This window comes from Phycodurus eques, chromosome 2 (genome assembly GCF_024500275.1).
Source record: "Phycodurus eques isolate BA_2022a chromosome 2, UOR_Pequ_1.1, whole genome shotgun sequence".
Classification (NCBI taxonomy): Eukaryota; Metazoa; Chordata; class Actinopteri; order Syngnathiformes; family Syngnathidae; genus Phycodurus; species Phycodurus eques.
Window position 1 is genome coordinate 9264909 of NC_084526.1, and position 125741 is coordinate 9390649.

General features: G+C 41.7%; 5 protein-coding genes across 8 annotated transcripts; 1 reads left to right on the forward strand and 4 right to left on the reverse strand.

Annotated features, from left to right (window-relative positions):
- Positions 1-12577: 12577 nt before the first annotated feature.
- On the reverse strand, positions 12578-49130 carry hipk3b (homeodomain interacting protein kinase 3b). The gene is given in 17 exon segments (XM_061666144.1): positions 12578-13254; positions 14006-14145; positions 15250-15497; positions 15605-15751; positions 15826-16155; positions 16421-16588; positions 16882-17006; positions 17127-17248; positions 18488-18611; positions 20417-20576; positions 20653-20837; positions 21231-21317; positions 21414-21533; positions 28260-28274; positions 28276-28384; positions 37496-38813; positions 48780-49130. Coding segments are annotated over 17 exon segments (3936 nt in total). The 5' UTR covers positions 48853-49130; the 3' UTR covers positions 12578-12789.
- A 2875-nt stretch (positions 49131-52005) lies between these two features.
- Positions 52006-73804, forward strand: cstf3 (cleavage stimulation factor, 3' pre-RNA, subunit 3). Its single transcript, XM_061666155.1, has 20 exons — positions 52006-52191; positions 52754-52867; positions 53016-53111; positions 57586-57618; positions 58050-58147; positions 58222-58288; positions 59943-59977; positions 60053-60179; positions 60257-60334; positions 60435-60597; positions 60684-60793; positions 62796-62912; positions 63009-63227; positions 63312-63414; positions 63963-64032; positions 64124-64319; positions 70713-70863; positions 70943-71037; positions 71125-71185; positions 73273-73804. Exons 1-20 carry the CDS (start codon positions 52165-52167, stop codon positions 73470-73472), a joined length of 2160 nt encoding a protein of 719 aa, XP_061522139.1. The 5' UTR covers positions 52006-52164; the 3' UTR covers positions 73473-73804.
- Positions 73805-76192: 2388 nt separating this feature from the next.
- Positions 76193-90469, reverse strand: depdc7a (DEP domain containing 7, paralog a). Of its 2 annotated transcripts, none has more exons than XM_061666169.1 (9): positions 90399-90469; positions 83704-84163; positions 82678-82808; positions 82386-82578; positions 80688-80908; positions 79308-79450; positions 78409-78534; positions 76869-76947; positions 76193-76782 (listed from the first exon to the last, which is right to left on the reverse strand). In XM_061666169.1, the coding sequence occupies exons 2-9, from the start codon at positions 84153-84155 to the stop codon at positions 76559-76561; spliced, it is 1569 nt and encodes a 522-aa protein (XP_061522153.1). In that variant the 5' UTR covers positions 84156-84163; positions 90399-90469; the 3' UTR covers positions 76193-76558. The 2 variants fall into 2 exon arrangements, with proteins under 2 accessions (XP_061522153.1, XP_061522161.1); XM_061666177.1 differs by lacking the exon at positions 90399-90469 and adding an exon at positions 89539-89615.
- A 5284-nt stretch (positions 90470-95753) lies between these two features.
- On the reverse strand, positions 95754-107411 carry qser1 (glutamine and serine rich 1). 3 transcript variants are annotated; one of them, XM_061666188.1, is made up of 13 exons: positions 107130-107407; positions 105666-105775; positions 104255-104380; positions 100855-104109; positions 100169-100476; positions 99919-100035; positions 99471-99604; positions 99204-99379; positions 98976-99113; positions 98787-98884; positions 98024-98170; positions 96763-96858; positions 95754-96687 (listed from the first exon to the last, which is right to left on the reverse strand). In XM_061666188.1, the coding sequence occupies exons 1-13, from the start codon at positions 107237-107239 to the stop codon at positions 96547-96549; spliced, it is 4956 nt and encodes a 1651-aa protein (XP_061522172.1). In that variant the 5' UTR covers positions 107240-107407; the 3' UTR covers positions 95754-96546. The 3 variants fall into 3 exon arrangements, with proteins under 3 accessions (XP_061522172.1, XP_061522182.1, XP_061522193.1); XM_061666198.1 differs by lacking the exons at positions 105666-105775; positions 107130-107407 and having other exon boundaries at positions 100855-103994; positions 104255-104348; XM_061666209.1 differs by lacking the exons at positions 95754-96687; positions 96763-96858; positions 98024-98170; ... (1 more) ...; positions 98976-99113; positions 99204-99379 and having other exon boundaries at positions 99514-99604; positions 99919-100070; positions 107130-107411.
- A 5950-nt stretch (positions 107412-113361) lies between these two features.
- Positions 113362-120218, reverse strand: prrg4 (proline rich Gla (G-carboxyglutamic acid) 4 (transmembrane)). Its single transcript, XM_061701338.1, has 6 exons — positions 119789-120218; positions 117525-117688; positions 117429-117456; positions 116757-116898; positions 115279-115467; positions 113362-115185 (listed from the first exon to the last, which is right to left on the reverse strand). The coding sequence occupies exons 1-6, from the start codon at positions 119898-119900 to the stop codon at positions 115158-115160; spliced, it is 663 nt and encodes a 220-aa protein (XP_061557322.1). The 5' UTR covers positions 119901-120218; the 3' UTR covers positions 113362-115157.
- Positions 120219-125741: the final 5523 nt, after the last annotated feature.

Sequence of the window (125741 nt, forward strand, 5' to 3'; positions counted from 1 at the left end):
ACCTCTTTTTGTCCACACGAGGTCAGGATAGCGCCAGAAAACAAAGAGCTGACACTGCAGCATTTAGCCTTATCTCGTCTTCAAGCACTCTGCGGTTTTACAAACAAAAACATGTCGGGGTCATCTTGGGCCAATTCCCAATCACGATGCGGTGCCAGATCATCAGGTGAAGGAAATTATCCAAATTCATTGAACTGGTCCGAAAATATGATCAATTTATATCAAATATGGAGGAGTATTCAATTGTTCTGCCTGTCACTGTACGTTGCTGGCATAGATAGATGAGCAAAGATACATATTCATATGTTTTGTTTTTTGTTTTTTTTGTTTTTGGGGGGGGGGGGGGCTATCCTCCGTTAGTCACTGCAAAATTCACATATTTGCTGTTTGGAGCCATCTGGCGACATCCTTGTGGTGCAGTGAGTTGCGGGCCTCCATTTAGACAAAACTAGTCCTTTCCCACCATCCTCTGGCATCTATAAGCAATAATATTGTATAAAACGCTTTGCGGGGGAGTCAATTGTACATTTTTGTTATTTGGGGCAGGGCCCAATATCTTTGTTCATCGACAGTTATCTATGCCAGTGACATATAGTCACAGGCAGAACAATTAAATACTCTTCCAGTAGATGGCAGAAGGTACAATTGACCTGTGTATCCACCGGTTGCCATTCAGACAATAGAATAATAGCTTTTTGTTCAACTAAACAGAGCAGCCCTAAGTTTCATATTGAGAAAGTAAATTTGTGAGTAAATTGAGACACGATTATTGAAATTTTAGTATTTATATTTTTTGCGACATTTTTGTTTGTTCATGGGCTGTGAGGTGAGTTCTTCTATGTCAAATATGTGCCATGGCTTAATAAATGTTGGGAAATACTCTTAGGCAACAGGAGATGGAGCTTAGACATATTCAGACTAACTAGCTATAGTTTATTATTATTTACATATACTCCCAATACTAAATGTGAAAAAAACTAATCATTCTGAGGCTGCACAGTGGCCAATTGCATGGTTAGTCGTGGGTTCGTATGGCTCCGGCCTTTCTATGTGGATTTTGCATGTGCTCCCCATGCTTGCGTGGGTTTTCTCTGGGTACTCCGGTATCCTCCCACATTACAAAAACATGAATGTTAGGTTCATTGAATACTCTAAATTGTCCTTATGTGTGAATGTGAGTATGAATGCCCGTTTGTCTCGATGTGCCCTTCGATTGGCTGGCGTCCAGTCCGGGGTTTACCCCCGTCCGAAGTCAGCTGGGATAGGCTCCAGCACTCTCGTGACCCTGATGAGGATATGCAGTATAGAAAAGGGACGAAATTTTACTGAGTATAATAGAATACATGCAATAAAATGTGCAGTTACTACAGTATATACTGTACCTGTGCCATGTCACCATTGTGTATTTGTTTGAGTAGTACAATTGTTTAAGGTCCATAAAAAAGATGTCATGTACATTTACAAAATCACCCAAAAAATTAAACGTTTTTCAAACTGGTGAAAAATACCTGGACAGGGGCATTCCCGCGACCGAGGGACCATGGGGGTGGACTGCACCTGCCCTGTGTGGTGGCCTTGGGGGTGCATGGCTTGGGTTTGCCATTTGCGGGTTGGCTGCTGGGGGGCCTGGACGGTTGGTGTGGTGATCGCATGCCATGCGCCAGCTGTGGTCCCAGCTCTGCCTGGTCTGGCTGCACCCAATTGTGTCTATGGGTGACCATCCCACCTCTCCCATGCTAACTGGGGGACCATTGGGTCATGGCGTGATGCACCCAGGGCTCTCCGGCAGGATGACCGGGGACTGATTTTGTCCTGGTTGCTCCTGCCTACCTCCTTGTCTGGCTGGGCTCCACAGACTTCATCATCTTAACGCACTTCACAAGTTAGCGCACACAATTTTCTCAGTGGGGACAAAAACACAGATTAGATTTCACTTGAGGTTTGGGGGGTTGGTTAGTGGTGGATGTCACGGGGGAGTCTGCAGTGCAGGAGTGTGCCGTGGCTCTCCATGAGGGACAACCCCTCCCCCCCCAATTTGAGTGCATTCATTCATCATGCACATACATTTTTTATGGTGCACTCACAGGAAGATTCCTGAAGGTCATTTCTGCCAATTTGGGACTTGGTAGGGGTGACCGGACAGAAAGTACACTTATCACACAGGTGGTGCGTCTCCTCACTAGTCTAGGTTTTGTGTACTTGTGGGGACTGGCCCTCATTGGGAATGGTGGTATGGATAATGTGCGCTGGGACTGCCCCGGCCCCCCACCTCCCAGCGCCTGCTCGTTATCTTTGCGTGTTATGCGGTAGTGGCCCTCGGGTCTTTAGGTAGATGGGTAGTGCTTCGGGGTTGCCCAGGATCCTCTGCGGCATGGCTGACCAGGATGGGCGGGAACTGTGGTGGGTGGGGGTTTTGGCAGTTCCTTGGGGCCTACACACCCAGCGCCAGCACCCATGCAGTCTGCCTTAGTGCATTGGCTGCACCTGATGGGGTGACTTTCTGGGCATCTGGCGGTTCCTCGTTGCTGGGGTCTCATTAGCTCCTTGGCCTCTGTGTCCCAGGGGTTTGCCTAGCTTGGGGGTGGTGTGGGCTGAGCACCTTTCTGCACTTGAATAAGGTTGGCTGCCTGATGCTAGCCCAACATATCAGTAACTACTGCGACCCAATCTTCAGTACTGGTCTGGCCCAGAATCAGTGCTGCGTAAGTGTTTTCAGCCAAAACTGCTCTATGTATGGATGCCAGGACTCCCGGGTTTTAGGGTGGAAGGGGATGCATGTAGGAGAAATTCTCATTAATACACACTAATAAAACATGTATGCTGCAAGATTTTATTAAAAAAAAAATGCATGTTGTATCGTTATTGTTTTTTTTTTTACCAGTCTTGGCATAAACAACATAAAAACACGAAGACATAAAAAATAATTAAAAAAAAATACCTGGACCGATAGCACAAAAAGGGGGAAAAGAGACCTAGCGTTCAACAACATAACATAACCAATTGTTAAAGCTGTGTTTTTCCATCTTTTTTTGTTGTTGATGTCTGTTAATAATTTTATGTCACACCAGATGATGGTTTAGCCACAAATCAAAATTATCTGATTGCAAGAAGCCATGTCACTGTGTTAAAGCATATAGTTTCTTTCCAGATAAGAATCGCATACTTTAAATCTCTGACAGGCAATCTCATGGACTAAAATTAGTTCTTGGGAATTTTTGGATTACAGTTTTTGGAGCTGTAAAGTTATGTGACTGTTGTATCAAGGTGAGGGCAGAAGTTTTATCAGTTACCCTAATCTTCTTTTCCTTTCGGCTTGTCCTGTTAGGGGTCGCCACAGCGCGTCATCCTTTTCCATGTAAGCCTATCTCCTGCATCCTCCTCTCGAACACCAACTGCCATCATGTCTTCCCTCACGACATCCATCAACCTTCTCTTTGGTCTTCCTCTAGCTCTCTTGCCTGGCAGCTCCATCTTCATCATCATTCTACCAATATACTCACAATTTCTCCTCTGGATGTGTCCAAACCATCGAAGGCTGCTCTCTCGAACTTTGTCTCCAAAACATCGAACCTTGGCTGTCCCTCTGATGAGCTCATTTCTAATTTTATCCAACCTGGTCACTCCAAGAGCGAACCTCAACATCTTCATTTCCGCCACCTCCAGCTCTGCTTCCTGTTGTCTCTTCAGTGCCACTGTCTCTAATCCGTACATCATGGCTGGCCTCACCACTGTTTTATAAACTATGCCCTTCATCCGTGCAGAGACTCTTCTGGCACATAACACACCTGACACCTTCCTCCACCCGTTCCAACCTGCTTGGACCCGTTTCTTCACTTCCTGACCACACTTACCATTGCTCTGGACGGTTGACCCCAAGTATTTAAAGTCCTCCACCCTTGCTATCTCTTCTCCCTGTAGCCTCATTCTTCCCCCACCACCCCTCTCATTAATGCACATATATTCTGTTTTACTTCGGCTAATCTTCATTCCTCTTCTTTCCAGTGCATGCCTCCATCTTTCTAACTGTTCCTCCAGCTGCTCCCTGCTTTCACTGCAGATCACAATGCCATCTGCAAACATCATGGTCCACAGGGATTCCAGTCTAACCTCATCTGTCAGCCTATCCATCACCACTGCAACAAGGAAGGGGCTCAGGGCTGAACCCTGATGCAGTCCCACGTCCACCTTAAATTCTTCTGTCACACCTACAGCACACCTCACCGCTGTTCTGCTGCCCTCGTACATGTCCTGTATTATTCTAACATACTTCTCTGCCACTCCAGACTTCCGCATGCAGTACCACAGTTCCTCTCTGGGTACTCTGTCATAGGCTTTCTCTGGATCTACAAAGACACAATGTAGCTCCTTCTGACCTTCTCTGTACTTTTCATTCAACATCCTCAAGGCAAATAATGCATCTGTGGTACTCTTTCTAGGCATGAACCCATACTGTTGCTCACAAATACTCACTTCTGTCCTGAGTCTAGCCTCCACTACTCTTTCCCATAACTTCATTGTGTGGCTCAACAACTTTATTCCTCTATAGTTGCCACAGCTGTGCACATCACCTTTGTTCTTAAAAATGGGCACCAGTACACTTTTCCTCCATTCCTCAGGCATCTACTCACTCACTAGAATTCTATTGAACAAGCTGGTCAAAGACTCCACAGCCACCTCTCCTAGATGCTTCCATAGCTCCACAGGAATGTCATCAGGACCAACTGCCTTTCCGTTTTTCATCCTCTTTAATGCCTTTCTAACTTCCCCCTTACTAATCATTGCCACTTCCTGGGCCACCACACTTGCCTCTTCTACTCTCCCTTCTCTCTCCTGGTCCACCACACTTGCCTCTTCTACTCTCCCTTCTCTCTCATTTTCCTCATTCAACAACTCCTCGGATTTTTCTTTCCATCTATCTAGCACACTACTGGCACCAGTCAACATATTTCCATCTCTATCCTTAATCATCCTAACCTGCTGCATATCCTTCCCATGTCTATCCCTGTCTGGCCAGCCTGTATTGATCCTTTTCTCCTTCTTTAGTGTCCAACCTGCCATACATGTCATCATATGCCTCTTGTTTTGCCTTTGCCACCTCTACCTTTGCCCTGTGTCGCATCTCAATGTATTCCTTTCACCTCTCCTCGGTCCTCTCAGTGCCCCACTTCTTCTTAGCTAACTTTTTTCCTTGTATGATTTCCTGTACTGTGAGGTTCCACCACCAAGTCTCCTTCTCTCCTTTCCTGCCAGAAGATACACCAAGTACTCTCCTGCCTGCCTCTCTGATCACCTTGGCTGCAGTGGTCCAGTCTTCTGGAAGCTCCTCCCGTCCACAGAGAGCCTGTCTCACCTCTTCCCGAAAAGCTGCACAACACTCGTCCTGTCTCAGCTTCCACCACATGGTTCTCTTCTCTGCCTTTGTCTTCCTAATTTTCCTCCCCACCACCAGAGTCATCTTACACACCACCATCCTATGCTGTCTACCCACACTCTCCCCTACCACTACTTTACAGTTGGTAACCTCCTTCAGATTACATCGTCTGCACAAGATGTAATCCACCTGTGTGCTTCTACCTCCGCTCTTGTAGATCACCCTATGTTCGTGCCTCTTCTGGAAAAAAGTGTTCACTACAGCCATTTGCATCCTTGTTGCAAAGTCTACCACCATCTGTCCCTCCAAGTTCCTTTCCTGGATGCCGTACTTATCCATCACTTCTTCATCACCCCTATTACCTTCACCAACATGTCCATTACAATCTGCAACAATTACGACTCTCTCTGTCTGGGATGCTCAGAACTACTTCATCTAGCTCCTTCCAGAATTTCTCTTTCACCTCTAGGTCACATCCTACCTGTGGGGAATAGCCACTAATCACATTACACATAACACCCTCAATTTCAAATTTCAGCTTCATCACTCGATCTGATACTCTTTTCACCTCCAAGACATTCTTAGCCAACTCTTCTTTTAAAATAACCCCGACTCCATTTCTCTTCCCATCTACACCATGGTAAAATAATTTAAACCCTGCCCCTAAACTAGCCTTACTGCCTTTCCACCTGGTCTCCTGGACACACAATATATCAACCTTTCTCCTAATCATCATGTCAACCAACTCCCGAGATTTTCCTGTCATAGTCCCAACATTCAAAGTCCCCACATTCAGTTCTAGGCTCTGTGTTTTCCTCTTCTCTTTCTGCCGAAGAACCCGCTTTCCACCTCTTCTTCTTCTTTGACTTCGACCCACAGTAGCTGAATTTCCAACGGCGCCCCGCAGGTTGACGGCGCCGGTGGCGGACGTTGTTAACCCGGGCCACGCCCGATCCGGTATGGAATTCTTTGGATGAACGCTCATATTTGTTTGGCAAGGTTTTAAGCCGGATGCCCTGCCTGACGCAACCCTCTGCATTTATCCGGGCTTGGGACCGGCCTACAGTTTGCACTGACTTGTGCCCCCCATAGGGCTGCATTTTATCAGTTACCCAAATGTGTTTCACTAATGTCACTTCAGTTTTGATGTTACACAACAACGACCTTCGTTACATGCAGGCGCCTCTCAAATTTTTTTTTATATCATTGCAATGTTAATTGATTTTTGGAGCTCAAATTAAAAAGTAAAACTAATTACATAATTCATTGAACACAGGAAAATACTTTTCAAAAGACAGAACCTAACTTAAACGCGTCACTTGTTTTTATAAAAAAAAAAAAAAAGTTTACTGAGAAGGTGAATTTTGTGAACTGAACTACGGAAATAACGTTTGCCACGTATTCATATTTATTGAGATGCACCTGCATTCACATGCAAAGTGAATGAATTAATTTTCAGGTTCTTACTGTCATCTTCATAAAACCTTTATTGACAGTACAGTGGAGGCAATGTAAAAATTCATAACTAATATCTAGCTAAGAGAAGTTAACCACAGAAAAATAAAACTAAGTAAAATGAAAATAAAGTAAAACTGCTCAAGCTTTTTAAGATGTCTGAAAGACGACGGAAGAGGGAACAGGAAGGTTTGCATTATGATATTGTCACCTAGTTGAGTTTTATAGGTATTGTTGGAATTAATAATTGTAATGTGTCACACACAAAAAAAGTTCGAAAAAAAAACGTAAGTCTCAACATTTGCAGGCACCATACATTACATCAAAGTTTTTCTTCTGTTTGGTTTTTTTTAATTTTTATTCTGGGTAAAAAATAGTTTAAAGCTTGTCTAATGGAAACATTAAAATTGTCTTTAAATTTGCTACAGTGGTAAAGTTAGTGAAACAGAAAATGTGACTCATTGGCAAAACGTTTGGCCATGACTGAACAGTCAAACCAAAATGAATGATCAAGCAGACAGAACTGAGTCAATCGATTTTTTTTTTAATTCAAAGTGAATCTTAACAATAATACACCATTTATAAGTCTTACTTCGACACTCACCAAAAGAGTCACCTGGAAAACCCGCTTAATGTGACTAAGTAGAGAAGGCTTGGTCACACCTAAATCACTGAGAACTAGAGAGGAAACACTAACGCAAACTGTAAAGAGACATCACATCCATAATTAGTTTCCCAGTCCTCATACTGTAAATATTGCACAGTGCAATTGCTACATGGCAAACTAGTGTAGCACAAACAAATAAAAAAGCAAAATAAATGGAAAAAAAAAACAAAGCCACAAAAAAATCTACAGGTGTTTAAACAGTAATAGCTCAGATTTCATAATCATGTGTATTTGATGAGCCATCTAGACAGATAATTCCATAACTTGCAGCATGAATTAACTCTGCAGAAATAGATGAACACAAGCTACAACAAAATAGAGATCAGATCAAATCAAACAGTAACACAATAGCCCATTGAGATTAATACAGACCCTGAATTAACAGCGCTAAAGGATAAAACCGCAGCAGAGAATTTTTTGTTTTTTTGTCATAATTCATAAAATCATTACTATCATAGTTTATAAACGGTTTTATCTGTTAAATGTTACACAAATCCTCCAAAGGAAAAATAAATTTTCTGTAAAGCAAGGTGTTGGTGAGGTGTAGAATTGAAAACAATAGCTTTCGTCTCCTTTTGTGTCACATTGCTGGTGAATACTTTGGGAGGAACCACAACACGCATTACATTTCCCATGCGCATTATTGGCAAACTTTTTCAAGCAGTAATCATCTGCAAAGTTCACGTCTTGTTTTCGAAAGCTTTCTCGTCCAAAATTATACTAGAATATAATCAGGAACAAATAAAGAGAAAATAACCATATAAGTGTTGAAACATATCGCGCAAGAGAAAAATCAACATGCAAGAAGAGAAGTTCATGATTCTTCAAAGCCAGTGTTGCCAAATGTGCTCTGGGTGCTTGACGAAAACAAAGCAACGCACATCCAAGGTCATGTAAAGTACAGATCATCTAAGAACACTTGTGTGGTGCAGTAACGGCAAATATGTTTAAAGTATTGCATCTGCTGTTTCAAGCCAGAGTGATGATCCAAAGACGTGTGACATTATTATTATCATCATCATCATCATTAAGTGTATTATTATTAGTACAATCCACCACTATGCACCATCCTTTGATATTTCTACAAGCTGATCAGAGAACAGGATGAAGTCTTATCTTGGGTTTCTTTATTTTCTGGTCAGTAAGACACTTTGAACACTCATCTCTACCGAGTAAAGTCTTGGGACACACCTCCTGATAATCACTCAACAATTGGGGTTAGACAAGACCCCTTAGTTCCCTCTAACTCTTAACTCGTTTTACCAAGACATTTAGACAATTAAAAATGTTTTTTTTATTCTGTAGGAACAGATGGGGTCTCTTTCCATTAGCGACGCACAAAGCAATGTCCTGGGCTTTGGCCTGGAAGAATGCCAGAGACCTGACCTGAACCTCATCACACACTCAACAGTAGCCTCTTTTACACAATTTTCAAAGTTGCTAAAATGCAACGGGGAGACCAAATGGCCTTGCTGGCGCCGATGTCATCAATCATCTATGGATGATGCATACATCTGTGGGATGCCACGTCACAGCGAAGGAGCAGCGGCTCTACTGAGCCCCACCTGGATGACCGAGCTTCTCACCCTCTCTCTAAGGGAGAGCCCGGACACCCTGCGGAGGAAACTCATTTCGGCCGCTTGTATCCGGGATTTTAAATTAGATCGGCAACTCGGAGCAGTTTTTTCACCTCAAGCAGCTGGCAAAGGTGAAGCCTTTTCTTACACAGCAGTACTCTGAAACAGGAAGCCATGCCTGCATCACACCTCAGCTGGATAACTGTAATGCACTTTACTTTGGAGTCAGCCAGTCCTCCCTCAAACATCTCCAGTTGGCTCAAAATGCTGCCGCTCGCCTCTTAACTGGAACACGTAAGAGGGAGCACATAACTCCTATCCTGGCCACACTCCACTGGCTGCCTGCACACTTAAGAGTTCATTTTAAGATTGTGCTATTTGTTCTCCAATTGCAAAATGAGATGACCATCTGCTCCTGGAGGTACCAAAGTCAAAGTGGAAGCTCAGAAGGAATAGGGCTTTTTCGGTCGCTGGTGCCAAATTATGGAATGACCCCCTGGTGCACATTAGACTAGCGCCTCCGCTGTCCATTTTTAAAAATCCATTTAATTCCATGGGGATCAACGCAGCATGACAATTTAGCCCTTATTTTGATTATTTTTGTTACTGTTAAGTTATGTTCAAGAGTTTTATGTTTGCTTGAGGGTCGTCCACTGACCAAAGGGGTCGGCAGTTCAAATCCCGGCTCTGACTAGCCGCTGTCGAAGTATCCTTGTGCAAGACACTGAACCCTAAATCGCCTCCAGGTCAGCATTGTAAAGTAGAAACTTCTCTCAATTTCCTTACCTGGTTAAAAAAAAGAAATTCATTATTAATGTGCGATTTGTATTCATGTACAGCACTTAATTTCAGTTGCGATTTGTTAAGAGCTTGATAAATAAAACTAAGTTATTGTTTTCTGTTACAGCTCTGATGTGGCCATTTTGCATTATCTCTGTGTAAAAGAGGCTAGTGAATGTGAGCCAGGCAAATGGCGTGGGCCAACGCCATATTTTCTGCCATTTTCACTTCCTGAAAGTGTCCCAGCATTGGTCCAGATATGGAGTACTAATAGACTTAATGGATTCCAGGCCTTCCTCCTTCAATACGCATTGAGCAATGACCACCTCGAATGTTCTGAATCTCAAGGCACATACACAGTGCTGCTCACACTGCTTCAGTTTCGATCAGGACCACAAGACAACAGCCGCTTTCCAATTAAAAACATTGAGACGAGCGGGGGCAGCGATCAGAACGCAAGGCAAAGCTGATATTCTTATAACATTGAACAGATAAAAACATTTTAATAATAAATACTAGGTCAAATCAGTTCGTGGGGATGAAAATCATTCATATTTGGGCACGTATTCTAATCCGCCTTCCTTTGTGGTGACTATAAGTGACAATTTTAACATGCACAATGCTGTTTTTAATCTCCCCTCTCATATTGTTAACGTACAAGTTAAATTGATACTGCAAGCTACAGTTTTTAAATGTGTACGAAACGTCAATATTAAAACATACAAAAATTAAGTTACACATCATTTATATGCAGTGATGAGCCCGAAGGATAGGTCGAGTTGAGTAAAATACTGATGCAAAAACACACGCGCACGCACACCCTGAAAAACAACAAATGCAACTAGTGTTCATTATCAGCAATACAGTAGTTACAATGACACTCCAAATAGGAACACGAAAAAACTAATCAAAACCACTTCTATTTTAGATAATTAGGGACCTACACACACACACACACACACACACACACACACACACACACACAAACGAAAGAAAGAAAAAAAACCGAAAAAAAAAAGATTGTAACGCTAGGTTCAAACTCAGACAACTCCCCTAATTTCACAGCTATGGAAGTGGCAATCATCATTTAGCAGCTCATCTATGATACATTCAAGAAAGAAATGATACGACTTATTAATTGCCCAATAAGCTAGACAAAACCTCGGCCGTTTTTAAAAACATGTTTGTTTGTTTGTTGTTTTTTTAATCCACCCCCCAGTTTACTACTACGTTCTAAGGTTTACAATAAACAGAGTAGCTACCTTGCTCAGGAAATGAATTACAGTCTTTGGTGCTGCCAAGCAACTTCATTTGAAATTAAAGACAAAAAACTATACACGAATAACTAACGAAAGACAAAAACACACACAAAATATCTACATATATAGATATATGGTATATAGACTGGTGACACCTGCTCCCACCATATATATATTTATATATGTATATATATCCTCCCTGACGGAATGTTTAAAAGAAGCAGTCGACACCGAGAAGCCTTTAGCCATCAACAAATGTAAAGGGCAAAGTTAACTTTGTCACACATGCATAAATGAGGGAATTGCACACGATTAACTCACACCTCATCAAGCATTTGTACTAAATACTCTATCTCTATAATATATTTCCATATATGTGTCTATATCGAACACTGCATGGTTTGCTCAGGCTTAGAAAAATCCATACCGTGAATTATTTGCATTGTTTTCCTTACCCCGTCAAAGCCATGCCCACACACGTCTAAACATCGAAGAAACAAAGTGAAAACACTCAAAATGAAAATACGGAGAAGGGTGGGGAGGGAAAGACAACTATTTAGATTGTATTGCAGTTTCGTCAAACAGTACAAATACTGTTAGTAATAAGAGTTTCACTAAATAGAAAGTGATTATCAAATATGAAGCAATACTCAGTACTTGCACTTTGTACACTAGATCATTCGGACAAACAAAAGTTGTTTTTTCGCCATAATCAAACAGCAAAGCATTCGCAACAGCACAGCATGCTGTTTTTCTTGCATGAACGGAAAAGGAACTTACGACACACTGAAATATACACCGACTCCAAAGTATAAGCACCGCTATCCGCGATACATCACATCCATGCAGGCTATGTGCATATAAATATACTCACACATAGGATGCATCGAGCGATTGGAATTTCAAGTGCTGCAGTCCAGTACATTAATAGTCTTGTATATAGTCATATATAAGTAGTAACATTAACAATATGTAAGGCACTATGGCTGGGGACAGTTATACAATGCAGCGAGTCTTGTGACACAAATGATAAGAGCAACGTCTATGCATCGTTCAGCTTACACTTTTGCTCATGCAAGACCACATGCAGCGTGAGGAACGACCATATTTAAATCGCTTAGTTGACTTTTGACATTGCGAACACCGAAAGACATTGAAAAAGTACAAATACTCGGAACGCGGTACAACATACACTGTAGACGACATCTGGCAATCTAGAGCTAGAGACTGGGATGGCTTTACAAATGTGGATGTGTCTTGCTCATGTAAGAAGGCAATATAGAAAAATAGCTGGGATCGGGGGTGCAACGTCAAACTATTCAACAACACCCCAATTATTTACCTGTTTTGAGGAGTATTCGTAAAAGATCCAATGCAAAGGTATATCAAATGTGCAAAACACATTAACTGTGACTTTAACTACTCATTCATTCAATCATTCATACATTATTTCCTTCAGATTTTTTGCCCAAATCTCAAACGTCTTTTTTTTTTTTTTTTTTTTTTTAAAGCTTGAAGTTCAATTACACCCAAGTTGACATGATTCAAAAAATAGCTTGCTTTCTCTGTGGTTGTGCCATGGTTTTTGGAAATGAAAAACCATGTTGCTTGTGGATTAAGACAGAATTTGCCCCGTGCACTTAGCCCTCGGTAGTGAAAAGAGTACCTGGGCACCCATGCTCAGATGTAGGGGTACTGGTTTATTTTGGTGGGGCTGAGTGGGAAACTGGCGTATGCCGGCGAGGCAATGTAGGAATGCGGGGGGAAGAGGGGCTTGAATTGGCCTTGGGGATGCAAGGTGGGGGAGGGCAAAAGCCGGTTGATGCCCATTGTGACCTGATGCACGATGCCCGCTGGGTGAGAGATGCTGTACGCGGGCTGAAGGACGGGACGCGTGGCACCAGGGGAGGCCAAGAGGTGGGCCACGGGCGCAGCCGTGACCAGAGGACCAGACGGGGGATAGGACAACAAGGTGGGTTGAGAGTGCGGGTGCCCCCCAAGGTGGGGATGGCCTGCAGAGTGGTTCGGACTGCTGTGGGACAGGGTGAATGCAGGCCCGTGTATGGTGGGAGGGATGAAGGCCTGCGGTCTGCGGTGGGCAAAGTTGCCGTTCCATTCCTGGTGGCAGGAAGTGAAATGTTGGACCTGGTGGAAATACGGATCAGGTTTCAACAACACGTCATGCCTTTGTTTGCCACTAGATGGGGCTGTGCCCAAGGTTTTACATTGCAAGGAGCGAAATAGAATGCGAAGAAGGAATAAACATGGCCAAGTGCACACTGGTAGGCATCATCTAATTAGTGGGTCTAAAAACGCAGAGTACCACCTCAAATCATATTTACCTCTCCAAGTACCAGCATTAAAATTCAATGAAGTAGTTGGCCTAAGTGATCATCAAAAAATGCAGAAGTTTATTATTATAAGGTGCAAGCCACTTTAACATTATGCAATTTGAACATTACCACTGTGCTTAAATATTGGGAAATTTTTAAAAAATGTACTTCAATACTTACTCAGTTAAAATGTATTGCACATAAAGGTTCAAGATTAAATGTAAATCTATTGCACTGTACTTAGGTTAAATACAACTGACCTGTACTTAAAAAAGGTACTGTACTTGAAAAGTAAAATAAAATATGTCTTCTTTCTTATCTTCTAAATGTAAATTGAATCTGTATTTAACGCAGTGATTCTTTTGCATACCACTAGTGGTACTTGTACCATATTTGGACAATCACTGATCTATGTTATGTTTCTGTTATATTAAGTCAAACTTGTTTTTCTTTACTCATCCTTATTCTGGGAAATATCCAGCAGTCAAACAACACCTTTACTGGCATGCGCGCATGAGGGTGTGACGGTGTAAGATCTGACGCATGACGCCACAAGTTCTCACCTGCCCAAAGCCAATGGGTTGCTGCTGCTGGGGCTGGAATGAAGGGGTGATCTTTTGGGAACGGTTGAGGAGAGGAGTGGAGTGGTGATGATGCCGCCCAGAAGGGCCTCTCCCTTTGGGCTGGTATGAAGACTCCAAAACTGCTCAAGAAGCGAGGGAGAAACAAAGAGATGAGGACGATATTCATATCTTGGATAAATGAAGAACAAAAAGAGCAAAAGCATGTAATTGCTAAAAGTAAATAACTTTAAACAACAATTGTGGCAGCAGGCTTTATCAGTTGTCTGCTATTTTAGAAGTTTGATCAGCTCCAAATTTTCATCGTGGCAGCATCGGTCCTCTGAATGTGAGCTCTATGATTATAAATAGACATGTTTGCGGGATCAAAGAGGAACTGGTAACTAAGCTCTTTCATAGAGCTTATAGTGAGGCCAGATCATGAGCTATAAAAATAGCTGGTAGCCCTGGAAGAGCAAAATGTGCCCTTTTATGTATGGCCGCAGTTGCTGTTTGGAGGTGAGACATGACTTTGACATGAAAGGTGATATGACTGAATGATTTCTGTGAAGGATTTATATAGCAACCTGCCCTAACCCTTTAAAATGTAAAAATAGTATGTGTGTGTGTGTGTGTGGGGGGGGGGGGGTTAAATAAAGTCAGTCAGTCAAGAGACATTGATGTCCCACTGGCCACAGCTGTTATAAACCCTACTCATGGCGTGTGGAAATCCTCTTTAATAACAGAATGAATTAAATATTCAAACTTTTGTGTTGATGATAAGCCAGGAAGCGTGTTTACTGGAAGGCATCCATGTTTTGAATATTTCATTCAAAGCAAATTCCACATGCCATGTGTAGCTTTATGAAGCTCACACTCACACAGATACACAGGCTAGCTGTGTCAGTTTGGGATTAGACTATCGGCAGAAAATAAATATCCATTCCAGAGATGGGCTCAGATAAATCAAGTCAGGTCACCCATAATCACCTGGGAGAACCTCTGTGGCCGACTAAGATGGCGTAATCCCAGGCCATGTGACCTGTAGAGCAGACAGCAGCAGTGGTGACTAGACTTTTGAGCTATCATGACCTAGCACTCGCTGCTCTCCTGTGTAGCCAAGTAAGTAATTCAGGGTTTATTACTCGCTTTACTATATTAACAGAGATCACATGATTCAGTGCTACAAGGAATATTAAAATAATTACTGATGCATTAGTTATTGTGCTATATGTGGTCAGCATTACCTGTGTTGCCAGGTGTTTCACTGACGCCAGTGTTGTTGTTCTGTACCCTCATTGGAGGCACTGCAGCCGTACGCACGGCTGGCTTGCTGGGCTCGGTTTCCAGGGCAACGCGTGTAACACGAGGCTTGCAGTTCTGATTGCTGTTTGCGATGTAACACCGGTCGGGGAAGGGACTGTTGTTATTGCCGTTGGAAGCAGGTGAGATGTCCACTGTGTCGCAGCCACTCTCCTGTTCATCATCAAACATACTGTTGGCGAGAAGAGGAAAAACGTGACTGACAACACCTTGTTGTGTTGACTAATGCCAAACCCTGTTACTTGAGTCCTTTGTTGTGACAGCCTGTATTGATCATACCTGTTGGGATGTTTGCAGGGTGACGTGCTGGACTGCACGGAGGCCGAGGAGCTGGTGCTAAGCGTGCTGTCGGGGCTACTGAGGGAACAGACTCTCTCCATATTAACTGTGCTCTGACATGCCTCGCAATCAGCACTTCCTTTACATCTGACAAAGAAAAGGACATTTACGACTGAGCCATAGCTCTTTTTTGCTCAAGGGACCTGGCAGTTTGTACTCACTCGCCCATCACGTGCCTTTGTGCGCCCTCCTCTTCATCACTACTGATGCTGATGACACTGACAGATGGGCTAGTTAGTTCAGAGATCACCATGGCATGCCGCTGCTCTTGCGAAACCGAAAGCTCCTCGCTGTCCGGCTGTACTTTACAACAGTTGTCATCGTCTTCTTCGGCCTGCTCCGTTTCTTGCTCCTGTACGACAGCATGCCCCTTTTTAGGGCACCTAGCATCTTGCCCTGACGACTCTTCCACATTCTTTGCTATATCAGCCATCTTTGGGGACTGGCATGGTAAAGTTTGGATGTTTGTGTTTTGGGAAAAGCTGCTGCCTCTGCGGGAGGAAAAACACACCATAACATCATGAAAAGCAGCACTGATAATAAACTAAAAACTTAATTGATACACCTAACATCTTTATTAATGTGATGATAGTTTGCATGATGCAGAATGAGAGGTGTATTTTATATTCTGGTTATCTTATTTAGCAACATAGGAGGGGCCAAATAGTAGCAGCACTACTCAATCCAATGCAGCGTTATCTGCTCATTTTAATTTCATAAGGCACACACTGAATAAAGCATCTCGCTATGGCATACCTGTTGGTACAAGGCTTCGCTCTCTTGTTGGCAGCGGGCTGCGGCCACACCACATGTGCAATGCCTATATTTATTGGCTGGTGGGCGGACATGGTCATTTGGTTGGTTAAGAATGGCTGAGGGTGGGCAATCATGGAGCTGTAATGGTTACCATGGGGACGCACTTTCCTGCGTTAAGAAAACAGAACATTGCACATTGAGCCAAAAGCCTTTAGCACCATTACTGACAAAATGGTCTCAGTCCCAAAGGACACGCATATGACTCACCAATCATTAATATTCAAGGGACACAGCTTTCTGTGTCTGTGTTGCAGCGCAATCAAATCCCCACACGAGAGCAAAACAACTTAAGCTAATGATACCCTCACTCTATATACTGCATGAGACTACGTATCAAAATTGTTTTAAAATGAGTGCATCGCAGTAGAAAGTATGACTAACATAGCTCAGATTTAGCTTACCCCCAGTCACCCACTCTCGGTGGGCCCGCCACTGTGTCAGATGCCAAAGTGGTTGGCGGTGGGGGAACTGATGTCACCTGCTGCCAAGTGGGCACCAGAATCTGCTGGGCTCGGTTCGACCAAGCCTGTTTAAGGGTAGATAATTCAAAGAAGCCACATTTATCCCATGAGTGCTCATTTAATTCAACTGACTTACACATTATAGCCTAATTGTGTCTGACGTCATAAATGTGGGACTGCAGTACCTGTGTGATTACTCCTGGCCTGATTTGGATGGGCTGGATTGGGGGCGCTTGAGTGACAAGAGGCACAGAGGCCTCCATTCGAACAGAGTAGCCAGCTGGTTTCACAGTGTTGGTTGGTATTCCTGCAAGGATAAAATACAGAACACTTGGTTAGAGTTGTTTTTTTTTTTTTTTTTAAGTGTGAGGAGCATGGTTCTACACCTGCTCCATATGCAAAGTGGCTTCAACTGTTGTGAATGGGCGCTATAGACACAAAATGAAATTGAAAGGAACCAGAGATATGTACAAACCACCAATTCCCTCCAAATTTGACATTCCCAACAGGGAATGACAGGGTCATGTTCACCACTGTGTTACCTAGTTTTCTGAAGTCTTCCTGAGCCCACATGGCAATGTCCTTTACACAATGACGTCGGTTTTTAATGCAGTGCCGCCTGACGGCTCGCAGGTCACAGGTATTCAATATTGGTTTTTGGCCTTGCCACTTACATGCAGATATTTCTCCAGACTCCCAGAATCCTTTGATGATATTATGGACCACAGATGATGGAATGCCTAAATTCCTTGCAAATGAATCTCGAGAATTGTTGTTCTTCAACGTTTGGACTCTTTGCTCATGCAGTTGTTCACAAAGTTTCCCATTCCTCAACCTTTCACATCTTTTGTTGCCCCTATCCCAGCTATTTGGGCACATGTTGTAGACATCAAATTCAAAATAAAAGAATATTTGCACACACAAAAAAATTATAATAATGACATTCATCAGTTTGATCATTAAATGTCTTTGTATTGTGTATTCAATTGAATACAGGTTGAAATGGATTTGCAAATCATTGTATTCTGTTTTTATTTATATGTTTGACACAACATCCCAATGCTGCACTATTTGCATATACTGGCCACTCATGCCAGAGTAGCATCTGCTCCATTTGCACACTGATTGAGGAGTATCTGTAACATTTGCACAACCAACATTGTCCCAGATGATCGCACTACTCGTCACTTTAAACCGCATACACTCCTTGAAGTCTCAGCGCCCTTTGCACAATGATCATTGCACCGGACTATTGCAACATTAGTCATTCGAACTGCTCTAAGTGCTAGAGGACTCTGCATCTTTTTGCACAATTGTTTTTTGTCAATGTCTTTATGTCCCCAAAGTGTTCTGTAAATTGACTGTCTGTTGTACTAGAGCGGCTCCAACTACCGGAGACAAATTCCTTGTGTGTTTTGGACATACTTGGCAAATAAAGATGATTCTGATTCAGATTCATTGGAATTGGGGTTTGTACAAACCTAAAATAAATTATATCACCAGTACAATTTGCATTGTAAATAAGTGTAAAATGTTCACATCCTACCTTGAATGGTGGGGGGACATAAGATGAGCGCCTGTTGAAATGAATCGTTGCCTCCAAATTGTCCACTTCCTGTTTGTAATGGTATTGCAGGGTGCAACACCGAGGGGGCAGATGGTGCTAATGCCTAAAACAAAAACAAACCAAAAAAAACAACAACAAAAGTGATTGAACCACACCCAAAAATGTATTTACAACTTTAAGAACAATTGAAAACATTGCTAATCTGAATTAAATGTAATGTAATCTAAGGGAGACTAAATTGTGCCTTTGAAACAGGTTTTGTGCACATGCCACTTAAGCATGTGCCTGTGCTTCACTACTTACGTTGGCTATCATTACATTTATTGGACATTAAGAACTGAGCCTATATTGCTCTGCAACAGCTTCCGCACGGGTGCACATGATTGTTAACCCTAAGCCACATGTTAGAAGATACAAGAACTACATTTTAAGTCCTTAATAGCGTTGAGCATGTCACTCAATATGCTCTCATGGGGTTGAATAAAGAGGCTGCACGAAAGAACAAAAGAAAGAGGCTCCTTTGATTTGAAATGCAAATATTGGCCTTGCATTGTGTTAAACGGGACATAGTATGGAAAATTGACTTTTTAATTGCTTGTGTACAAACAGTTGGGTCTCTGGAGTGCCTGCCCATCCATCAATTGCGAAATCAAACAACTAAGTAAATGTGCCTGGGACCAAGCAGTTCTGAATTTCAATGAATTGTGACATCACAATTTGTGACATAATACCACACCACACTGAGTTTCTCTGCCCATGACTTGCCACCTAGGCTCCGCAAAGATCCGCCACTGTCAAGCTTCGGCTGGACTACACTGTCCGAAATACTATGTCAAGTTCAAAACGTAAGCAGCGCTGTATTGAGTTTTGCTGAATGCATACATTATAATGCGTTAGCAAACAGTGTTCGCTCCTAATAAGTGGTATATACACAAATGTTCATTGAAGGCAACTGCATGTGACGCATACACATATCCACGCACTAATTGTAATTCACAGTTTGACCTTATTTAGACTCAGGGCTCAGCAACGTACTCTGCTTTGGGCCAGCCATAATGGGGCAGCGTGAGCAGTGGCTCATCTGCATACAGCAGAAAACTCTTGTGACTTGAAAACATGAAAAAATATGTTCATATTTTTATGTTTCCAGATAGCATTTATTGAATCACTGATTTGGAGACTTGCATCATGAAGTGGCACTGACAAAAAAAAGGGTCAGCTCTTTATTTCTCCTCAGCAGCAACAGATTTGCACCGTTGCCATGACCTCAGCAACATGACGTGATTTTGTTGCCATGACAGCAGAGCTACAACGCAGGAGTTGTGCAAGTCTGCATTTATGAAGGCAATAAGGGTAAGGAGCTTTTTAAACGTTCAGACAGGATGTTGAACATAGCATTACATCCATCCATTTTCCGAAGCGCGTATCCTCACTAGGGTCGCGGGCGTGCTGGAGCCTATCCCAGCTGACCCTGAGCGAGAGGTGGGGTACACCCTGAACTGGTCGCCAGCCAGTTGCAGCATAGCATTACATTTTCTTTGTATTAACTTCATTTCCAATATATTTTCTTGATAAAGTCATAATTTTTCTTTTCAAAATCTACGGCAGAAAGCATAACTGCACAGCATTCCAAAATGCTGCTGTTTATTTTCCTTAATAGTCAGTGCGATTTACAGTGAATTTTTCTTTTTTAACTCATCAACAACCAAGTTATATATTGGCCATCCACCACCCATCCTGAGTAGCGTGGCATTCATTAGTGGATAAAACTACTTGAAAATGTATCTTCGTATAGTCAAGTGATCCAAACACAACTATGATCCTTTTTTTCAATGAGAAACAATGGATTACAATTAGACACAAGTATGGATAGAAGGTTGTAATGTAAACACAGCAAGGATGGCTTACTTGAGGGTGGACAACAGTCATTTTGTTGAACGGGTGGTTAACTGTGGCTGCAGCAGGAGCGGCCACAGGTCTGACGAAGGGTCCTTTACTTCTGTTGGTTCCCTCATACGTGTTGGGACGGGTTGAGCAAATATCCATGATATGGAAACACGACTTCACACTGTGTGCAAGAAAGGATGAGATCAAAATGACGTGCAACATGTCGTCACATCTGCAGAAGTTTCACGTTGACTCACTGGTTGCTATGAGGGAAGTCGAGCAGGTGTTGCATTGTCACAAAGGGGTGACTGAGCGCTTCAGCGGGGGCGATCCTCTCCTCTGCATCGATGAGCAACATTTTCTTCAGCAGACCCACAAACTCCCGGCGGTCTGCTTTTTCTGCGAGCAAGTCGCTGCCTTCCAGATTCATCACCAGGTTCACCTGGAACACAAATATTGAAATCAACTCACCATTTTTTAAAATGTACACTTTAGCAACGTTAATATTATTATAATACAGTAGATATTTCCAGAAATTATAACTAGTGACAGCCGTTTATGTTTAAAATAAAAGCGACCTGGAATATCACGTGGTTGAGTCGGGCCTTTTCTGTCTTCAAGTAAAGGATAACTAAAACCTAAAGAGTTTTTTTTTTTCTGTTTAATGTCTCACTGTGGAGAAATTCAGATTATCAAGTGTCGTCACTCCCGCATTAACAATGCGTGTATTCCGCTTTTCTTTCCACTTCCGCAAATATAGAACCACATCCTCTCAACATTTGATGTTGAACATATTTGAAAGTTTCCTGTTAGTAGTAAGAAGAGTTGAACATACATGCACTATGTCATCCAAATAGCTGAAGATGTACTTCCTCGCCTCCTTTGATTTCATCCCCGTTTCGGCCTCATGCTCATCTGTAGACTGTGGAGACAGAATATGTTTAGTAGTCGAGTGTCAGTGGAGTCAAACAGGAAAAAGAGGTGACACAGTTTTATTGTGTGTCAAAAAACTGTTCACCTTTATTCTCCAGACTGCATAAGGCGAGTCAGACTCTCTGCAAAAGAAACGTGTTGTCTTCGTCCCGGCATTCAGTAAATGTTCTCCAGGCAAACCTTGTGTCTGAGAAATGTAGCGAATCTTGTTGGGCAGAAAGGAAGAGAGGAAAAAGTGACAAGAATAAACATAATTCTTTTGACAGTTACAGTGCGGAAAATTAAGGCATCAAAATTCACATTCATATCCAGACACAGACACTGGGTGCAGATTGTCTACGTCCGGGCACTGAATCAGAGACCTTGAATACTGCAGTTCATGTGAAACAGTTAAACCCAAATATCCATGTGCTGATGTCTGACAGTTGTCAGGGTCTTTGCATCTTAGCTGTGATAACAAGGTCCTCCTGCGCTAAATGCCAGTTGCCTTGCTTGGTAATAATGACTCTTCGGTGGAGTGTGTGACACACAGACACACACACACGCGCACACACACACACAGAGTTATGAGAGGAAGCCCCTGAGAAGCCTAGCTGACGTCAATCACACTCAAGTGTTAAGGACAACAGGCATTACAGATTCAAAACTGCAAAGGGGCGTAGAGCCACAGAGTGAGAGAGATCTGTCACACGTTGTCAATCATTGTAGCACTATTATAACACTTAATAGGATAAAATCCTATTATGTCACACTATTTGTGTATGCCAGTATGGCAGAAATTAAATGCAACATTGCTACAAGATCAGCTCTTGAGGATCATGTTTTAGAAACTGAAAAAACATCAGCAGAGTGGAGGTGGTTTACAAAATAAGAATGATATGGGAGGGGAAAGTCTTTTTCATGGCAGGAAAAACAAGGCTATAAAACAAACTAGGATTTGAATGTATAAAAACAGTGCTGAGAGTTACATAATTGTGTAAAGGCACACATAGACAAAGGCAAAAAGATTACAAGAACCCGAGATTTAGGTGGAAATCATCTGTATTCGCATTGTTCAATCTTGACAGTGAGTGATCTAATAGCCAACAAGCTTCAGGGAAAGCATTTCATTGTCGAATCGTTCAGCGAATAAAAATATCATATACTTTTGCTCTTTGAACCTTAAAGAACATGGAGATTAGCACCGATATAATTGACTGAAAGACACATGCAGACTGTGTTTGTGTGCGTGCGTTACACACACACACAGGCTCTGCCCTCCCTGAATGTGCTTTGAACTGTTTAATGACACCCCAAGTGTAGTAACACATAGTAACACATACAGACAGGTAATATAACAATACAAACAGGCATATATTCTTCCTAATCTGTAGAAAAACGAGTTTAATTGATGTTTTATCACGACGTTTTTGTGCTATTCTTTTTTACTTTACTGCAAAAGTGTAGCTCAGTGCATGCATTGCACCACACTGCCCGTAAGAGGCCAATCCATTTTTCCCTTGACAGTCTGACATGAAATCAGAATAGAATTTTCCTGTTTTAGGTCAAGTCGTACTACCAAAATTATTAATATTTGCTAAATGCTAAATATGTATTGTTTCTTATGCATTTATTGTGTATTTGTTTTATATTATTATTTTTATTTATCATCTATTTATTTTGTGTATCGGATCCAGACTCGGTATTGGCGGATAATTAAAAAAAAAAAAAAAAAAAGACACTCTTGACTCGGGTGCAAAAAAATGTGATCGGGACATCCCTATTAATTTGTTTTGGATAAAAGTAAAGCCTTCTGGTTTATTGGTTGATGTGAATTCTCAAGATGTACAGTAAATCAGAATAAAATGTTGTATAATTATGTCAGATTATGCAGCACGTGATAATAAGCACATATAGAGTGCTTATTTATTAGACCACTATATTCTAGTATCCATCCAGTATAAAAAAGTGCTTCTTTGACTTTCAGTGACCTTTTCAGATTTTACCATTTTGACCAGGAATGAGGTGTTTTCCAACAGAATAAACCTTTTTTATCCAAATTCGTTCACTGGGCTTCTCCAAGAAGTTAGAAATTAAGAATAACACTCAACCACAAACAAACACAATTATAAGAGTACAGGATAATAACTACAATTTGACATGATGTACTTTACGATTCTTTTAGGTGTTTTTTATAAAACAGTAAATTATAAAATTCACGGATAACAATAACTACATTGTAGCAATAATACATCATTTGGGTTAAAGAGCTTCTACATACTGGTGTTTTAATCATTACATAAACATGTAACATTATTTTGGTGATTACCAATTATGTTAATTTTAGGGTAGCTGTGGCATAAAACCTACATTATGGTGGAAGTCTAAATTTGTTCAGCAATGTACAGTATGTTAACAAAAATGCTTTTCCATGCCTCTCATATCATGATCTGACTGGCAAGGAATACATGCAATACGGAGCAGTCATGTCAAAGTGCAATAATTATATTTCTCGTTTCTTCAGCAGCACTGTATGAAGAAGTCCACAGAATTAAAAAAAATAGCCAGCATGTGTTGGTGGGAAAACCTTCCCTTCTTTCCCAAAAGGCTTTCCTCAGACAAAAAAAAAAAAAAAAAAAAAAAAAGGACATTGACCGAGTGACTGCTCATATTTCAGTAAAACTCTTAAGTAAGGTCACTCGTAAGTTGAGGCACCACTGTATTAAATGTGCAAGTTGCATGGACCAGACACTGATGACCAAGAACTCAGAACACAGCTCAGTCAGTGTGTGTTGAAACGACGCGGGCCGACGCATGCAGGCAGACGCAGATGCAAAAGTGGTTTTTAAAAATACATTTTAGAAGTGTTCCATGACCGCTAAACTGGTAAAAATAGGACCAAAAAAATAACAACCCTATTTAACATAGCAGACAACATGCTGGTGTCGGGCACAAATCTTTTTGTTGAGCAAATAACATTGCATCAGAGTAAGCCATTTTCAACACTTTAGATTAGTCAATAATTTGTACATACTGATATGGGGATAGACCAATAGTAAACTGATCAAATTTGAACATAAGTGGTTTTTGGGTTGGATGATTTAAAAAAATAAAAAATAAAAAATGGAAAAAAAAAAAAACACTAGATAACTCGTGTCGTTTTATTTACTTTAGTATGGCCCATGGAACCCATATACACTTCCAAAAATGCCCTTAGATTCTTCAATGAATCTAAAATATGCTTTGGATTATTTGAGACAAGTAGAAAGCTTTTAATATTCACAACTAGAGCACTTGTGCAACTTTGAACCCCTTTCAGACTAGACAGCCTCTCATGGACTCTCAAGCTTTGCTAACGAAATTAAAAGTGAACTAAAAGGTGGTGTAATTTAGGATGAGGAAGGTGAGAGTGAGAGGAGTTGGAGAGTCTGAGTTATAAATACAATATGCTGTATCAGATGGAACCAGACCCGGTGCAGAAAGATAAGTAGAAAACGGCACGGATTTGACAGCTCTAGCCAGCCAGCCCCCCTCCTCCCAATGGCAAGTGGATGACACCTCACACCAGCAGGCAGCTGCCTCACTGTGGCCTTTTTATTTTAGTCAGAATCCTATCTTCAGTTTGTGTATTCCCTGTATATTAACACAAGTTAATATTTCAATATTCACTTTGTACAGTACAGTGTTCCCTCGCCACTTCGCGCTTCACGTTTTGCGGCTTCAGTGCTTTGCGGGTTTTTCCAAAATATTCAAAAAATAAATAAATAAAAATACAGCTATATCAGAATCAGAATCATCTTTATTTGCCAAGTATATCGGCAGCCATATTGGGGAAAGACGCGTTGTTTCATGTTGATGCGCACGAGAGAAGGTTTCCCTGCATGCCAAACAAAGAGATAAAGAGATGAGTTGACTCAGAGGCTTTGTACATGCCTGTGCATGCCTGTACTGTACGGGCACTCCTACAAGGCGCGTGATTGGTTCCTGGCGCGACATCGACCAATGAGAGCACGAGTGGACTTATCCCATGAGCTGATTGGCTGCGCCTCACCCAGCCTCTTCCCTTGTTGTGTCCCGCAAGTCTCGTCCACGCTGTTGTGTTCGCAATAACTTTTTTTGTTTAAGCGATAATTTTTTTGATTAGTTAAGCGAGCCCTTACAATGCCTCCGGGGCGCCCAAGAGGAAGAAGAAGATGATGACCATCAGCGAAATGCTACTAGAACTGTACAAGTGCGGCTCCAACTACCGGAGACAAATTCCTTGTGTGTTTTTTGGACATACTTGGCAAATAAAGATGGTTCTGATTCTGAAAAAGTGAAACTTTTAGATTTGATCAAAGAGGGCAGAAGTTATGCAGTTGTGGCATGCCATTATGGCGTGAATGAATCTACAGTGTGGTACATTAAGAAAGAGGACGCAAACGTCCGCAAAACTGCTTCAATAACCTTCAATAAGGAAGCTAAACGTGGTAACGCCACGAAAGAGAATTGTGAAAATGGAAGCTGCATTGGCATTGTGGATTGCTGATTGCAGGGAAAAGACAGTGAGTTTGGACACTAATATTATCAGGACAAAATTAGTGTATAGTAAATGTTAATTACTGTATAAGGTTTTATAATTAAAGATTTAAGTAAATACATGTACTGTTGTAATATTTGTCTCAAATATGTAAAGTATAAATACTGTTTACAAATTTTAAACATTCTGGTACCCACATACACAACCCCGAAAATTCCTTGCGGGGGGGGAAATCCTACGTAGCAGGTTTTTCACCTTTCTGGTTCTGGTCCCGATTAACCACGAAAAACGAGGGAACACTGTATAGATGTTTTATTTTAGTTGTTTTATGAATAGTTTTAATTGGAGTGGGCTTGTTTATGTGCAACTCCACCAACCATCAAAGGCATATTTGTAAATTGTATTTGTTTAAAGGTAGTGCGAATTATTTCAAAATGTATTAATAAAATTAGTTTAAATATTTTCTCCAAAATGTAAAATTCCCTCAGACCAGGTTGTGACAATTGTTGTGCAGAATTGGAAAAGGATGGCAAGGGGAAATCAAAATCCCGAAGGGAACAGTAGTTGCAAATTAATTAGCAGAGGTCTGTGCTGAGTGCCTGTTTGTTCTCATTTTTCTCACTGCTTCTTCCTTTGGGTGTTAAAATCACACCATGGGGCAACAGGTTACAGTGTGTCCTTTTCAAGCTACAGTGCTCAACATAAATTAGTACCTGCCTTTTGAACGTTAAGGCTTTTATCCAATTTTAAAAATTTGATGACAATTAGATATCTGGGTTCGAATGTTTTAATCCTAAATTTTGCTTTGCTAGACTTATCTCCATGTACTAATTTTTGCAATATTTAATTCATCTATTACAAAAAATACTTTTAAATAAAATGAAACAAAATTATTTTTTGTGTGTGCATTGACAATTGTCAGTTGCAATCCATAGCACACATTTTTTGATGTAATTTGTAATATAGTATGCCATAGAAAATACCTGTTGTACACTCATTTATTTTGCGCACTGTACATGAACGTAAAGAGGTCACTATCGAATACAGAATCCTTCCTAGTGTAATGGAGTACCGTAGTATACCCGGAACTTCAAGTTTACTACTGCTATTTTAATCCAAAGATAATGCAAGGAAGCAGAATGTTAAATGCAATGCCCCACGTGCTGTGACATAATCATAATTACATCAAGGGCCCACTCGTGCCACATCTAACATGAAGCGCATTTCTGCGACGCATTTGGACTCCGTGTTTTTCAGTTTCATTTGATAAACTGGTCTGTATTTGACAAGTTCCTTCTCACCTATTATCTCGCTTCCTTTTCAGTCAGTCTCACATCTCCTATTTTTGGCAACCTTTTTCTATCCAGCTTCATCTGCCGATCTGAGACCAGACACCAAGGGGTCTCTTCATGAAGTGAGGATGCTCCTTAAATATCGCTAAATGATCTTTATTCCATGTTGCCTGGCTACTCCAAAATGAGATTTTCATTTTGAGACCTGTGTTGTTTGAGTGATGTCAAATCCGTTTTAGAGTTATTGAGTGATTTCTCCTTCCCCTGACCTGGCGATAATAAAAAAATTAAGGCTGGTCATTAAAGTACTTCATGGGTGTCAGTGTAGGTTGCAGGGAGGCTGAGCATCATTCAAGTAGGGTGCAGTATGGCACACAGAGGCTTTCAGCAGGCTTTGAGGGAACAGGGGAAAGCGGCTCAACGTAAGCCCTACTCAGTCTGGTCCCCATAAGACACTGTCAGGGGTCCACTGAGAGGAGCAAAACCGATTTCTGCTCAGTCTCGCCAATACCACATGAATGCTAAATAAAAAAACAAAAAATGCACTCTCCTACCCGATAAGGAAGGTACTTTTACTGTTTCTAATATAAAAATATTCCAGAGATATTTAAATAACAGGGTTTTCCATCAGAATACTATAGCATTTTAGTCCTTAACCATAAGCCATCTCATCACATCTCCAGATAAATTCTGCATAATCAAACTTGAAGGAAATATTCAAAACTGCATAGAATGGAACATCAGAATCACTGTGGAATGTCACATTTGGAAAGTTACATGAACACTGGAAAAGAAAACTAAAGACAGAGGAAAGAAAGGGGGAAATAAATGGAAAAGTGGAAATAGGGGGACGTGATGCTGCCCAGACATGGATAGTGAACCGTTGGCTTGAATGGAAGATGGGGGAGGAAGGGCGAGAGTCCAACTATTTTTAGCTTTTCCTTTCTGAGTCAGAGAGCAAAGGCGCCCAAATTGAGGGGAGATCCACAAAAGAGCCAGAAACAAAAATCTGACTCCAAAACACAGGCTCATATAGGACCCCCAAAAATCATATGCACGATAAAATAAATATACAATATCTCATAAGTATGAAGAAAGTCCTGTGTAAGCGAAAGACTGTTGTGCGAATATGGTTGCTTACCTGGTCATATTCCAAGGGCACCCGGATAAAGGGGCCAGCCGAGGAAAAGCTCAGCTATCACACAGCCTAGGGACCACATGTCTATGGCTTCACAAAATGGCAATCCCAAAATAATCTCTGGAGCCCTGCAGAAAACACAAAAAAACAATTACATTCATGGGACTATATTAAAAAGTGATGTCATCATGTAACATATATTAACAAAAACTGTCACTGGGCAATCTTCAATAATAGAACCCCAAATCTCACACTTTTACATATCTCCTGTTGGCAATTGCTGTTTGGAGAAGATAAATACTCATAATATCATACAATTCCGGATTATGGCTGTCAGAATAGCACGCATCATGAGTTGAGCCAGAATGGCCACGCATGAGCAGGCTGGACCAGTAGGTTAGGAGGTCGGCCATGCTAGGATGAGAGCAATGACTGTTATATTTCCTCTTCCCTGACGGAAAAGCAGAATTAGTATTTCTTCATTTGCATGAAGCCGTCCTGTTACAACAAGTGAATATTTGAGAAGGCTAAAGTGAAGAGATTAAAAATGTTTCTTTCAGTTTGTTTTCATGATAATTATGTTTTTGGGTGCAAAAAAAAGTAGTGGACATTTAAAAAAGAAAAAAAAAAACACCATTACCACCGTCAGGTAAACAGTGACAATTGTCATGAAAATGGCAGACGAGCACCTGTATTAAGTGCTCAGAGGCACAACCAAAACAACATTGTCAGACCATACGACGGCTGTTATGTTCATGAGCTTCTCCAACAAAATGTATTTTATGACACCTCTATGAGGGGAGTCGCATTACGTACATACATCAAACCAAATAGTGTAAGCACGTGGGTGTTTTACATAGGGATATCAACATAGGTTTTTCAGTCATTTTTAGAATGTCTGTGTGAACAGCGATTGTAATATAGTCAAAACCCCATGTTAAAAAAAATCCCTGTTTTGTTTTTTTCAAGATTATTGTCAAGCAATTGCACCTTCATCAGTAATAAACATAGTGAACCATTCATATAACAGAAAACTAACACTATTAGCCCAAAACTGGTTTAAAGAGAAAGAAAGAAAGAAAGAAAAGAGACAATTTTGATCATGGGGTCAAAACAAACGCATACCAAAGCTGGGTCATTTAGAAACCAGGCCAACAATTTCTCATCCCATCAGCATTAGGGGAGGATTTTTTACAGACTAAAGCAAGGGTTGGGGGTGCACTGGGTGGGTTGTGTAGTCCTCCATGCAGGAATACTTCCAGTCAAAAATACTACATTATACGTTGGCTGGGAAGAATGGGAGGGTGGGGCAACTGGGAACCACAGTTGCAACCAAAGTCCTCTACCCTCTAGTGAAACCAAATCCATTTTCCATCTTGAAAATATGGCATAGAAACAAAGGAGCCACTGAATTCGTGGAGCGCCATGACTCCCACACCACTTGGAAAAGTCGATATATCGATACCAATGTATGAGAATGAGATGTGCAATGAATCTAATCATATTGCTCTTCCATGTCATTATTTAACAATTAACACGATGCATACACATTAAGCTTCAAAGAATGCCAAAAATTTTTAAATAAACGCAGGTTAGTTTTTTTTTAGTTATTGTACACGTACAACTCAGCGAAGCAACTTGCAAAAACTGTATCCCTAGTTTGAAACACAATCGTACAATGGCTCTCTTTCATGATTTTCCTCAAATGTTTTAATGTTGAAAAGATGGCAAAGTACAGGAGTTTCAGCCCAGATGAAACAGCAAAGTCTGAGAACTAATTTATATTCATATCCTCTAACCGACAGCTAGCGTTAACTCCTTGACAGGTGAAGCTGTACTGAACAAAACAACCTTCATAATGTTTCAGAAACGTTCAGCTTTCATAACTAGATAAGCACTTGCGAAAGTACCAGGAAATGAATGAAAACAAGCTGTCAGTTTTGCGTACTTATATGCTGTGTCTTGTAAAATGCAGATTTGTTGTGAAATGACAGAAGCAACAAGCCAAATGCTGTCATGCGCCTTAAGTCATGACAGCCCCGCCCCATAAAGCGCGTCAGTTATGTATGTAGCACAATTATTTTGGTTTCCGTTTACAGAAATTTAAGTGAGGCTGTTATCTCACACTCCAGAAATAGTTCCCTCATCTTCTCTCCAGTGTCCTATCAGGGAGGAATGATGTGTGAGGTGGAATTTGGAAACTATTTTCGGAGACACAGGTTGACATGCTGCCAGATAGACAAGCTAGAAACAGAGTTAGCCCATGATGGAAGCCTTTCTGCGCATCTCTTCCGCGAACCCTTATTCCACACACAAACTTTCAGGTCATTCAGCATTATTAAGTGGAACGCAGACAGCAGTTGCACTGGGATCAGCCTAGGCCTTGGATTAAGGGTACAAGGCTTTGGGCGAGTGTGACCAACGTAAACCTCTTAATGTGCTGACATGGAGCCAAAGTCAAAGAAAGATTTTTGTCCCAGTTCAAATGGACTTGGGTTTTTTTTCTCCCCTGTTTTTTCCCCTGTACACTCATTATATTTTGAATGAATGATAATGGACCTATGGACTGATCATCAGAATCCTCTTTATTTGCCAAGTACAGTGTTTGTCAAAAACACAAGGAATTTGTCTCCGGTAACAGAACTATGGACTCAAATGAACCAGGGTGTCCATGGGGTTTCATGTTATGCACACCATTGTGTCTCAATTGGAACATTTTAGAACCAATTTTTTGATTTTGCTCTGTTGATTCCATCAATTGTACCTATTCTAGCGGGGTTTGTGTCACTGTCACAATGTGTTCGTTATTGAGAGTGCAAAAATCACTTAACCGTGGTACACGGTGCAAATAAGGAACCCATTGAATTTGGGCTCAAATCTGAAAAACGGTACAGTATACTGGGTCAGCTGTATTGTTTCAGGCAATTGTTGGGAATCCGTGACCAAGTAGTCAAGTCCCCGCTTGCCACTGTGGGGGTTCCGGGCGCTACAAGACGACAACTGCTCCAATTGTTGTATTAAAAGGACAAATTTTGTGAATACAGTAATCCACTGCATATTTGTTTTTGTGCTCCGATGTCTTCACTCAGAGACAAGCACTGTTTAGTTTAGCCTGGGTTGTTGGACGTTACAGAGAGTCTTTGCTGCATGTGCGTGTCCAACTGCACTTCTGGTGCATTTCGTTTTAGAAATCAAATCATCTGTAAATTGTTAATTTTTTTTAAATGGTAATGCTTTAAGATGACTTTGAAATTACAATAAACTCTTGGTATCATACTTTGGATAGCTGAAACTATGGCTGTTCACGAAAGGGTGGTGACTCAAATTGGGATTCGAATGGGCGTGGGAAAGCGATCATCGAGAATGAGAATTTTCTGACTCGAATCAGAACAAATCTTAAATTATCATCCTGCAACTGCTTGCTGCGACGTATTAACAAAAAAATCACAATGTTTAGCCTTGTTTATGGCTGACATTGTGACTAACTGCATATATGCTCATTTGTACAGTACTGTTGTCCTGCAGTTAATCATGGATCACGCAGCCGTGCCTGAGGACCTGCAAGGATGTTCACGGCAGACGGCGACAGTGGCAGAATGAATGGGATAATGTTGTGCAAGATTCGACACTGCTTGGCAGATGATTGACAAGAGCTGTCCAACTACAGAGGGGCAACAAAGTATTTAGTCAGCCACCAATTGTGCAAGTTCTCCCACTTAAAAAGATGAGAGAGGCCTGGAATTTTCATCATAGGTATACCAATGAGAGACAAAATGAGGAACAAAACAAAAAAAATCCAGAAAATCACATGTCTGATTTTTAAAGAATTTATTAGCAAATAAACCAAAACCCCTATGAAGAATACGTTATATGGATCAAGGTTTCCCTTTCCCGGACACGGCTCACCAGGGCCCCCCTATGGAGCCAGGCCTGGAGGTGGGGCTCAAAGGCGAGCGCCTGGTGAGCGGGGCTGCACCCATGGGGCCCGGCCGGGCACAGCCCGAAAGGGTACCGTGGGTCCCCCTTCCCATGAGCTCACCGCCTGTGTGAGAGGCCATAGGGGTCGGGTGCAGTGTGAGCTGGGCGGTGGCCGAAGACGGGGACCTTGGCGATCTGATCCCCGGCTACAGAAACTGGCTCTAGGGATGTGGAATGTCACCTCTCTGGCAGGGAAGGAGCCCAGTTTCAACTGCCACCTTTGGCAGAACTTCACCCATATCTCGGGGGAGGCGGGGGACATTGAGTCCGGTGTCTCAGGAGGGGGAAGCAGTGCACCATCAACACTGTGTATAGTGGAGATGGAGCGCTGCTGACCTCGACTCGGGACGTTGTGAATCGGTGGGGAGAATACTTCGAAAACCTCCTCAATTCCACCGACACGCCTTCTCATGAGGAAACAGAGTCTGGGTTGTCTGAGGCGGACTCTCCTATCTCTGGGGTTGAGGTCACCGAGGTGGTTAAAAAGCTCCTCGGTGGCAAGGCCCCGGGGGTAGATGAGATTCACCCAGAGTTCCTAAAGGCTCTGGATGTTGTAGGGCTGTCCTGGTTGACACGCCTCTGCAACATCACGTGGACATCGGGGACAGTGCCTCTGGATTGGCAGACTGGGGTGGTGGTCCCCCTTTTTAAGAAAGTGGACCGGAGGGTGTGTTCCAACTACAGGGGGATCACACTCCTCAGCCTCCCTGGTAAGGTCTATTCAGGGGTGCTGGAGAGGAGGGTCCGTCGGGAAGTTGAATCTCAGATTCAGGAGGAGCAGTGTGGTTTTCGTCCTGGCCGTGGAACAGTGGACCAGCTCTTCAACCTCGGCAGAGTCCTCGAGGGTGCATGGGAGTTCGCACAACCAGTCTACATGTGTTTTGTGGACTTGGAGAAGGCGTTCGACAGTGTCCCTCGTGGAGACCTGTGGGGGGTGCTTCGGGAGTATGGGGTACCGAACCACCTGATACGGGCTGTTCGGTCCCTGTACGACCGGTGTAAGAGTTTGTACACATTGCCGGCAGTAAGTCGGACTTGTTTCCAGTGAGGGTTGGACTCCGCCAAGGCTGCCCTTTGTCACCGATTCTGTTCATAACTTTTATGGACATAATTTCTAGGTGCAGGTACAGGGGGTCCGGTTTGGTGGCCTCAGTAGTGCATCTATGCTTTTTGCAGATGATGTGGTTCTGTCGGCTTCATCAAGCCGTGATCGCCAACTCTGTACCATGCTTGAGCGTAACTAAGACACTTTCAATGTCAAGGCACAATACAAATTGCCGCGTATGAGTGACCCAAATATGGGAATGTTTTTAATTTTTTTTTTATTCATTTATTTTTTTGGGTGAGAGTGGGGTATAATTGTGAAATAGGGCAAGTTTACCTTTTTTCCCCCCTTAATTTTGCAATGGCTGGGAACATTCACGCATATGCAGGAGGCGAGCATCTTCAAAGATTACTCTTTGGTGCTAATCCAAATTAAGAATGCTTAACTATGGCGGAGGATTGCGTTCCACTGGGTGCATTTCTAGTTAATTGTGTTTTTTTTTTTCCTACTTTGACCAGCAAGGTGGCTTTGCTGTAAAAAAATAAATTCTCTTTGCCTGTTCAGTCTAATGTTACTTCCTACTTCTTTTGCTTTAGTTTGTATTGCTATTTAACTGATCTACAATGATGACATATTTAGTTCTTACACAATGAACCTCATCATAAACATTAAAGCCTCTGAATCTTGTTTTTTGTCATATGCCCCACTAAATCGATTGAATTTATTGGCCCACCACCCATATAAGTTTAATGCCACAGCTGCCCTAAATTTACAGTACCATGATAGTAATTGTCGAAATTTCTTTCCATAACAGTTAATTATAACTGTCACTTTTTGTGGCAGGTGGTTTAATAACTTTATAGTTACTCTGCACACCTCTGAAGAAACGTGTGCATGTGCATTCTGTTGTTATGGAGATTAAACCTCCAAGACTGAAACAACAAAGCTAAGTACAATCTTTCAATAGTTGCCCGAGTACACACACAGTTTAAGGAACATGTTTTTCTGTCCCTGGTAACACATTTGCTTGTGGTTGCCAACTACAACATAAGTCCTTTAGTCCTGACTGATCTAATTTCCAAGGTGAAACCTCCCAAGTATTCTTTAGACATGTCACCCTAAAGCCATTAATTTATTGAAAGACCAATAACAATGTGAAGCTTTGAAGACCATTCTTAAGTGAACTACATTTTACCTTTTTTTAATTTAAAACAAAAAACTGTTAAAGTGCAAATATATGGATTTTCCAATGGCAAACTACCAAACTGTTCAAATGTACGTAAAATGTCCAATAGGCTGGTTTCTTACAAAATGTTGAATAGCAAATGAACAGTATATCCATTAATTGAGGTGTAAAATTGACCAGTAACAATTTAACGAGGCGTAAAATTGACCAGTAACAATTTAACAACGGACAAAAACACTAATTCTTCAGTGAATGACGTGAGAACTGAGTAGAATGTCAAGCTCTCCTTTCATCGCCTTCTAGCTGCCTATCCATCTACTGAAGAAGACTGGCTAGCATGCCCATGAGCTATTTTAAGAATTCTTTACCCACATCCTTAAACATGCTGCTCCCTTGAAGTATGCTGTGCATCGTTTCTACAAAGCAGGCACAGTTTTGTGTTTTTATCGCAACAGCTATTTACATAGCATTCAGTCATTTCATTTCAGCAATACTTCAGTTTCTGTTGGGAGTGGAGGACAGTTTTCTGGGTACACTGGAACATTTTCAATGTTGTCTCATGGTTTCCCCTATCTGTCATCTATATACTGTAGGTTGGCTTTCAATATAAACAGTACTTGTACACTTTAAAATATTATCTGTCAATTGCAGCCACATTTATTTCCAAGCATTAGCATATGAAAGTAGAGCAGCAGAATGACATGAATGGTTGGGCAGTTTCCACTATTTTGGGACGTCTTTCTACAAGATTTTAGTGTGTGTCTGTAAGATTGTTGTCTATTCACCGAGAAGAGCATCAGTGACGTCAAAGGTCACAGGTCACTGATGATGGATGAGAGGGCCTGGCTCACAATCTCTAGATTTCTCCCATTGTTTTGAAGTTTGTGTAACAATGTACATACAAGAAACTAAGTACAGTACTTCATCTGCACATAGTTTTTAAAAAAAAATGTCCAGGTGTATATCTGAAGCGCTTTAGGTAACCACTCCTCCAATACAGTGGTTGAGAACCACCAAACAAAGTAGAATGTAGAAAAGGAGGACGATAAAAAGTCCTGTCAGCCATCTGGCTGTCATAAACCAGAACTAATTTCCTGGAACCATAAATCAGTAACTTTTTTCCACATTTCAGAAAAGTTTCACATCAGACAACATTGTCAAAAACAATCCCAGTTCCACCACTTTTTCACTTTGTTCTGCCACTACTGCTTTGAATGTGAGAGGTTCTTGCATATTCCCAGTCTGCTAAAATATGCCCTCTGTTTTCAAAGACCACTGTTTTCAGCATTCAGACTGACGCGGTAGGCCTAGTGCAATCGTGTTCATTTTCACTTTTCATTCACCAAAGCAAGTTTGTGTTTTCTGTTTTAGAAACACTGTTGTCACTACAAAGGTTTTATTTAAATTGGCCCTTTTCTCTCTCAGTCCACACCATACCACTACACAACGATTCTTGGAAAAACCTTTGATGGTTAAAAAACAACCACATGCAAGCATAGGAGAAAACAAAACAAAACCAGTCTTTATACTTTGTGATGTTAACGGTTAAGTCTCCATGAACCATTTGTTTCCTGATGAATAGAAGCTGAATCAACACCAATGTTTATGGCATATCTTAGTTTCCTTTTAATCAAAGTATGTACGTTTCACTTTCTCAGTGTGCAGGACGTGTGAAATACTTAAATGGATCGCAAACGTAGAACATGAAAACAAAAAGCAATGTGTTAAATGTGTCCTTAAAGTGTGCTCCATTCTTCCAGTGCAAAGTCTGAGGCTACCACTGCAACTTTAAATGACCTCAAAAGACCTTGACAATGCTGTTTGAGTAAATATGAAAAGCATTTCCGGATGGTGCACAGGTTCTGGTTTCTAACTGTTTGTCCATAGTATCAAGCCCTTCTGTTATGATAGGCACTCCTGTACTGTACATCTGTTTAAAAAGGACTCAAAAAGGGCCTCCTCCTTATGTCAAAAAGTCACACTTCAAGCCTATGGCCACCGTATATACACCACCGTATATACACCAATCCATTTTGGGATACTTTCAATGTACTACAACTATGAAATAAACATGCCTTACTTCCCAGAAATGTACTGAGTTGAGACATTCTACTGTATGTATTATGTATCCACTGTATCCGATTAGGGAGGAGTTTTTAGGCATCACAAATTTGCTCTGGTGTTTTCCTGCTTCATGGAAAATAATCTTAATGAGGTTTCGTGTTTTTTTGTACTCCGTTATTAATTCATATCATTATTCACTTTTGGTACTTGTTGCGCCCATTCATGCTGGCCACTGTGTCAGTATAAACACCAAAAGGCAAATATGTGTTGTTGTTGTTTATTGTGCAGGACTGCGCATGTAGAGTTTTTACTTCGGGTTCCTGCAAAGCCTTGGGAGAAAAAAACAAACTACACATTTCCTAAATGCACGTCACCGTCTTTGACGTAAAAGAAAACACAAAAAACACATAACTCAAACTTCCATAATTAAAAAGCTTCAAATTGCAGAGCTAATAATAGTTTCTGCTATTAAAATGCAACTACCTCGAAGGAATATAATTTAGTAATTTATTGCCAAGCCTTTTTCTTGATGTAATCTAATTACACAAACAATGTTGGGGTTAGCATTCAAATACTGCTGCATGATTTTCTCACTACCATAAAATAATAACAATAAATCCTGTTGGCAATTAAGGCATGACGTTAAAAGCAATCAATGATTAAATCCATTTATTTCCAGAACACATTTCTTTCCCAGGCTCTGGAGCCTGAAAATCCGCTATAATCAACACTGTGGAGTAACTTTTTTCCAGACTCCAGTGGTATGTGGCTCCTTGGAGTTGGCAGGATGTTGTGCAGCATGGGAGACATTTCCTTGTTTTGCCAGAGGAAGGACATTTTTAAACCAACAGTTTTGCCTCCACAAGATGCTTAACACATCCGCTGTTGTACTAAAGTCAATTTTTGAAGCAATCAAACAATTTCATGACAACAGCAAAAAGTGTGTGTTTACTGCTTTGTACTCACCTATAGTACCGAGACTGGAGGTACGTGGAGCAAACTGCTTTGGACACGTGGCTGGCTGAGCCAAAGTCTATCACCTTCACCCTGTAGGGTTGCCTTATCGGCTCCACCAGCATAATGTTCTCAGGTTTGAGGTCTGCATGAATCAGACCCATAGTCTTCAACTTTTTCAGAGCCGTGGCCACCTGCTGTAGTACAGGTCTGATCACTTTCAGGGGCAGTGGGCTGAACTTGTTCTGCTTTAGAAAATCATACAGGTTCTGCTCGAGCATCTCGAACACAAGGCAGGTGTGGCTGCGGTGTTGGAAGCATTCAAAGGCTCGCACCAGGTTGTGTTCGTCTGCGTTCTCCCCACTCAGACGCGCAAGGATGCCTACTTCTATTTGACCTTGTCGGGCGTATGACGGATGGTTCTTCAGGATCTTTATGGCCACTACCTCACCCGTGCCTCTTTTCCAGCACTTTACAACCTGTCCAAATGTGCCCCGTCCCAAGAAATCCAGCACTTCGTAAGTATTCTTCAGGGAGCAAAGAACCTCATGCTGTACTACTTGATAGTCCCCGTCACATCCTCCCGCTCCCCCTGCAGCACCAACACCCACGGGTCCTGCAGCTTGCTTGGAAGTCCCCCCTCCAGTCCCCACGGCCGCAGTCGCTGCAGCTGCGTTTCCGACATTCGTTGTTTGCAACATGGCAGGCAACATTGACAGTTCCTCCACAATCTGCATGGTGCTCCCTCGATTATCCAGCTCCTCACTTTTACGTTTCAGCCCACATCGCTGAGAGCTGTCAGCCGAGTTCAAACCTCCACAGTCCGCTTCTATGTCACCCTCCTCCTTCTCCTCCTCCTCTCCACCTCCCTCACCTCCTCGGCTGCAGCCCGCTCCCCTTCCCCCTCCTCCTGCCCCTGTTGCTCCACTGCTGCCCCCACTTGCTGTGGCCGTCTTCTGCTGCTGATAATCCTGGCCCTGCTTGTGGACAATCCCTGTGTTCTGCCGCTGCTGGACCGCAGATGGGCCCGATCCTCCACCTCTTTTCCCGGGCTGTTGTCTCTGGATGCCCGGCACTATGACTGTCTTCACGGGGTACACTTGTCCTCCAAACACTTTTGCACCCACCGTCAAGTCTTGGCTCAAGAACGAGCGGGCTTTCGTCGGGTGCACAATACCAAGGTTTCGTCTGTTCAGATAAGTCCACGGATGTGCTCTCTCATGGTACACACAGCTGCTGGGCTCAACTTTGAGTTTCTTCACACTGCTAAAGGCACTTGTCTGGGTTTGATAAATGTGTGGTGGGTAAACCAAGACTTGTGAGGCCATACCTGTAAGGAAAAGAGTAAAAAAATAAATAAATAAAAAACATTGGGGGTCAATGGAATATCATTTTAGTATTTTAACATGAATAACCCTAATAAGGACAACCGGATAACGGATTGATGCATAGTTCCGGAAATAAAAAAAATAATTAACTAAAAAGTATTAAGTATACAAATGTGCAAAAAGTGCATAAGATTGCTGAGTTGATATTTTTCTATTAAAAATGATTTGGGTTTGAGGATCTCTATTTTGGGTTTACCTTTCTTTTACCAATATTGTGATAATACATTTGTGATTTGATTTGTCATACCCTTTCATCTCAACTAAGAGAATAAGCTGCAGCGGAGCACCTTTCAACTGATTTATACACTGTGAGCCCACCAACACCTCCACACAGAAGATGACTAACGTTGCAAAGGTTTGCCTGACCTTTGCCTGTGGTTGAAATACATCCTACTGCATGCCTCCAGGCAACCAATAGGGACGGAAAGCATCAGCGGAAGACAACCAAACAAAAATACAGTCACAAGGCAACAATAGGTGCAGATGGACATCACCCACTTCATGTTTACTGAGCCCATGGGACCTTATTAGATCTGATGTTCTAATAACCATTTAAATGGGCAATGAAGTTTAATACAGCTTCTAATAAGGCTTCCTGTCAGTGTGACCAGTGACTGGAGACACTGTGTGCCATCCTCGGACCCATGACCTACTTCAGCTCACTGACATGACAATGACAGTTCATTCTCAAGGTTTTAAGCACTTTTAGCAACATTTGATCAAATAGGTTTACCTCCCTACACTTTTCTACACTTGGTGTCTATTACCTTGGTGTTCTAAACCTGAGAGGAGAGAAAATATCTCTAAATTTGCTATGTAGGGCTTTTAAAAACTAGAAATTACAGCCTGGGGTAGAGGCGTTGACAGTTGCAATGTCAGTGAATCATGAATCAGAGAACTAAAGCATTAATAGAAAGGCTGGGCGATTAATCGAGTTTATTGCTATATTTAGCCACATTTCTGACCCTTCAAGAAACCATTTTTCAAAAACGTGACAAGCAGGTTTAATTCCCGCAAAGAAGCAGACAATATGAGCGGAACATTTCCAGACACACGGTGGCCATTTCTAAGTTGCAAAAACAGTGATTTATTGGCATTTTGGAAATGTCTGAACCGAGGTATGTGCTTCCACGACTCAAATATTTTTCCAAGGTAGCCTTGCCTCATCTGTATAATTCTACAGGTGAAGAGACCATAAGAGAGCTGAAAGGGGTTGCTATTAGTCTTTGGCAAACAGACATATGGCCCAGCAAAGCCATGTAGTCTGACGGCTCATTTAATGACATTAAATTGTTGAGCATTTAAAATGTTACATAATCAGGTATCATGTTTACATACATGTTCTGGAAAAAAGGGACATTTTTCCATGACTTGTTTTGCTTCATCTGTAAAGAAATAAAAATATGTTTTTATTATTCCTGTACAATTTGATTTAAGTTAATTCTCAGGAGAATTTGCTCGTCTGATGGAGGGGAAATAAAAGCAAAACTTGTTTTGAATAATGTCATTATCACTGCTAGGGGGAAGTGGGAAAAAGCAATTAAAAATAGGATTTATGGGGAGAAAATCAGAGATTTCAATTTAAGGCCATTCTTCAGCCCTAATTATTAGTGTTATTTCATCTTAATTTTGTTGCAATCTGCAAGCAATCCTGTGCTTTTTTCCACCCCAAGCAAAAAAACACACCTGCTAATCGCCTTTTTCACCATCTGATACCCCCCAATATAAGACTGTAGTTATCGCCTTTAGTCAGGTTAACCCAAGAAGCCATAAATCTAAATCAGAACGACTGAAAACAGTAGCATGAAAATAGGTTTGAGTTTATGGGTCTATGGTTTACACAAGCAACAACAAACATCTCAGCACCCAGCAAGAAAAACCTGACAAAGACTCCCTTTTTTGGACAACCGAGAACATTCATTCACACATTCATAGCCCTGGAAGAGCTGCTAGGCAGAGAGACTCCTCTCCTCACACGAACAAATATACCATATACTTAAATTACGAAATGTCGGACAAAAAAATGAAGTATAGGGCCCTAATTGGTGGGAAGGGAAAAGAATGACAGCTGCTTCTATTATTATGAGCAGAGACCAAATACTCCCTTGGTCAACTATGAGGCTCCAACTGTGGCATTGCATTACAGCCTTCAAAGCTGCAGAAGCTTTCAACCAACCTTGACCTGCTAGATAATTACTCACTGGTGACCTTTTGACTGTAGTCCACTCGAAATTTAAACCGAGAAGAAAATAAACACTAGACAACTGTCCTCGACGAGCAAGTGGCACTGAGTGAGAAGACAACGTGCATTCAAAATAGATAAGAGTAATAGGAAATAAAACTAACAGCTGGCGGCTGTATGAATTAAAAGTTCAAACAAACTTGCAGTACGTCAATGCTAATATGGCCACTGTAAAGAGCAATCACCCACCCAAGCCAAAGCAAAATTTGATCGCTATGAAACTACTTAACTTAATTGACAGCCAACATATCCCTGAATTTTTTTTGTAATTCATACGTTATTCGCTGAGATAAAAAGTACAGTATGGTCATGGATGACCACATTCTCTCATTCTCAAAGGGCATCCTCCAATTGTTTTCTGTATCACTACAATACGCTATACAAAAGTTGTTAAAAAAATCTTGGTCCAATAATAAGGTCAACTCAAATGAAACTGGTGACTGTCTTTTGAATGACATTGAAGCTATGAGAAATTTAACAACATGGATGCGAACAGACAGGAATTTGACATTTTCTTGATTATTACTTTTGATGTTATGGAAGTCTCGCTCACTAGCTGAATGCCAGAGTCACACTGAGCGGAATTGCCATAGTGTGTGGATGAAGCTCAACTTCCCAAAGCCGAGGTCCTCTTGTGGTTGTTCTTCGGACCGCAGGCTAGATGAGACTGAACCAACAGCACCTCTGCTGGTTGTGTTCAATTCACGCATTCCAGGTGAACCTCGGCCCTCCTTGCTTAGGAACAACTGAGGCTTTCGGGGATGTTACTTTAATACGCAATCGTGACACTCAGCTGTTTCCAATTCACCTGTTCACCTGTGGAATGTTAAAAACTGTTTTGTTTTGTTTTGCATTCCTCAACTTTCCCAGTCTTTTGTTGCCACTGTCCCAGCTTTTTTGGAATGTGTTTCAGGCATCAAATTCCCAATGAGAGAATACAATAACATTCATCAGTTTGAATATTGAGAAACACTTGCCTTTGTAGTGTATTCAACTGAATATAGGTTGAAAAGGATTTGCAAATCATTGTACAGTGGAGCCTCGTTTTAATGCATATCAGGAGTAACAGACTGGCACAGTGAACCACACGGCTAATTTACATGTGCCAGCACAGTGGCTCACTGCGCTCTTGAAAATGGCACACCGGGGTTCAAATCCCAGGTGGACGAGGTAAGTTCAGATGAACTTCTAAACTTTTCAAACATTTTCAAGCTTTTTATAATTATTTACAGTAATTTTGTACTGTATTGTTTTTAGGCCACGAAAAAGTTCAAAACAATAATTTTTCGTAGGCGGCACGGTGGACAACTGCCTCACAGTTCTGAGGACAGGGGTTCAAATCCCAGCTCACCCTGTGTGGCGTTTGCATGTTTTCCCCGTGCCTGGGTGGGTTTTCTCCAGGCACACCGGTTTCCTCCCACATCCCAAAAGCACGCGCTGTAGGTTGATTGAAGACTCGAAATTGGCCGTAAGTGTGAATGTGAGTGCAAATGGTTGTTTGTTTCTATGTGCCCCGCAATTGGCTGGCGACCGGTTCAGGTTGTACGCCGCCTCCTGCCCGAAGATAGCTGGGATAGGCTCCAGCAGCCTGCGACCCTAGTGCGCATAAGCGGTAAAGATCTGCAATCATCAGAACCCACAGATTGTCTATGACTAACTAATATAAAGCTGTGAGTGACTCAACATGACCATTATTAAGTCCAAAGTCAGTGGGCAAATCTTAGACTAATAGTAGCAATGTTTCTACTTGCAATCCCTCAGTCTATCAACAGGGGCACTGCAAACATTCACAGCTCAACAGCCTCACAACATTCCCAACGTCTTGTGAAAAAGATATTCTTTGCTCAAAAGCCTCTCTATTTTCCAAGGAATGTGAGCACATGGCATTTCAATTGTGAACTTATGACTAACATTTTAAGTCCTCAGCTTGTTGGATTAGTTCTCGTACACAGTCAATAAATACAGCGGACAAAATGCTCCACCATTGGGCTGAGCCATGGAGGGACAAGCAGTATAAACTGACATCTGTGAAAAAAGGGACAGCTGGAACCAAGAGACAGCATCACACTTCAGACCAACACTGCTGTGTGACACGTCATGCCTCTAATTATGAACCGCTAAAAGGCCTTGTAAAAATCCCACACTAGGTGGGCAGTGACTGGTTGGTTAGTTAATAACAAACACACCGACCACAGAGTGCAGGGTACAATTGTTAAAGTGCTGCTATGACTATCATAAAATAATTTTCTGCATAGACTGTGCACAATACACATGATTGCTACCACGGTGTTCATATCCTCCCACCACACTTGGGAGCGCGGGCGAATCAAAATGCCTCAAAATACATTTGAAAATCAGAATGGTGATGTAACTGCATGTGTCATGTAAACAGATTAGAACGTTGACTGTGTGTGTATTCGGCTATTTGCTGGTAGATTATAACCCGGTATATCATAAAAATCATTTTGGGCACTATCAACAAAGGCAAGTTTGCATGTATCACCACAGTTTCATTGACTAGTTCCTAAACCAATATTCTTCCTGATTACATTCTAGTAGGGTTGTATCGATACACCAAAGTTAACATTCAATTTGTATATCGATTTCTGACCCACAGGACAATACAATACGATTTGTGATATCAAATTTGTGAAGTCAAACTAGCCATGTTTCTTCCCTCCTACAGTCTGCTTTCCTCACGTCGTTGAAAATAACTAGCATTAGTAGTAGCCACAGTTTTGCTCACTCCGGTCAGATGACACTGTCATCAAATGATTCAGACCATAGAAATTGAACAATAGATGTGGACGCACCGGCAGTTTCACCTAGTTTCAATTTCTACCGCAGCATTATCTGGAAACTCACATGTGCAGCAAAAACTAAAATTATTTCGATGACTATTCAATCTTTACACCGAGTGAAACCCTAAATATTTTTTACTTGTTTAAAAATTATTGTATTTCTTGATTACCGTTCTCACCCATTCCTTCACAAAAAGCAGATTTGGTCTTCCAATCCAATTATCTGACTGATCTTCAAATAAACACTGTGCCTCTGTCCTGTGCTACTAAGAATGTTTAATGTTTACTTCTGGTGGAAATGTTCCACCCATCTGCATAGCTTTCCACAGAAATTCCAAGCTTGTCATGGTGCTCACTGTTATATTTTCCACCTTAAATGCAGAGGAGGTTACTGAGAAAACAGTCTTTACATGCAAACACAGTGCAAGCACATTGCAGACCCAGTGTGGTGTGACAAACTTCCTCTCTTAATTTAATCTCCTAAAGCCTTGCTATAGATAACCTAAAGAATTTGATATATAGGCCACAGACACGAGTGTCGAAGAGATTAAGAACTACAAATTGCTGCATTACGAACATAAATGTTTTGAGACGGTGGGCTATGGGAAGAAGATTCCCTTACTTATTAGTACTGAGAAGCAAGGATAAGAAGTAAAATGGAACAAGTATGGTAAAGTATTAACTTAGAACCTCTTTGTGTTTAGAGATACAGTATGTGACGACGGGGGAAAAAATAGAAGCAACCTAGTTTTAAAAAGCCGCATTTTTGCTTTAGTTCACTAATAAGTACAGTGGTACCTCAACTTATTAGTTTTTCGAAATGTGAGCTGTTGCTTGACTGTTTGTTGTCTTGGGTTATGAGTGCGTTCAGACCCCCCACTGCTTGATGGTGGCAGCAAATGTCACAACATCCGGCCACCATCAATTCCATTGGTTTCCTTGCAGTGGAAAGAAAATACATTAGGGACAGTCATGTTTTCTAATTGCATTTTCTGTTTGTTTGCCAAATTCCTTTTTTCTACCTATGGGTTCTAAGAAAGTGAGAAGATACTGATGATGGCCATTGAACTAAAACATGGAATTATAGAAAAATATGACCAATGTGAGCATGTAGTTTACTTGGTAAAGTAGTACGAGCGTAGCACTTCTACAATGTCTGCTATACTGAAGCAAAAAAAAAAAAAAAAAAAAAAGTCGTTTAAAGACTACAACACCAGCCAAGGGTGTTAAAATCATTTCTAAGCTGCGGACAGAGGACCATGAAAAGATGGAGAAGCTGCTGTTGGTATGGTTGACTGAGTAGCAGCTCACGTGAGATACTGTGACGGAGAGTTTCATGTGAGAATGCACGAGCCATTTACGCTGATTTGCGTAAATGGCCTCCAGGCACTTCAATGGACGAGGCACTGGTCGATTTGTTTAAAGGCAGTCGGGGCTCGTTCAAGAATTTTAAAAGGAGGACCGGAATTCAGTCGTCAGGCATGGTGCGTCAACGAGCACAAATGTGAAGGCAGTGGAGGATTACCACAAAACTTTTTGTTGAAATGATAGCAGCCAAAGGATGCGTTCCCTAAAAATTCTTAAACTGTGACGAGAAGGCTCATCTCAAAGAAGATGTTAAGGAGCACTTTCATAACAATAGAGGAGAAGAAGATGCCAGGTCACAAACCCATGATAGATATCTAATGTTTACGAAAAATTCAACTTTATAAGAAAAAAACCTGATTATTTACATTTAAAGTTATTTACATTATGCATTACTGATTGTTTCTATACAGTGCTAAACTACTGAGTGCATTTTTTCCTAATAAAACATGTTTTTAAAAATGTGGGTGGGTTTTTTTGGGGGGGAGTGGAACAGATTAATTGCATTTCCATTAATTTCAATGGGTTAAGATGATTTGAGTGTTTTTAGATACAAGCGTGGCCATGGAACAAATTGAATATGTAAGTTAAGGCCCCACTGTAGTCTATTGCTGAAATGCCCCCAAACCCTCACTTAGTTGCAATACCGTTGTTGTTTTTCTATTCATCCATCTTCTAAACCGCATATCCTGACTAGGGTCGTGGCTGCGCTGGCACCTATCGCAGGGAACATATAAACAAACAACCGCTCGCACTCACATCTACGGACAATTTGGAGTCTTCAATTAACCTACCATGCGTGTTTTGTAACTGGAGAAAACCCAAGCAAGCACGGGGTGAACATGCAAACTCCAAACATGGGAGGCCAGATTTGAACGCAGGTCCTCAATTGTTTTTTTTTTTTTTTTTTTTTTTAACTTAAAATATCAACACATACTAGGGATGGGCATCATAATCGCCTAATCAATCATTAAGAATTATGTTTAGTCACATCCGGGCCCACATACATATTCAGTGTTTCTTGAGGGGTGGTGTGGGGTCGGGAGAGTACGGGTGTCAGACCGGATTTCAGTATGTCAGTGCTGTTACCCGGTTTAGCCGCCCTGCCTTGACCCAAGTCACCGATTTTACATTAGAAACATTTCACAGCACACCACAAAAAAATAACTACTGAATTACTACTACTACTGCAATAATGGTGAACATGTCTCATCAATTTACCCAAAAATGTACTACTCAGTGTGAAATTCGGGCTTGTTTAATTAACACAAAGCTATACGGGCAGGGAGCCATGACTAATTCTGTCGTACGAATGGCAAATAGATACACAGGTTTATTGTTCTGCGTGTCACTATACGTCACTGGCACAGACAAATGAACAAAGATATATTTTTTATTATTATCTAATAATTTTCAGATTAAGTGAAATTGGATAACTTCCCGCGGCACCCCTGATGATCTCTCGTGCCACACAGGTTGGGAATTACTGTGCTTAGTGAAACTATTAGAAACAGCTCTCAGTGTGATGCAGTGCATCAAACATTGTCTTATCCCACATAATTTTTTTTGGGGGGGGATCTTACAAAAGCTAAATGGATTTGTTCTTTTCAGTTTGGCAGAAAATCTGTACCAAATTTCCTTCACTTTTTACAGATATTACAAGCATTGCTTTCACCAAATCCCTTCTTTTCATACATCGAACAATACTATTTATAATTGGTTGTCACAATTTTTCAGGATTTAATTTAAATTCAATTAGTCGTTAAAAAAATACATCGTGTAAAAATCTATTGCAGGAGCAATTGTGTAGGCATAATAATATAATAATGGGAAGGATTGTAGATGTATGATTTTCAGGCATAATGTGCAGAACTAGGATGTGACTCACGATGAAAATTAGTTTGAAAACACTTACAAGCTCTTGAATTGGGGTTTCATTAGTAGACTTTACACCGTCAGACTACTGCAATAAAATCTTGTATTCCGATACCACCGCATCCCGTTTTTTACGACCACTGGGCTTTATCTTGTCAACTCAACTGCGACCGGATACACTCGTTACCGTGGCGACGACAACAAGAGTGAAGCGCCGACTTTGTATTATAAGGACAAAATGGGGGGAAACGTGTGTTAGTGGTCACCGGTGCTCAGGACAGGAGAGGACGCTCGTTTGAGCTTTACTTGAGGTATGTTCACGTACTTTTAATACGATACGGCTCACAAGCAGGCAATAAAATGTTATGTAGCCTAGCAAGCGAGTGGTAGCACGAACGGTTGGACGTAAACACGCCTCCGTTCTGTCGAATCATGCTCTAAAGTTTCGGTGTGGGTGAAGTAATTAAATTACAATAAAGTAATTTAATTACAGTAAGTTAGCACACATTATTTCTGTCATGTTGTAATGTTGGTTTGACCTGACTGATTAGAATGCACGATCTGACTATAGCAGTGATTTCTAACCTTTATGGAGCCAAGGAACATATTTTACAATTGAAAAATCTCACGGAACACCAACAAACAAAAATGTCACAAAAAGTGGATACATCAATTACTGTATGTACTTACTGCCATCTAATAAAAGACAATTTATCGTTTTTTGCGTCTGTCACTATGCCTCACTGGCATAAATAGATGAACAAATATACATTATTTATTGTAAATATAATTTGTTGAGCAATTACGTACACAAGTGTATACAGGAAATGAACAGGTCATATAAATAGACACATTCCTCCATCTTGTGATCGGATCGGTTATCGTTGTTTTCAACTCGCCCCAAAAATCCTGATCGTGTAAAGCCTATATTCATTAGACGTACCTAACGTTGCGGCCGGTGAGTGGGTGGCAAAAACAACTGGTGGCCGTGAGAGAAAACCAGTCAGTCACGGAGTAATGTTTTTCTATTCTGAGAATCGAAATCTAAACATAATACGCAAAACGCAAATAGTGTCGATAGTCTGTTATTTGAACGCAAGCTGTAGGATAGAATCCGGTTAAATATCAAGAGAATGTATGCACTCTCAATGCTTCGCTGAGCTCAAAAGTCTTCCGTGTTTGAGCGAGTTTTCGCCTGTCGACTGACGTCTTCAGATGTTAACCTCAAGTAAATGGATTGACATCGTTAACGAAAGCGGGACTCACAATTCACAAATGAGCCGGTCCGTGAAATCCACGCCGTAGAAATTGCTCTTCAAACATGTCATCGCGATGTATAAATTGACGGTTCTCCATGACAACACCGACGTAAAAACACCAAGAATGCCCAAGACACTCGCGTTAATAATTCCAACCGACGTCACAGTCACGTAGGCGTATATGGAATTTTCCTCTAAGTAGTGAATAGTTTATCTAACCAGGATTGTTTTGATACCACACAGTCAAGATCGTGTGATAACCAAGTTTGTTGGTAAGTTAGGGCAGTGTTACGTCACGACCAAACTGGTTTTAAAACGTGAAGCGAGACAATTATAATCACACACAAGGTGCGCCTCTCCACTTACCTTCACATAGAGTCACTATAAATACAATCGGGGGCTTTTCTGAACATGTTACGGATTTATAAATCCATAGCATGCCCAGTTCGCCTGCACTGCTGCCATCTTGTCCTAGACGACAGGAAGGGAGAGCTCCCCCTCGGCAAAGCCACCATCTCCCACATTTCAAACGTCATCTGAATCCCGCATACGAACATCCAGAAAGATCAAGCCGTGCTCGGGCGAGAGCTACGCAGTTCTAATGTGTCTCCCTCCACTTAGGGGAAGGTAGCCCATCTAGGAAAGGGTGGCCGTCCCCCCGTCTAGATGCGCTGCTCCGCAGCCCTGCTAGCCTCCAACATGTCTCTTTCCTCTCTGCCGTCGACCCAGAGTGAATGTTTGTGAGCTGACGGCATTAGCCAGACAAAAGCAATCCCTTACAGAGAACGATCGATGCGAAAACACAGCCTAAAAACAGACCACTGTATACCTTAGTGGATATATAGCTATTTTAAAATACAATTATTTTCATCCTGTATGATCACGGGATTTATGACAATGTGGTTCTGGTTCAGACCAAAGAAATGAATGGTTGATGACTCTGCAATCTTTTTGTTTGGTCTCGTTTTTGGGTTGTTGCCCGGGCACGGACACGCGCGGCTCCCGTGGTTGTCAAATGTCCCATCCTACTGGTCAGAGAGGGGAACAGCACGTTTATAAATGCCGTGCAATAGTCATGAAATTGGAGCTGTGGAAAACCCCCACAACACTTTGTGGCAAATTCCAGGATTTAGTTCACTTCCGATTAAATATTTTTGGAACTGTGGAATGTTTTTGCACACCAAATGCATCGTTGTAATTCCACGTGCAACCATTACCAAATTTCAATTTGTAATGTATTATACTGATGAGCGGCACCACAATTAATCGATTAATCGTCAACTAATCTACTATCAAATTAATCAACTGTTATTTTGATAATCGATTATAGTTTAGAGATTTATGTTGTTCTCCAGCAAAGCAGAATGTTTACCTTTGTGTTTAATAAAAATAATTTGCAAATAGGAGCTTTTACTTTGGAAAACAATGATCAACATTTGTGCCTATTTTCTGACATTCTAAGCACCAAACCAGTAACAGTATCATAATACATTTATGTTTGTGCATTTTCTGCTCTGTCAATTTGAAACAATTTCTTGTTTTTAAAGAAATAAAAACAAAAATCATATGATTCATCAATTAATAAAAACAATTTAAAAAATCAAGACATTAATCGATTATTAAAATTGTTAGTTACAGCCCTAATAGGCAAGTGATTATAATCCCTAAGGGGGGAATTCAATTTACACTCAGCTATATATACAGTACATTTGTGTTGCACACCACACACATGGAACCAAATCACACACACGCAGGCAAGTGATGTCACAAACAGTGGTGCACCTCTTCAGCTGGGGGGAGGGGAGGGGTGGATAGTGCCTTGCCCAAGGGCACCTTGACATTAGCCAGCAAGGAGACTGGCAACTCTCCAACAACTAATTGCCATTTTTTACATTCTGAACCATGACCCTGGTTCCAAAGCCCAAGTCCTTATAGATGATGCTCTACCGCTGAGCTATACCTCTTTGCTTTTAAATTGATAGGTTGCCGGATGGATCATTCCAGAATTGCAAGACATTTCCTGTCCCTCCCATGAAGTTTAAAAACATTCATGCACAAAACATTAAAACATGCGCTTTGTGTACATTTCAGTTGTCCTCAGACAAAAGGAAGTGTACCTGGAGTATGAGTGTTTCAGAAATAAGTACCAAATAGCTCTTGAACACCCCCTAAAATGTTTTTTTTCTTGTCCCTCCCTCTTGAAGACCAACTAACATATTAAATGTAAATATACAATGATTTTTAAATCAGCTTTTTTTTTTTGTATGATTTTAGTGGATATGGCTTTCTTGTATCCGTTAAAGCATTTTGTTTTGTCACAGACATTACGCTCTGAATACACACAACCCTGTTACTAAAACCTTTTTAGCTATATAGAAGAAGAGACAAAAAGTGAGCTACACGACTCAGCAGAAATGACATCAAGCTAATTGCTCATTTCCATTTTTCAAATTTTTTTCCACAGTTTTCAGCTGCAATGGAGTGTGCAGCCATGTTACTCATATTATCAGAAAAATACATACTAATATCAAAGCATTTCCTTTTTTATTCTATAGCTAAGTTTGCTCTTGACCAGTTAGCTTAGCAGCTAACACAGCATGTACTCGAGCAATTTGCACTGTCACTTGCAACCCTGTTGGTGTAATTAGAGTAATACTCAAATTGAATTAGTTTTCAAATACAATCTAACTTTCTTTGTTTAATCATCAAGCTTTTATTCAGCAATATTTTTAAATACATGTTTTGCAGGTGCCCTAGTATCTGTAACAGCAGCACATGACAAATAAAAGGTCGCATTAAAAGTGTACCATTGATGGTTGAACTGGACGTTTAGAGATTTCTGTAGTTCTCCAGGAAAGCAGACTGGTTGAACTGGACGTAATAAATTTTATGATGGGTTATTACCTGTTTTTCTTGAAAACATAACAAAAAAACAAAAAAAACAAAAAAAAAACTAGAAAATTGGATGTAAATAATGTAAAGCTGAAACTGAACTAAAATTTTGAAATGTAGATGTGAGATTTGGATTGCTTTGAATAGGTCAAGGAATGTGTAAGGAGGGAGTAATATTGTAAAATGTTTGTTAATTTGGAATTTTATTTTTACCATTTTGGTAATTATGATGGTAATACATCCCAAAATGTACTGAATGAGCTGACAATTTGGAAGTTAGAATTATTTGAATCGGTCAAGAAATATTGAAGGACGAGGCTATTACATAAACTATTCCTTTAACTATTGAAATTTTATTGGATTTTTTTTCTTTTTTGAATCTTATTGTTCGAAGTGTGGAATTTGAGGAAAGTGGAAAAATGTTCCCAGGATGCTGCGAATGAACTGAACGATTTGAAATTGTCATAAGAATGGTGGAGTACGAATACAGAATGGTTTGAATTAGTGGAGAAATGTGAAGTATCAAAAATTGGTGGAATAACAATAATAAGGGTGTAAAATAACTTGTGAATGTTAATTTGTTTTTGACAAAGGTGTTGTTTTATTTTGAAGGATTGAGGCAGGAAGTTTTATTGTGTTTGCGCGATACGGAGCGGAAAGCAAGTCGCTCGCCATTTTGAAAAAATAAAAAAATAAAAAATCGGCTCGTTACTGAGCAGCGAGTTGTTTGAGGGCAACGTGATATATCGGCTCGAAGATAATGCGTCTTCCAGAGCTGCTTTAAAATTCGCCACCACGTTGCCATTTAATCATTCATCATACTGTAGTACTTTTCTAACCCCATATTACTCTTCCAGCCATGTCTACAGATACAGCAGCCGACCAGGTAAAGTTAGCTTTTGTCGCTTAGGCCCCGTAGTGAAATGCTACTGCTACTAGCGTGTGTTAGTCTTCCTCGCTGTGATATTTGTAGTTTGCAAAGTGTATCCATTGTGTCGTAAATATGTTAGAATGTACCGGTATACCGCAATAATGTCGTTCGGATACCTATATGTTAGTATAACGCCCGTTTTTCGCTGTAATGCCTAGCTCGTGGTTGCGTTGTCTGTATGGTGTCGATTGGCTGAATTGTTCCCTCCTCCTTTTCACTGAAATATTTACACGGAAATCCTTGTTGTTAAATGCAAATGCACTTGTATGCGGCTTGGAAAGACGCAGGAGCGTAACAGGAAAGACGATTTAAAAAAATAATAATAATAATTAATGAGTGGCGTTGTCGCTTCATTTAGGACAAACATCGTGCAGAACAAAGTTTAATTTCAATGTAACCAAAACGGCCCCTTCCGATACGTTCTCCATCACAGTCTGCGTTGTACACGTTTTGGACTTTGTCCATTCTGCAGTATAAACATTTATTAATTTTCATGCATATGGTCTTCTCACTGCAGGCGGCGGCAGCAGCAGCAGAGTATGTCCCGGAGAAGGTGAAGAAGGCAGAGAAGAAGTTGGAAGAAAACCCATATGACCTTGACGCTTGGAGCATTCTGATTCGAGAAGCACAGGTTTAGTGACTCAAGAGTTGCATTACTGCAGAGGGTTTAAAATAATAATGGGCTTAAAAGTGGGGGTGGGCGGTATTCATTTGGTAAAGCCTTAAAGCTTTATCTTTTGCTCACGTTTTGTGGATGTAAATGCATTCTCCCTCTTTAGAACCAACCTATTGATAAAGCAAGGAAGACATATGAGCGACTTGTCACACAGTTTCCAAGTTCTGGCAGATTCTGGAAGCTATTCATTGAAGCTGAGGTCAATAATTTTTTCCTTTCATTCGTATGCATGCCATTTTTCCTTACATGATCAACAATGTGTTTTTCACACTGTTTCCTACGTCGATGGGGTTTAAAGTCACAATTCTTAATTTGAGCTGCTTGCTGAAAGCTCTGTTCAAGGATATCCCTGCCAAAGAATACACAGCCATCTGTCCATATTTAACAATGATTATTAAGGATTGTGCCTTTAAACATAAAAATGGGAGTTTATTTATTCCCAGGATTTAATTAGTATTTTTCTCGTCATATTTTAAATGGGGTAAAATGCATTTGTTGCATGTTTGGTTTGCAACAGTATTAAAACAATTTTAATGGTATTTGGAGTGCATTAGCCTTTTATTCACTTGTTGTGTCAATTTATTGCCTCCTGTGTCATTTCTTTTGGAATATGATGAACAAATACTCTGCTTTTGTTACATTCCCCACCACCTTCCCACTGAATGAATGGAAAAAGGACCAGTCTACCATTTTTTGTTTTTGCTATATATATTTTTTTAAATAACGCAAGCAACAACAGAGAACTTTTTAAGCCCCTTCATTTTTTTGTTAAAAAAAAAAGAGCATTCAACTGTGCTGGGCGTTAACACTATCTTTTAAGTCTCCTTACTCTAATAATCTGCTTGGCAAGGTCTAATGTAGTGGGTAACATCCAAATGTAAAAGGAGTGCACTATCATGGAAAATTAAACCATCATTGCAGCAAGATCCAGTGGACCTCAGGAAGCAGGTAGCGGAAAGAACCCGGGGAGGGAAATCTCTCGCATATTGGTGATTATTGGGCAAAGTTGATTTGAATCTTAAAGCAACTGTAGGGAACCATTTCAGTTTCAAGTCGTCTCAGGCCCATGCAAAGTTTATAACAAATGTTATTTTTATGAGAATTTGTAGGTTAAATATTTGAGTGGTTTTTATCACAGGTACTTAGCCCACAGGCTGCAGATTCCCCACCCCTGTCTTAAAGTATTTTACTTGTTAAGCTTATATAAGAAGAATACAAGGTTAGAAAAGCATGGTAGTTGTCTCACGTTTCTTAGGAGGTATTAAGTTTGGCAGCAGGAGTAAGTGCAATTCATGTTGCTTTAATGCTGCGGTCAAGAATATACGTTCACCATAACAGTAGTCTTCAAGCTTTCCTCCTACAGCAGTTGTGTTTAGTGTTTTTCTTTAGATCAGGACAATTTGATCAGCGATTGATCCATAGTTATTGTTTCGGTCAATGAATGACAGGTCTGTGTATATGCTGGTTGGTTTGAGGCGCTCAAGATTGCACTAAGGCAGGATTGAAGTCTTTACGATGTGTCAAAGCTATTTTGGGTTTCTTGGTGTAGTGTTTTCTCCTTTGGAAGACTTGCAGTCAGCATTTCTTCACAGTGTTAATTGCCTTTACCCAGAACCTGTATTTGGTCATTTGCTGACCTCTGGTGTATACTAAGAGTTGAATGTCAAATGTAGGTGATCTCCCCTTTTCATGGTTTGCAATGAAGTGAAAGTCAGCACAGCGCTGCACCTTTTAAGGTTGGCTAAGCTTCTCTAAGCATTGGTTGCTTGCATACCGCCAGTGAGCCCCTTCAGCCCCCTTGAAGTACATCATAAAGTTGCTGAGTCTGGATTTACTTTGGAGCATTCATCAGACATGTGATCTCAAAAGCATGAATATTTACAATTTATCAATTTGGTAAAGCACATTGACCGGCCACACGTTATGGCCACTTCCCCAATGAAATGATATACACAATACTGACACAAATAATTGAACAATGTTTATGATTGTGGTTTAGGAGCTGGGAGCGTATTTTGTTTTAATGAAAGCTTTTCCTCATATCTTTACTACATCATATGTGGGAGTCAAATATTAGGAACCTCACTTAGCATGATGCAGTGCAATTGTCAGTTTGATGTAGCTCTTCTACTGGATTGTACATGGGGCCACAATGTGTATTTTTTTCCCCACTCCTTAATGGTAACACAGGTGATCTGAAAAGTCTACATACCCTGGTTCAAATGGCAGTTTTTTTGTCATTGGGGGGAAAAAAAGAGATGCGGGTACTAAAAATAACTGAAATAATCTGGTTGCACTAGTGTCCACATACTCATAACTGGGATGTTGCTATGTTCAGAAAAAAAAAAAAAAACAATCACATTCAAACTCATATTCAATTGAGTAAGCACACAGGCCAACATTTCAAGTGCCTCTGATTAACCCCAAATACGTTTCAGATGAGTCACTGATGGTGTATTGGTACACTCGCCTGACTTTGGTGCAGGCAGCGTGGGTTCAGTTGCCACTCAGTTACGGTGTGAATGTGAGTGCGAATGGTTGTCCGTGTCTATATGTGCCCTGCGACTGACTGGCGACCAGTTCAGGGCGTAGTCCGCCTTTCGCCCAAAGTCAGCTGGGATAGGCTCCGGTGTCCCGCGACCCTAACCAGGATAAGCGGTGTTGAAAATGGATGGATGGACGTTTCAGATGTTCTTGTAGCATTTTCCTGACTTTTTTATTTTTTTGCTTTCTAGCAGAATCCTTAAGTTTCTGTTACTTGGAACAGTTCAGAATGTCTTCCACCTTGTCTCAGGCCCGAGTTCCAACTGAAGGCCTCAATTCCAGCTGAAGAAAAATAGCCCCTAAGCACCATGCTTCACTGTAGGTATGGTGTTCTTTTGGTGATGGTCAGTGTCGTGTTTCGGACAAACATACCCTTTGGTTTTATGACTCAAAAAATGCAACCTTGATTCGATTGGACTATAACAAAATTGCCAAAACACGTGGGAAAATGTATTATGGTCTGATAAAACCGAGGTTGAATATTTTGGGCCATAATTCCAAAAGGTATGTGTGGTGCAAACACAACTGCTTGTCACCAAAAGAAGACAATGCCGAGAGTGTATCACAGTGGGTCTGTTTTCAAATATCAGTCAGTGTTAGCACAAAACCTTAAGGCTTCTTCCAGAAGGGGAAAAAAGCCTACTAAAACAGCTGAAATTTATTTCGGGTTGATCAACCGCACTTTAAATAGTGGCGGAAGTTTATTGACTCCCATTTAACATGAGTTTGAATGTGATTGGGTAATTCTGAACTCGAGGCTGACATGGGAGAGTTTGAATGTGATTGGGTAATTCTGAACTAGAGGGAGTGTAATTTTAACTCACCCCTCTATCCCACTCCAGAGAGTGTGATCCCAATCCGGAGTATTGTTTAAAAAAAGAAAACCCTGGTCCCTCCCACAGATTTATCCCAATCCCAAACCAACATTTTCCAGAATCCCACTCCCGCCCCTTCGCCCACCATTCATTTATTTATTTTTTATTTTTTGTCTTTGTTCCCGCCCACTCCTGGTGACTTTCGTTCCTGCTGCTGCCCAATCCCGTGATTCATAGTTACATTCACTCCCATCCCACAGGACCCATTGGGAATATCATCCTCTATTCTGAACACAACCACATCACAGTTATAAGTGTGTGCATAGTTGTGCAATTCACTTCCTCTCCAAAAAATATTTTACAATTGAGTTATGCAGTTTGTCTTTGGTCTTATTTTTTATATCACAAAATGCTGGCATTTGAACAAGGGTGTGTAGGACTGAAGCTTAAATTAAAAAAATGAATCCCACTCAGTCATAGGTAACTGGGTTTCACAGTACAACGATGTAGTATTCAGATACTGAGTGAATAAGTTGTTTTTTCATTATTTCTTTCAGATGTATTTTCCTATTGAGCTTAATGTGTTGATGTAAAATAGGCTCACAGTAATTGATGACATTTTTAAGGGGTGCAACTACCAAGATTTGCCTCAACAAAACAGGTGTTTAGTGAATCTGTTTCAGAGGAACATGAGTGAACAGGTCTTATGGAAAAAAAGGTTTCGGTCCTATGACTTCATGTGCTCCCGTAGCTGTCATGCAAGTTTAGCTTGGTTTTGCTTCATAAAAATAAAAGTCTCAATTCTACTGGCTGACTTGTTTTTCTCATACAAAAACATACGCCTAAACAGTGGACTCTTATCTTATTTCAATGATCATTTTTGTATTCCTCTTTACTCTTTCACACAGCGCTGGAATAGTGGAATCCTTTTTATCTGGAGAGCTATTAGAACAAAAAACCGTCTGTCCCAAAGGATGTTCACATTGGTCACTCAGGAAATTAATTCGAAGAACGTCTGCAAAGAGAATATACACCACAGAGGCAGTTTTTCTTTGTATCTCCTTTCCTTCAAATTGTATTTACATCTTACTATAACTGGTATTTTTCAGTGTTTTGAGGCACAATCTACCCCACAAAATAATAATAAACCTTTTGTGCAAGTAATTTGTCATTCTTGTGTGAATTTCACTTTGTTGATTTGCAGAGTTGTGTTTGTCTACCCAAATTTGCATGAATGCATGTTTCCTGGAAGCCATAATATTTTTTAAAATTACTCTTTAAATAATTTTGCATTTATATTTGTCTTATTTGCAGGTTAAGGCAAAAAACTATGACAAGGTAGAAAAGGTGAGTGTCCCTATGAATTTGGAATGGAGTCTAGCACTTTTTAATTTAAGTTATTGATTTCCTGGGGATGAAATATATTTTGCATTCATTTCATATTCTGGTGTCGTGTGCTTTGAAAATATTATAAGGCAACATGAAAGGAGTGTTGTTTTGTTCCACTCATTTCAGGGAACACAAACAACCACAAACTTGCAGGCTGGCACTCTGTATTAATTTCCCCACATACTAGCCTGCTATATTATATTTTGTTTGTTGAGCCCAGAGTCACATTCTAAGAGATTTTTTACAGTTGATTACCTCCCACAATTTTTTTTATAATGGCTCGGAATTCCAATCATGTTCTCAAAATTTACTTTTTAAACTTAAATACATTGATGCCACCTCTACTTCTAAGTAGTCCTCATGTATAATATGCAATCTTCTTGCTGCAGTTGTTTCAGAGATGCCTGATGAAAGTGTTGCACATCGACCTGTGGAAATGTTACCTCGCGTATGTGCGAGAGACCAAAGGAAAGCTCCCAAGCTACAAGTAAGTAAGCGTGACTCCTGTAAATCTTCCTGATGAATATTCAATGAGTTCAAGACACATTTTGCTGCCCGCAGGGAGAAGATGGCCCAGGCATACGACTTTGCCCTGGATAAAATTGGCATGGAAATTATGTCATATCAGGTACATTAAATATACAGTGCTGTAAAAACATTATTGGCCACCTTCTCAAATTCTTATACTTTTGCATAGTTTCCTCACTTTATTGTTTAATATCATCAAACAAATGTAACTATCAGACAAATATAACCCAAGTGAACTTAAAATGCTGTTTTTAAATGGTGATTTCAGTTATTAAGGGGAAAAAAAAACTATTCAGTTACCTGTCCCTATATAAAAAAAAAAAAAAGTAATTACCTCCCCTTGTTAAATCTTGAATTAATTATGGCTAATCACAATTTTTGGTTAATTTTCACTGACGACACCCAAGCCTGATTACCTCCAGACCTGTTCAATCAAGAACTCACTTAAACAGAATCTATGCTGACAAAATCAAGTCGGGCAAAAGATCTAAAAAAGCTGCAAAAAAATGGCATGGTCCAAAGAAATTGTAGAACAGTCAAGAAATAAAGTAATTGACATCTGTCAGTCTATAAAGGGTTACAAAAGCCATTTCTAAAGCTTTAGGATTCCAGCGAACCTTAGGGAGAGCCATTATCCTCACATGGAGAGAGCATGGAACAGTGGTGAACCTTCCCAGGAGTGGCCGGCCTACAAAGATTACCTCAAGACTCATCCAGGAGGCCACAAAGGAACTCAGGACAACTTCTAAAGAATTGCAGGCCTTCCTTGCCTCAGTTGAGGTCAGTGTTCATGACCCAACAGTAAGGAAGAGAACCGGGGGAAAAATTATATCCATGACAGAGTTCCAAGGGGAGAACCACTGCTGACCAAAAAGAATGTTAAGACTCATCTTACTTTTGCAAATAAAAACATCTGATTCCCAAGACATTTTGGAGAATATTATATGGACTGACGAGATGAAAGGTGAGCTTTTTGGAATGGGTGTGTCTGGTGTAAATGTTGCACAGCATTTGAGAAAAATAACATCTCCACAGTCAAACGTGGTGGTGGTAGTGTGATGGTCTTGGGCTGCTTTGCTTCTTCAGGACCTGGACAAATTGCTGTGATTGATGGAACCAATCTGCTCTTTAACAGAAAATCCTAAAGGAGAATGTTCAGCCATCAGTTTGTGACCTCAAGCAGAAGTGCACTTGGGTTCTGCAGCAGGACAACAATCCAAAACACACCAGCAAGTCAACTTCTGAATGGCTTAAAAAAAAAAGAAATTAAGGTTTTGGAGTGGCCTCATCAAAGTCCAGACTTGAATCCGACTGAAAGGCAGCGGCATAACCTTAAAAAGGCCCTTTGTGATCGAAAACTCTCCATGTTTGCTGAATTCAAACAATTCTGCAAGGAAGAGTGGGCCAGAATGTCAAAGAGTTGAAAGACTCATTGCCAACTATAGAAAACGCTTGATTTCAATTGTTGCTGCTGTGGGTGGCCAAATCAATTAGGTTTGGTGGGCCATTACTTTTTCACACAGGGCCAGGTAACTTTGAATAGTTTTTTTCCATAATAAATGAAATCACCATTTAAAAACTGCATTTTGAATACACTTGAGTTATAGTTGTCTATTTACATTTGTTTGATCTTAAAGTGAGGAAACTGCAAAAATATAAGAATTTGAGAACGCCAATACATTTTTACGGCACTGTACATATTTTAAAATGTACATTTACAACTGTTCTCTAATGATTTGTGGTCCTTTTCACAGATTTGGGTTGACTACATCAACTTCCTCAAGGGAGTGTGAGTGATTTCCTCTCCAGTTATCTTTGTATGTTATCTTAACATTGATGCTGATGTTGTTTTATGTACCACTAGTGAGGCTGTGGGCTCATATGCAGAGAACCAGCGGATCACAGCAGTGCGGCGAGTCTACCAGAGGGGCTGTGTGAATCCCATGATTAACATAGAGCAACTTTGGAGAGATTATAGCAAATATGAGGAGGTGAGGTCATCAAGCTTTTGTACAGCTTCAATATGTTTTCACTATTAATGCTGATGGTTGGTTAATTAACACATCAGGGAATCAATATACACTTGGCCAAAAAAATGATTGAAGATCGAAGCAGAGACTACATGAACGCCAGGAGAGTAGCGAAGGTAAGATACCCAGGCACCCGCAAAAAAATTTAAATGTACAACCTTGTTCCTTCAATGTCAAGATGGTCTTGCTGAATCAGCGGTTGTCTGGTGTGGGCAGGAGTATGAGACTGTGATGAAAGGGCTGGACAGGAACGCACCGTCGGTGCCGCCCCAGAACTCCCCCCAGGAGGCCCAGCAGGTGGACATGTGGAAGAAGTACATCCAGTGGGAAAAAAGCAACCCGCTGCGCACAGAAGACCAGACTCTCATCACAAAGAGAGGTGACATGTTGTCGTGTATGACTCTGCTAATTAGCGTGTAAGCACTGCAGGAAATTGTGTTTTCTGACTCCTTTGTCTCATTGCAGTGATGTTTGCCTATGAGCAGTGTCTGCTGGTGCTAGGGCACCATCCTGATGTGTGGTACGAATCAGCTCAGTACCTGGAGCAGTCCAGCAAGTTGTTGGCAGAGAAAGGGGTATGATATTCATTATGTTAGTGTGATCGCCTGTATTAACATATGAGATGAGAGCCTGAGACTTATCAACCTCAAAGCTTCATGACATACAGAATCCAAAGACTGAAGACACTGTGAAGATGAATGCACGTACTCTTAATTGTGTACAGACCAGTACGCTTCGTATTGGTACATATGGATGTCTATGACCCTGCTTTACTACAACCCCAATTGCAGTGAAGTTGGGACGTTCTGTTAAACATAAATAAAAACAGAATACAATGATTTGCAAATCATGTTTGACCTATATTTAGTTGAATACACAACAAAGACAAGATATTTAATGTTCAAACTGATAAACTTTATTATTTTTAGCAAATAATCATTAACTTAGAATTTTATGGCTGCAACACATTCCAAAAAAGCTGGGAAAGGGTCATGTTTACCACTGTGTTACATCACCTTTTCTTTTAACAGCATTCAATAAATGTTTGGGAACTGAGGACACTAATTGTTGAAGCTTTGTAGGTGGAATTCTTTCCCATTCTTGCTTGATGTACAGCTTCAGCTGTTCAACAGTCCGGGGTCTCCGTTGTGGTATTTTACGCTTCATAATGCGGCACACATTTTCAATGGGAGACAGGTCTGGACTGCAGGCAGGCCAGTCTAGTACCCGCACTCTTTTACTACGAAGCCGCGCTGTTGTAAAACGTGCAGAATGTAGTTTTCCATTGTCTTGCTGAAATATGCAGGGGCGTCCATGAAAAAGACGTTGCTTGGATGGCAGCATATGTTTCTTCAAAACCTGTATGTACCTTTCAGCATTAATGGTGCCTTCACAGATGTATAAGTTACTCATGCCATTGGCACTAAGACAGCCACATACCATCACAGATGCTGGCGTTTGAACTTTACGTCCATAAGACTCCGGATGTTTTTTTTCCCTTTGGCCCGGAGGAAACGACGTCCACAATTTCCAAAAACAATTTGAAATGTGGACTCGTCGGACCACAGAACACTTTTCCACTTTGCATCAGTCCATCTTAGATGAGCTTGGGCACAAAGAAGCCGGCGGCGTTTCTGGGTGTTGTTGATAAATGGCTTTTGCTTTGCACAGTAGAATTTCAAGTTGCACTTACGGATGTAGCGCCGAACTGTATTTACTGACATTGGTTTTCTGAAGTGTTCCTGATCTCATGATATCCTTTACACATTGATGTCGGTTTTTGACTCGTTGGACTACAGAACACTTTTACAAGTGTTCCTGAGCCCATGTGGGGATATCGTTTACACATTGATGTCGGTTTTTGATGCAGTGCCGCCTGAGGGATCTAAGGTCACAGGCCATTCAATGTTTGTTTTGGGCCTTGCCGCTTACATGCAGTGATCTCTCCAGATTCTCTGAACCTTTTGATGATGATATGGAGCGTAGATGATGAAATCCCTAAATTCCTTGCAATTGTACGTTGAGGAACATTGTCCTTAAACTGTTCGACTATTTTCTCACGCACTTGTTTCCAAAGAGGTGAACCTCGCCCCATCTTTGCTAGTGAATGACTGAGCAATTCAGGGACGCTCCTTTTATACCCAATCATGGCACCCACCTATTTACCTGTGGGATGTTCCAAACAGGTGTTTGATGAGCATTCCTCAACTTTTCTTTTTTGCCACCTGTCCCAGCTTTTTGGAACGTGTTGCAGCCATAAAATTCTAAGTTAATGATTATTTGCTAAAAAAAATAAAGTTTATCAGTTTGAACATTAAATGTCTTGTCTTTGTAGTGTATTCAATTAAATATAGGTTGAACGTGATTTGCAAATCATTGTATCCTGCTTTTATTTGTTTAACACAAGGTCCCAACTTAATTAGAATTGGGGTTGTAGTTACTGTATCTTAGTCAAAGCAGAAACTTTGATAGAGCTCTTGTTTTGGATCACACTAAAGTGTAAAGGTGTACCTAGTGTTTTCGAAATCATCAAACTGCCTTGTCTAAACACTAATGGCTGCGTTTTGTCCATCTCAGGACATGAATAACTCCAAGCTATTCAGCGACGAAGCCGCTAACATCTATGAGCGTGCCATTGGGACACTACTGAAGAAGAACATGCTTCTTTACTTCTCATTCGCCGACTACGAAGAAGTGGGTCACCCGATGAACTGTTAATGCTCTTTAAAACAATCGGAGACATACTGGAGTGGATCCTTCATATTTATCTGCTTTTTGCTATCCTTACAGAGCCGTATGAAGCATGAGAAGGTGCACACCATCTACAATAAACTGCTGGCCATCGAGGACATCGACCCCACGTTAGTGTACATCCAGTACATGAAGTTCGCCAGGAGGGCGGAGGGCATCAAATCGGGCCGCATAATTTTCAAAAAGGCCCGCGAGGATCTGCGCACACGCCACCACGTGTACGTCACAGCAGCTCTGATGGAGTACTACTGCAGCAAGGTGAGGCGTGCCTGTAATGTTACCCAGAAGGTGATAAAGACACTTACAAAATCGTCCTAATGTTTTGTCTTTTTTTCCCAACAGGATAAATCTGTGGCCTTTAAGATTTTTGAACTTGGTTTGAAGAAATATGGCGACATTCCAGAGTACATACTCGCATACATCGATTACCTCTCGCACCTTAATGGTGGGTTCTGTATTCATTTATTTTATCAACGGCAGTGAGTAGCTGGTGCCTATTGGTGGGAAGACTTTGTTTGCACCAATGGTGCCATTTTAAATGATAATTTTAATATTTGTAATTTTTAGTATTATAACATTTTTAATGTTTTTAAAATTTATAATTAACATGTTTTTGTTCCCACCCAGAAAAATGTATGTTATAGTTAAAATGAAATTTAAGAGAACAATTTGTTTGGAGACTGCTATGGTTAGCAATTGCATTAGCAACATGACAATTGGTGGTATCAGTCATAGTAAATGTAACTAGCCACATAGTGGGTCTACCTATTTATTTTTTTTAGGAAGCAGTGCAGGCTGCTAGGGGGCGCTGTAAATTCACTGAGGCACGATGTCCCTTACGGCAGAGGCCACTCGTTGAAGAAATAAAAAATTGAGGAAAGTGTTGTTTGAGAGTGATACTTTGGGTCATTTGCCACCCAGGAAGCTGAAATATGTAGAGAAAACACTCCCTGTAGTCATGTAATTGATTTTTATCTTTCTACTTACCTGCAGAGGATAACAACACCAGGGTTCTGTTTGAACGGGTCCTTACCTCAGGGAACCTCTCACCAGAGAAATCAGGGTACCTGCAGTGTTCATTATATTGACTCATTGACCAATCGGTCTCTCAGGCATCATTTTGATTGGCTTTTACTGCGTCTCCATCCTCTCAGAGAAATCTGGTCTCGTTTTCTGGCCTTCGAGAGCAACATCGGTGACTTGGCAAGTATTCTGAAGGTGGAGCGGCGCCGTTTCACTGCCTTCAAGGAGGAGTACGAGGGCAAAGAGACGGCCTTGCTCGTGGATAGATACAAGTTCATGGACCTGTATCCCTGCTCCGCCAGTGAACTCAAGGCTCTGGGATACAAGGTGTGTGCTTTGACCATCACCGGTGCCTAATAACAGGACCAGACTACAGGATTTTAACAACCTTATTGGCTCACTTTGCTATCGCGGGCGATTGCCCAGATCGTGCCCGACATATCTGGTCAGGAATGACAAAACCCCTTGTAGTGTGACATAACCCACGATCAATGATTTGCCAATATGGTAGCTCCACGATGCCATAATGACATGTCTAGCATGTTTGATTTTTGTGGGATATCTTCGACATATGAACGGCAACCCTCTGACACAGCACCTTAACATCGACCAATAGGATTGCGTCTTGAAACGGCGCATCATCTCCCTTGCGCGCTGTTGTCGACATTTATTCGCACGCACAAACCAACCAGTTACTAAAAGCGCATGAATCGACAGAACGTCGGCATGGTTACCTACAAATGTTAGCGCTAGCGCTCGCTATCTACATAATGTTATATTGCCTGCTTGTTAGCAGTATTAAATGTACATGAACATTACCTCAAGCGGTCCTTGAAGAATGGACAGCCCAAAACGTCCTCCCTGGAGCACCCAGGGACGACACCCCCCCCCCCCCCCCCTTTTTATTATTATTATAATTTTTTTCTTCAACAAAACATTGCTGCGTTTGTTGTTGTTGCAGTTCTATCCGGTGGCGTTGACTTGTTTCCCGGTCCTGCCTCTCCCGACAGTTTATTTTGACAAGATTAGCCCAATGATCGTAGAAGTTTGGATGCGGTGATATCATAATACTGTATATGTCTTGTAGTGTTATCACTGTTTTGACCAAGACAAGATTTTATGAGAGTAATCTGCTGTAGTGCCATCGTGAGAGGCCACATTTGTCTTCTTGTCTGAGCCAATCATAATAGTGAAAACAACAGGCTGTCCCACTGGATGAATGAAAATCTTAAACCATACGTCTTAATCCAGTAGTGTCACACTCTTCTTCATCCCAGGCCACATTGTAGTTATAGTTGCCCACAGGGGACCAGTTATAACTATGAAACCACATAGCCCACAGGCACCAGGTAGCCCCCAAGGACCACATGATTAGTCTGGGGGCCTGTTCTAAAAATAGGTCACAGATAATGGGACATTAAGATTTCCTCGGAATGATGTAGACGTGATTATTTGCACATTGCTTTTGTCGTTAAAGGTCAGAGGACAAAGATGTTAAACAATTTCTTGATAACTTTAGAACCCCTTTAGAACCCACATCTGCCATTTTGAAGTGATAATATAGCAGCTATACAGCAGTTAAATCGATAAATATGATTCAGAATGTGCCTTCTGCTTTTTGCATCCGGCGCTGTGACGTAACACGAGCCAAACAGCATGTTCATTTGCCTGTGTGTGCTACTGTTCTATGCTTGTTGTTCCCGTCTTTGTATATTTGTTGTCTTATGATTTAGCGATGTCACGATGGTTTATTGTGTGGCATTTGGTTGTACAAGCAGTGGCGAGTTTTTTTTGGCTTTCCAAGTGAAAAAGGAATACGTGAGCAGTGGATACTGAAAGTCAATCGACAGGGGAAGGAACGTGGTCAGCTATGGGTGCCTAGCAAGCATTCCAAACTCTGTGCTGATCACTTCGAACTGGCGTGTTTTGAGAAAGACTTAGCAGAAAGCATTTGATACACAGGTGTAGTTAGGCAGAGGCTGAAACCAGCTGCGGTGCCAACTAGTTTTCCTACCTCAACCGTCAGCAAGAGAACTAAATCTCGTAGCCGCCACGGTGCAGCAGCGAAGCGGCGAGCATTTCCTTGTATATACCTACGACTCTATTATGGTTATTATGCACCGGGCAGTAGAAAAAAAGACCCACGAAGTACTTTTCAGTACTGTCTGTATTTTGCTTGTATGACAAGCCAACAGACTTTCTACTACTTTTCTACTGCCACACCCCGGTGTCTTGAGCTTCGGGTATGTTCAGGGAGTGCTCAATACGCGTAATAAAAACCTAATTTTTAGCTTAAACCATAGTTGACAACTTGCTGGAAGTGACATCCATGTATTACATAACATATAAAGAATGCAAATATGAATTTTAACTGACCCCATAACATCTTTGTCCTCTGACCTTTAATGTGCAAACAAAAACATGCAACACCATATGACAGGGAAGATAGTGGAAGGACATTGGTTCAATTCCTCACAGCTCTAGCTGACTATCCATCCATCCATCCATTTTCTACCACTTATCCTGAGGTCAGGTCGCGGGGGCAGTTGCTTTAGCAGGAACACCCAGACTTCCCTCTCCCCAGCCACTTCATCCAGCTCTTCCGGGGGGGGGGGGGTTCCCGAGGTGTTCCCAGGCCAGCTGAAGGATGTAGTCTCTCCAGCGTGTCCTGGGTCATCCCCGGGGTATCCTCCCGGTGGGACGTGCTCGGAACACCTCACCGAGGGAGGCGTCCGCAAGGCATCCGAATCAGATGTCCCAGCCACCTCATCTGGCTCCTCTTGATGTGGAGGAGCAGCGGCTCTACTCTGAGATCCTCCTGGATGATGAGCTTCTCACCCTATCTCTAAGGGAGAGCCCGGACAACCTGCGGAGGAAACCCATTTCGGCCGCTTGTATCCGGGATCTTGTTCTTTCGATCACGACCCACAGCTTGTGACCATAGGTGACGGTAGGAACGTAGATCGACCGGTAAATTCGAGAGCTTCGCCTTTCGGCTTAGCTCCTTCTTCACCACAACGGACCGATACAAAGTCTGCATCACTGCAGACGCTGCACCGATACGCCTGTCGATCTCCCGTTCCATTCTTCCCTCACTCGTGAACAAGACCCCAAGATACTTGAACTCCTGCACTTGGGGCAGGATCTCATCCCCGACCCGGAGAGGGCACGCCACCCTTTTCCGACTGAGAACCATGGTCTCAGATTTGGAGGTGCTGATTCTCATCCCAGCAGCTTCACACTCAGCTTCGAACCGCTCCAGTGAGAGTCGGAGGTCACGGCTTGATGAAGCCAACAGAACCAAAAGCAGAGATGCAATACTGAGGCCACCAAACCGGACCCCTTCTACGCCTCGGCTGCGCCTTGAAATTCTGTCCATAAAAGTTATGAACAGAATCGGTGACAAAGGGCAGTCTTGGCGGAGTCCAACCCTCACCGGAAACGAGTCCGACTTACTGCCGTACCAAACTCTGACTCCGGTCGTACAGGGACCGAACAGCCCGTATCAGGGGGTTCGGTACCCCATACTCCCGAAGCACCCCCCACAGGACACCTCGAGGGACACGGTCGAACGCTTTCTCCAAGTCCATAAAACACATGTAGACTGGTTGGGAGAACTCCCATGCACCCTCGAGGACCCTGCCAAGAGTGTAGAGCTGGTCCACTGTTCCACAGAACTTTGCTCATGTTCTACCGACAGAACTGGCTGACTATATTAACAAAATATTTTATCTATTCTTATATTAAAAAACTCCATATTATCAGTGTGATCGTAGTGTTTTAACTAAAGCATTCTGAGTAATGCATTTTTACAATTATGTACTGTATTAAAAAAGAAAACATTCACTCCCATTTATTGAGTGTCCCTGAACTTACCTCGCGCACTCACGCAGCTGCCTCGTGCCTGCTTAATTTCATTCTGAAGAGGGAAATAGGAAATGCAGCCAGACGTACAATCTTTTGAGCATGTCCAAACAGGTCCCTCTCATGGTCACTTTTAATATGCCAGTTGATTGACTGAAAATTACAGTACACTAACATCGCAGCAGACCTTGGGATGTAACTATTGCGGACATGTACGTCGCAATGACAATGCTCAAACAAAATATCATTTAGCCCTCGTCTTCAGTCCTCTTCACATAGATGAATATCGTTATTATTAATAGTACCATATATCCATCCATCCATCCATTTTCTGAGCCGCTTATCCTCACAAGGGTCGCGGGAGTGCTGGAGCCTATCCCAGCTATCTTCGGACAGGAGGCGGGGTACACCCTGAACTGGTTGCCAGCCAATCGCAGGGCACATACATACAAACAAACAACCATCCACACTCACATTCACACCTACGGGCAATTTATAGTCTTCAATTAACCTACCCTGCATGTTTTTGGGATTTGGGAGGAAACCGGAGTGCCCGGAGAGAACCCACGCAGGCACGGGGAGAACATGCAAACTCCACACAGGCGAGGACCGGGGATTGAACCCAGGTCCTCAGAACTGTGAGACAGACGCTCTAACCAGTCGTCCACCGTGCCGCTAGTACCATATAGTTAAAGGTAATTGGAGAAAATTTGTTATTTCAGAAGTGTGTATCAAACAGGTAGCCCTTCAGATTAATAAGTACCCAAGAAGGAGCTCTGAGTTTAAAAAAGGTTGGTGACCCCTGACATAGATGTATGATAATGGTGTGGTGCATACTTTGGTTTTTAGTTCACGGTTTGGATCACATTGGGTACAATAAGGGAACAAAATGCTAAACAAACGTATCTTGTGTAAAAAGGAACTGATCATGACATTTAAACGGGAACAACATCTTTAGGAATTCAATCAGTCACTGATGGTGTAGTGGTGCATTCGCATGGCTTTGGTGCAGACAAGTGCAACAGCTTCAGTAGTGTGAATTATTATGCTATAAAAACACTACTGGCATTTGTTATTGCTTTAACTCTATCTGTAAAGCTTGGCAGAGGCTGTTTAAATGCCACTGGAAGTTGCGTTTTTGCTGTGCTTTTAAAAATTATTATTACACGCTACACTGATACAATCGTGTAATGTCATTTCAAATGAGTTAACGAGTGTGGCATTTAGGTTTGGGTATCGTGAATCGAGAACCAATTGGAACTGTTCAAATTAAAAAATGTCAGTTCCCAGTTTCGATGCCTAGTCCTCCAGCCGCGAAGAAGTAGTGGCGTAAACCAATGTAGAACGGGCACGATGACGCGCTTGTGCCCAATGGCAGCGGCGGCAAACAAAAGTGTGTCTTAACTTTGTTCAAATGGATGACCAGTCACCTCAGTGCAACACTTGTCATAAGATCACTAACCTTTTTCCTCATCGGTGGGTAGGGAAAGGAATCAGCGTTTTAGAGCATTTGGTTCCATCCATTAAAAAATCACCAGTGCCGTGTGACGTTACTTTTTGTGCCAAAATGCTGAGTTCTGGTGCGTACCCTTTAAAATAAAAGGCTACAAACTTGAAACAAGAAGTCAAGTTAAAACTATATAAACCATTATAGTTTTAACATATATAAACCATTTGACGCGATGAAACAGCATACAGGGGCAACTATATAGCATTGTTAAAATAACTATTGCTGTCAGTGAAGTCAACTCTCAGTCAACTGGTTGAGTGAAACAATAAAATAAAGCAGTTAAAATAACTATTTTAACAATGCTATATTTAACTTTTAGCTGAAACATGAATGAATGAATATTAAGTCAATTGTGTTAGTTCCATACCCATTGCCTTTTAGTTCATAGGTTTGATATTGATACTGGTTATAAAGAACCTCGAGTCGAATGTTCATTTTCGTCTATGCTGCGGGCTGCTAAGAAAATGGATGTTCATAATTTTGATACCCTTTATTTAAACCATGCAAACCTTTTTGACCCAGACCCCTAAAAGAATTGGAATCGAGAATTGTTTGGAACCGGAATCGAACTAAGGAACCGGAATCGCTCAAATTCAAACGATGCCCAACCCTAGATACGGCTCACAAGCAGCCAACAAGACGTTATGTTGCCAAGCAAGCTAGTGCCAGCACTAACGGTTGTACGTAAACATGCCGGCGTTATGTCGTATCTTGCTCCTAAGTTTCGGTGTGTGTGAAATAATTAAAGTACAGTAAAGTTAATTACAGTAAGTTAGCACCCATTATTTCTGTCATGTTGTAATGACAGTGACATTCTGCCAAAAGCATATGGCGAGCCAGAAGCTTAGCTCCACTGCTTGTTTACGTTTCGTACGTCGTATGTTCCTCTTGGGAAATATTCCATACGATAACAACAACTATGATGTTATAGCAATACATGGAATGAATACTTATCATTGCAATAATGTAAATGAATCCCGTATATGCTACAGTACAAATGATGTGTGTGTGTGTATACTGTTATATTCCGTCTATTCTACATACGTGTAACAGTACTTCACAGGTGCTATCATCTCCCGTATTTTGTGTGCAATTTATGTAGAAACCACTGCTGCCTCTGTAATGTATAGATCCACCACACCCTTTGTACTTTATGTTCTTATTTTATGTTGAACTTGTGTGTGCATTTCATTATAATTTTTGTTTGGCTGGTTTTTAATAGATGTCAGCAAAAAATTGTGGCACCTACTCGCAGGCCTCATGTAATGACCTTGATGGCCAGATCTGGCCTGTGGGCCTTGAGTTTGCAACCTGTGTCTTACTCTGCTAATGAATTGTGTTTGTAGGATGTGTCTCGTACCAAATTAGCAGCTCTGCTTCCTGAGGCTGTGGCGGCGCCCTCTGCGCCCATGCTGAAGGATGAAATGGACAGAAAACCAGAGTACCCCAAGCCAGACACCAATCAGATGATCCCTTTTCAGCCGCGCCACCTGGCCGGTACATAGTCCTCATTTAACTCTTGAACCGCGACAGTTCTGATGTCTTGTGTTCACAATCGACTCGCTTGTGTCCGCAGCTCCAGGCCTGCACCCTGTCCCCGGTGGAGTGTTCCCTGTCCCCCCAGTGGCCGTCCTCCTAATGAAGCTGCTCCCCCCACCCACGTGTTTCACCGTCAGTAATACTGAACGTCCATAGTGGTCTACTGTTTTCTTTTGTGTGGGTATATGTTTAAAGCATGTGTTGTTGTCTACTGTGTAGGGTCCTTTTGTTCAAGTGGATGAGCTCATTGAGACCTTCAGGAGATCCACACTTCCTGAGAGTAAGTTGTTTTATCTATCTATCTATCTATCTATCTATCTATCTATCTATCTATCTATCTATCTATCTATCTATCTATCTATCTATCTATCTGTCTGTCTGTCTGTCTGTCTGTCTGTCTGTCTGTCTGTCTCTCTCTCTCTGTCTGTCTGTCTCTCTCTCTCTCTCTCTCTCTCTCTCTCTCTCTTTATCTAACTATACATTTCGGGGGATAGGGGCTGAGCTCTGGCACCCAAAAAGCTTTGTAATTTCCTATAGATGCTACAAGATGGTGGCAAAACACTTTTCTATTAGACAAGGCTAAAGGCTAACGAAGGAAGCACCTCTCCTCTCTCCAACATGGCCCCAAGATTGCGCCAAAGCAACATTGTATATTAGACTTGGGTTTGGCCTGAGCACAAAAGCAGCAAATACTGTAGTTTAGTTTTTTAGTGACTATCAGAACATAGCTTCCCTAACAATAAATTAGCGAATTTGCGAATGCCAAGCCGCAAATATGTGGGGTTCACTTTCTAGTGTTATCAATCGTTTAGGTGATACATTATGGTTTTCTACGACTATGCCTTTTGACATTAGAGGCCAAAGGCACAATTTTGGACACAGCTCTCGTGTTAGCTTGTGCACTTATACTGTAGCTAACGAGTGTATAATACAAACCCCAAATTACAATGTAAATGGGACGTTGTCAAACATATTTTCAACCTTTCTTTGTTCAATTGAATACACTACAAAGATATTTAATGTTCAAACTGATTAGCTTTGTTTTTTGCAAATATTCGCTCATTTTGAATTTGATGCCTGCAACATGTTCCAAAAAAGCTAGACAGGGGCATGTTTACCACTGTGTGACATCACCTTTCCTTTTAACAACACTCGAGCATTTGGGACCTGAGGACACTGAATTGTTGAAGCTTTTTAGGTGGAAATCTTTCCCATTCTTGCTTGATGCTTGAACTTTACTTGCTGTCGTATTTTGTGCTTCAGAATGTTCCACATATTTTTAATTGAAGAAAGATCTGTATGTCTAGTACTCACACTCTTTTACTACGAAGTCACGCCGTTGTAACACATGCACAATGTGGCTTGGCATTGTATTGCTGGAATAAGCAGGCACGTCCCCGAAGAAGACTTTGCTTCGATGGCAGCATATGTTGCTCCAAAACCTGTATGTACCTTTGAGCATTAATGGTGCCTTCACAGATGTGTAAATTAACTACTCCCCAATACCATCACAGATGCTCGATTTTGAACTGATAACAATCCAGATGGTCTTTTTACTCTTTGGCATGGAGGACACAATGCTATTGGCGGAGGATAGGGACTGAGCCTCTTGGGCAAATAGTTAAAATCCGCAAATAATTGACACAGTCCCGAAAAGGGGGTTGTAAATGTCTATACATGCCACAAGATGGAGGCAGAGCATGTAAAACGGGGGCTGGTATGCCGTGTGAATTGTAATGTGTTGAAATGTATTTATTTACTGTGGTCTGTTTTTTTGCTCTGTAAAAACACAAACCGCAAAGCGTCACCACTATGCCCCCAGCATGTACACAATTATGCAACCATGTTACATGAACAACTGTATTCAGTCGTTTAATTGTTCCACACAAACAAACCACCTCCACCACATTCGTTAGCATACTAGCCTAAGCAACACGCTAGCATAAACTGACAGGACATCTCACATGGGAAAAAAAATATTTGCACTAGTTTAACACAAAATGTATGGCATTTGCACACAATAATAAATAACTGCAAAGTAGATTACACCAGCTACTAGTAGTAGGTGCATCGGAAGAGGAGAAAAAATATACTTTTAAATTTCATTTTGACTGCACGAGGTGCATCCAAGGACCGCCAACAAAACAGGACATCTCAAATGCAGATGAAAAAACACCATCAGGGAATTAAAAATAACAGTTGTAGTTATATTACAAACATTTACATGATACAATACATACATTTTTACATACAATATTTCACGAGATCGCACCAAAGTACTACTTCATAGGTTAATTGGCAAATGAGGAATCGCAAATATGCAGGGCTTTACTCTATACTTATTATTCCCCCCCTTCAAACAAAAAGCTGTCGAAGCTGCTGTGGAGCTCATCACTGGCAGACTGCCCGATGGTGGCGGCGAGGGCAATGGTGCTGTGGAGAACCACGCTGCCACCAAGTCACTCAAGAGGCCCAACGCAGACTCGGACGAGGAAGACGACAAAGGAGCGGTGGCGCCGCCCGTCCATGACATCTACCGCGCTCGCCAGCAGAAGAGGATTCGATAGAGCGACCATTACAGCGTGAACCTTACAAGAATGTAACAAGCGGCCAAAGGAGGTATTATGTTTGTTTTTGGAGAGTTTTGGACTGACAGAATTTGACCTCTGTACAGCAGACTCACACAGCACATACACACGCACACACACGCACACGCTAAGCCTGAGTGTCCTTGTGTTTTTATGTTGAAAGACTGACTGATCCTGTACAAAGTTTTTAATTCAACCATCGGTTGTGGCAAACAGTTCAGTTTTTGGCCTTGTTATGTTCCAGTGGTGGCAAATATTTTTAGATAAGTGGAGGAGACGATCCCTTTCAATAAAAGTGTACATTAAGTCCATCATGTGTCTTTGTCTCATTGTTCAGCCTTGTAACTCTAAAATCAGATACTTTTCAACCTCAAGTGAGAAATATAAAACACAGTGAAAATATTATACAAAGCCAAAAGCAGTTAACCCACAAATGCTGATAATAAATTGCATAATTAGTTGTATGGCCCTCAGAGGACTCAATAAAAACTGAAATGGCCCCTAATAGAATGGTTTCCCCACTCTTCTTAATTGAGCAATACAACCAACCATCCAGACGTTTCACGCTCGACATGCACAATAGGGGGCAGTATTTGACATCTTTTGGAACTATGGCCACAGAAATGTGAACACGCAGCCGTTGAATCATTCTTTTTCCTTCTATCCATCATTCCATCCAGTTTCTGTTATTAGAGTCACAGGTGAGCTGGAGCCAATCGCAGCTGACTTTCTGTGAGAGAGGTAGGGTACACCCTCGATTGGTCACCTACAAATTGCAGAGCATTGTATGTAACCATTCAGTCACACATTCTAGGTTATATACCATAATTTATCGTGTATAATGTGCACCCATGTATGATACCCACCACCAAACTTGACAACAAAATTCTGGAAAACCCCTCTACCTATGTATAATGCATTCTTACAATGCATGATTTTGCTTCTACCCATATGATAAAAACATGAAATATAGTCTGTATTTTGTCATTTTAAAAAATAATTATTCTGAAGTTAAGCACTTTATTTGAACACGTAATACTTTTTTATTTTTATTTTCGTGCTCTTATTTTGACATTCACAGCCCTACTTTTATTTAGTAACTGAGAAAACACACCTGCGATTGGCTGGCAACAAGTTGAGGGTGTACCTGGCCTCTCGCCCGGAGATAGCTGGGATAGGCTCCAACACGCCCACAACCCTTGTGAGGATAAAGCGGTACAGAAAATGGACGGATGGAAAACACTCAGTTGTGCTCATATGTTTGATTACCCAGGCAGAATTTGTAAGATGGATACAATTCTTTAAAGAACACATGAAGGACCAGGCGAAACACATTTTATTTTAATGGGATTCAATTTAAACTGTCAAGGATTTCAGAAAAGCATTATCATGAGACATAACCATAAAGAAATTAATCGGTTGTTCAGTCATCAGTCGTATTAAAAAAAATAATAATTTCACAAATTCTGCCTGGGTATGTAAACTTATGAGCACAACTGTACAAATATGCAGGCATATTCATCCCAGTCATACTGGAATGAAAGTGTAGGATACATCTTTGTTATAACCTGTAGGTGGTTTTGGCAGACTGGAATGAAAGTGTACACCTTTTTCATAAACTCTCGGTGGTGGTAGCATATTGGAATGAAAGTATACAGCTTTTGCATAACCACTAGAGGGCGGCATACATTTATAAAATGTGAAGGTTTTTTTTCTTTTTCATTTTCCCCTATGCCTATTAATAATGACTTTTGACAATTTGTTTTGGGGGGGGGTGGGGGGGGGGATGTGCATTATACACAAGAAACTACAGTAGTTGTCTGGAAACCTTAAACATGGTTATAGTAAACATTTGTTTATCTGCAATCATGCGATCAATATGATTTGTGCTTGAAATGAGAAAGTTATTGTCACCTAACAAAAGAGCCGCTTCCTTTGTAAACGGAGCCCCATATGAAACCCAACCTTGATGACATAACTGAAGCGAGGGTTTTGGGGCTCAGACACCCATGGGGGATGATTTGCATGGATCTCTGACTGTTTGCATCATCAGACTTTCAAATTAGCATCAGAAGGCTTTTTCAGACACAGCTGGTCTGTATCACGTTTATTTGTAACATCTTTTTTTCCCACAAACTACAAACATCCATACTTGGCTTAGTCCTGGAAGAGCAACAGTCATAAAAATAAATAGGGAAAAATAAAGTATCGGCACACACCTCTTGATTAATTCACCGACCATAGATTTGGCTAGTTCTGCCTGCATCTTAAACATTTTGGACCTATGCTTCCAACTTTGTCCACAGTGTACAAAGCAATATCAATTAAAGCATACTTGAGTTTGATGCGGAAGAACTTTCCAACCCAAGCTTAATCCTCAGCAAATGGGTTTAGGATGAACTGCAACTAAAAAGCTTTTGTCGCTGAAAAGGGTGGAAACATTACATTTTCTTCTATTTTTGCTACCTGGAATGACTAGGTGTCCCAATGCTTAAGGAATGCATTGGAACCTCGAAAGTTGAACACAATCTGTACTAGTTTGTTAAGGTTTCCTATAGGAAATAATCGAAAGCAAATTAATTTGTTCCGGGATCAACAATAATTCAATAAAACCTAACTCTGCAGGTGATATTTAAAGTTTTACAGTAACATTTTAACTTTTAACATAATTACAAATATAAATAAAAAGAACCATACAATTAAAACAAACAAACAAAACTTAAGGTTGTATTGCTCATAATGTGCTGAGCAGCCAGATGCTTTTGTATGTCACAGTAATGTCCATTGACTGGTCTATCGTTATCACGTATTTGTGATGGCATCACAAAGAAGAAGTTAAAGAAAAAGCTTAACACTTTGGATGCCTACTTAGCTGAAGTTTGTAACAACATGCTGCAATCACCCTTATGGTTTGAATTCCAAGCTTTCTTTGACTTCTGAGGCATATTTTTTTCACCACAACATTTGGGTTAAACTCCAAATTGTCCCACTTTTCACAGCTTAATCCTTTCAAATCCACATTCACAGTCACAAAGGCTCCACTCTTTCTATTTAACCAATTATTATTACTGTATCAACATGTTCATGCTTGATAATTTATTGCCAAAATACTGCACAAAAATGTCCGGGTGGCCTTTGTAAAATTGTGCTAGCAAACGTCTCTTTTCCTTGCTGGGCAGGTTTGGGTTCTCGTGGATTGTCCGCAGTAACGACCACAATTCCTCTTTGGTGTGTTTTTCTGCATCTTCCGAATAAGTCTTTGCGTTCTGTCTTGTGCAATATGTCGAACCTGCATACAGAAAATAAGAGTAAATATATTTTTGTTTAAATTAAGTAGATGACAATATAGATAACAACAGTGTGAAATCTGCATACCTGTTATCATATCCGCGTCCTTCGCTTTAATGATATTCTTTAATCTGTCGCTGACCATCTTGTGTAATGAAACTGGAACCTGATGGTGGGAAAATAGTGACTTTAAACTTACTGTAGATTACATACATAGGTAGTCAAGAAACACACATTGTCATTTTTTTTTTTTTTTTTAATAATTCCATCAGTATACCAGACATATTGTTCTGCCCACCAGCAAACTCTAATAAGAACCAATACCATGAAGGCTATTAACCATTTATTGTACATTTTTTGTCTGTACTCGTATTATATATCGATATTTGCTTGCATGAACAATTTGTTTTGGATTGTCAGTGAGTCTTCTGCCTTGGGCACTGTCACATGACTCTGTTTCACCAATCCAACGGTACTACTAGCGACATTTGACTCCAGTTCACCTATCAAAAGCAGCCAGGCACACTTTACATGAAAATTGACCGAAACAATAGCGTGCAACTCAGTCATAGTGCAATTTGTAGCTACTCTACCAACCTCTGATTATTGAGGAAATAAAGACATGTAACAATATGGGAACAGTGTAATTTAGGGCACAGTGTATAACTTAATGCTTTATTAAGCAATATAAAAATACAGACTGTTTGTATTATTTCAATGTCTTTTCATTTTATTTATTATTTAAATTTGAATTGTGTTACATTCATTTTTGCACACAAAAAAAGAAACAACTGCACTTTGTGACTGTTATATTTAGTTGAATATATTAATTTAGCACATCTGCCTCACAGTTCTGAGGACTGGGGTTCAAATCCCGGTCCCGCCTGTGTGGAGTTTTCATGTTCTCCCCGTACCTGCGTGGGTTTTCTCCAGGCACTCCAGTTTCCTGCCATATCCCAAAAAACATGCATGGTATGTTGATTGAAAATTCTAAATTGCCCTTAGGTGTGAATGTGAGTGCGGATGGATGTTTGTTTATATGTGCCCTGTGATTGGCTGGCGACCGGTTCAGGGTGTACCCGGATAGGTTCCAGCACGCCCGCGACCTTTGTGAGGATAAAGCGGTACAGAAGATGGGTGGATGGATATCAATTACAATATAACTATTTGTAGTTATTTAGTATTGTTAATGCTTAAAATATTTTTGGGGGATTCAATAAACAAAATACAATAGCTTGAAACCAGTTGACATAAGATATGTTAAAGAACATGTTTGCTTTAGGAATGTTGTTGCAACCAGTAAGTATGTGGCCATTGAACAGTGAATGAAACAAGTGAAAAGCACAAACAAAAGCTACATTATTATCTTTCCTTCCGCTGCACCTCCTTACATAACATTACTGTTTATTACCTCCTTCCTGTTGGGAAGCTCGTCATTTTTTTTTTTGTTTTTTTTTTTTGAGGAGAGACAGATGCAATTAGTTTTAAGCTGTTCCTGATGTGCGTCGGAGTTGAAACTCGTGTAAACAGCGTGCGGTCGACCCCAGCGGTCTACGAGATCTTGCTGAGAGCGTGATTATCATCAAACACGACATTGCCTGCACTCGGCGCAATGCAGAACACTCACTTTAAACAGATCGCAGTGGTTGTCCATCAGAAACAGAACCATCAGGTCCACTTTGCCTTTGGAGAGTCTTTTGCTGTACACGATGGCGCTGGAGAACGACCTCTTCACTGCCATTCGGTTCTCGATCTGGGGGACATGTGCGGGGTCAGCAAATAATAAAAACCATACTACAAAACTACATCCTGATGTTAAAACGGAGCTTATCAAATGAGGAGTAGCGACGTCGGACGAAATTACCCTCATCAATCAAAAATCTTTCTTACCATCCATCCATCCATTTTCTGAGCCGCTTCTCCTCACTAGGGTCGCGGGCGTGCTGGAGCCTATCCCAGCTGTCATCGGGCAGGAGGCGGGGTACACCCTGAACTGGTTGCCAGCCAATCGCAGGGCACATACAAACAGACAACCATTCGCACTCACAGTCACACCTACGGGCAATTTAGAGTCTTCAATTAATGCATGTTTTTGGGATGTGGGAGGAAACCGGAGTGCCCGGAGAAAACCCACGCAGGCACGGGGAGAACATGCAAATTCCACACAGGCGGGGCCGGGGATTGAACCCGGGTCATCAGAACTGTGAGGCTGACGCTCTAACCAGTCGGCCACCGTGCCGCCCTATTTCTTACCACTTTAAAAAAAAAAATACATTTAATACATTATTTTTTTCCATTATTCTTACTCATTTTACTGTATGTTATTCATTTGAATTAAAATGTACAGTGACGCGAGTTTAATACAGTATGTTCCATACTGTATTCTTTCCGGAAAAAATTGTTTCATACACATTGTTTCTTTTCGGACCGTACATGTAGTCAATTGATGCATAATTAATTCTGCCTATCCTCGCAGCCACGGTGGCTTATCCTCCTAAACATAGCTGTGTAAATATAGGCACACACCTCTTTGTGCAGTTTGATGTCCTGCGCGTTAGCGGCGATGGCCATGAACCTGAGCAGCCGCCGCAGCTCCTCCCTGCAGCGAGAGTCCTGCAGTTTCACGCTGAGCTGCAGTGCCTCCAGAGCTTGCTCCAGCTTGCCGTTTACTGACCGCACAGCACACAAAAATAGTCACGGCATGAGGCAAAGGGAAGCGGAGCCTCGGGAGAAAAGAGTGTACACTGAGCTATAGCGTGGATTGTTAAGTGATTGTTTTTTTTTAAATGGGTTTTTACAATATATAGTGTAGTTGTGCCGCAGCATGCCAGCCAGCACTGAGCTCAAATGCAAGAGTTGTAGAGTAATTAAGAGGAGGCAGAGTCCGACTAAGCGGACAGAATTTGAGCCTGTGACTAATGTTGTACTGTGTGGTTTCGTTGAACCTATTAACAGTTTAAAAATACAATGTTTAGTTCACTTTTTCTATATTGAACGCTGATCCATGTGTGTTGAAGTAGCTGTTGTTTGAAGGTTTATAATTACCATGACATATATGCTAATTTACGTTAACCCACCTATTATATGTTAACCCATTTCCATTATATGTTAGCATTAAGCTAACAGACCTTTGTTAACATAAGGTTTTGTTGAACATTTTGGTGTTTAAATGAACAATGTTTAATTTCTTGTTGTATGTGATGCCGTTCAGTGTGTGTTAAAGTAACAGTTGTTTGGTTTAAAAAATACCATAACATCTATGCTCATTTCAGTTGGTCTACCTATAGCGTTTTGTATAATATTAACATTAAGCTAGCGAACTTTCGTTATTATAATAATAAAAACAATAATAATAATGCATTACACTTATATAGCACTTTTCTGGGCACTCTAAGGCGTTTTACAATTTCACACATTATTCATTCACTCCTCAGTCATATCCTGGTAGTTGTAAGCTACTCTCTGCGTCACGCTGCCCACGAATATATGGTTTGGATGAACATTCTGGTGTTTAAATATACAATATTTAATTCTCTTGTTTTATGTGTCCATTTTATGGTACACTTCAACTGTGAATGACAAATAAACAGCTTGAAGCATACACACTTTGCCTCTTATTTGGAAAACCATGTGAGCGAGAGTAACTAAGGAGTACTAAAGTACAACTCATATTGTTACTAGTAATACTACTACTACTACTACTGTATTCTGATATGAATATGATATGATATTTATTATGATATATAATATGAATATATATTAAATATGTTTAAAGCATGTGAGAGGGGTAAAATTGCTCTATATTTTATGTTTTTTCAACTATCTCGTGGGTGGGTCTGGAACATATCTCCAGTGTTAAACAGGAGTTCACTGTATTTAAAAAAAAAAAAAAAAAAGTCTCCTCACCGAGAAGTTCCGAGATGCCCGAGTGGATGTCGAACACGTGGTTGCAGAGGAGAGGCGGCTGGTCGGCTTGTACGTAATGCTTAGCCAGGACTTGGTAGAGCAGCCTCTTACACTCAATGAGGTCGTTCGCGCAGCCGGCCAGACCTTTACTGACCTCCGCCACTTGGTCGTCGGGGACGAACTCCAGGCAGTCCAAGGCACCAGACATCCATTCATCTGCCCTGAGGGAGAGGAAGCAGTTGGTATTTGAAACAAACAGAACCATGTGATGTAATTAGGAGATTTGAAGATCCACGCAATATCTGCAGCAAACCCTCTTGTGAAGACCCTCTTGTGTAGCTTCATAACATAACCAGAATAACAGATATAGTGCAATAGCGCTACCACACCATCCAGTATGGTACTAAACTAATGGAATCAGCAACATTCCTCATAATGATACTACAATTTGCCAGTGATACTGTAAGTTGAACTCAGGCACAACTCAGGCTGAGAGTCTGTGGTCTGTTGGTCAGGAAGTCCATGACCAAGTTCCCCAGTGATGGACTCACCTTAGAATGTCCACTTTTTGCACCAGGGTCTGTGGGATGATGGTGTTGAAGGCGGAGGTGAAATTCAGGAAGAGCAGGCGGAGGAGTGGGTGGGTCAGGGCTGTGTGGACCACTGCTGAGACGGTATCATCAGTGGAGCAGTTCTTCCTGTCGGCGGACTGGTGTGAGTCCACAATGCCGTCGATGGAATTTTTGATATGTGCCATGATCAGCGTCTTACAACACTTCCTGACTATAGGAGTGAGGGCTACTGGCCGATCGTTATTCAGAACTATTACTGTGGAGCTCTTGGGTATGGGGATGATGGAGGCAGTCTTTAGGCAGGTTAGGACAGACGCTATTTGGAGCGAGATGTTAGATGTCTGTTAGCCAGCTGGTGGGTACAGTCTTTCAATACCTACACCTTGGGATGTTGTCAGGACCCGGGGCCTTGTAGGGGTTAATCCTGTGCAGGGACTTCCTCGCGTCTGCTGGGGTTAAGTTGAGGGACATGTCTTCGGGTGGTGGTGTGAGTCTGGCGCTGGGGGTGGGGGTAACATTGTTGGGGTCCTCAAAGCGGGCAAAGAACTGGTTGATGACATCAGGTAGGGAAGCGTCTTCTGGGCATTGTTCATCCTTGGCGTTGTAATTTGCGATGCACTTGATGCCACATGCTGTTGATTTCCAAGGGTCATTGGAGGCGAAGTGGCCCTGGATTTATTTTTCACCCTCCTGATGCCCGCAGCTAGCTGTCTTCTTGTGGCCCTGAGTGCTAATGTGCCCTGAAAGCAGCATCCCTAGCCTTCAGCAGTGCTATCACCACTGCATTTAGCCAGGGCTTCTGGTTCGGGTTCACAGTCATTGTCTTGGTGGTGGAGACATCATCAGCACATTTACAGATGAAGCCCAGGACGGATGAAGTGTTTTCCTGTACTACTTCTTTCTACTATTATTCTACTACTAGGTCAGTCTTGGTACTACTGGTTAGCGGAAGGAGACTTCATGATTGTCGGGGAGATATTGTACACCACACACTTTAAGACCAGTAAGCACACACTGATTTTTTTGTGTGCAGTCTCTTGGTCTCCAAAACACTGTTGTCATGTAAAAGAACACCCCCCCCCCCCCCCCCCAAAAGAAAAATCTACATTCTTATCAGTTTTCTTACTGTGCCTCACTGAAGGCCTTGAGCACTTCTCTGTCCAAGTAGCCTGATGTCAACAGCAGGTCTGAGTCGCTGTCCACGGCCTGCAAAGAAGTCCGCGAGGCATCCCTGCCCTCCAGTAGGTTCTCCAGCAGCGGGAGCTCAATCAACTGCAGAAGCCTGCACACAGCCTGCTGATGCCACACCTCAGCCACCACTGCAGTCGAGAGCAGTTGGAAGGTTACAAAGGTCGCAGGTACACACGTCCCGTCATTTGTGACCTTTTGTGCCATTTGTCGTGTTGACGGCTACTTACGCTCCCGTGAGAGGCCCAAGTTGATCATTTGAGGCGTGATGGCCGAGCTCAGGTTGATATTTCTCAGCACGTCCTCCACTGGTTTGCCTATTCTTACAGGGGAGTGAGTGGAGTACGACGGCACTTCTTGTCTGGAGGGTTACATCATGGCAATCAGAGAGGGAAGGGGGATTGGTGAAGAGGAGTGATGAGAACAAATTTGAGGCTTCGTTATGTCATTACATTGAGACAAAATACAACACCTGCTCTAAGCTGTTTCTGATAAAAGGAATCTTTTTTTGGGTTTTTTTTTCACAATATTTCTGCTAAGACCTGATTTGACCAATGCTGTCTGTACTTAAAGCATCAGCAAACATATATTTTTTTTCTATGTTGTTCTATTTTATTACACACCAGACACAACATTCGGTAGAAAAGAGATTACAGTGCTGTAAAGTGGCAGTGAATCCCAGCTAACTGCGGGTAGGAGGCGGGGTACACCCTGAACCTGGTTGCCAGCCAATCACAGGGCACATAGAAACAAACAGCCATTCGCACTCACATTCACACCTACGGACAATTTAAGAGTCTTCAATCAACCTACCATGCAAGTTTTTGGGATGTGGGAGGAAACCGGAGTGCCTGGAGAAAAGCCACGCAGGCACGGGGAGAACATGCAAACTCCACACAGGGGAGGCCGGATTTGAACCCAGGGTCTTCAGAACTGTGAGGTGGATGTGCTATCCAGTCGGCCACCATCCCGCCATAAGGAGCTATATAAAAGTTATATATACAGTAGTACCGTATATTGAAACTGATGGTTGTGGTTTTAGTTTGCGGTGGTGTAACACTGCACTGCATCATACTTAAGAGATTTTGATACCACTATCGCTTGTCTATATAAGGTTCTTCCTCTCACTCCAACATAGTTCCTTGAAGAAATGGCACCAAAACGAATACTTTTTTTTTATATATCAGATGAGCACAAAATGCACCAATAGATGGATTGGCAGGTCCAAAATGAGAGCTAAAGTAATGTGTTACTACCTTTCACATAATGGACTATAGCTGTTCTTGTTCCTGTTTATGCCGGGAGAGTCATAGCCGCTCTCTATGGTCCCCGTGGAGTTGGACTTGGTGTTGTTCAGCGGTGATAAGCCCGTCTCAGGGCTCGTGAACCTGTACAAACTACAGCTGCTGTCCTCGAAAGTGGCCCGCTTCTTTTCCTTGCCAAACACTTTAATGCCCACCGGCTCAAAGACCTTCGAGTCCATCAGGGCTTGACAAAGTCGGACGGCCTTCTGGCGAGGGACGGCCTCGTCGCCGAAGAAGTGATTCAAGGTGATGTGCGCCAAAACAGCATCCACGGCCTCAGAGCCTAGGAAGCAGTCCTGGTACGACTTGAGATTGTGCCGCCGGCGCTTGACCTCCACGTGAGTGTGGAGGTTGGAGATGATGCTGCTCCAGATTTGGGTAGCCCGGAATGGCTTCCCAGCCATGCCTCGTTCTGATGGACAGAAGACAGGAATGTTGACATTTTATGTGAGTGAATTCTTCCATCTGTAATATCTTTCTGTCCAATGAAGAGCACGGATCTCTAAATGTAGTGTTTTTATTGAATTCATCAGAATCACCAAGTTTTTTCAGGCCAAGAATATGAACTCTCAATATTTGGAGATGCATGCTTTTTGTTGGCCAGCAACATTTTTACACCAATGACCACCAAAACAAAATAAAAAAAAATAAAAAAAAAAAATAAAAAAATAAAATACAGTAATGCCGCTAACAACCGATACACATCCCAAAAACATGCATGGTAGGTTGATTGAAGACTCTAAATTGTCCGTGGGTGTGAATGTGAGTGCGAATGGTTGTTTGTTTCTATGTGCCCTGCGATTGGCTGGCAACCAGTTCGGGGTGCACCCCGCCTCCTGCCCGATGATAGCTGGGATGGGCTCCAGCGCTCCCGCAACCCTTGTGGGGATAAGCGGCTCAGATAATGGATGGATGGATGGATTTCTAAATGATTGAATGCAAGGGTCCACTGTAACTGAAAACAATATGGGTCTCGGAGAATGAAAAGAAACAATGCACATACTGTTAGACCTCCCTTGCAAGAGATGTCCTCATACTGTATTCCACAATGTGTGTGGTCTTTGTTGCTGCTAAAACATGCACCAGACTGCACCATGGCTCAAATAGACCCTGTGCAGTTAAGCTTACCTGATTTGGTTTGAAACGGCAAACCCTGAACTGGTTTGTGTTGCCATTTTGCCATGGCGGTAAACAAGACAGCAGTGTCCGCCATTTTTTAATATGATACATATGAAGCTGAAATGTACATGAATGATAAGTCGACCAAAAAGGATGAAGTAGGTTTCGGTCTATCCTTTCAGTCAGTGTTTCACAACCTTTATTGAGCCTAGGCACTCGGGCTGAAACGATTAATCGAATAACTCGAATGATCAATAATTTAAAAAAATGTAAAAAGTTGACGAATAATCTCTGCCTCGAAGCTTCGCAGCGGTCATTCTTCCGCATTGGCTAATCTTATTGCAGACACATGCACCACCCCCTATAGAAATATGTCAGCACGATTGCAGCAGGCCAGGAGGAAACAGTGTGTAAAAGACAGAGAATGTCCAAAGTTCGGGATTTTTTGAACACCTAAAAAAGAAGATAAAGTGCAACTTGTGTACTGTAAAATAGAACTGGTTGACACAACAGCACGTCTACAATCGCCGACACAAGGTAACCTATACATCGTTAGCTAATAATATATAGCCTACCACCGCTAGTTAGAACGTACTGTAATGATCCCGCAAGTGGTCAAGGACAGACAGCTCCTGGTGCACTTTCAATCACTTTATTGAACAAAAGAAACACTAAGCACATTCATACACAAACTTCGATAGCCCACAACTGACACCCAGTCACTTGCTGACGGTTCGCCAGTTAACAGCCTGCCGCTAACAACAGATAACTACACTCTCATTCGCTGACGCACAAATTACTCACCTAGTCTCCTTTTGAAGACACACCGACCGCAAGTGAACAAAAATAATACCTGCACCTCAATTGTTTTAGAGTAAAAATCAACTATGCCATGTTAACACATAGCATAGTTGTTCTTCAGATCACATACTAGTTGAAACCAAATCAACATTGCCTTTGCGAGTTGAAGCCCAGCAGTGCACTCCATTTGGCGTCAATTGCTTCAGGAGTCGATTAATCAACAATCTATTCCGCAAAATCGAAATCATTCTTATCAACGTATCAATCTATAAATGTTTTATCCACAGTGAAAACTACTGAACTGTAATCCTAGATAAAAATGGGTAAGCCGGTCTAACAGCCCTCGTACTGCCAATCTAAATGGTCTCTGGCTGTGCTTTGAAGTCAGTTGTCTGAAACAGTTGTGTTGGCCATCACAAGAAAGCAGAGCGTCCCTCCCTACGTGAGATGTCAGCGTAGCGTTCATGTCGCTACAGGGAGCATCTTAAGCCAGCAGAGCAAATGTTAGGGGATGGGGGTGGTCAGCAATTTAGGGCCATAAATCACTGTCCCTGACAGTAGCAGCTACGCTCTGTGTTATGACAACACAACATGACAAATGCTATTGTGACCCATCTGTGACAACAAGAAGAAAGCAGATGTTTGGAGAGCAAGTGCATGTAGGCGGACTTGATGGAATTAAAGAGGAACCTTGGAGACGGCCAGAGTCAGGGTGCGGCATTCGTTCATTGCAGCTCCTTGGTCTGTGCAACGTGGCCACCGGGGGGCAGTACAATACAGTCATGCAGACACAAACAAAGGACCGTTCCACAACGATTGTGAGTGACTCAGCTGCAGTTGTTTTTTTGCAGAGGATAAAGAATATATGCCTGTGACTGTGAGGATTGTTATATTGTCTACACGTGTTGCTCTACTGCCTGTGTTCAAATATCCGTTGCGTAAAGCTTTATAACATCCCCACATAAATGCTATTTGTTAGCCCGTCTATGGCGTTACCCATTATGCATTCGCATTAAGCTACTATACTTAAGGCAAAGTGATGTGATTGTTTAAATAAACATGTAGTTCTTCTTGTTTCATGTTTCGTTTCACAGCAACCTTCAACTGGGAGTGGCATTAAACATGTTGAAGCCTCAAAAAAATAAAAAAATAAAAAGTTTACTGTCAGCCAAACTGCTGCTTGTTGTGAAGTGTGTTGAGTTGAGTTCACTGCCACTTTACAGCACTGTAATCTCAAACATTTGTTCGCAAGTCAGCGCAGAAATTTGGCCGAACGACGGCTCGTATCTCGATAAAATCTTAAATCTGGCCACTCGCAGGTACCGCTGTAGCATACAAACAAACATTCATGCATATAGTAGACAGATATATAACAGCTAATTCAAGTCAATTGTGCAGAAGAAAAGAGAATGCATATGATTGCAAGAATCAAACATGTCTTAACAACGTTATCAGATTAAAATGCTTTCAATTAGAAGTTAGAGCCATCTGGATAATCCACAGGACTCCCTGGATTAAACATTAGGGCACAAATCCGGATCTCATCAATGTCCGTTAACCCTTGTTAAAGACTAAAAAGATAGAAAAGAGTGTAGGAAGAGGAAGGGTGGTGGGGAAGGGGTCATGTGTGGGTCAAAACAATCCAGGGAACCCCGGCCGTGCTCTTGTCACCTCTTGTTGCTCACACTGGACTAAAAAAATGACTGCAGACTTTAACTTTGTGATTGGGTAGGCACAGTGTTAAGAGTGCAGTAGTGTTTGCACACAGCAGTGACGGTAAATAATTGCAGAGGGAGACAAATGCCAGCGACACAAGAGGCTTTTCCCCCCTAGTGTATATCGCAGCACCAGCCTCATCATCATTATCATCATCATCATCATCATTATACTGTACCTGCAGTAAATAGTCTAATAGGACCTCAAGCATGCGGCACAGCTCGCACCTTGTGTGGCATCAAGCCATTGACAGCCGGTGTGCAGATAATCTTCATTCCTTCGGCATGCAAGAACAAGTGAGATTAAGGTGCCAAAGCAAACTGTGGACTCGCTGCCATTGGCTCGCTTACATTTGAACCCTCGCATCAGGAGTGGGTGTGTAAAGGCACTTTTACCTTGTGTCACCTGTGAGATTTTTAACCTCAAATACCCCAATTTAGTAATGAGTCACTCAGCAGCAGTAGCGGTCAGGTTTAAGAGACCGCATTACAATACGGATACCCAAAGAAATTATTTATAAATAGGCAAATAGTGACATATCGTATAATGCCAAAGGTGGGCTCCTTATTGGGCAAGCGGTGGGTCACTACAGCGGAGTGGCATACTAAATCATACAATATAGTCTTTTTTCCCCAATGGTATCTATTTATACATTACATCTAAGTGACAATGTAAGAAATTAATTTAACTATATAATGATTTCAGCATGCAGATAAAGTCAGGTGAAAGGCTGATATGTACATTTTTAATATCAATTCAATGTATTGGATAATATTTTTTAAATGTAATAATATTTTTTAAATGGATATTTACAGCATATTAACATTTCAATATCAATATTTGATCCAGCTGTATCGACAATGTATCATAACATAATAACGATGATAAAAATAATATAATATCAATAGTTTAGGTAGGTCACAGTCAGGTTTCTTACGAGCCATCATTAACCAGTTTATACCCTTATATTGTAAGTGATACCATGACTAATATCTTAATTGTAAAGGTTCGTCATAACCATAAATCATAACTAAAGTTACTCCATAACTAAATTTAGGCCTTGCATGAACCTGTAATTAATGTTTAATATCTGAATATCAACCACAAACCATGCAAAGCCTATAAAGCACACATTAGCGTCACCACAAATCAATTGGACTTGCAAAAAGATCCAACAAACGACAATTACGACGCTTCATTCTTTAAGGAATTTAAATCGTTCACTGTGATTGTGCGGCTCCCCCTGGTGTGTCCACTTTGGCCACCTGGAGGAAGTAGAAATAATAGATATGTATCGAGATGGCCACAACTCCACAATAAGATGCATTATTATTATTATTATGTTTTTGTGTGGAGGATAAAGACTGTACATTATGCCTGTCAGCATTGTTATATTGTTGGTTGACATGTGTTGCGCCACATATTGTGTTCAATTAATAATAATAATAATAATAATAATGAAAGGGTTACGGCACAGCGATGCTGATGCTATTCATTAGCCCGTCTGTGGCATTTTGCGTCGTTTGTTAGCATTAAGCTTAGCGGACTTTCTTCGGGCAACGCTACGTAGTTGTTTTAAATCCACCATGTGGAATTCTTTGTCCGAAGTTCAGGTTGACAGTACACTTCAATTAAGCTCGAAAACTCACATTTTGAAGAATTCTTCAATATCTGACAAAACTGCTGCTCGTCGTGAACTGCCACCACACAGCGGTCATAACTGAGATTTCAAAGCAAAAATTCATCGGGACAATGATTCGTCTCTGGGAAAACTCGTCAGTTAGGTCAGTCGTATCTCAAGGCACAACTGTCCCGACAACAGAGGCTCGAATAACTGTCTAATTTAACACTCGCACTGTCCATCAACCATTGCCACGAAGCAAATCAATCACAGTCTGTATGGGATGTTCAAAAAGCTCTATCTGACTCTTTCACATCTATGATATCAATCTTGGCGCAAAGTTGAGAAATCATACAACAGCGTAATTAAGAACCATAACACTGTATCTGTCTACCTCACAGCCCATTTTGAATAAGTCAACCAAGCTCAGCTGAGCAAGGAAAACGACTTTTTTTTTTTTTTTTTGCAACAGACATAACAGTAACTACACTATCTCAATAATATCATAAATCACAATGCAGAGCGTTTACCTTCTGTTCGGCGCACGCACAGTCGTTCACCAGTGACAGTGAGAATCCATGCACTCCTCCTCCTCCTCCTCCTCCTCCTCCTCCTCCTCGTCTCTTCCTCACTCTCAAACAGTGACGTTGCAACGTCTTGCTAAAGTCGATCGCGACACTCGCCCCTCCCCCCTCATTAATTATTCATTAGCCAATCAGCCCCGTCATGGCGAGTTCGAACGTGAGGGGCCGCCGCAAAGAAAGCTCGACAAAAGGTTCGTTGACGTTCATTTACCGTCCTCTAAGCAAAAAGAGAATGACATAATAAAAGATATAGAAGTAGTAGGAGAAGAACACGTTTAATTAAAGCAAAGATGTGGGCGCTTCAAAATGCATGTATTTAGATTTGCAACTTTTTTTACTTGAAATGAATGCCTAAAAGTCCTCAAAATGATCTGAGGTCTAACCGGTTGGTTTACGGACTTTTATGTAATACAATGTTGTTTTACTTGAGGCCACTAGAATAGGATCGCAGGAAATCCCCCAAATGTGGCTTTTGTAAGCCTAAGTGAACACAAAAAAAAAAATCTCAAATTGAAAATAACGCTATTGAAACCATTAGTTTGAATGTCCTTATCCTCACAGCATAATTGCCCAAGCCATTTTGAACTTAACTGTTACAATATCAATAAAAATAGCAATGTGCTAAATTGTTTTTTATTTATGTCTATGTAGATTTTCAGTCATCCAGGTCATAGTAATCCACAAATCTTGAATCATGGCAAGTGGACTGTTGATTTCTCATTTTCGGAAGACATTCAGATCAAATTGAAGCAACTTTGCTATTAGGCGAAGGATGTGTTGACCTCCCACAGAAGCTTTGCACTCACCTTCTTTCCCGTCACTTGAGTTTGATGAAGTGCTTCTATCCGAACACGTCACATCCACACCTTAGAGGAAATGTAACCCTGTCTTTGAGAGCAAGAAGCCACGTGGTTTAAAGAAAAACAGGTTTCACAACTTTCCCCAAGAACTCTCCGAGAGATATGCATGCCTGTGTTTTGTAAACCTGCCAAAAAGCTGAAGAGAAAATGGTTTCATACAAACACAAGAAAGAAGGCCGTCCGGCTAATATGAACAATACATAATCACTATTGGCCTGTTTCTTTGCCTGCGAATGGGAAGCCTTGACTTTTTTTTTTTTTGCCTTTGTTACTCTTTAAATGTGAATCAGCTGTATGTAGCTTGTGCAAATATAACTTGCTGTAGATAGGTTACATACTTGAAAAACTACACGACTGGCATGTGCAAGGAACCAAAAATGGTAACTTTAAACCATAAGACTGACTATATACCTGTGCTGAATAACTATTAAATAACGATACTAAATGCAAGTTAGAATTACAGTACAATATACAGTAACTGCCTGGGCGCAGCACGCAGCAACTGAAGGCGACAGAAAGAGGAAGTCACACAGACACGCTAAAGCAGAGTTCTTGGATTTCCAGGGGCGAAAAAATGGCCCCCTCCTGGAAGCCGTCACCTTATCGTGGTGGAGGGGTTTGTGTGTCCCAATGATCCTAGGAGCTAAGTTGTCTGGGGCTTTATACCCATGGCAGGGCCACCCATGACAAACAGGTTCTAGGTGAGGGACCAGACAACGCACGGCTCAAAGACCCCTTATGATGACGACAAACGATGGAATCAGTTTTCCCTTGCCCGGACACGGGTCACCGGGGCCCCCCTCTGGAGCCAGGCCTGGAGGTGGGGCTCGAAGGCGAGCGCCTGGTGGCCGGGCCTGCGCCCATGGGCTCCCCACCCATAGGGGTCGGGTGCAGTATGAGCTGGGGGGGTGGCCGAAGGCAGGGACCTTGGCAATCCGATCCCCGGCTACAGAAGCTGCCTCTTAGGGACGTGGAATGTCACCTCTCTGCCAGGGAAGGAGCCCGAGCTGGTGTGTGAGGTGGAGAAGTTCCGAATAGATACAGTCGGACTCTCCTCCGCGCACAGCTTGGGCTCTGGTACCAGTCCTCTTGAGAGGGGTTGGACTCTCTTTCACTCTGGAGTTTCCCACGGTGAGAGGCGCCGACCAGGTGTGGGTATACTTATTGCCCCCCGGCTCGGCGCCTGTACGTTGGGGTTCACCCCGGTGGACGAGAGAGTAGTCTCCCTCCGCCTTCGGGTGGGGAGGCAGGTCCTGACTGTTGTTTGTGCCTATGCACCAAACAGCAGTTCAGAGTACCCACCCTTTTTGGAGTCCTTAGAGGGGGTGCTGGAGAGCGCTCCGGCTGGGGACTCCATCGTTCTGCTGGGGGACTTCAATGCTCACGTGGGCAATGACAGTGAGACCAGGAAGGGCGTGATTGGGAGGAACGGCCCTCCCCGATCAGAACCCGAGCGTTGTTCTATTATTGGACTTGTGTGCTCATCACGGATTGTCCATAACGAACACCATGTTCAAGCATAAGGGTGTCCACACGTGCACTTGGCACCAGGACACCCTAGGTCGCAGTTCGATGATCGACTTTGTGGTCGTGTCATCGGACTTGCGGCCGCATGTCTTGGAGACTCGGGTGAAGAGAGGGGCGGAGCTGTCAACTGATCACCACCTGGTGGTGAGTTGGCTCCGACGGTGGGGGAAGATGCCGGTCCGACGTGGCAGGCCCAAACGTATTGTGAGGGTCTGCTGGGAACGTCTGGCAGAATCCCCTGTCAGAAGGCGTTTCAACTCTCACCTCCGACAGAACTTTGCCCATGTTCCGGGGGAGGCGGGGGACATCGAGTCCGAGTGGACCATGTTCCACGCCTCCATTGCTGAGGAGGCCGACCGGAGCTGTGACCGTAAGGTGGTCGGTGCCTGTGGTGGCGGCAATTCCCCAACCCGTTGGTGAACGCCAGCAGTGAAGGATGCAGTCAAGCTGAAGAAGGAGTCCTTTCGGGCCTTTTTGGCCTGTGGGACTCCTGAGGCAGCTGACGGTTACCGGCTGGCCAAGCGCAATGCCGCTTTGGTGGTCGCTGAAACAAAAACTCGGGCATGGGAGGAGTTTGGTGAGGCCATGGAGAACAACTTCCGGACGGCTTCGAGGAAATTCTGGTCCACCATCCGACGTCTCAGGAGGGGGAAGCAGTGCACCATCAACACTGTGTATAGTGGGGATGGGCTGCTGCTGACCTCGACTCGGGACGGTGTGAGCCGTTGGGGAGAATACTTCTAAGACCTCCTCAATTCCACCGACACGCCTTCCTGTGAGGAAGCAGAGTCTGGGGTCTCTGAGGCGGGCTCTCCTATCTCTGGGGTTGAGGTCACCGAGGTGGTTAAAAAGCTCCTCGGTGGCAGGGCCCCGGGGGTGGATGAGATTCGCCCAGAGTTCCTAAAGGCTCTGGATGTTGTGGGGCTGTCCTGGTTGACACGCCTCTGCAACATCGCGTGGACATCGGGGACAGTGCCTCTGGATTGGCAGACTGGGGTGGTGGTCCCCCTTTTTAAGAAGGGGGGCCGGAGGGTGTGTTCCAACTACAGTGGGATCACACTCCTCAGCCTCCCTGGTAAGGTCTATTCAGGGGTGCTGGAGAGGAGGATCCGTCGGGAAGTCGAGTCTCAGATTCAGGAGGAGCAGTGTGGTTTTCGTCCTGGCCGTGGAACAGGGGACCAGCTCTACACCCTCGGCAGGGGGTGTAGAGCTGGGGGTGCATGGGAGTTCGCCCAACCAGTCTACATGTGTTTTGTGGACTTGGAGGAGGCGTTCGACCGTGTCCCTCGTGGAGTCCTGTGGAGGGTGCTTCGGGAGTATGGGGCAGCGAACCCCCTTATACGGGGTGTTTGGTCCCTGTACGACCGGAGTCAAGAGTTTGGTCCGCATACCTGGCAGTAAGTCGGACTCGTTCCCGGTGAGGGTTGGACTCCGCCAAGGCTGCCCTTTGTCATTCTATTGAGTTGTCATTTTCCAGGATAAGATCGTAATATTATGATATTAAAGTGAATGATTAACAATAGAATAAATGAATTTAAAGTGAATTTATAAAATACAACTTTATTCCCGGAACATGCCGCCTGTTATTCTGGTAAAGACACCCTTATTCTTAAAATAAATAAATAAATAAAATGATATTCTGGAAACAAATATGCTCTTTTGCTCTGAAAAAAAAGACATAATTCCTGTAATAATACACTTTTTGTTCGAAAAACAACAACAACACAACATTATGTATTATATATGATATACATCAGGGTAAGGTAGGGAGGAGTAATTGTTTTATTTTATTTTTACTGATGCGCGTGTTGGTACACACTTTTTTAAATGTACTGTAAAAATATTTTGGCTTACACACCTATGTTTGAGAACCACTGCACTACAGACACACAAAAATAATAGACACGTTCTGTATAATGGAAAATGAGTGAAGTGGCAGGTTGCAGGATGCAGGATGATGTTGTCGGATCCGATCCTTTGCAGACAGGAGGTGCTCTTATTAGCCTAAATCCATGTTCCAACTCCTAAATGTGACCTTTAAAACGTAATGAACCTGTCAGTGGAACTAAGCTTATGACGTCTTTTCCCACACGGTCCTTTTCACGTAGTCTCTAGGATTCCCCCCCACCCCTCTCTTCTCCCACTTTGGGAACAATACAGCTCATTACAATTTGTGTCGGCAGCAGAAGTCTTGCATGTGTCAACCAGTTTGACCAGTAGAGGAATGGCGCACTTGCTGGCTGCTGTCCGCCTCCTACCAGAGGACAGAGGCTCTCCTCACATTAGCACAGAGACACATTTGTTTCACAAGAGGCTGACAGTCATTTTGCGTTCTGGCTCTACTGTGATGGTCATGTTTAATTCAAAGGAGAGTGAATAGTTTGATCATGAGAGCACTGAGGGACAGCATTACGTCGGACAGCTTTGATCCATTAATATTGCTAAATATCAACCACAATTCAAAGAAAAAACAAGTCATGCAAATGAATTTTAATTGGAATTCAAAGAGAGAAATCCGTTCAAATCCTGAATTGAAACAGTTATTTGAAAAAGACTCCAACATTTAACCCACAAATGCTCGTTTTCTGAGTACGGTATACGAGGCCCGCCGCACACCGAGTGACACGGCCAAACAAATTAGTCTGCGACTCACACCTGCGCACCTGCCGATTGGCCCTCGCACGCTTCCCAACCTGCTGCCATGGGAAAAAAACCTGCAACCCCTGGTGTCCTTATAGGGTAACAATGTTTTATTAAACTACAAACATGGCGTGATTGTCAAGGAAGAGACAGGTTGCCCAGGCTACATTATAATAATACAAAGATAGGAAATGTTTGAGAAATAAAGGAGAGAGGGAGGATATTTGAGTGACTCTTGACAATAATCACCCAATTGATTGACTGCACTCGTGTATTTGGACAACAGAGACTCTCCGCTCTTTTCAGCCACAGGTACAATTATAAATATCGTTAAGTAAAACACACAAATACAGTATCAATATTGTTCTTCCTTTTAAACCAAGTAATAAATAGAAAGTTACCGGACTCTAATTGTTTTGTTGAGCAGCTTTTAGGGCACATACGGTATCAAATGATTGTAAGCTACATTATGGTCTTCTACGACCATGTGTTTCTAGCTATTGTTACATTTAACCATGATAATTATTACCATGTGTCTTAGTATTACTTTTACAGATTTCAGGTATCGTTATTGTACTGTATGCATTGCACTCCTGGCGGCACGGTAGGCGACCGGTTAGCACATCTGCTTCACAGTTCTGAGGACCGTTGTTCAAATCCCGGCCTCGCCTGTGTGGACTGAATGTGATTGCGAATGGTTGTTTGTTTATATGTGCCCTGCGATTGGCTGGCGACCAGTTCAGGGTGTACACCGCATCTCGCCCGCGACCCTTGTGAGGATAAGCGGAACAGAAAATGGATGCATGGATGGATGGGCCGCCCCTGCAATGTTTCAGTTCAAGTTTTATACCTGTTAGCGATTTTTTGTTGTTGTTCTTTGCCACTGTGGCCCAAGTGCTTGGTCTGGGAATCTGTTGAGTCCCTTTATTAAATAAATGACACAACTAATTTGCTTATGCTAATTGTGGTTATTTTGAGATGTTCTTGATGCACTTCCATGTAATGTTCCTTCTCCTCTCTGCATATGTAAATAGCGGCTGAAGAATAAACTAAAATCCTTGTTTACCAGAAATGGTGGTTTGCGTGATTGGCATCAACTTCCACACAAAAATAAAAAGTAATACATTTGGCACTTTATTCACAAATAACATCTTGAGAGGACCAAGAATGTTTGATAGCATTACAGAAACCTTAAAAATAGCTATCAGTAACCAATGAAAAAAGTACTGAATAATACTATTTACTTTGGTGAAAAATATGGATCCATCTGTCATTAAAATGTGAGCTATGCAAAGGAATATAAAGACAGCTTTATTTTATCCTCAGAATAACAATATTCATAAAAGAAAAGTCTCACAAGCAAAATGTTGAACCGTACAGTAGATACAGTATTTCATTAGCAATACTCCCACAGGCTTTTATTTTTTATTTTTTTTATACAAAATGTACACTATACAACATGAATAACCACGTGAGTTGGCACACTATTAAAAAGGGGATGTTGTACAAACAGTATATAACTAAGGCTAAATATATATATATATATTTTTTTTATTACAATCAATAGGCATTTATAAAGGCTTGTTGGATCTGTCGGCCGTCTAATTTCTACCGCCATCTAGCATCAATAGTAATCTCGCTAAAAAAATAGAAACTATAAATCTATAATAGAGACCGATAAAAAAGTGTCTGTGACAACACAGACATGGAGGAGCTTATTGAGGAAATACCTCCCGAAACAAAGCCCTTGTCCTATCTTGATACTTTCTGCTGAGACAAAGATTAGTTTCTATTACTCTTCTTATTAAGACCTAATTTACACAGGAGAGCCTTGTGCCTATGTCTAATTGACACTGTATTGTTAGGATCCTTGTGTTGTTTAAGGACAAAACGTGGCGGTTTTAGTCTTTTTGGAATCCGAGGTTGTTCATTGGCAGGCCTGCTGCACTTGATTCATCAGCTCCCCGAAGCGATCAAAGAGCCCCTCCAGCCAAGCTCCGTTCCGCAGGCACTTCTGTACGGTTTCCTCCTGCCCCAGCTCGCCCGCCTGCACCCGCTGGGTGGCGATCTGGAGAACAGATACCATGATGATAAGGATGACCCTCCATAAAGCAGAGATCTACTACAGTATCAAGCGTCTCACCTCGTCCTTGCACATGAGGTATGTGTGGTACTTGTAGTGCTGTAGAGAGTGATAAAGAGAGAACCACTGGGTTTTCTGTTGGTCCACAGTGTACTCCTATACAGGATAAAGACACAGTAAATTATGTGCGATTGCACCCTCTGCTGGACAGACGACTTGAATGCACCCATAACAAGAGTGCCATAAGGAGTTTGAGGCCAAAGCAACAACAGAAATGGTTGTTGCTTTGAAAACAATGGTACCTTGACTTACAAGTGACCGGAGTTAGGTTTTTTTTTGCTTTGACTTGGGGGCAAAAAAAGTGCTAGAAGGCGACAGCAAACTCAACTCACTTCACAATTAGCAGCAGTTTGCCACAAAGGGAAATCTCCTTCAGAAAAGAGGTTTCAAGGTGTTTATTGCCACTTCCAGTTACTTTACTGACAAACTAATAAGGAGAATTACACACTTAAAACATCCATATCACATTTAATGTCCACTAGCTTAATGCTTTCGCACACTGCAAAATGCCATAGACAGGCTAACAAATAGCATCTATGTGGCGGTAGCATCATTCTTTAAGCAATGGATATTTGAACACAACAACACATTTTACAGACAACAAAATAATACTCACAGGCATACTGTATATCCTTTCCATTCATTCCAATGGGTAACAATGATTTAAGATAAGAGTTTTGAGAAACAAGCATGGTCAAGGAATGAATGAAACTCCGAAGTCGAGGAACCACTGTATGTGTGTTCACTTTGGCGCCATTTTGTGGCACCTTGTATAATTCTTACATTTATTTTAAGTGATATTTACACTCCCTATACTCTTCCTTTCTATTCATCCATCCATCCATCCATCCATTTTCTGAGCCGCTTCTCCTCACTAGGGTCGCGGGCGTGCTGGAGCCTATCCCGGCTATCTATCGGGCAGGAGGCGGGGTACACCCTGAACCGGTTGCCAGCCAATCGCAGGGCACATAGAAACAAACAACCATTCGCACTCACATTCACACCTACGGGCAATTTAGAGTTGTCAATTAACTTACCATGCATGTTTTGGGGATGTGGGAGGAAACCGGAGTGCCCGTAGAAAACCCTCGCAGGCACAGGGAGAACATGCAAACTCCACATAGGAGGGACCGGGGATTGACCCCAGTCCTCAGAACTGTGAGGCGGACGCTCTAACCAGTCGGCCACCGTGCCTTCCCTTTCTATTCAGCTCTAGTTAAAAAAGCCACAACAATTAACAAAATGAACGTAAGTGTCTTACCTGCGGCACTTTATTAGGCATCCTGTAAGGCTTCATGGTCTTCTTGTTGTAAGCCGTCCCACCAAGACGCACTTTGAAGGCGGGTGTTTCCCCGTCGTTCGTCAGCTCCGTGACCACCAAGATCTCTGGGAAGCTGTCCAGTGCCGTCTGAAGACACAAGACGGGTGTCGACAAACGGTAACGATACTGGTACACATTACAGTGGTCCCCCGCTATGCCTCGGTTCATTGGTCACGCCCATTCGCGGATTTGTCAACAATTGTTTTCATGGGTTTTTACAGTGTACAGGCAAGTCAAATTTAGAGTACTAACGTCTACTGGCTTTGTGTGTGTTAAAGTAGCAGTTGTATTAAGGTTTATAATTACTGTAACTGTATGAGTTAGCATTAAGCTAGCAGACTTTCGTTAGATGAAATGATAAGTTGAACATTTTGGTATTTAAATAGACAATATTTAAATCTCTTTTGTTTTGTGTCAATTCTACAGTCAATTTTAACTGGGGGTGACAAACAGATTGAAGCAAGCACGCTGTGATCACATTACAGTGTTCTCCCCCTATGTACACAGTAAGCACGCCTCTGATTTGGAGAACTGTGTGAGCGAGAGAGTGAGGACGGGCGCCTGAGAATACTTTAAAAAGTGTCTTTTATTACGTTTAAGCGTGTTTAAAGTGTGGGAGGGGTAAAACTCTTTTATGCTCTTTTTATATAGCAGAATTTCAGTGGCATGTATGATCTAATAGCAACCATGTGACAAAACTCACCTTGAGGACTTGCTCAATGTGCAGTTTGTGAAGCAAGTGTTTCCTGTTGTCAGTGATCAAGCCCTCCATCCTTCTCATATGTGGCAGCAGTAACTCATCTGCAGATGTGACAAGGCAGGTAAAGTCAGCTCTCCGGCGGGAAACCACACTTTCCATATTATAGGTGAGAAGAGTCTTTTGGCAATTTACCATTAGCTCGCTCAAGTTCTGTCATCAGATCTTCGTCGAGGGCAACACTGACGAGCAGTTCCACAAAGCTCCTGAAAGTCTCCTTCATAGTTCGTGTGTTGAGTAGTCGTGATGCAAAAGGCACAGGAGGGTTCAACTCTGAAGATATGACAGGGAAGAAACACATTTAGACGGCAGTCATGGTTAAAACTCCCTAAAAATCTGAGAACAATCAAAGCGCTCGTTTACCATCTTCTCCTGTGGATGATCCCGAGGCAGTGGGTGACAACGCCTCTTTCCATTTTCTTCTCTTCTTCGGCGGGGGCTCTGCTCTTAGCTTGAGGGGTTTGGGACGAGGATTTTGACTCGGAGATGACGGGAAAGGGCCGGCTGTATAGCCCAGCAAAGTCTTCACCTGAATACCCCTGTAAAGCAGACCAAAGGATGGCATCACCTGCCACATGCCACATGCCACAAACTGTGCTCAACCCTCGTAGGTCTGCAGTGTAAACGCACCTTAGTGAGTTCATAGGCTTGCAGCGTGGCTTCTGACTGCACACCCGGACATACTCCCTTTTGTTGACTGTGTCCAGAAACTTCACATAGACCCTTTGGTACATAGTCTTAGCATCGCCAAAGTATCCAAGATACTACACACAGAAAACATGTTGAATTAGATTCAACTAAAAAGGCGTAATCTTAGATGACCACAATCACATTCCATTTGACATCTCAGTAATCTCATACATGCCAATACACAAATGGCCAAAAGACCAATCAATTTTCAAAATTAAAGTAGCTACAATTTTTTTTGCCTGTTACGCTTTCTCCAAAAAGTAAATTTTTCAGATAGGAGGTTTTGCGTTTTGGCCATCGATATACAGTTGGGTCAAGAAGCAATTAGACGGTGACAAATGGTTTTTACTTGATGGGACACTTATTTGAGTAATGCATGCTTACTCACACTGTTAGTAGCAGAGAAGACGCGCTTCCCATCTCTTAACTCAGGCACAAATTTCTGCAGCAAAGCCTTCTGGACTTTCCAGATGGCAGGAGGCTCACTTCCTGCGCGCATTGTCCCCTGGTCACATCCCACAATACATATTCATTTAAACACTGAGAGAAGGAAATTGTTTCTGTAAATAGGGGAAATCACTTATGTTGCATTTAGGTTTACTTCCTTGACTAGGGAATAATTTTCTTGTTTTTAATACCTTCAAGGTTTCAATATCATCATTCCTCACAACAAACTCGTCTCTTTCCCGGTACATTCCTTCCCCTCCACTGTCCGAAAGCTCCTCGTCAGTCAGTCCCTCGATTGCCACACTTGTTAACTGCACAGCGAGCTGGCCAGGCGGCAGCGCCGCTTTTGGCTCCTGCCTGGTCGCAGCTGTGGTTACTATGGCGACTGTGGTGTGCGTTTGAGCAGCAGTGGGCATTAGTTGCAAGCAGGTCTCTGTGATGTTGAGTGGCATGACGGGAACTTGGACTGCTTTTAGCGCCATATTGGCGACGTGGTTATCTGCAGCAAGATTAAACATGTGGATAATGGTTAATTTTTATTAAATGTCTTCAAATATCCATCTTTAGTCTAGGTGAGGTGTTGGGGACCTGAGGCCCGCAAGAACATCCAGCCCACAATGCAATTCTAAAAACAAACAATACCTCAAAGACACTGTAATAAAAATCTTCAAGAATTTAATCCACAAACACCGACAATATAATATTAATATATGTTTGATTGATGCATCATATTTTTTCATAGATTTAGTATGGCCCATGTAGGACTTTAAAATGGCCTCCCACCTATGATCTAGTTCGGGGTGCAGAAAAGTGTGGGCACCCGTCGTCTAGGTTTACCTAAAACTGACGGTTCCAGACAAACGTAGTGTTACTATACCTGGCTTGGCTTTCCGTTCTGAAGGCTCATCAAGAGCAGATAGCACTGAGCTGATGCTGTTCCTCAGTGCCTGGTTTTTCCCCGAGTTCTCCTCTTCATCAGAGCTAAATGATGGCAGGGTCTCCAAGTTCTTTTGTAGCTCTTCATTCAGACGTTTATGCTGAGAGCTCGTTACCTGACACTGCTGGGAAATCAGAGAACCCGACAGAGTCTGAATTTTGGGGAGCAAAACACATGGCTGTGGTGGTGGTGGTCTGGCCAAGGAAACATGTTTTTTGGGGCGAGTAATAGTTCTTGAAGGACTGGGGGAGTACTGCTGTTTGGGTCCGGATTTTATGAAGTCCAGGAAAGAGCCGATGAAACCATTTTTCACTTCTGGTTGTTTGGCTTCCACTTCCCGAATCTTCTGCCTGATTCTTTCCTGCTGTGGACAACCGTCATACACACTTTGTGAAGCAGATGGGCTGGTGTCGCCGCCCTTGGAGATATGTCGCTTTGCCTGCGCAGTACGCTTGGCTGGTTTAGGTGGTACATTATCGTCTCCGGAAGCCTCTGGCCTTGTCAAAGTCTTTGAGCCGGCTTTCTTTTTAGGAAAGTCTTTCACACTTTGGCATTCTAAGAGGCCATTCTCAGTTTTGATACACTTTGCATTACCTTTGACACTGCTCTGGAAACCTGAGGGGTCATAAATCTGCCCTGCTGAGTGACAGTTGTTTTCAGAGCTGTCTCCATCCCCATTTGTGTCGAGATCAGGATTGTTGCGGTGGTGAAGGGACTGTCCTTGGCGGTCTGTAGAGATCTGTGTTCCATTTGGTGTCATGGGCACGGAGTGAGTGTTAGTGTCTGTGAGGATTGTCTGTTGAGCTGTTGAGAAACTAGGTGACATTTGCGTTATGTCCACCGTCTGAAAGTGATTCTTGGCATCGACAGGACTTTGCATCACTGCCATTTGAACCTCTGTGGAGGATGTACCTTTGACTAAGTCTTGTGGTGTGACGCCACAAGCAGCCACAGTAGCAGCCAGGATGTCGTCAACGTTTGATAAAATATTTCTGTCATCCGCAAGTAACATGGAGTCCGAGAAGCAAAGAGAGTTAAGGGCAAAGTGGTTCTTAGCATTATTTGACTGGTGAATAGCTGACTGGCTGTAGTGGTCTTTAGAAGAATCAGGGCATCCTGAGCTCTGCTCTGGCACAACTGCGGCTTGCTGACTTTGGCTTTCAGAGACAGTGGGACATAGCATGTCCCGATCCATCTGGAGATACTGAATATTAAGAGGGCCCAAGCCTTGAGCTGACTGAAGACCCTGCACTGATACCACCTTTGAAGGCACCTGGGCATTGTGCACAAGGGGCTGCTGAAGAAAAATCATCTGATTAGGCTCCAAGAGAACCTGACCACTTGGGACAGTGATAAACTGGGTGTGGTCCTGGTGATTTTGTTGTGCCTCGGATGATTTAATGAGGACGGGGTGGTGCTTAACTGGCTCTGGGCTAAGGAGTACATGTGAAGATATAATACTGGAGTTGGTTGTTTTTGGATCGGCATTTTCCTGCCCATTGGCACCACTGAGGTGACTGTGCTGTTGACTTCGAGAGCTCTTCCTTTCATCCCTAACTTGTGCTGTGTTCAGCTGTGTAAGCTGGTCATCAGAATGTGAAGTGTCCCTGATGACGCTTTGCGTTTTGTGGAGGTCATCCATTTTTGAAACAATATAGATGACATTGTTGTGAGCTGCCGTGGTGCCGTTTGCAACAGAGCCCTCCATGGATACCTGTTGGAGAGCCTGTAGCTCCTGGATAGGAAGTTCTTCAAATGCTGGTTTGCCATATGTTGGCTTTATGTCCTTTATTGATGAGCTTATATTATCATTCAAAGTTTCGGTAGTTGACGGGTAAGTATCAGACACAGTCTCATAAATATGTTTAGACTGCACTGTTGCCTGCTGGGAAATGGTGACGGGAAGTCTTTTAATCCCTACAGAGCCTTGCATCAGGGTGTAGTTTTGTGCAGGAATCGACAAATCCTGTCCACAGGTGGGTTGGTAAGAGGAGTTCATGGATTGTACTGTGGCATAGCGCTGAGACTGAGTCACTGAAGCCAGCTCCTTTGACTCCGCCTTATAAACCACGTTTGGGTCAGTCTGAGAATGAGACGAGGAATAGCTCTCTGAGAGAGTCCCCTGACACAAACCCTCAACCTGGACACCATACTGTTCTTGGCTCAGCCCTGGACTGGAAGAGTACACAAGAGCCTCACTCACAGATGCCCCATTGCCAGACAGACTGGAGAGGGAAGGAAGTGTCTTGTATAGGGAAGACAAATTCCCCGATGAGGAATGAGAGGGCTGTGACTGGGTATGTGTCGTGATGTAGTTTTGGGACAGAGTGCTGGACAGAAGGCTGGATAGTTGGTTAGCAATTACAGAGTTCTGCTTTTGCCCAGAAGAGGAATAATGCTCAGGCGACTGAGATGCTAGGTTCTGAGAAAGTCTGTGACTCTCCTCATGGCCAGCAGAAGCAAATTTCGAGCAATACTCTTTTGCTGTCGGCCCAGTGGTGCATGAATAGCTTTGAGTAACTGAGTCAGCTTTGTGTTGTAGGGCACCGTTGACCCGATGAGATGAATCTTTTTCTGTGGAAGGGCTGCAAGATTCCGGGGTCTCACGGGATCGGTCTTGTCGGTAGGACATACCTACCTCACTACCAGAGCCATAGTACCCCTGTAAGGAGTCATCAGAATTGGGTACTTGCTCTGAGGTTGTCTGGGTAGTAGAAGGCCTCTGGTGGTGTTTGATCACACTACATTCTCGCTGAAGTGCTCTCTCAACAGAGCCTGAAAAAACAGCGGCCCCGTAGGATTGTGAGGCACTATGAGGGGCGGGCGGGGCGGATGGCAAAAGGCTAAACTGTGGTTGTAGAAGGTGCGGGGCTGACTCCTGAGCTGAGCGGTATGTGGAGGACTGGACTGGTAGAGGTGAGCCCAAAACGGGTCCAGAAAGGTTGAAGGCCAGGGCAGTTGGAAGCACAGTTTGGCTCTGTTTGAGTTGGAGGAGTGGGTCGTGTTGAGACAAGAGACCATTGGTTGAAGTGCTTAGGGCTGGATCCTGATGAGCCAGGGAAGAGTTGGCAGAATAACTCCTGGAAGTATAAGGACCGGTGTGTTGATAGCTTGACAGAGCAGCTGGAGAAGGAAATGTGGCAGTAGAAGGCAAAGCACCAGTGAGATATAGCTCTGTGGTGGAAGAGTTGGTACCTGCATTGCACACATTGATAATATCAGAAATGGGAAGGCAATATTTTATTTTATTTACAATATTTGTGGTCAATGGAACATTTGTAACTTTTGCAGTTCATTACGGATGACAAAAACGTTCTAAGGAGAGATAATGTGTTTTCACCTGCAGTCCATGGTGGCGGTCTAAAAGGAGGAACTAGCGAGGCACTAACTGGACTTCTTGATTCTATTGCTGAAAGGAAGCTCATGATTGAGGTCTCTGAAGTATTAATATTTGTGTCAAGTGCTCCTGCAAGTCAACAGCAAAAGATGAGAAAAATCAGGACAATGTTAATAATCACTTCTTTTGTAAAGAACAAAACACACAAAACTTTAGAGGTCAAACTGTCATCTGCAGCAAATCTGGTGAGACACACACCCGAGACACAATCCTCCATGTGCATGTTCATCACACCAATTTACACTGGACTTTACACCGATCTGATTGGCTGGATCGGTATCGGCCGATAATTAGCATTTTATGCTGATCGGCTTTCATGTCATAATTATCCGATCCGATCAATGACGTCATTGATCGGCTCTGCAAAAGACATTTCCTCCGTGTCGCCCTCGCGTATGAATCCAAAAGCTACTTTATTTTTAGCCTTGTCACGTGTCTTGCAGCGTAGTACTGTAACTATCTGACGGCCAATAAAGTTTTTTCAATCTTGTCGGTGAAAAAACACGTCATCGGCGTGGGACTATTTTGCGGTGTCTCGGACAAACAACACGTAATTTATTTGCAGTCTGTGCACAACTGAAGTACGTCATGGGGAAAGTCATCTAAATGCTTCAACACAACAAAGAATGAAGAATGTACACAAGGAAGAGCATGCCTCGTTCAAGCAACGCAGCGTGGGGGGAAAAAAAAGGAAAAGCCAAACGGACTCAAACTCTGGACAACACCCGTCCATATAGCCGGTGACAGTGAAAAAGTTAGAGTAAGCATGTCGTTAACAGTATTTGTTAAAGTAATGTAATTGCAATAAAGTAATTTAATTACAGTAAGTGAGCACCCATTATTTCTGTCATGTTGTAATGTTGATTTGACCTTAACTTATGTCAGTGGCCAATCCTTGAATGCCCGCTAGAGGTCATTGATGTTTTGACCTTTGTCTAAAATGAGACTATACTAGAGAATACTTTAAGATACTCAGTATACAGTACACAAGTATACACAATAAATGAGCAAGTCATGTAAATAGACACATTGCTCCATCTTGTGATCGGATCGGTGACCACAAAAGTCCTGATCGTGTAAAGCCTAATTTACACTCAAGTTATCAAAGTGGAAGTGGTTTTAGTTTAGATCTATTCAGAAATGGCCGTATTTTAACTCTTATGTGAAATGTCACTTAAAACATTTTCCCTTTTTAATGGGAAACATTTACAAATTTGAATAAATAGAGTAGCATCCTGGAGGGGATTGTGTGCACATTGAGAGGCTCCACTTTATTCCTTAATTACGATGACAGAATATGGCCTTCTGGCACATGAGAAGGACGTATTTCAAAACAAAATGCTTCACAACTCACCTGTAGCAGCAGGAAGATGTGCTGTCGTGTAGGTGGGGAGCTGCTGTATTGAAGTGTAGCTCTGCCGCTGGAGGAGCCCTGCATCAAGCTGCGCTGCAGCATAACTGGAACTGAATGTACAACAACACAACTAAATCACACCTGTTTTTAAGATGTACAGTATTCAATCAGAAAAAACGCTGAAATATTGCAAATGATCAGTGTTGTCAAATCGGTCTTGTAATTACAGTATTCTGTCTGAATTGCGCAAACATTTGCATCAGGGGATTGCCAAGGGACAGTAACCAGCCTTTTAGTCCAGTTCTGCCTTGGTACTTTAGCTTAATGAGATAATTTGTCAACATTCACTTTGATTCATTCATTTCTGTGGGAGTTGTCATTTCTAGTACAGGACTGCAAAATTTAACCCAAGCTTATCTCCATCTTACATTCTACAAAGGTTACTGTTATGGCTCCATCTTGCAATGGAAGCACAATCAATTTTAAGCAAGATACCTTTGATATGAACAGATCGATGAAAAGTATATCCATCTCTTTGCGTATAATCCAATCAGAGCCGACAACCAACAATATATGTTGTGTGCTCAGCTGATGAGAGTAACTTTGTCTTTCTGAGCCTTTAATCACACCCACTGGTAAATCAATTCCTGTATCATGTTAATTGACAACTACAGTATAAGCCAAGTTCTGTTTTATTAGACTTTATTGGCTTAATTTAATGAATGACTATGCCCTTTACTCGCTTTCACTTTTTAAAAAAGCATACAGCCGAATCACGTATGTGTCACTTGAGAATTATGAGTTATTTACAACACCCACGACCACTTTAGCCACCAAGTATGGTTTCTATTACTTACTGGGGAAGAAGTTGCAATAAGTTCACTAACATTAGCATGTTAGTGAGCTCGCTCCTTTACTGTGCTTCGGTAATGACGTTATAAGTAACTACATTTAACGTGACTATTTAATATGAATAAATAAAAGATACAAGTTTAAAAAATAAAAAAAATAAAAAAGCATAAATCGCACTATCGCTACTTTGGGGGACTGAAGCAATTGTTGTTTTGACTGCCTGGACACGTTGTTGATTTGTGAGTCACGGAGAATAACGCAGTCCCACCAAAGTTATATAAACTTGGCACGCAGCACTGTGTATGTATACAAATATACATTTTAGTTTATTGAAAAATGCCCGCAAGCACGGCGAGAAGGCGCCGTGCTAGCTAAAACTAGCAAGGTAGAACGCATAAAAATATTTAAAAAAAAAAAAAAAAACACTAAGAAAGCGGCACACAAGTTAGCCACAACTTGGACGAGAATGTTTGAATTCTTTAAACTCGCCTGTTTTCCGTAACAACGTCAGAGCTCGCTGTACTCCCTTCAGACTACAGCTAGGCCCTCCAACACCGACATTTCCTTCGTAAGGTGACCCACCATCCCCTCCTCCCTCCATCCATCAGTTACCTCGGCTTGACGGTAGCCGAGCCGCGGTCATAGGCCCAAGAAGCTGCGAGCTGTGCTGCCGGAGCCAGCGCGTCCGCAAAGCTGGAGCTCGGGTAGTTTCTGTCCATCATCCGGTGAACGGCTCACTTCCCCGGCGGAGCTTCGTGGAGCGGCGGACACACATCGTAGCAGCTGCCGTGCGACCGACCACGGCAGTCCGGTCAGAGCGGCGCACGGTCCGCAAACTCCCCCCGTGAGGTCGTGCTATTCCCCGGATGAAAAAGTGTGCCGCCCCCACCCACCACCACCTCCTCGGTGACTTGTTAGCGTGTGTTCATCTCGTTTTAAATCCTACATGCTTTCATGCACCCATGTTAGCGATTTTCACGTTACGCACGCGCACCTCTACTGGAAGTTTGCTCAATTCCACAAACCCTAATGACTTTGTACACGCTCAAATAAATACGGTATATTTCTATCGTTGTTAGTGTGTGATCTGTTTCCAATTTCAAATTTAATTTAATATATTGTGGAGATCCTCTGAATAAAGATGAATGAAATTGGAAACCATGTTATACAGCCTATATGTCTTAGAACACTCTTTAAAACAAAAACAACTGAAAATTGAAATTCATGCAGTTCAATGTCTCATCTTACAATGCAAAGAAAGCACAAAACAAATTTACAAAAGTTACAAAATAAATCATGGCGTCAATCTATTAACAAAAATGTTTTCTAAACGTTTGACTCCTTCGTCACTTTTGACAGATATTACAGCTGGAACTCTTTCTGGAATAGAAATCGACTATTCGACATAAAGCTCTTCCCATCTTGGATGCAGAAGTTCCCAGAAATATATGGTAATTGGAGGTTGCCTGGCTTTCACTCTTCTGTACATTTTATCCCAAACCAGCTCGATGGGGTTTAAGTCTGGAAAATGCCTTTTTGTATAATTCTGAAATGTACAGTACAGTATTTTTAAGTTTTGGTAACCTACCCAGTTTTTTTGTTTCTAACCTCTGGGAGTTCACCATTTAGTCTCTTTGTACTATTTCATGTTTACATGTTTTTAAAAAGCGGCACGTTGAACAACTGGTTAGAGTGTCAGCCTCACAGTTCTGAGGACCCGGGTTCAATCCCCGGCCCCGCCTGTGTGGAGTTTGCATGTTCTCCCCGTGCCTGTGTGGGTTTTCTCCAGGCACTCCGGTTTCTTCCCACATCCCCAAAACATGGGTGGTAGGTTAATTGAATATTCTAAATTGCCCGTAGATGTGAATGTGAGAGCGAATGGTTGTTTGTTTGTATGTGCCCTGCGATTGGCTGGCAACCAGTTCAGAGTGTACCCCGCCTCCTGCCCGATGACAGCTGGGATAGGCTCCAGCACGCCCGCGACCCTAGTGAGGAGAAGCAGAAAATGGATGGATGGATGTTTTTAAAAAAGGAAAAATTGTTTTTTTTTTAAAACTTTATCACACTTACATATATTTTTTTAGCAGTAGCGCGCATATCTCCACCAACGATGGACTATTCAAAATTTTAAAAACAATTCAAATAACTTGGAATTTGTGTTGTTCGTCCATCTGTTAGTTAGTTCGTGGGGTAACTAGTTAATAGAGGAGGAGGAAAAGATGGGAGATGCCAATATGATTCTGGCAGTTGAACAGTTCCATTGGTATCTGTTCATATATTGAGTCAAATGGTTTAAAAAAAAAAATCATAAATAATAATGCTCCTTTATCCAGATCATTCCCCAAAAGGATGTAATTAAATATTATTGTTTGTTGAAATGTCAGTTTGTTCCCTCACCCACCATTCCTCTCCAAAGTTTTGTGTGTTCATTTGTGTAAACCTACTGTCTTTTATTTGTTCATGTTTTACGAACTGACTACTGTGAAAAAGGCTCATAAAAATCGGAATGGTAGCCTAAGACTTTTCAACAGTACTGTTATATATACATACACGCACAGACACACACAGCGGCTGAAATAAGTATTCAACACGTCACCATTTTTCTCACTGTATATATTTCCAAAGGTGGTTTTGACATGAAAATGTCACCAGATGTTGGGAACAACCGAAGTAATCCGTACATACAAAGAAAGTAGAACAAATAATATTAAAGAAATTAAGTTGTGTGTAATAATGTGAAATGACACAGGGGAAAAGTATTGCACACGCCAATTGATATTTATTTAATACTTTGTACAAAAGTCTTTAGTTGCAATGACAGCTTCAAGATGTTTCCTATATGAGGAAACTACTCGCATGCATTGCTCTGGTATGATTTTGGCCCATTCCTCCAAACAAGCAGTCTTCAAATCTTGAAGGTTCCGAGGGCTTCTTTTATGGACCTTGAGTTACAGTTCTTTCCATAGATTTGCGATTGGATTCAAATCAGGTGATTGGCTGGGCCATTCCAGCAGCTTTATTTGTTTTCTTTGAAACCAGTTAAGAGTTTCCTTGGCAGTATGTTTTCGATCATTATCCTGATGAAATGTCCACCCGAGGTTCATTTTCATCATCCTCGTAGATGGCATCAGATTTTTGTCAAGAATGTCTCTGTACATTTGCCCATTCATTCTTTCTTCAATAATGTGAAGTTTACCAGTACCATTTGCTGAAAAGCAGCCCCACACCATCATGCTCCCACTTCCAAACTTCACTATTGGCAAGGTATTTTTAGGCTGATGTGCAGTGCCCTTTCTCCTCCAAACGTGGTGTGCATGATGGCATCCAGAGTTCAATTTTGTTCTCATCCGACCAGATTCTATTCTCCCAGTATTTAAGTGGCTTTTCCAAATGTTGTTCAGCAAACTTTAAAAGACCTTTGACATGCTTTTTTTTCAGCAATGGGGTCTTGCGTGGTGAGCGTGCATACAAGCCATGGCGGAGTACATTACTCACTGTTTTCCTTGTGACAACAGTACCTGCTCATCCCAGGTCTTTTTGGAGCTCTCCACAGGTGGTCCTTGGCTCTTGGGCGTACCCTGCCTCTCGCTCGAAGTTAGCTGGGATAGGCTCCAGCACCCCCGCGACCCTAGTGAGGAGAAGCGGTACAGAAAAGGGGTATGCCCAGGGAAATTATCCAGTTTCACCTAATTGCTCCAAAACTTATTTATTTAATACAAAAACAATATCTTTGTTATATGCCAGTGGTACACGTAGTGAGGGAAAACATGACACGATCAGAATCAGAATCATCTTTATTTGCCAAGTATGTCCAAAACACACAAGGAATTTGTCTCCGGTAGTTGGAGCCGCTCTAGTACAACAGACAGTCAATTTACAGAACACTTTGGAGACATAAAGACATTGACAAAAAACAATTGTGCAAAAAGATGCAGAGTCCTCTAGCACTTAGAGCAGTTCGAATGACTCATATTGCAATAGTCCGGTGCAATGACCATTGTGCAAGGGGCGCTGAGACTTCAAGGAGTGTGTGCGGTTTAAAGTGACGAGTAGTGTGATAATCTGGGACAATGTTGGTTGTGCAAATGTTACAGATACTCCTCAAACAGTGTGCAAATGGAGCAGATGCTACTCTGACACGAGTGGCCAGTATATGCAAATAGTGCAGCATGGCGAGACAACTACAGTGAGTGCACGAGTAATACATAATTGGCCCCACAGAAATGTGACAATGAACCCAAGTCAAAAAATTGTCAGCTTGTTGTAATGGAATTATAGGTTAGGTGTTTAAGAAGTTGATCGCAAGAGGGAAGAAGCTGTTGAAATGTCTACTAGTTCTAGTTTGCATTGATCGGTAGCGCCTACCTGAGGAAAGGAGCTGGAAGAGCTGGTGACCGGGGTGCGGAGGGTCCGAGAGGATTTTGCACGCCCTTGTCTTAGTTCTGGCAGCATGCAAGTCCTCAATGGTGGATAGGGGGGTACCGACAATCCTTTCAGCAGTTATGATTGTCCGTTGCAGTCGGAGTTTGTCCTTTTTTGTAGCAGCACCGCACCAGACTGTGATGGAAGAACACAGGATTGATTCGATGACCGCTGTGTAGAACTGTCTCAGCAGCTCCGGTGGCAGGCCGTGCTTTCTCAGAAGCCGCAGGAAGTACATCCTCTGCTGGACGGAGTTGATGTTAGTCGCCCACTTCAGGTCCTGAGAGATTGTAATTCCCAGGAACTTGAAGGTCTCGACGGTTGACACAAGGCAGCTGGACAACGTGAGGGGCAGCTGTGGCGAAGGATGCCTCCTGAAGTCCACGATCATCTCTATAGTCTTGAGCGTGTTCAGCTCCAGGTTGTGTCGGCCGCACCACAGCTCCAGCCGCTTCGCTTCCTGTCGATATGCAGACTCGTCACTGTCCTTGATGAGGCCGATGACAGTGGTGTCATCTGCAAACTTCAGGAGTTTGACAGTCGGGTTCGCTGAGATGCAGTCGTTTGCGTAGAGAGAGAAGAGCAGCGGAGAGAGGACACAACCTTGCGGCGCCCCAGTGCTGATGCTGCGTGTGGATGAGGTGGCCTCCCCCAGCCTGACCTGCTGTGTCCTGCCCGTCAGAAAGCTGTAAATCCACTGGCAGATGGCAGGTGAGACGCTGAGCTGGAGAAGCTTGGTTGAAAGGAGTTCAGGGATGATGGTGTTGAACGCTGAGCTGAAGTCCACGAACAGGATCCTCGCGTAGGTCCCTGCACTGTCGAGGTGTTCTAGGATGAAGTGCAGTCCCATGTTGACAGCATCATCCGCAGACCTGTTCGCTTGGTAGGCAAACTGCAGGGGGTCCAGCAGGGGACCTGTGACACTCTTGAGGTGGTCCAGCACGAGACGTTCAAAGGACTTCATGACCACAGATATCAAAGCGACAGGCCTGTAGTCATTCAGACCCGAGATTTCAGGTTTCTGGGGGACTGGAATGATGGTGGAGCGTTTGAAACAGGATGGAACTTCGCACAGTTCCAGAGATCTATTGAAGATCTGAGTGAAGACTGGAGCGAGCTGGTCCGCGCCTGCCGCTTTGTTAATCTTTTGTTGTTTGAAGATGCGTCTCACATCCTGTTCATGAATGGTTAACGCAAGAAGTCTGAAGTGTGATTGTGGTCGCGGGTGCGGCCGGGTGGGTGTGTGGTGTGAAAGTGTCATTTTCAAATCTGCAGTAGAAGGTATTCAAGTCGTTGGCTAGTGTGCTATTGTTCTCATCTTGGGGGGATCGTCGCTTGTAATTAGTCAGCGATTGGAATGCATGCCAGATTGATTTAGAGTCGTTTGCGCTAAACTGTTTTTCCAACATTGCTGCATAGTTTCTTTTGGCAATGTTAATTTCTTTAGTCAGCTGGTTTCTAGCTCGATTATACAGGGCCCTGTCCCCGCTCTGATATGCGTCCTCCTTAGCTTGGTGAAACTGCTTAAGTTTAGCAGTGAACCACGGCTTGTTGTTGTTGAATGTGCGAAAATATTTTGTTGGTACACAAACCTCTTCACAGAAACTGATATAGGATGTGACAGTGTCCGTATATTCATCCAGGCTGCCAGCTGAATTTTCAAAGACACTCCAGTCTGTGCAGTCTAAACAGCTTTGAAGTTCCATCTTGGCTTCATTTGTCCACTTTTTCACTGTTTTCACTGTAGGCTTTGCGCATTTAAGTTCTTGCCTGTACGTCGGTATTAAGTGAATTAAGCAGTGATCAGACGAGCCCAGGGCTGCACGAGGAATATTGAGGATAATGAGGGGTGAGTCCGGGTGTTTTTTTTCAATTTCGTTGACTTGTTCGGCGAGCGTTAGCAGTGCGGCGTTCGTGTTAGCTTGAGGCGGAATGTAGGCTTGCAGCCAGGATGAACGATGCAAACTCACGTGGCGAGTAGAATGGTTTACAGTTTATTAAATGCGATTCACCTGTTGCCATAATTTCATTTTGTTCAACTAAGCAGGGCCAGATTTCACACAAATTAATTTTGGGGAGTAAATTGAGATGAAATCATCATAGTTTCCATGCACAGTATTTTATGTTTTTTTGACATTTGTGGTTACTGGTGTGCCATAAGTTTTTTTTAACCATAATGTAAAATGTAGCCCAATAAAGGTTGTGAAAAACAACTTACTAGTTAATATATTTGCACAATTTAAAGCTCGCCTTTCGCCAGAGGGCTGTTATGAACAGATAATGTGCCAAGTTGTAAAGTACACAAAGATAAAACTAAAAGCCGCATGACATAAGAGGAGATTATGAGGCTAAGTTTTTTTTAATGTATTGATACAGGTATAAGGGATGGAAAAAAAAAAAAATCACAAAATAAATCAGCATTTATAAAAACATCTACATTTTTGCCATTTTTGCTCACACCTTTAAAATTCAATTGATTCTTATACAGATTTCCTTTGGTTTTTGTGCTGTTATCTAATAATTACAAAAAACAACTGAATTAGTATATTCATTTATTTAATGTCTTGATAAAATTTAAGCCTACACGATATGGTTAAAAATGTGGTATCTTCCGATGCATTAATTTTCATCTGGAAATTTACTGATTTTGCATAGCCTTAAAATATGTTTTGCTGCTTTCTTTGTTTCTTTCTTCATGTATGTATTTATTTATTTAAAGTTGAATGTATTTCTTTCTTCCTCCCCATAAAGAAAACACTGAAGTAGATTCACAGATCATTCTCAGTCTTGCAAGCGCTTTTACAGACATGTAAAGCAATAATTACAGCAGCAAAACCATCCCCAAATTTCTATAAAAGCATGTTAAAAGACAACTACTGGAAGTGCTCAATAAAAGAGGTCAAAAACATGACTACAGTGGTACCTTGACGTACGCGTTTAATTTGTTCCTTGACCACACTTGTAATTCAAAACACTCCTATCTCAGATGATCTTTCGCCATTGAAATGAATGGAAGTGCAATGAATCCATTCCAGTCCTTGTGCTCCTTCTGGTGTGCCTCGGCCACCGGGGGGCAATGTAATGCAGTCACACAGACACAAACGAAAGACTTTCACTTCTAAGAGACTCAGTAAGCTGCAATAATATTAGTTCAGGATAAAGAATATATATGTGAGTATTGGTATGATTTCTGTCTACATGTGTTGTTGCACCGTTTGTGTTCAAATATCCATTTCTTAAAGCACTGGTGTAAAACTCAACGCCCGGGGGCCAGGTCTGGCCCGCCACATCATTTCATGTGGCCCGCGAAAGGAAATCATGAGTGTCTAGCTCATGTTCCTCTGGATTAAAATAGCAAATTGAGATATATTACAAAAATGTTTTTGGTGAACAAATCCCTTTCTAAAATAGTATTGACTTCTGATTTGAAAACTAATTATCCATCAATTTGTTGTGCATTATGTAATAATGAGGCCTACATTTATATGGTTCCAAAGTCATAATGACCCTCTGACGGAAACAATAACTACAATGTGGCCCGTGACAAAAACAAGTTTGACACCCCTGGAAAGCATTACAAAACCCCCATATAGATGCTATTCATTAACCCATCTATGGCATTTTGTATTGTGTTAGCATTAAGCTAGCTGACATTCAAAGTGATGAGGTTATTTTAAAAACAACGTTGTTGTTTGTTTGACAGTAAATTTCAATTGGGAATAGCAATAAATAGCTTGAAGCCTCTTTTTTTTAAGAATATTTTTTCTATGTGCCAAACTGCTACTTGATGAGAAGTGAGTTACAATAAGTTTGCTGCCACCAAAGTGCTTGTATCTAAATTTTTTCCACAGAAGTCAAAGCAAAAAAAAAAAAAATCGGCCTCGCGATGGCCAGCATCGAAAAAAAACTCATAGTCGTGTCCCGACTTAATTCCCAATTCAAGGCACCACTGTCATTTGTCACTTTAACTGTTATTAAAATCTAAACTAATTCAGTATAGGTTTGAATTTTAGAGCACAAAAAGCATAACATAGGATGTAGTGACAATACATTTTCGGTTTCAAAGGTTCACATTAAAAGTGAATTCATGAAATGCATGAAAGTAATAGGACAGCTCAATCACAATAGTAAAGAGGAGGCACAGGCATCTTGTCATCATGTAGAGATTTGTGTACAGTGTCAACAAGCAAAAGAGTAGATGTAAAGCTCCTGAAAACACTACCGACGAATACTTCCATGCCGTGAACTAAGGAGAGAAGAGAATAGGGAGAGTGTAAATAATGTGAGTATATTATATGGCACAGCTCACTTGTGAATCTGCTCAGTGATTTACTATTACCCGGGATAAGGAGGAGGTGGGGCATCATGTTGTCCGTTTTTTGCAATGGCCTGCTCATAAGAGGGCAGTCCTGGGAGCTCGACATCGTCCATTGGGGGCGGGGGTGGGACCACGGGCTGTAAAGACACTTCTTCTAGCCGGCGTAGGATGAGGGAGGCATTGCTCCTCCTGGGACGAACCCGAACTGAGCTGTGGGGAGGACAGTACAGTAGACGTTCACAGGATGTCAATCACGTGTGGTGAATTCAAGTTATATTGAGTAATTGTTATTGACGGCGTAAAAAGATGAGATTTAAGTATTATTATTCAAGTGGATTGCCTGCTTTTGACAATGCACATAAAACTGCTACATCGTATTAACATTATAATTACTACAGTCAATTGGCACTGCTCTAAGAACTGTAATGTACTGTATACTGTACTGAAGTGCATAATGGTCAGATGTACTGTATATGTTATTGACTTGAATCTTGAATTTCAATATACACCATAACATTTATTCACATGATTTAAAGTGCCTATGATTAACCCCAAATAAATTTCAGTTATTGTAGTAGGCTTTTACTTTTGGGGGGGGGGGGGGGGGTTGTTTTGTAGCAGAACCCCGGTGGGAGGAATTATGGACTTCCTTTCTATTTGGTAAATAACATTATTTTGATAGGCATATGAGTCAGAAACATACTTGTGGGTGACGGTAAAGTGGACTCTCAGATTACGAATTTAATGTGTTCAGTAATGCCCTTCTCAAACTGAAATGTTCACAAACCAAGGTAATGTTTCTCATTGAAATTAATGCAAACGCAATTAATCTGTTCCAGCCACAAAAACGACATGATATTTGCCTTATTTTTATATGCATAATAAATACAGTGCAATAAAGAAATGTGTGAAAACCCAATGCAAATCTCTGCACAGTGTCATGGGTGGGTGCTATTTTAGTCCAAAAAAAACAATGATACCTGAAGTACAGAGCCAATTATGTTTATGCAGAGCAAGAAAAAACACAGTTCTGAGCCTTCCGCGTGACAGCCATGCCAAGACTGTTCGTAAACCGAAAATACCTAGGATGTAACCCGAGGTAATTTTTCTTTAAAAAAAATTGTTCATAAACCTCGTCCTTCGTAAACCGAGGTTCCACTGTACTCTATTCGATATGCCTCTGTACCATAATGAAGTCCCACATTTAACACAGTAGGTAAAGGACATTCCTAAAAAGGAAGCAGTGCCAAGATATGAGTGAAGTTTCTTAATAACGTGCTCTGAAAGGCAATTTGAACATGAAAGCATGTGTATTTATGTTTAAACACATGATATACATATACATATATTTTTAAAGGCTATTTTATATTAATATTTTATCAAGCCATCCCTCATAATAATTTGGAATACATTTACAGGTTTTGCTCAAATAGAAGGTATGAGAACAATAAGAGATTCAAGTCAACATCAGAGCTAGTAATAACCCCTCTCTGCATCACCTGGCACGGCTGAAGTCGTCCTTACATTTGCCTGGACAAAAATACCAGCTGAGGAGGCCCACGAGGACGATAATCACTCCGACAACAATCAGCGCCACCAGGAGGGAAGTAATGTCGACTCTTGAGGGTTGCTTGTCCTTCTCTGCGGATCATCACAAGACACTGAGTGAGCACCACGGTGTGACACTTTAAAATTAGAGACCAAATGGGGAGTCGCACACCATTCATGCAAAACAAAAGCCCCCAAAATGAAATTTAAATAGAATGATGAGCATTAACCCTGAATGTTAGATGTTCAGGTGGTTAGGCAGGTTTAGAGAGAGCTGCATCTGCGTTTTACTGTATGACATGAGTCATGCAAGTATTATTGTAACAACACCTCCACTAAATTCTAGCTTCACACAGTGACTAATAATTAGTTAACAACCAAGTCACCAAATCATAATTGTAAACAACAACTAGTAAACAATGTCAAAACTGAGTGTTATATCTTGTATCATATCCTCAGCTGTGTTTGAATAAGTATACTGTGTCTGATTATTCTTGCTGTCTTTGGATATTCATAAGATTTACTCTATACTATTAGATATTACTGATGTATTTGTACATTTATTGGCCATAACATCAATTACATGAGCGGGAATTGAAAAATAACAAAATCATCGTCTTTACCTGCAGTGTATTTCTTCCAAAAATCATTCTGTAAAACATAAAAACGTGTAAATCCTCTCATTTTACCTCATTAAATGACAGATTGTGTGACTTAACTGTAGCTTGGACATCTTCAAAGACCTCCCTCGCTTCTTCATAATTGCAGTCCTCTTCATAACACTCCCTTTCCAAGTTTCCAGGGACAAAAATCTCAAAGTCGAACCGGTTGAACAGCAAATGACGACCCAGGAATGAATTTGCCTCCCCGTCATCCACAAACACTGACAGTCCAAACAGATTTGAATCACACTTAAAGTGAAGGTAAAGGTGGCAAAAGTACTCACACTCTGTACTTCAGCAGATACTTGTGTAAAAAAAAAAAAGACTAGTAAAAGTCAGAAGTATTGATTCAAAACTGGTACTTAACTCAAGCACTGCCGTAGACTGCCAACGACGAAAATATTAGTCAAATTCGTTTTTCAACGGGTAGATGTGAAAGATGGTCTCGACCAGTTTGTCTGTGAAGTTCAGGTTTGTAAACCACTGTAATGACTAACATATCCTGTAGGTGGCGGCGTTGCATTGCTTTGGATTTTAGATCAGCACAGCTTTGGAGTAGACGATAAAGATTAGGGGGTGAATCTCGACTTTTCACATCATTTATGAGGGAGAGAAATAGCAACACGAAGGTTTAGGCACCTCACACGCGAACAGAGTATGTATGTGTATGGTATAAACAGAGTATGTGTCGTGGTAGGTACTAGAAAGTGTGCGTCGTGATCGTGAGATAAGATGATGCGATTCTTGGAGTGAATGATGAACACCATTTTAAACAGCCCCTAACATTCAAGTATCGCTCTTGGCACACTCCCTAGTTGTATATCGGTAAATAAATTATTATTTTGCCATTAGAAGCACTTTCTCAGTCTTGTTTCTGTTGTTTTCTTGTTTGAAGTTTCACAAAAGGAAAAAGTATTAGCGTCAAAGTCACTGTTCAAAAAGCTAATTTCCCCCACTTTTTGGTCGGAAACCGGTGTTTTTGGTGAAACCCACCCATGCTCTACTGCTGATTACTAATAAACGGAAAAAGCTAGAAACAAACAGTTTTTCCTCGTGAGAGAAAAGAGTCAACAGTTTTTCTTTGAGAGGTTCGGTGTTAATTTTGTCACGGGAAAAAAAGTGGATCTTGAAAGATCAAAATGGTCTAAAACAGCTGGCAATTTCGGGAACTCTGCTCTGAAAATGACTGGCAGTGAATGAGCTAAGTAAAAAAAGTACAGACTCTGAAATGAACGTTTTTTTTTTTTACTGTGAATGGTATCCAATGCTTGTTTTGATAACTTGGCATAATGGGAAAAAAATGCTCACAACATATTTTCCCTCATTCATTAACTTGCATAGTGCTCGTGCTAAGAGGAGTAAAACATCATTACATGCCACATGTTGGATGTTGTTGTTTTAAACAAGACCGAGCTAACATTGGCTCAACATTTATGTTTTAAAAACAACGTGTTCCCACAGCTTTGTGAACTGAGTAAAGAAAAATAATAACAATGCTAAATTAGCGATACGTAACGGAAAAATACACTTTTTTAAAATTAGATGAGACAAATTTTTTTTTAAAAGCTAAGGGTTGTTACTGGCACAAGACACAACACATATGCCACAAATCATTCTTGTAGCTGGCAACATCAAAAAAGTCTCTTAGATAAGGCCATGCATGGGGAATATCTTGCTTCTCCCAATCTCTTGCTGTCGTCGTTAATGCTCCCTGGTTCACGTTCCTCTCTGACGCTGCCATCTTGTCGTCATCAACAGGGGTTGAAAAGTGACAAGCGAAAAGTAAGGAGCCTATTAAGTAAGGAGTAAATGGATGTATTTAGTTATTTGGTGAGCCAAGGGAAATGCAGTCATGGGATACTTTACAGTATCCCGTGTACTGCAAAGATTTGGAATCATCAACTAAGTGTGAAATTCACAAAACCCTCCTATGTCCTGAGCTATATATTTTATTAAGTACAACATTTTAGAGTGCTGTTTTTGCCATAAAAAAAAAAAAAAAAAAAGATTACGAGCATGGTCACCAAACAAATGAAACTTGTATCTCAAAGCACCACTGCACAGATATCTGTTTTCAAATTTAGGGAGTAAAAGTAAAACTTACTTCACTCAAGTAGGTTTTAAATTTCAATGTTGTTTCAAAGTTAAAAATAAATAAATCATAAGGCTATTTATAAGGAGTATTTGTACTTACTTTTTACAAATGATTGTATTATATAATGTAAATGTATATGGGATTGTTTATTGCAGGTGAAGTAGACTAAATGGTAACGGCAGATACTGTCTGGAATTGTAGAAACAGGAAGAAGAAAATGTCGTACCGTCCTCTTGCGTCCCGTCCTCTTTGGAGAGTACCCTCCTGACGCAGGTCAGATCTGCACAGGTGAAGAAGAGGAGGACGAGGAGGAGCACGAGGTCAAGATGAAGCAACATGGTCACGCGGACCCCAAATAGGCTTCAAATTGAAGTTTCAGCCACATAAAGTCCACTAAGTCCTGTTCCACCCAAGCAAATGTCGACGCAAAACATCGAAAGAAGAAGGGAGCGCAACGTGTCCTCCGCTTCCACGCTGGTAAGACTCAGGAAACGTCGCGTATGACTTTCTTGACAATTTTATCGTATCACTCCACTGTGGAGTAAATAAAGAGGCCCAAGTCGTTATCTAGGTGTTTTCTAATAGACGCTCGGATCATGTTTATGTCTCGACTACTCCGCTCTTCCCTGAACTACCTGCGCAGACTCGACCAATCGATCGCTTCACCTGGATGACACGATGGGGGACGTACACGCAAACGGACGCAAGATGGCGACAGAGGCAAGACTCTTCTGTGCATGCGTCGCACGATAGATTTCACAGCCATCATTTTTTTGGACATTCGGTTGTAATGTATTGTGAGTAGAATTTGGGAAATAAAACCAATTGAATCTGTTCATTGATATAACCAAAGAAAAGGTGAACTGGTTGTGAATACATATACAAGAAACTATGGATCAGTGGTTCTCAAAAAATAAATTAATAAATACATAAATAAATAAATTATTACACCAAGTACCACCTCAAAAGATGCATAGGTCTCCAAGTAGCATGATAATGAGTAACATTAAAATACAGCATAGTGGGCATAATTGTTCATTCAAAACAAGGCAATGTTTTATTCCTGAAAAGTATTAAGAGAGAAAAACTTAAATTTATGCCCATTTTAATATTATATATAATATATTGACCTATTCATTGGGCACATATTAGCTCATCTCAGGCAACTTTATTTATTTTTTTTGGTCATTGTTTTAGTGTACTAAAACTCCTCATTTGAGTTACAGGATTATTTTTTTGGCGTAGAAATACCAAATACATAAAATAAGCCACTTGTCATTTATGTTAATACATTGATTTCCAACCTTTATGGAGCCAAGGCACATATTTTACAATAGAAAAATCTCACAGCACACCGACAGACAAAAATGTCAGAAAAAGTGGATACCTTAATTACTGTATGTACTTCCTGCAGATTTTTTAAAAAATATAATCAAATATACCCCCCCCCCCCCCACCCACCCAAAAAAAAGAAAAGAAAGAAAAGAAAAAAAAAAAGACTGAATTTACTTTTGGGCCTCGCATGGCCTGCAGTGGAGCTGAATGGTGCAAATGCCTGTGGACAATGTGTCTTGTGGAATATTATTAATATTATATCATTAATATTATTAGATAATATTTTTTTCAGAGGTTATATGGGACTGAGTAAAAATGAGCACACACAAATAAAGATTAAACTTTTTTTTTCCAAGAAAATAAACTTAAAATATAGTTGGGATAAGGAGTAACCGAATATGTAAAAAAAAAAAAAAAAAAAAAGTCTAACATTTGTAAAGGTTTTAAATGATTATATTACATGGTATTATGGTAAAGTCTAATTTTAGGGAGCTGGGGACAGGTGACAAATCCGATTTTTCCAGTATGCAGAGTAGTTGAAATTACTCTTATAAATTTGTTAAATATGGAATCAGATCAATGTGAAGGACACTTTGCTTTATAGGAATTTTCTTTTTTGTTTACAGTTAATGTTATCGTCCATTTACACATTGTATATCTTGGCACCAATGGCACCAATTATGTGAAATGGCTCATATAATATGTCATATAAAATCATAAAAATACATTATTATTATTATTATTATTTATTAATATATTGTAACAGTATGCGCAGTTTGAACATTAACAATTTATTGTACTGTACTGTCAAGTTATATAAAACTGATCTGTATCTTAAAAAAAGTACTGTATGGGTAAAAAAAAAACCCTAACAAAAAACTTTTCAACAGGCTGTATGTATTACTACAAGCTTCATTGTATTGTGTCTGATCATATTGCATGTTTTAAATGTAAATTGTATTTATATTTTTAACTCAGTTATTCTTTTACATACCACTCGTGGTCCTCTTACCACACTTTGAGAATCAGTGCTATAGATAGATCACGTAAAAGGTTCGAGTGAAATGTAAAGGTTTGTCTCTTTTTAATAACCCTTTAAACGCCCAATTTTCCCCAAACATTTGAACTGCATCAGAATCAGAATCAGAATCAGAATCATCTTTATTTGCCAAGTATGTCCAAAACACACAAGGAATTTGTCTCCGGTAGTTGGAGCCGCTCTAGTACAACAGACAGTCAATTTACAGAACACTTTGGAGACGTAAAGACATTGACAAAAACAATTGTGCAAAAAGATGCAGAGTCCTCTAGCACTTAGAGCAGTTCGAACGACTAATATTGCAATAGTCCGGTGCAATGACCATTTTGCAAAGGGCGCTGAGACTTCAAGGAGTGTATGCGGTTTAAAGTGACGATTAGTGCGATCATCTGGGACAATGTTGGTTGTGCAAATGTTACAGATACTCCTCAATCAGTGTGCAAATGGAGCAGATGCTACTCTGGCATGAGTGGCCAGTATATGCAAATAGTGCAGCATGGCGAGACAACTGCAGTGAGTGCACGAGTAATACATAATTGGCCCCACAGAAATGTGACAACGAACTCAAGTCAAAAAATTGCCAGCTTGTTGTAATGGAATTATAGGTTAGGTGTTTAAGAAGTTGATCGCAAGAGGGAAGAAGCTGTTGGAACGTCTACTAGTTCTAGTTTGCGTTGATCGGTAGCGCCGACCTGAGGGAAGGAGCCGGAAGAGCCGGTGACCGGGGTGCAGACGGTCCGAGAGGATTTTGCACGCCCTTGTCTTAGTTCTGGCAGCGTGCAAGTCCTCAAGGGTGGGTAGGGGGGTACCGACAATCCTTTCAGCAGTTTCGATTGTCCGTTGCAGTCGGAGTTTGTCCTTTTTTGTAGCAGCACCAAACCAGACTGTGATGGAAGAACACAGGACCGATTCGATGACCGCTATGTAGAACTGTCTCAGCAGCTCCGGTGGCAGGCCGTGCTTTCTCAGAAGCCGCAGGAAGTACATCCTCTGCTGGGCCTTTTTGAGGACGGAGTTGATGTTGGTCGCCCACTTCAGGTCCTGAGAGATCAATATATTTGATGCTTTTACAATGCAGGAGCCGTACCATCACCTATAATGGGTAGGCACAAGTGATATATGTAATATAACGCTATCTTTGGGATCTACACTATATACTTATTTTAAAGGCACTCAACCTTTCCCAGGAACTGGCTCAGGACACTACTCTTGCACACAGACCATGTATGGCGAAAACACTGGAAATGGTTAACCAGCGTTATTTTTGACTGAAGAGGAGACACCTGTGATTAGAGGTACTTTGACGGAGAAAAGTGGGCAGCAAATCTGGTAAAATAAATGTAATATATCACTAGATGGCTGAATGTACAATTAAGGTGTATCCTAAACAAGCCCAGATTTCAAACTAAGAAAGTAGATTTGTGAGTTAGTTGAGATCATCATTATTTTAGCAGATATACATTTTGGGACATTTTTGTTTGGTGGTGTGCTGTGAGCTTTTCTAATGTTTCTAGCTACCTATATATGTGCATTGGCTCCATAAAGGTTGGGGAACAGTTCTATGGCATACTACATTTAAACATATTTTTTTAAATATCAACTCCACCTTGTATGCAATTAGTTTCTTGCCCTGCTTCACTCCCGACATCTGGATTTTGGCCTGTTTTACTGCCGCTTCACCGCATTGCTGCATAAAAGCTCACTAAGCTGCGGCAACATCCTGATTCAATGTCCTCTGTGTAAAAACTAATGGGCGATCAATCCTACTTAATATATTCTGTTATGAGTGATGCTTTTTGGCGAGGTCTCTGTGTAAAATAGGTTAATGTTTCACACACGCAATCTCTGAGTCTGGGCCTTGTGGCCAGTGTTTACAGTATATATGATGTAATTGGACTTTATCTCGCTGACTACTGCATGGTGCTAATTGAAAGGACAATGAGAACTCCTTTCTGGTACTTGGCGAGGTGTCTGGATTCTGTCGAGTCTCGGGATTTATCCAGAGGAATGTTGACACAGAGAAAAGGGCAATAGAAAGCGAGGAATTACAAGCTTTATCTGCTGTGATGTCAAACCGTAGCTGTCACTGACTACAATATCAAATCCAATTGAGAAATAACGCCTCGCGCTCAGGAATGTGTCAAGTTCTCCAATAGTTCACACACAGTGAGGCTGCTGTTTGTGCATGTTCATTACTGTATTGTAGATTTTCATGATTTAACACTGCAGAGGCACCTCTATCTGACTTAAGATTATAATAAGGTCGGAAGCGCTTGCAGCGGATAGCATGACCCCAGTATTTACATCTGGGACTTCTCACAAGAAGAAACATTGAATGAGACAAATTAGAGGCAAGGGAGAGGGAGCAGTAGCCAGACAACACCCCCCCCCCCCCCCCGCCCCCCCCCCCCAAAAAAAACATATTCCAGCAAAAAGGCTTTACAAACATTCCGTTAACTTGGTCGCATGACTCTCTCTTTTCTATACTATGTTTCACCTTTTGTGTGACAGTGTGCTCCTGAGCTGATTGCCGGGGGGCATCAGGACCGCAGATACTGTTAACAGTCAGTTGATGCTTTTAAAAGGAGGCTCAAGACTCTCCCATTTGGTTGCGCTTTTAACCGATTTCTTTATTATTTAGACATTTATTTATCACTTACTTATGCATTGCTATGTTATTGTTTTTTTTACCTATTTTATTGAATTTCTTATTGTCCTTCAGTTGTTGTTGTTTTTTTGTATTCCTATTGTTGGGGCAGTGGAACTTCACAGCGTGGATGGATTTGTTGCCACCATAAAAAAGGTTGAAACATTTGGAAGGTTTGATAAAAACTGTTTTCCTCCACAGTGGCAACTGTGTTTCATTTTCTTCACAATCACACCAACAAGATTTTTTTTTGGCTACAATCAAGGCTGCTCATATACTGTAGGAGAAGGGAGGAGATAAAAGTATTTTGATATGTTTATACAGATGTGAATTAAGACTGAACAATAACTGAAGAAAACTTTATTAATCAGTTTTTATGAGAAGTTTCACCCCCTAGAAAAGCAGGCCCCCAGGCAATTGCCTGCGTTTGCAGAATGGTAAATCTGCCCCTGGTCAAGGGTGTCATCTGCTTTTTGACTGAAATAAACTCAGATATGCTGCAGCCACCCGTGACCCTGAGCAAGATAAGTGGTATAGAAAATTGATGGGAAATAATATATATACTTTATATTATATAGTTTATTTTATTTGAAAAAGGGACAGAGTATATTGATCTAACATTTCACACTCAAACTGTATGTTGTATATTCTATGTGAAGGTATGTAAAACATTTTTTTTTAAAACATTTCCTGCCATACGTCACCCACTGTAAAATCAAACTAAAGTTATCCTTCCTTTAAAGACACCTGACACATAATGGAGAGGGAACAGGAAGGTGTTTGCAGAGCAATTCTGTCACCTGATGGCTAAATGCAAAATACATTTATTCATCCATCCATCCATCTTCTGAGCCGCTTCTCCTCACTAGGGTCGCGGGCGTGCTGGAGCCTATCCCAGCTGTCATCGGGCAGCTGAACTGGTTGCCAGCCAATCGCAGGGCACATACAAACAAACAACCATTCGCACTCACAGTCACACCTATGGGCAATTTTAGAGTCTCCAATTAATGCATGTTTTTGGGATGTGGGAGGAAACCGGAGTGCCCGGAGAAACCCACACAGGCACGGGGAGAACATGCAAACTCCACACAGGCGGGGCCGGCAATTGAACCCAGGTCCTTAGAACTGTGAGGCAGATGCTCCAACCAGACACCGCCC

Excerpts from the sequence above, each read along its gene's own strand:
- cstf3 (XM_061666155.1), top strand. The coding sequence starts at position 52,165 with ATGTCTACAGATACAGCAGCCGACCAG. Across the intron at positions 59,978-60,052 it reads ATCAACTTCCTCAAGGGAGT|TGAGGCTGTGGGCTCATATG; the intron begins GTGAGTGATTTC and ends ATGTACCACTAG. Across the intron at positions 62,913-63,008 it reads CATTCGCCGACTACGAAGAA|AGCCGTATGAAGCATGAGAA; the intron begins GTGGGTCACCCG and ends CTATCCTTACAG.
- depdc7a (XM_061666169.1), bottom strand. The coding sequence starts at position 84,155 with ATGGCTGGGAAGCCATTCCGGGCTACCCAAATCTGGAGCAGCATCATC. Across the intron at positions 82,579-82,677 it reads CTTGGGCCTCTCACGGGAGC|TGGTGGCTGAGGTGTGGCAT; the intron begins GTAAGTAGCCGT and ends TCTCGACTGCAG. Across the intron at positions 78,535-79,307 it reads ACATCAAACTGCACAAAGAG|ATCGAGAACCGAATGGCAGT; the intron begins GTGTGTGCCTAT and ends CATGTCCCCCAG.
- qser1 (XM_061666188.1), bottom strand. The coding sequence starts at position 107,239 with ATGATGGACAGAAACTACCCGAGCTCCAGCTTTGCGGACGCGCTGGCT. Across the intron at positions 104,381-105,665 it reads ACATCTTCCTGCTGCTACAG|GAGCACTTGACACAAATATT; the intron begins GTGAGTTGTGAA and ends GTTGACTTGCAG. Across the intron at positions 99,380-99,470 it reads AAGCCTATGAACTCACTAAG|GGGTATTCAGGTGAAGACTT; the intron begins GTGCGTTTACAC and ends TCTGCTTTACAG.
- prrg4 (XM_061701338.1), bottom strand. The coding sequence starts at position 119,900 with ATGTTGCTTCATCTTGACCTCGTGCTCCTCCTCGTCCTCCTCTTCTTC. Across the intron at positions 117,689-119,788 it reads GGACGGGACGCAAGAGGACG|TGTTTGTGGATGACGGGGAG; the intron begins GTACGACATTTT and ends TTGGACTGTCAG. Across the intron at positions 117,457-117,524 it reads TTGAAGATGTCCAAGCTACA|AATGATTTTTGGAAGAAATA; the intron begins GTTAAGTCACAC and ends TATGTTTTACAG.